The sequence below is a fragment of the Netta rufina genome (genome assembly GCF_964035555.1).
Source record: "Netta rufina genome assembly, chromosome: 9".
Lineage (NCBI taxonomy): Eukaryota > Metazoa > Chordata > Aves > Anseriformes > Anatidae > Netta > Netta rufina.
In genome coordinates, this window is record NC_140132.1 from 2752370 (window position 1) to 2876631 (window position 124262).

The following is a 124262-nucleotide window of genomic DNA, read 5'->3' on the forward strand; positions in this document are numbered from 1 at the left end:
ATTAAGAAAATGCAAAGGCCTGAAGCTGCAGAGACACAGAAGACAGTCCTTTGAAATACAAAAACAGGATGTCAAAGCCTAAATGAAATATTAGGCCACCATGGTACAAAAGACAGCCATACTTCCCTCATACTGTTAATGTTTTAAACTACTTATCATTACCCTGAATCAGATTTTATCAAAAACAAATTTTCAGAAGTTGAAATGTAATTAGTTTCACTTTTATGTTTCATAATTTAGATTTCCCACCACATTCTATCCCAAAAAAATAGCAGCCTTGGATTTACAAAGACACTAGTTATTTCAGGACCACAGAACACATCTGTTCTTGAATGAAGCAGATAAATAAAGCTAATACCTCTGCTTTAGAGAGACACTCTTAAATACCCTATTATATAATTACTGTGTAAATTAGCTGGTCAATTAAATGGCAGAAGTGCTGCAATTATGGTTGTGGCATTCAGAAGAGATCTAGTTTGAGCAAGCAAAGACAAATCTCTAAAATTTTTAGACCTTGCAGACAGTTTCAATACACAAACTTCTCATCTAGGCTAATAAATATCTTGCACACATGTATCACCACCAAAGACTGACAAGATTTAGCATCAAGCCTACAAAAGTAGGTGATAATTGGAACCATGCCTGCCTGCTGATAACATAAGTTCATTTACAGATAATATGTTTCTCTGTAACCTGATAGTGTTCACGCAACATTAAGATTTTCTGTAGCCTGTACTGATATTAAATCATCTCCTGCTGCCCCAGGACAAGGTAGCTACAAACACTGTTTTTATGCTGAGATGGTACACTTGATCCTCTTTTAAACCCCAGCCAGTACTCTTACCATGAACTGACATTATGCATCCATCCCTAGCCTGCCTTCTACACCTGGAAGGCTTTTTGTATCTGAAGGCAATATACTGGTGTTTCCTGGAAATGTTCCAGATCCAACACCAATGCAAACTTCTGTTGGTATCATCGTGGCATTTCTTTGTGTGTGGAAGAGCACTTGCGGCTGAGCAACAGCCAGGGATGCAGTAAGCAGGCCAAAGAGCAGTTCCCGTCTCTTTTTTGACCTCTTATCAAGGCTGTCAGGAAAAAAAACAGAGCAACTAATTCAAAATCAGCCCCAATGGTTTCCTCCATCCCTGCAGGCAATTGGCAATTTCTTTTTCAGCTTCATTTCAAATTCTATTTGCCCTGTTTTCGTGCTGCAGCTGCTTCCGCAACTACAATGGATGTTACAAATGCTGACTCAAGAGCTTATTTTCTTTTGTTGCTGTTCTTTTTGTCTGGTACTAGAGACACACCTCCTCTTTCCTGGTGCAAATACCACTCACTCTCCACATCATCCTTCAATCTGTTGTTTCTAATGACAGCCAAGCTAGCATAATTGTCAAATACAGGTTGTGCAGAAGAATTACCGCTTTGGTATCAATAATTAGTTATTGGTGTGTACTACATTACAAAATATTAACATTTGACTTCTCTTACCAAGCTTTGACTCAAACTGAAATACAGTTTAATGCAAAGACAAAACAAAACAAACAAAAACAAACAAACAAACAAAAAAAAAAAACAACACTAAATTTAAGCCATTGTCAGATTAAACTAGAAGCTCTAACCTGTTTCAGAGAGAAATGAATGCATTACCAGGTATAAGAGATAGAAAAGGAACTTTACAATGAGAATGTGCATCAGATATTCTCCATATTCATCAGGGACAGAAAATAATGCTATATTGTAACTGAGAAAATGCTAATTTAACATTAGCAAAGACTTGTATATTGCAGAAACAGTAATCATTGAACTGACTACCATTGATACACATAATTTTGGCTCTATATTAACATACAGATACATGCACAGACATTTCTGTTGTCTTTTCAAGAACAAAAAACTCCTGCCCAACTTTTTTTTTTTTTTTTTATGTTACATTGAAATATTTTTTTGCTTATGCTACAATTATTCTTGACCTCCATATATAGGTGACGATTAGAGGCCAACTACAGCAATTCTTTAACATTGTTACAGGACAAATTATTTTTCCCATATCAGTGAAAAAGCTGCAAGAGACAAAGAGGGTAGAATTACAGGTCATGTTATCTAAAGTGAAAGAGTTCTTAAGTGTGGAATATAATAGTCCTCTACAGGTAGAACAAAAGAATCGAAAATACCTGTAGAATGATGAGCTATCAGCACTGGGCCTGATAAAGGAAGAAATATACATGTGTACATATATTTCTGTTTGTATATATACAAACAGACACCTAATGCAGCAAAGAGGATGCCAATTTAACTTTGAAACAGGAGATGACTGAAAGGTCAAAGTAATTAGCTCTATCAACATTATCAACATAATACACGTATACATATAAAATTAAGACTGCAACTCCTGAAGTGTGTTGCCTTTTTTTTTTTTTTTTTTAAAAAAGAAAAGAGGAGGCAGGGTACAATTACAGTATTAGGTACAGTTACTAACAGCGTAATATGAACTGCAAAGTGCATTTTAACATTCCATTTTGTTGCATAAAATCAAGGAAGTATGCACTGCAACCGATTAGAAGTATAACAAGGCAAAATAGTCCCTTAAATATCAGACAGTCAGGGTGAAGCTTCACTATCCTAAAGAGTCGGAGCATGCAAGTTTCAGCCTGAGCTTATAAACATAGCTAAAATGTATCCATAAAGGGATACATCAATGACCATCAGAAGTATTTAGTGGAAGTTAGATGGTAACAATGAAAGTGTTATTTTTCAACATATAAACTGATACTCCACAGGATTTTCCTCACTCTTCTAGGCACAGCGTTAGGCAGTGAGCAAGGTACAATGTACGAGGGAGCAGCTGATATTTTTAAACTCCCCCCAGAACTGTATATACTGATCTTTGCTACAGTAAAGCTATCAAACCAGCCAGAGAAATTCTACATCAATGGAATATGCATTTATATAAGGAGGACTAGAAGACTTGCACTCAAGTTAATTACTCACCCTGCACGAATTTATTCAACACAGTACAGTAAATCTGGTGAACAGTAAAATCAACATTTTCTACTATGCCTTTAAGGTAAACATGGGTGACTCAAGAATAAGTAGCAAAACAATAAGCTGATATATTTAGTTTTCAGGCAGGTCATGGGCCTGATCCAAAGTCACTCATTACAGTATAAATAAATAACAATTTCACTTAACAGAATAATTTTGTGAGACTTATGTCAGGATGAAGAACAATTCTATTATAAACAAACAGATGTTTAGTTTAGAAAGCTACCTGTTCATCCAAACAACATGCCTCCAGCATCCTTGGCTGCTGAGTATACAGAATAGCCATGCAAATTCAGCGATAAGATCAGTTTCATGCAGTTTCATTCACATGCATCATTCAACAGGCTCTCAGCCTGCCTGTGCTTTGTATTGTTGCACTCTGCATTACTAATAAAAAAAAAAAAATCAAAGGAAAGCTTACCTGTGCCAGAAGGACTACCTCTATGCCACTGATTTTGAAACAGAGCTATTATGTGCAGAGTTCACAGAAATGCATTCTGGAAACCTCAACCGTTAGCAGTTTAGCAACATGAACCATTTGGGCAAATTCAGCCAGGCCAGGCGGTACCTGTTTTGGTCTTGTTAATTTGCTATTTTTCCTAGAAGTTCAAGTTTCATCTACATTCAGCAGAGAACTTGGAGTGTTTTATCCCCTCTGTGCTTTGAAACAGGGACTTGAATTGTGTCTACCTCATACCCACATGCAAAGCAATGTCTGCTCATCCCAGCCAACATTAACCCAGATTTAGCCTGATTTATAAAACTCCTTAAAATCCCCACTTCAGTATGTTGCATCAAGATTTCTTTCAGGCTGTAGTCTTCCATTTCACTTGGAGGAAGCGTGCAACTGTCTAGAAAAGTGAATGGCAGGCAAACTCGAGCTCTGTAATTGCTCTTTGCAGCCTCTGGTGCCGAAGGCTGAGAGGGAAGGTCACCTCTTCCTGGTCTGCTGAGACCCGCAGCAGGTCCCAGCCACCACTCTGCTTCCCTCTGCCTCACCTGTGTCACTGCTGCAAACTGTGGTATGGACGAGCACACAGTCACCAACTCAACTACCTGAAACTCAATCTCAACTACCTGAAACAGCGACATTTCCGTGACACTGGGATGCTGAGATAACGCAAATCAATACCACGAGCCCTACGGAGCTGTGCGCAGTAATGAGTATTTTCTCACGTCAGTGGTATTTGCTAATGTTTATAAGATACAGGAACTCAGAACACACTAGTTGCCATGCGATTATGCAAGTAGCACAGAACAGCAAAGTTAAATCTATGTGTATTGGTAATATAGAGTATCCTGGGCTCTGCATATATCCTAACAAACCACTTCCAGATGAAAAAACTGTACACACAACATTGCATCCATACAACAAGCAGCTTTTGGTTTAGGACTTGAAAATAATAAGCACATCAGTATTAGAAATACAGATTTATTTTGTTTTTCCCACAGATCCCTTGATAAGAGACAACATTTCGGTTTTTAATACAAAAACAAAACATCCTTTAATCTAAAGCAAAGTCACCACAGATTTGAGAAAATACAAGAACTGCACTTTATATTTTGCTTAATGAAAGCTTCCAGATGAGGAATTTTGATCTCTCTGCACTTAGTATGTAATACAAATATATCACCTTTTCAACAAATTAGCAAGAAGAGAATCTTAGTATAGAATACAAAATACTAAACAGTTGTGTCATAATAAGCAACAAATTAAGGGACTTGAATAATAGAGTTTCCCTACAGAATCTCTGACATGATTAAATTCAAAGAACTCTGATCCAAACTGAAGGTCAGATACAGTGAATGTGCTTAAGCAGCACATATTCTTGATTTTATTATGTATAACCTTTGTGTTGGTGAAAGTTCACTAACCCCGTACACATCATACTCAAGCTTTGCCAGGAAAAGCACAGGTACATAAGGAAAATGAAAGTAAAGTAGGAATTTGCATGCACTCAAACCATAAATCTAAATTACCTTTGATGCTATCTAAATCTCCTTCTTGGCCAATTTCAAATATTTCTAAACATTTCTTTCAGTCCTCAACAACACAAATATTTAATTGGGAGAAGATTACAAAAGACACAAGGACTTTATAGTTAACAAACACTGCAACTATCCACACTGCAACTGGCATGGTATTTCTTCCAAGACTGGAGCAATCTGCCCTTGTTTAGTGCTGCTGTATCACTGATGTGGTTAGTGTAATCACAAGCGCTCCTCAAGGACGCAGTTGCATATCTCACTGTATGCATGGACAATCATTGAGGCATTCACTATGGGATTTTTAAGTAAGATGTTTGGATTTTCAAATAAGAAACTCTTGCATCCAGTGATAAAATCCGCATACCATAATAAGGACATGGAAAAACAGGCAGGAATAGTGACAAGAGAACTGGGACTAGAAAACAGCTGTGGAAACAGAAGCTCACATAGAAGACCTTTTGTTGAATACATTCTAGAACAATTGTTCCCTCCAGTATATTACAAAGTTCACATTTATAGAAACCACTCGGACTGTAATACATGTATCTTTGCTGGTGTGGTATTAACCTTCCCAATTTTAATCATTTTTTGTGCTGCTTTAGCATCCACCATACTATCAAAAGTCTAGAATAATTTTTACCTTTCACCAATACAGTTAAAACTAGTGGTCACAAAGGAAATTTGGAAGTCCTGTTATAAAACTTGAAACTTGCAACCTGTATGGCTTAGTTATGGGAACCCATTTTCACTCGGGTGCTTCAAATATATACCTTAGTTACAAGTAGGGCAACTGCTATCCACATTTACAATCACATGCATTTGTAATGAAGAATTTTATTCACTTTGAGCATTAACATGTTTTCCTCAGCTCAAGAACACACCCAAGCCTGCCCATTGTAACTCAAAGTAGCATTAACATAAATGAGGTAACCCCATCAGATCATCTTATTATCCAAGCTTAAAGGCATTTTGTTGTTGTTGTTGTTTGTTTGTTTTTTAACAAAAATTAAATATTTAAAGGCACTGTTTAGAAAGCAAACATCTTTTTTTTTTTTTCCTTTCTATTTTAGAGGTGGCAATGTCTGTATTTCAAGCTATAGGTGATTACAGAGCTAGCTTCAAGTTGATCAGCAAGGTTCCAGGAGTTCACACGTGGGTCAGGCTAGATTAAGGTGACTTGGTGGAAGAAGTGGAAGAAGCCGCTTTGTTTGTGTAAATACTATCATGTTTACTGTTTAGATAGCATAAACACCATAATGTTTACACTGGCCCCAAACGCATTTGACTAATCCCTGAACAGAAACCACATATGTCTTTCTTTCAACAAGTTCAATCCATTCAATAGACTACTTCACACATTATGACCTTCTCTGTGATCTCCAGTGATACCACCCACATCAGCCCTACAGATGGATCATTTGGTACTCTCCAAAAAGCAGTTCATTGCACTGAAAGCCACGTCCCATGCCGACTAGCTGCTTGGCTTCCTTGCACACATGTGTGCCAGACCCTCCTTCCTGAAGCGCCTCCGTAGGGCCCAGCCATGGCACCCCTTGTACTTTGCCTGTTCTGCATCATCACCTCACCTCTGACCTCGTCCCTATATCCACTGGCCTCACCCATGGAAATGTCTCCGCTCATGGCATTTCAGTGCAGCTACCTGGTATTCCACCAGGCAAATGCACTCTTCTGGAAGGCCAGAATCAATGCTTAGCAATTAGGAGATGAACAAAATGTCTGGCAAGAACATCTACGCAGAGGTACTAACCAGAGAGAACTGCGCTGAGAACTCTGAACACACCCGGCCACGGGCAGAAGGAAAAAAAGCTGCAACAATTAACATGAAGGCAAAACCAAACTTTGGAGAGGGAAGCTGGTGCCTCACAGGGCGCCACCAAGAACGAGGAGTCAACCTGGGATGAGCCAACAAACACAGCCCCACAGCTTGGGGTGCCAAACCCAGAAACACTGCTGAACCCAGAAACCACAGCAAGGCGCGTACCTCCTCAGACCAGAGCATCACAGCAGCTTCACCACACAAATTCACGTTAGATGGAAAATGTCTATCATTAACATACAGAAAATTTGATGAGAAATTAGGAAACAGCTTGTGATAAAACCTATTTGGTTACCAGTCACTGCTGTGAAAAGTGATTTTTTTTAATGTAAATTTGCTTTTACTGTCACATTTCACTAAAGCAAACCTCACTAAAATATAAATGGAAAGACTACACTAACAGAAGCACGTTGCTTCAGGCACTCTATCCTGAAGTCATTCTTTTGTGCCTTGGCTGACATTACATATCAAGTTTACAACAGCAAAAGGAAGTGAGTTGAAAGACACCACCAAACGATACTTAATCTCCTCTTTTTTCTGGCTAGGTTTATGCACACACAGCTTTTGCTAACACGGAACTAAAATTATGAATAAAAATGTCATTATTTTATACCAAATTCCAGCATAAACAGTCTGTATATTTATTTTTTGGTTAGGAAAGAAATGCTGAATTTCTTACCGAAGTAACTGCATCAGTATGAAATTAGGCTATGACACAGCCAAACGTGTGCTCGGAACTCAGGATTTGCTGACGGGAATCTCATTTGACAGAAAAGCTTTCTGGGTGCTCCAGTACTCTACAAATGAGATCTAAAACTTGTGGTTATGCTTTAATTATTCCTTCATTTGTTTATTAAATCATAGCACTGATAGTTAATTACTAAACAGAAAAATTAATCAGAAGCAATAATCACAATCCCAAACTTTCAAAAAACAATCATGAGTCATAGCCTAATCTATTAAACTATGAAATGACAAAGCATTTTAAAATTATTAATCTGGAATGACATCTGCCTTCTGTTTTCAGACATTTCACATTACTCTCATTAACTTTTAAGCTTTGTCTGTAACCAAAAGGACTAGAAATTTGTTTCAAAATTAATCAGATCCTCACATAAATTCTCAACTCCATGAATCACAGGTCAGGGAGCATCTTCAACAGAAAGTTCAGGCAGAGGATGAGAACTGATAGTAGTGTTAAAGTCACTGACTCACCATCTTCTGGTCTCCCCCTAAACTACAACTTAAGTATTACATTTCCGAAAGGGATAGTGCTATTACAGTCCAATAGTTGCAACTTCACTCTGATCCACCTTATTTGCAGCAAGGAAGCAGAAGTAATCAGGAACATTAAAATGCAGCAAGTAGCATGGCTTTACACTACCTACCTGCTTCCAGCCCAGCAACTGTCAGTACCCATCTCATAGCTCAAATCATTTCACTCTTAGCCAATTGCAATTTCGCAGATTACATACGTGCTTCAGTTTTTCTGAGTTTGTTGGATCTTGCATTTCAACTACTACAATCAAGGCACACTCACCTTACCTGTTTAATCCGTTAATAATGCTACTGATGTTTTCACGTCTTGCAAAGGCTTTCAGTTCTTGTCCCAAGCCTCTATTTCCTCCAGATTTGGGGCTGTTTAAGAGGTAGGGCACACCTTACTCCTTGTTCTTTGATGAGGAATTTATCCCTCCATGCTACCTATAACTTAAGAAAATACATCTTTTTCTTAAGCCAACTGGAATATCACTAATCATTTTTCTCTTCTCTAAGTGTGAAAATAGCATTTAGTTAGCACCTAAGTGCAAAAGCAAAATTATGAACAAAGCTATCAGTGAACAAGCCTACAAGGCAGAAGGGGATAGAGCTCTTGGCACAGCCAACACAGCACTCGCCAGGACAGCCCTGCCCTTGCCCTGCTCTCTGCTGGGCTCCAGGCTGGAGCCTCAGGTCACTGCAAATACTGGAAATCCAGCCCAGAGCCACAGGCTGACGCTAACTAATGAACTTAGTTTTAAGGTCACCCCAGAAGTTAATCATGTGAAGATCATTAAGGGTAACAATACAAATGCATATTCTTCTCCTCAGCAATTCCGTTCACATCCACAGGTGTTTTAGACAGTAGCTGACGGCAGTCACTGAACAGCATGGGAGCATATTGCGTTAGCAGAGTGTTCTTAAGTTTTCATTAATTATCAGAGGGCAACATGGCCCTCTGTTCCCTGCTAATTCCTCGTTCAACTCTCCATGGTTCAAAAGATTATTAGAAGATTAGACTGATCAGCTACTATACTACAAGCAAGCCAGGATTTTCTGTCATGGAAAATTCATAGGTTATTTTTGTTTTGCTTTCTCCATTGGTCAAGCTAGAGAGAAAAGGATGGTCTTCTACAATACATGGCAAAAGCGACTGGCAGCATGTCAAAACCTGTCAGAGCCCACAGTAAATGCTGCCCACTGGTGAGCTCCCGGCCTTAAGGAGGCACGCTTGCTGCAGCGGAGCATAAAGCAGCCCAGTGGTAGGGCAGCATGAACGCTTGTCTGTACAACTAGAAGAGGATCTGGAGAACACAAAGGTCGTTCGCTGGTACTGTTGCTCTTAATTAGGCCAGAAGAAAATGTACAGTTGTAGCTGCCAACTGTCATTTTAAATCATGTTTGGAAGAGAAAAAAATATATTTCTCCACAAATGTTGTGTAACTAAATTACTCAAAACCTCAGCCATGGCATTCGTATGGTTCAGAGACAGCTTCAGAGAAGATACCATTTGACCAGATAAGTTTGAGTATATCCTGTAAGACTTGCATGTCCTGCATTTATACAAATCTAAGACAACTCTCTGGAGCTGTAAGTACATTACAAGGATTCAAAATATAAAACTGAAAAAATACTTTAAGTGAGCAGAAGGGCTGCTGTCGATCCATCAGCACTGCTTGATGGTAAGAAAGGTAACAGCATGATGCACTTGCAATAAGACAACAGAACACAACCTTTCCTTCCTGTTCACAACAAACCTTAAGATAAATGTTTAACCCTAAATCTTAATGTACTTCTGCACAGTTCATTAATGTGCTACATCCATTATCTGGAAAAAAAGTAAAATAAAATTTACAGAAATCAGGTTCAGAATATACTTCAGCTTTAGGTTAGGCTTTAAAATTTATTTCAGAAGACCTAGTTACATAGCTAAGACTTTTCTGTAGCCAAACTGAGCTCTTATTCTAAGCCAGAAAAAAAAAACACCTTGAAGATAAAATATTATATTAGTGAGTACTAATTATTTGAATAGCTTATGGATTTGACATCATGTCAGATCTTGACTTCAAGGCTAGCTAGCTCTTCTAAAGATAAGTTATAGCTTACTCAGGCATTCCAGATTTCCTGCAGCACCCGTTAGCAAAAGCCTGCCATCTGAGTTTTGTGGGAGTCCAGCCTAGCTCATGAAAATGATTTCTTGTGATCTCCAAGTCTATTAATCCTCTACTTACTTTATGTTCAAGGGTTCCCTCAACTGTAGATTTACCTCCTAAAACACCATTTCGTCAACGCAACCAAGGAACCAGTATCACCAGGAAAAATGAGCAAAAAGCATCTTGGGGGTTGGAGGAAAGACTGCTAGTGTAAAGCCTGTCCTCAGCTCCTATCCATGCTGATTCAGATTAGTTTTAACACTTGTACTATCTGGGCATACTTTTTAGCTATCTAACCAATACGTTCCAGCAAGCTTTATACCACATAATAAAGGAGCCATCAGAAGTGTTTCCCCACTAACAGTTGATAACACGTCACTTGCAGGTAACGTTAGGCACTTGCAAGTGATCTTGTAGCCTTGCTCTTTCACGTAGGTGGCATTGTAAGAATGCAAACCAGACAGGATTTTAGCACAGCTTAGTAATATATTCTAATTTAAACGCTAACACTTTATCTTGTTCTAGAAACATTTCATCTCATTTTATAATAACCATGACAGTCAGCCTGAAAGGTATAGTGTGACCAAACCGTGAGAGGCAACTAAAATTTTGCCAGGCTCACTTTTAATAGAATGGTTAGAAAGAAGAGTCAAAGTAATTCCCATATAAAATAATTCCCACTGCAATGGCATTTCCACTTGTACATTTTGGATAACGTTGATGAAACTGCATTTTACTTTGTCCAACACATTACAGAGTTCTCAACACTAACTTATAGAGGATATGTATTTTCCATGTATGTTGAGTGATACATGATCCTGTTATTGCTGTATCTGCAGATATGAAATTCATTCGAAGAGTTGAAGATATATAGATAGCAATGATTAAGATGAGCAAGAATAGAAGCTTTTAGAAGGACTGTCCAACAGGCCTTGAATTAGTGAAGTAGTTATCTGTGGATACAATTCCAAGCAAATGGTAACTCTTTTAAACCAATGAAATCATTGATAAGGCTTAAATTTATTCACATGTTATAACATTTTGCTAGTTCGGGATGTAAAAAATATTCTGGCCCACAAAATTGAATAGCTGATATAGATGACAACAAGCAAAGCGAAATAGATGTTTATATTCGGTTACGAATTATTTTCTCACTTAACTACATCATGATACCAAAGGGGAGAATGAAAGAGAAGATGTGGGATGAGAGCCAAGTCCTGATGCCAGCTATAAAATGGTAAAACTCCCAGTAGTTTCAAATATATCTTGGTTCCATACATCAAGCTTGAAGGAAGTAGTAACACTGCAGAAGCAAAATATTCAGGTCAATGGCAATAGAGGATTTCTTATTATTTTCTATTGACCTACCTTTTGGTTAGGAAAGAACAGAATCACTTTTGCCTTTGTCATAAGGGGATAAATTCACCTATCAAGAAATAGCAAGACACATAGGGAAAAAATGGAAGAAAGGAAGACATGAAGCTAGAAGAAAGGCTTTATGAACAAGCAAGACAAAAGTATTCTAAAATATAAAAATTCCAGAACATAAAAACCTATGAGGAAACATCTCATTAGAAAAGAAACAGCTAGTTCCTGAAGCTCACGCGAATCCTTTAAATTAGCATTCAGGTAGATATAATCTTGTTGATAACATATGGCCTAATATTTCAGCTCTACTGCACGTTAATGCTTTTAATAACCCATTCTGAAACCTACCAATGATTATTAACAAGTTGAAGGGCAAATATACTTTAAGTGAACTAAGCTGGGCAATACCAGGTCCAGCACCAAATTTTTTTCCTAGTACCTATTATTATTAATAAAACATCTGCAAGAGAACCCTGTAAGTGGGTTGATAATCCTTTTCCCATCAAAAGCACACATGTACAAGCACATGACCTGCTTTATGCATAATTTATTGCTGAGGCTTAGCAATACCAGCCTCACTGATAAGCAATTGTGATGTACTACCTTTCTTCTCCTCAGAAACCTGTGTGTAATAGCTGTAACTAAGCACATATGCAAAAAAATCCAGAAATTCATCAAGTAATTTATATTTAGAAGTACTGAAAAAGATAGTAAGGTACAGAAGGTCATGGCTGCATTTGGTATGAATCAAAGCTGAAGTCACGTAATCAATTTATCACAAAACAATATACCAGATAACAGAAGTCACCCTTCCTGTTTCATTTTACAGCCCTTCTTTAGTTGTGTAGCTACAGAGATACTTAAATATCCCTTAAGTGGTTTGATGTGACTATAATGCAGATCTGGTTCCATTAATAAACTAGATCGATCTCTTGATTAATATTCAACTTGATCTGACTAATACCAGTTTTGATTTTGTGTTAATATCCCTTTGCATACCACAATGTGATCACTGGTCAGCTGTTTGCCCAGTGAACGTCAAGAAAGCAAGAAACAAGTAGCAAAAAGATCATAGAATCACCTGAGCTGGACAGGACCCACAAGGATCATCAAGTCCAACTCCTACGTATACAGGCAACTCATTTTTATTTGCAGAAGCTGTGCACAAGGAAAAAAAACTCAAGTCATTGCTGCCTTGTAATAACACCAGATTCCCAAAGAATATATCACCTAACACACTCTCCAAATTACTCAAATGTTTAAATTTTGCTTCATCAATAGTCTTTAGCACTTAAGGAGGTTTATTTGCATAAAAAAAAAAAAATGCTTGCAGGACTAAGACTATCTAGATTAGTCCTTAACAGCATTTACTATTGCAGTTTTTTACCCATCCCATTTTTGCTTAATTCTTCCATTTACATTTTATTTTAAACCTTCAAAGCAATATTCAGGACCAGGTATAATTTCAGCCTGTGCCCCTTCATTCTAGACAACTTGACTACATACCACAGGCACAGATTAAAACTAGAGCTTGCCGGAATACACGTTTTTATGGTTTCCATGAACAATGCAGCGTGTTCAAAGGTCAGCCAGCTAATCTGACAACCATTTTCATGGCTATATATGGAAATCTGACTTCAAGTAATCATACAATCTGGTGTGACTACAGCAGCCACACAAGTGATAAGCCCTAAGCACACCTTGATATTACATGAAACTCCTTGGGTGTTCAAGAGGGGCCTGGTGCACCATCTTGGCTACAACTCCTCTGACCACCAAACCTGCCTGTGCAATGCTCGTGTCTCACAGTTCACGAGGGCATCAGGGAATGTGTGTGTGAATTTAAATGATCAATACAATTACTTGTATCTAGCTGCAAGAGACGGACAAGATTTAACTGGGGTCCCTATAGTGACACAGGGGAGCATCTCATATACATCCACAGAGCGGATGAGCCCCAACACAAACAGTACTTCTACCTCAGAATTAAATAACTGAGGGAATAAGACAACAAACACACTCTTGTGTTCTGTTCGTCCAAGGCAAAGTCAGCATTTCTTAGTGTCTCAAACTAAGTACATTGACCTGCAGAGGTACATGGTAAAGAAGCAACGAAAGCAAAAACAGATAGAGACCAGGGTGTGGAAGCGTCACACAACTATTAAGTGATAGGACTACCCATGGGCAAGGGGAAAGGCAGCTTTGGCATAACTCCTGTTAATGCCCCATACACTGGATTTGATACTTAGCTCTACCTACCTGCATCAATTTCCCTGAGTTCTGCAAGCTGTGAGCTCTGCACACCCAAGACTCATTTAAAAAATGAGTAAAGAAAAAACAACATGGCCTAAGAGCACATGACTTTCATTAGCATCAAGTCACTCTCTACAGCTGGAAAAACAGCTCCCTCTCCTTTCCATCTCTTCCCTCTCCATCTCCTGGGGGTAAAGATGACATTAAAAAAATGGGATAAGGAAAAAGCAAGGAGACAAACTAAGAGTTTATTGAGCTGCTTATTGCGTGCTCAAGAAAAGTAAGCAGCAAAATTGGGTGAATCTTTTGAGGGTTTGAGGAGTGCTAGGTTTTGCAAGTGCAAAATGTTTTCCAGGGAACATCCAGAAGACTTCTTGCCTCCTCAGGAGGCAATAAGGTCATTATGGGCACTGAAGAGTCTTCTAATACCCAGTCAGCAGGAAGAACTTGACAGTATTGCCCAGAATGGAATGGATGGGGCTTTGAAACCAGGAACAAACAGAAGCTTCTAACCTCATGCCCAGTGAAGGATGGAAAACAGCGATTTCCCTTTAGGGAAGTGCTATGAGTAGTTATTACAGCTGGGTGGAGAAAAAAAAAAAAAAAAAAAGCCTGAATTTGTAGTTTGTTAAACACTTGAAGGAACTGCACTTCGAAATTCTATAGCATTCTGCCTACGACGACTGACATCATGCCTACAATACCTATATTAATAGCATCTCACTGGTGACTTAGGAGACTTACATGCAAAAATACTTTTGTTTTTTTCCAATTCAGCACTGAGCAAATCCCACTTATGCAGTGTAAATGAAGAAATAACATCGTATAATACAATAACTTAATCCTATTTCTTCAGATTGAAAGCTGAAGAATAATACATCCTGTTCAGACTCCTCTACCGTCCCAGCAGGTGCCTCGCCATCTCTCCTAAATTTACCAAGGATTATGTCTCTGGGATTTTAACTCATCAAATTAGCAAGCAGTGCAAGTCACACCTTTCTTAGCCAAGAAGGCTTTCTTCCAAGCCTGTCTCATGCTTGGACGTTTGCATTCAGAATGCTGTTTTAAAGTTGTCTTAAGAAGTTTTTCTTGATCTGAATCACACAGAAAATTCTCTGTTTAAAATAAAACCCAGACGGACCTGGTCTTCCTAGAGCATCAAAGCATTACTTAAAGCACGGAAAGCTGTATGGATTTTGCTTTCTCTCTAGAAATTACTCTTAAAAGGTAATATTTTATGAAGTCAGGTAGCAGAAAACGCTACAATATTTATAAAAAAACCAACAAAGATAAAACCCAGTTACGTCTTATAGCTTCTTGAAGCCCCCCAGCCCCTTCCTATGCCAGCAACCCCTAAAAAACCAACGCAGCTTATTATTTTTAATTAATCAGTGCGTTTATCAGGACGCGACCAGCCGCCTGTTCAAGGAGCCGGCCAGCAGCACCCCCCGCTCCCTACCTGATCCGGCGCCGCCCGCTCTGCCGCCGCGCCCCGCGGGGCACGCGCCACCTGCTGCCGGCGGGCGAGGCGGGGCCAATCAGGAGGGCGGGGAGAGCGGACGGGCAGCTCCCGCGGCCAATGGCAGGGCGTGAAGGGAGTAGGGGCGGGACCGCCGCGTCCCGCCTCACGCCTCGCCCGGCAGCGAAGGCGCCTGAGGGGAGCGGGGCCCGCGTGCGGCGGGGCCGGGCTGGGCCTCAGGGGGCGGGGAGCGGCTGTGGCGGCGCCCTCGCGGCCCGGCGCGAAGCGGCTGAAGGCGGAGCGCCGCCGGGGGGCGCGGGCGAGCGGCCGGCTGGCGGCGGAGGCGGTTTGGGTGGAAGCGGGAGGCATGGCGGAGCAGGGCCTGGAGATGGCCTCCATGATCCCCGCGCTGCGGGAGCTCGGCAGGTAGGCCGCGGGGGACCCGGCCCCTGCCCGACTGGGGCCCTGGGGAATGGGGCGCGGGGCCCGGCCCGGCCCGGCCTGGCCTCTCGCCCCCGCCGCTGCCCCGTGTGGTACATCCCGCACCGGGTTTACTTTCTGTCCTGTGCCTCGCTCGGGATGGATGCGAACTGCGCTTAGTCAGAAGCGTGTGTTGTTTAAGTGTCGTCTGCTGCTGCCCGAAAGAAAGCAGCCTGCTGCTGCCTCGATTCTACCTCCTTTTATTTAAATTTTTTTTTTTGTGGTCCTTGAATTTCTTTCATTCCCTTCAATTTTGCCACTTAAAAGGCCTCGTAATCCCAGGAGCAGTACTAGTAGCATTCTGCAGGTGGCCAAACTGGAGGGGAGGGAGAGAAGCTTGTGGCAGCGCTGAAAGCTTGGAGCTTGGGTTCCTTGCTCCTTGAGGTAATGTCATAAAAAGCCCATCTCTTGTGCTGGGTAGGTAGAGCACATACAAAATAACACTTTGCATCACTTTTGCTCAGCTTGTAAGGAAGATAGATAGCTTAGAGCTAGACAGACACCTGAGTTTATCACAAGCATGCTAGGAATCCATCCCATATGGCCTCTGCTGAAGCCATCCACAGTGTGTGTGGCATGTTCCTGCCTTTGCCGCAATCTTCATTGTGTGATGTGAAATGAACCTACTTACCTCTGAGACTTCAGTGTGAATTACCATAGGGTCATTTGCTACACATGTTCTGACTGATCAAGACCTGCTGCTCTCCAGCTCTGTTGAAAGAAGCTGCGCTGGGACAAAGATTAAAGCCGTATTGGAGCATTTCATGACTGGGGCACGTATATGCTCCATGCATACAGAGAAAGAGAAGTATTTGTCTCTAGAATTCTAATGGCAGCATAAAGACCGCAGCTTATTCTGTGGTAGTCAACTAGTTCACAAAGAGCTACAGTTGAATATTGAAAATTTGACCTTAAAAAGTACCTGACATGGTAATCACCTCAGCAGTTGCTGTTGATACCTCTTACCCTGCATACTGGTAGCTAATAAGCTGAATAATTTTGTTAATTTCCAAAGTGAAAAGGGTACTCAATTTTATTTTTCTGCCTGAAACCTTTTGGGGCAGGGAAAAAAAAACTGTTTTGCTTTGTGGTGGTGGGTATAATAGGTCAGAAGTGTGTTTAATGTATATCAAATGTAGTCGCATAATAAAATTAAACAATTTTCAGCATTTCATACAACTTTGTGTGTATGAAAAATAAGGGGAGAGAAGGACATGTAATATGCTGGTTGCTAAATCAAGAAAACCATCTGCATTTATTTTTGAAGACATCTGAAAGAGAAAATTACCTGTTTCTGTGTTTAACTCCGTATTATTTAATGTTTTAAAATTGATAACATAATGTACTTTTAATTTTAGTGCTAGTCCAGAAGAATACAATACAGTTGTTCAGAAACCAAGACAAATACTCTGCCAGTTCATTGACAGAATTCTTACAGATGTAGATGTGGGTAAGTATTACATCCCTATCTTTCAAATTGATAAATTTTAAACGTGGTTTACAGTTTAAGGAATCTCCCTTCTCTCCAAGTTACATCTCACTTCAACAAATGTTAGTAGTTGAAGTATTTGCTTTTGAGATACAAAGTGACTTCAGACAAAAGTATAATTGCCCCACCCAAAAAAAGACAGCCTGTTCTTAAGTATTGTTTTTAAATATATAAGTATTGTATTTTATCTTTATCATGTAACTTTTCTGGTTAACTGCTGTCTAAATCTGGGATAGTTTCCTTCTTGTGCTCTCTAAGTAACCTTGGGGAATTTGGATAAATGTGATGTGATTCAGATACTTGCTTAAAGGGAGCTGTATAGCAGCACTAGATATCTCTAATATTTTGTTAAACTTGATTCTGTAAGCTGAAGTTGAAACTTAAAAACTTTGATTTTTGCAGCTTTAGAATAATCATCGGCATTTTTTTCTACAGAGGTCATAAATCTAGGAAAACATTATTACAAATTAAACTGTTAACTATTTGCTATTTTGCACTAATCAAAGAGCTGGTTGTAGTACTAACTAAATGAATGGAAGTAGTTTTAATGAATAATACTTATTATGAGCAATTTATATTTTACTTCATACAGTTTGGTGTCATGTACAGGGTTTACAATAACCACAAAATGTTTTTCATGGACTAATATGGTACATTTCAGATTGATAACTATACAGCTTTGATACAGTATCATAATATTTTATATAATAAATTTCTTCATCTCCTGTTTTAGATGTGAACAAAATTCGTGAAATTGGTTTATTGCAATGCTAATTCAGAATTTTTTTTTCTTTTTTTTTTTTTTTTTAAAGTTGCATTGGAACTCATTAAGAAATCAGATTCACAGCCAAGTTCTGTGATGTTGCTAGATTTTATTCAACATATCATGAAATCTTCCCCCCTTATGTTTGTAAATGTGGGTGGAAATCAGGAGGAAACTGAATGCAGTTCCATTGGTGAGTTTGAAAGAGTTTGTATTCAGTTTTGGTATTTACAGGATTTAAATTTTCTGCTGATGTATTCATACAAAAGAAAATAGGGACAAGAAAAATTGGTAAGTTTGCCATTACCTATGAATCTTATGATAGACTTTTATTAAGTGAATTGATTTGCATATGTCATAATGATAATTTATGAGAACTGAGCTTGACCTTATTCAGTACTTTTGCTTAGTAATTATGATACCGCCCAGCTAACGTTGGTAAGATATTCTATACAAATAGTTATTGCCTGAGGGGTTTTTTGAGGTGGAAAAAAATGTCTGGAACTACCCATTCTAAAATCAGTCTTCTCCTCCTGCCCACAATCCCTTCCTGGTTTTCAATAAGATCTCCTGATGAAATGTCCCTGAGAAAGCTTTCTGTTTACAAAGCTTACATGTTTTTCTCAATGAAATTTTTTATTCTTTTATTCTCTCTTTTTTTTTTTTCTTTTTTTTTCCGATGAATAATTTGCTCTCAAGGATGTGCTTTTTAGTAGGAGGCATTGTTTTTTGTCTTAATAGTTTTCTGAGTGCTGTTTCTTTTCATTGTCCTAGAATTTAGTAACTGGATCATAACGAGGCTTCTTCGAATTGCTGCAACTCCGAACTGCAACACATTGCACAAAAACATCTGTGATGTCATTTGCTCCTTACTTTTTCTGTTTAAAATGAGGGGTTGCTCCATCTTTGAAATACTGACAAAAGACTTGCTACAGCTTTTCCAAGATTTAATCTTCCTGCATGAAAGCGATGTACGAAGGCATCTCTGGGGAGATGTGCTGATATGGCCGGTGACTGTGAAGAGATTTTCAAGCAATATAAGTGACAGTGTGGGATATTTAAAATCGGCACCATTAGAGCTGATGGGTATGCCTAATGTAGACTGTTTGGAAGTTATCTTATTGTCTATCCTGACGCATATTGTTGCAGATGTTTTTTTTGTAAGACAAGATACTATTCTCTGGGGGATAGGTTGCTCCCTGTTGGAGTATGGTAGTCCAAAAGTTAAAGCTTTGTCAGTGAAGTTTTTAATAAAATTAATCCATTTGGGAGGACCTCCAGAACAGCTGGCCAGTGTTTTCTTCACAGTCTTTTTTGGAATTCTACAATCAGCACCTGAAATGGATATTGAAGAATCAGAACTTTTTGAAGAACCGCTCTTACTGTTGGTGAGGACACTATTACCTTTTGAAGCAGATTCTTACAAAAATATTGAACCTGTCTACTTGAACATGCTACTAGAGAAGCTTTGTGCATTGTTTGAAGGAGATGTATTTAGGTGTCTTCATTCTGAAAAGCTGAAAGCTGCTTTTTGCCATATACTGCAATATTTTCTGGAGTTTGTTCCACCTGGCTATGAATCTGCCTTACAAGTGCGAAAAGCCCATATCAATACCATCTGCAGTATTTTTGTGAATGTGCTTGGAACTCAGGAAGAACAAGAGGTAGGTTGATTTTAGAAACTGTTTGTGTTAATAGATAATGTACATAACCTTATCTGTGCAAAGAAGAAAATCCAAGAAATATTGTTGTAGTTGGATAATTTGATTGGTATTCCTCCTTGTTACTCAGCTGTTTCATGTATTTTTATAGGTTAGAATTCTTTAATTTAACATAGCTGAACCCTATCTTTTTGAAATATATTAAGCTAGTGAGAGGCTATGCAGGCACAAGTATCTATTTACAACTGTATTATACAATGGGGCTAAGGCACAGAATAGGGTTAAACAAGGGTAGCTTAACAAGTAATTTCCCTTCATCATATGAGCTGCTTTTCCTTTCTAATTCTATGCGTTGTCATACTTTTTAGAGACAGGGAGACAGAAAGGTTTAATTTAAAATAATGAGATGTGGGTGTGCTGGGTGTTCTGTCTTAACCCATGCACCTACATGTATATTGTATCTGTTGTTTTTTTAAACTCATGTCTATTTTGATGGCTTCAGTAGCCAGGTACTATGGCAAGAGCTGGGAAACAGCTGAACGAGCTGGGAAACAGCTGAACAAGCTGCATTGTCTCTGGTGGGAACTTCATTCATTGTGTAATTAAGGTTCTTGTACAGAAAGGTTTTTAAGACTTTGATGTTACCATAATGTCTCAAAATTTTGTGTTTGATGTCAGAAATAATAATATCATGTCTTTGGGAAGTAAGGCATAACACAAATCATGGTACTTCTCTTGTTTGTACATTTCAGTATCTGGTTAGTCCACTTTATGCAGCATTAAAAACACGGACAGAAGAAATATTGCAGGAACTTCATCAGAATCAGCTGGATACTTCTGATACTGATGGGTGGAGCAGCAGCAGTGATGAAGTTCCGGAGAAAAGACAACGGCTAAGCCTATCTACACAGCGTCCAAAGAAATCACCTACACCAGTAATGTATGACACTTACTCAGTAACCACTTAATACTAATTTAACTAGAGAATAATAAGAAATGCTTTTTTTGTTTGTTTGTTTTGAGGCAGTTTTTTTGTAATAGTCACATTGGAAGATGTTTGGAAAAGGTCTCAATGATCTTTTGAAAGATCTGAATCTACAGATGACTTTTAAGTTAAACTTCAGTTAAAGAGAGTGCATTTTTATTTTATTGTGTTTAATGTGAATTATTTTAATTTCTACACATTAAAAACAGAAACGCTGAGAGAATATACAAAGAGTGGTAGAATCTTGTACATAGCTGAGTACATAGCATAGTTGACCTGGACTTGCTCAAAACAAGTCAAGTTAAATCAGGTTATTCAGGGGTGGCCAAACCCAGTTACATTGGCCTCTTGTGTTTTGCTTTAGCTCTCTGATTATCTTGCACTTGTTTCAGCATATTGATCTCTTTCTTGTATTTGGGCACTCAAAACTGGCTCCAGCATGCTGTCTGTACTCCAGATGTGGGGATTGGCCTTTGCTCTTGATAACACAGCCCAATATGCAGTTGACCATCTTGGCAACAAGGACACAGTGGTCTCTCCTATTCAGCTTCCCACTGGTCCACTATGTCAGTTTCTACAAAGCTGCATGCTGTCTCTTGCCGTCTTCTCCCTTATGTGGTTAGAAATGGATTTAGGGAAGAATTTCCCAGGGACTGAAGTTAGGCTGGCAGGGCTATAGTTGGGAGTGACATTTGCCTTTTTATATAACATCAGGAAACACCCTGGTTGTCATAACATTCTAAGGATGGTAAACTAATACCTTTTTAGCTTTTCAGATAAGTCTGATTTGCCTCATGTTTGAGTTTAGAATTAATATCTTGTTCTCCAAAAATGCTCATGTAAGCTAAAGTTTCATTTGTTATTTTCTTAATCCTCCAGTCCTGTATCTAACATGGATTAGATCTATTTTTGCTGTTATGTTTTCTCTCTTCTGGTGGTGGTGTGGGCAGGTGGGAACCACTGAAACACACCCATATGTTTGAAAATAATATGGTCAAATTACAGACTTAACCCAGTAAACATGAACTTGAAGAGCACACTATGGAATGCCATCACAAAGAAAGCTGCATCCTTAATACTTATCCTCGAGAAAGAAATTGTGACAGCGGATATCCTTCAGATTGTAGAAGGAATTACTGTAATTCTCCGACTAGCTGCTTTGTGCATAGTTCACTGTTCTCCCCCAACAGATTCTACCAGGTAAAGGTACCAAGGTGAAAATGAGACCAATAGTTTATTGTAACTGTTATGATCTGTGTGGATTAGTTTAATACTTGCCCCATGTCTCAGGACAAGTATCAGATAAGTCCTGCATATTTTGAAGAGGTACAATTATATGTCACCTTTGCTTAAAAGCATTACAGTAGTAAATGTTTATAGTCTGTTACATTGATCGTATGATTTCTATTTTTAACAGTATAGATCATAAAGTAACTCATCCGTGTAACACTGACACATGCAAGAATACTCCAAGCTCCTCAGATTCTCTGGTGAATATACAGTTCATATGGATTTCCTCTGATTTTATCACAAGAGTAGTGAAAGTCTGTAGGAGCCTGTTAGAGGCTGCTACGCAAATTATTAACCTAGAACAAGTGGTTGACAGAATAGTGAAAATCTTTGATGCTTTGCTGTATGCACAAGGTGAGAAATCATTTAAAATCGTATGTTTTTTGTTGGTTTTGTAAACTAAGAACACATCTGACTAAATTGGTTTGTTGTACTGAAATTACACATCTTGTGTTAGAACTCCGTACAAAAATGGTTAAATTAAATAATAATAATAAAAAAACAATTTTTCTCTATTTAGGGAGCTTTCTTTTTATTCCTTTTGAATGTGATTTACAAGTCTTTGAAATGAATTTTCAACTAGTTTCCTTCTTAAAATGCACAGAGACAGCATGCATTACTACCTCTATTACTACCTCTGTTTCACTTAAAGACTTCATAGCTTCTAACTATTTTCATCAGAACTTGGCATGCTGGAAGTGTATCTAAACTACAAAGAACCTGTGTGGGTGGGTTGGTTGGTTTGGTTATTTTTTAAAGCAGCTAGTAATATGGGGGACAGAGTCTTCTAAGAATAATGTTGTTTTGTGAGTTCAGCTTAGTAGCCATCCCAAAATCCACCTGAGTTTTCATACAAATCCAGAGATGGCAGAGTTGTATTCATTCCGCTCACACATTACCTGCTGCCACTTGATGAAACGTTTAGATTATTTTCATATAAGACTGTATTATATTCTATGTATAAAATGTAGGGTATCAACCCGTAATGATACCATTATTTCTTGATTGAAAAAAAAATCTGTACTAAATTAACATAACGTGCGTCTATACAGAGCTTACATAAAAACGTGTCATGTGTTGGATTTTTTTTTCTAGTAAAAATTCCACTGAGTGATCAGATTCTTGACAATCTATGTGGAATGCTGTCTTTGCCCTGGATTTGCAGCCATCCTGACGATTCTTTTAAAACATCTGCTTTTGGGATTGATCCTCTAGCTTTGAGTCAGAAAACTGCACAGAGTTTCTGTAAGTATATTGAAGTGTATAAAACCTATTATCTCTCAGGAAATTATTTTTCTTGTCCCTTTATGATTAATAACAATATTCAAATTTTAAGTCAAGTAATTACCTGCTTTATTTTTCTCTTTAGCACCCCAAACTCAGTCACACTGTGTGTTCCTCCTGTCTCTCTTCCCAAAAAACATATGTTTGGATTGGAGAAAATCCATTTATCATTGGGCACTACAAAGTCCTCATGAAGTAATTCGGGCTACTTGTGTTAAAGGATTCTCTCTTCTGCTTCATCCACGAGGCATGACATCCTGCACTGTGATTCCCAAAGCTCTTTTGTATGTATTAATGCATCTTCTCTTGCAAGAAGAAAACCACACATGTTAGAACTATATTATAAGCACTGAAACAAATATTTGTTTTTTATTTTCATTTCTATTTCATCCAGGTTTTTTATTTTTATTTCTATTTCATCCAGAATTTACTAGGCTTTGATTTTAGAAAGTATAAAATATATCAACAGAATGTGTGTAAATGAATGTAGACTAGAATTCACTTACTGTGTCTGTATACAAATTACTTTGCTAATGTAGGACCCCATTTCTAAACAATAATTTTAAACTAAGGAGAGGTAAGGGGGTGTCTTTGTCACTAAAATATTTGTCCATATGTCTTTTAAAATCTTTATAGTTTCTCTTCCTTTTGTATATACTTCTTGCTCTTCTCTGTTCTATTGTCTGTCGTCTTCACTTTCTCTGGAACATACCAGACTCACTATGCCCAGTGCAACTTCAACCATTTAAGAAAAGTTGGAAATTATTTGAAAAGTAAAAAAATAATCTAGTGAAGCAGATCCTTAAATTGTCCAAATAATACATCCAGTATAGTTAAAGAATTTAGACAATGTAGGAAGTAAATTTCTAGATAAGCGATCTATTAAAATGTTTTCATTTTTGTTTCTATTTCAGAAATCAAATCAAAGATGAGTCTGAGCTAGTCAAGGTGGCTTGTGCTGCTATAGTTGGAAAATTATCTTGCTGTCTTTCTGGTACATTCAGTGTACAACCTCCTTCAGCAGACTCTAATATTAGGAACGTTACTTATGGTATCTTATGTAGCAACCTTACTGTGACTTCTGCTCATGACAAAACTCATTCTGTGCAAGCCTGTGTTTTCAAGCCATTTCTTACTCTTCTTGAGAACAAAGTATCCAGTTCAGTAAAACTAGGTATGTGAATTTATTTTTACTGCGCTTCTGTACAAAGTTATGTTCCACTCTTTCTGTACCTTTTTCCGTTCTTTTTTTTCTATTATTATTTTTTTGTAGCTAAGACAGTGCTTGAAATTTGGTATTTCAGTTGATACCAAAGCTAATGTTAGATATTGTTGTGACATTCTTTTTAAATTACCATGCTTAATTTTGTGGCTATGTCTAGGAATTGTGGCTATGTCTAGGAATGTAGTACTTGGTAAAAGTACTTTCAAATCTAGATTTGAAATAGCTCTTCTGGTTTTTTACTCATTTCTCAAGAGAGTAAATATTATGTGCTTTATGTCTGAATTGTAACACTTTTATTTTCTTCAATAGATTTAAAAAAATAATAATAATAATTAAAAGTATCTTTTCCTTTCCTCCTCCAACCCATCCATGCTCAGCATTTATAGAAAATATACCTCACCTTTGCAAACATCTGGATTTTAACAGTGATGAGTCAAGTGTGAAAATTCTCATTGGGTCTTTATTAAATCTAATGGAAGATCCAGACAAAGATGTACGAGTGGCTTTCAGCGACTGTATAAAGAACATATTAGAATCCTTAGACTCTGAAGAGGGATTCATAAAAGAGGTGAATTCATACTTATTTTTTGTTGCTTTTCTTTTACTGATGTCAGACCCTTCAAAATGATTCTTTTGTTTTCATGTGATCTAGCTCTTTGTTTCAAGAATGAAAGAAGCCTATACAAATGCCAAAATATCAAGAAATAATGAGCTTAAAGATACCTTGATTCTCACAACAGGAGATATTGGAAGGTATTTTTGATAATATCTTGAAAATTGCAATGTACTGTCAGTTTGCAATGCACAATAAGTTTTTGTTCAAGTGTAAATGTAACTTTAAATGTACTTATTTCAAGCTCAGGCTTCATCCAGAGTCCTTTGTAGCTGTATTAATCTCTTGATTCATATGGAATATGCCCCTTTTTTTCCTGTCCTATTGTTGCAAGTACAGATAAGCTATTTATATACAATGATGAGTTGTTTTGCATTGTGATAATTGTATGTTAAGTAATTTTATTAGTGCAATGGTTAATTTTCTTTCTACTTTATTTTTTTTCTTTATTTTTTCAAGGGCATCTAAAGGAGATCTGGTACCATTTGCCCTCTTGCATTTGTTGCACTGTTTGTTGTCCAAGTCAGCTTCTGTGGCTGGAGCAGCATACACAGAAATTCGATCCCTGGCAGCAGCTAAGTCCATAAAACTGCAAGCTTTTTTCAGTCAGTACAAGAAACCTATCTGTCAGGTAAAAAGAAAAGAGTTGATAACATACAAAGGCATATACTTAGGTTCTATTAATGTATTTTTAAAATGATATTAAAGGTAAAAATTTTCTACTTTACAAGGTGAAGTCTCAAAGGATAGGAAAGAAATTAAAAAAAAAAAAAAAAAGCAAAAACACGTTCAGGAAGGAATAGGAAATATTTGACTTTGTCATGGTCTTCTCCCCTCAGCAGTATTGCTTTTCTGTTTTATTCCCTGGATGCCCTATATCTTCTTGCATTACTATGGTACCATTGACACAGGGGGCTAGGGTATAAAATTGGAATTGAAGTCAGCCTTTGTTACAGACATAATAGTGCCACGGTTGATTTCTTAATACATTTTACCCATTATCTAAAGTCAGAAGTTCTGGTTAAAATATGACTATTAAAATCAGACTTTTCTAGTTTTGAGTGTTCTTTTTGAATTATGTGCAGTATCCCAGCCCAAGACTGCACAATTAAATGCAATTATTAATTTAGTTCTGTCACAAAGTAATAATACTGAATCTGTGTGCAATAAAGGGAAAAGAAAAGCAGGTGCACGGAGAGAGTGCAACTTTTTTGCTTAGGGAGCAAAAAAAGGGGAGAGTAACATTAAGTAGCTATTTCTTCATGTTTAGTTTCTTGTGGAATCCCTGCACTCCAGCCAGATGGCAGTATTGAGTGTGCCACGCCAGGGTAACGAGCTACAGCAACAAGAAGCTGCTCACCACAGAGAAATGGCTCTGGACATGTTATCTGAGATTGCCAGTGTATTTGACTTTCCAGATCTAAACCGCTTTCTCTCGGTAAGTTCGTTAGTCCCTTTGAATGCATGTTTTGTCTCTGTGTGTGTACTCACGGATTTCTATTTTAGTCCGTTACTTTTTTGTGAAAGTCACAGATCTTAATTTTTTTCTCTAGTTGCTGTTGTTTGTTACGTTTGTAATAATTACAGAGGAACAGTTTTATCAAGGACCTACAGTGATGGCTTCAGTGCCAATTTGAATATGATAGATAATGAGCAATCCATCATGTAGAGTATTTATTGAGTATAATTACATTAATGACTTAGTGAATTGTTTGTAAGGCATGGTTTTGCCTGGTGTCTGCTTCAGTGTTACAGTTGAAGAAAGCCGTTGTTCTGTGGGTATATAACTCGATCTGATTAGATAACAGTGGGTAAATTTCCCATCTACTGACAAGCAAAATACGAGTACAACATCTATGAAGCTAATTAAGCTTCATAGGCTTGCCACTTTTTGTTTGAATATTTCAGTAATGGTTAGATGAAGCAGTTCCTCAAAAGCATTATTTTAACTACTTTTTTGACTAAATGTTTCCCCACTGCATTAAAGTTCTGTATTCATATCTATGCTCGTAGGTATGACCATAGATATATGTTGACCAATCCCTGGATTTGGTGGTTTTGGAGGGGGATTTTTCACTATTTTTTTTGGTATGGTGTTTATGTTGTTGTTGTTGTTTTGCCCATTAAGCATTGTTCTTAATTTACCAGCGGACCCTTCAGGTTTTGCTTCCTGACCTTGCAGCCAAGGCCAGTCCTGCAGCCTCCACTCTTATTCGAACAATAGCAAAACAGCTGAATGTAAACCGAAGAGAGATTTTAATCAACAACTTCAAATACATCTTCTCTCATTTGGTCTGTTCCTGTTCCAAGGATGAACTTGAGCGGGCACTTCATTACCTCAAGGTAAATGGGCTTTGGTGGCACTATTATGCATGCAGATTGAGAGCAACAGTGGGGGAATAGTGAGCTTTCTTCTTTCTGCTTTATTTAAATAAAGGTATTGCAAAGCATAGCTGGGGAAAATGCATATGTAGAAGTTCTGTTGTTGTTATTTATAATCTGTTTCATTGCTCTGAGTAGATGTTGTGAGGTATTTTGTGAACTTGAACTCCAATGACTTGGTTTATCTGATATTGAGTGGGAACTTTCTCTTTCATTCCTATGGTAAATCAACCTAAAGTCTGATGCTTCCTATCTTTCAGTGTGTGAGTTTCATTGCAAAGAAAGTAATACTTGGTTTCTGATTGATTACAGAATGAAACTGAGATTGAGCTGGGCAGCTTGCTGAGACAGGACTACCAGGGACTGCATAATGAACTACTGCTTCGTATAGGAGAGCACTATCAACAAGTCTTCAACGGTTTGTCAATATTGGCTTCATTTGCATCTCATGATGATCCCTATCAGGGACCTAGAGAAATAACATCACCTGAACAAATGGTAAGGAGATCAAAATTTTCATGTTCAATATTTTTAATATATTTTTAATCTCCAGTCAGAGAATGAGGACAATTTGACATATTTTGAATATCACTTATAAATCCTATCTGAAATAAAAGTGGAGGAAAGACTGTTGTTTTATATCAAGTGTTCTTGTAATAAATAGATACATTCCAAATGTGCATTAATAAAACTAAAAACAATACAGCCTAATAGGGACATCTTTCACGAACACTGATATTACTTATGGAGCAGTGTATGTGTTTGGGATTCTTCCAATTTTTCTGTTAGAATTGCCATTTAGTATTTGCTATTTCATTACTTAAGTTTAGCAATGTATTAATAGTAAGATGACTTTTTTACTTTTTTCTCCACAGGCTGATTATCTGCAGCCTAAGTTGCTTGGTATCTTGGCTTTTTTTAACATGCAGTTATTAAGTTCCAGTGTTGGCATTGAGGATAAAAAAATGGTGCGTAAACTCAACTGTGAATATTAAAACAAAGATAAACAAGGACTATTTTTAAGTACTATTTGAATGCTCCAGACTTGCTTATGTGATTGTACAATTGTTGTTGAGGTCTCAAAGATACTTAGTTGACACATGATTCTTGCAAACTGGTGATCTCACTGTAGGTAGGACATGTGTAAGCTCATAAGTATGTGGGGTTTTTTTTTGTTTGTTTTTTGTTTTTTTTACTGGTCATTTAATGTACATAATTCAGTCATGTGGTACGTGTCACATGTCACTTGACCAGTGATTATCGAGGGGGAATCTGAGTATATGTTTTACGTGCATGAAAGAAACAAAGTGGAGGGTGAGGGAATACGGGAGGAAACTAGTTATTGCAGGGAAAAAGGTTTTAAGGGCATTAGAGGGCAAAGCTGAAACTACTGCTACAAAAAGCTGAAAGAAAATAAGATGCACATCCAAGGGAAACTGGGCTTTATTGGTTTTGTTTCTCACAGAACAGCTCCTTTGAGCTTTATGGTACAGAGGCTTAGTGAAATTAGTGCTCACACCTTGACACAAGACAAAATCTGAAAGTTCTGCTGTGGTGAGGCAGCAAGCTTCTAACTGCAAGGTAGATCTTACGGCCTCTTCACAGAGGTGGCACAATTTCTAAATGGAATTTTTCAGTCCTAGACCATATATAAACTATATGTTTATCTGTAGACTGTGTTTTCTCTGCTGGTATTCTCTTTTCTAGCTTTTTTGCTTCTGAGGTATTCATGTTGAGATGATATCATTTTCATAGCCCAGGGTCTTGATGTTTTCTGAACTTACTTTCATTTACATAGCATTTCTTCTGATATACCTGCCATTACTTCTATTCTGTCTTGTTTGTGTGTGTGAGTTTCCCCTTCCCTTACCTTTCCTCAAGCTGGGGTTTCTTGGTAGGTTACTGATATGCTGGACATTCTGCTACCTTGTCAGATACAATGTGGCCATGACTGAAATACCTCCTACTTTTTCTGCATCTTAGTATTTCTCTCCTGTCTTTCATCAGTCCCATTGACAGCTGAGCTATTAACTGCTCCTTTAAACTTACTGTCACTTCTGCTGTAAGATCTATGTCAATTCTGTCACTGTTTTCAAATGCAAGTTTGTTTTCTCTGTATTTTCTCAATGTGTACTTACCAGCTTCTACAGTTTTGGAAATAGTCAATCATCATACAACTGACTTCTGTAACCATAAACTCCTTTGGTGTCTACAGTTCTTCCCTTGTCAATCCGTCAACAGCCTAAACAACTACTTTTTCTTATTACAATCTAGTCATTCCAGATCCTCTTCTCTTTTCTCAAATCCACAAACCTCTTATTGAAATATCAAACTAGGTTTGTTTTCACTGGAGAATGTTAAACAAATATATTTTTTTTTTTGAGGGGGAGGGGGGGAGATAAACAGAAGGTACAACTTTATTACCTCATATGGCTTATATGGTATATGATTTTTTCAGCCAGGGTAGCCTGGTTGTGTTCAAAGAAGTGGCTTGTATATATTTCACTGAAAATCTAATATATCAATATGACTTTTTTGTTGTTGTTTTTTATATATAGGCCTTGAACAGTCTCATGTCTTTAATGAAGCTTATGGGTCCCAAACACATCAGTTCAGTAAGAGTGAAGATGATGACTACACTGAGAACAGCTCTAAGATACAAGGATGATTTTCCAGAACTGTGTTGCAGGTGAACTGATAATGTGCCCAAAAAGTGACAAACCTGCCATTTTTGTCCTTGAATATGTTGTTTTGTTCTGGATAATACTCTAAACCAAAGAACTCATATAATTTAGAATGCTTCTCGTGATTCAGATAAAATGCCTTTATACAGAAAAGAATCATTGATTACTATTGTTTTCATGTATTTTCTTATTCAGAGCCTGGGATTGTTTTGTTCGAAGTCTGGATCATTCATACCTTGGCTCCCTGCTTAGTCATGTGATAGTAGCATTGCTGCCCCTTATACATATCCAGCCAAAGGAAACAACAGCAGTATTTTACTTTCTCATAGTTGAGAACAGGTACTGTACAAAATATTTTCACTTACATGGATTAAATCCTGTAACAGAAATGGAGATAAAACTAAATGAAAATTGTCCAGTACTGAGATGAGAAAACTTACTGGTTTTATGCAAAATATTAATTTGTTCTATAAAATTTTTACTTCTTTAAATTGCAACAAGATTTTGAAATTTCACAAGTGATATCCTCATCTGAAAATGTATTCTGATGTTGACCTCATTGAAAATATATGATGATGCAGCCAAGTTACAACCTATTTAGGGGGCTTCGCCCCTGCATCAGTATTGAGCTTCAGATTGTGTGCTCTTTCTGTTGGAATGGGAAACTGTTTGCCTCTACAGGCCATGCAGATGGAATAACAGTAATTGCTAAAATTTATTCTAAGCTAGAGAGAAGTGCAGAGAGTTGGAAGTAGGGAGGAAATTAGGTCTTTAATCGTTGATTTCACTACCTAGAGTTATAGTTAAGAAATGCACAGAATTTAGCACATCTTCTTTGCAACTGGTCACCTTACTTTTTTTTTAAAGATACTTTTTTTAAAAATATATATATACTTTTTTTTTTTTTAAGGTATCTTTTGTAACTTAGTATTCTCCAGGAGCAGCAATAGTTTATATTTTGGTTATTTATGTTGGATTTTCATCTTTCTTGCACTCTATAATACCAACAGTATTCAAAATAAAAGGAGACACTATGAATAACAAGGCTCTCATAGAAGCCCATTTAAAATAGAAGCAAAATTGAAATACCTTACTTCACTTTAGGAAGACGGAATTCTTTTTTTGGTTATGTGTATTCTTATAAGGAATTGGCTACAAATCAAAAGGGGTTATTTTCACTCTTTGTCTTGTGTCCAAACCAAGGAGAACCAAATCTGCTAGAACTGAATGGTAACTCTCAAAGCATTGGGAAGAACTGGCTATTAGAGAGTAATATAAAGTATAGAGAAGAAATACCTTTATATTAGTTCAGTAAAAAGAGTAATAAATTGTTTAACACATGTATTTAAAAAATAAAATAAAAAATTTTTCTTCTTTTGTTATTACATTTTAGTGCTTTCACTGAATGGGTTTTTAAAATCTGTCTCATACAACTAATATTCAAAATGTCCTTTGCAATATTTTTATGTCTATTAGGGATGCAGTACGAGACTATTTACATGAAATATATTTTCTGCCTGACCTTCCAGAACTGAAAGATATTCAAGTAGTCCTTCAGGAATATCGAAAGGTACAGCTTCATTTATTTATTTATTTATTTATTTATTTATAATGCATCAAGTTAATTCATGATGAATGCGAAAATTGTTTATTAAAAGCTTTGTTAAGTATAAAGAGTATTCATCTGCCTCCACAACAAAGCAGAATTTGTGTATTGGAGGAATACTTTGAGACAGGTTCTCACTCTTCAGGAGTGAAATGGGGTAACGTTTAACATGCTTGTTTTCTAGCACCTCTGAATTTCTAACTTTGCATCTTTTTGAGACTAAAGAGATTATAAGGTTAAAAGTCAACATTCTTAGCTATGGCAATGAATGTATTTCAAGATAAGTTACTTTTAATTGAATCCCTCATCTGTATTCTCTTCCAAGTTAACCTGGTTTGCCATATTTTTAGGAGTGCTTTATGGTCTATACTTTCTACTTACCTTCTAAAGGCAAGCAAAATAGATGAGATGTAGCAATTATTTAGTGGGAATAAGAGATTTTTTTAATAAAAAAAAGTTTACAATTATTTTAGATACTGAGGTGCTTGAAGCAAAGAGTTTTCTTTGGATTTAGTCATTTTCTTCTGATCAAAAAAAAAAAGTACAAATATAGCACCTTCTTGAGGAGAGCAAACAAAAGGAGAGGAAGACAGCAGTATGTGTATGGATATGGATATAGTTAAGTATGTATGTAGTATACATATAAGTATGTATATGGATATAGTTAAGAATGTATGTAGAGAAATTGATGTTTGTATGTCTTATTGCTTGTGTTCTTTGAGATGCTGCTTAACTGTGTTCCTGTTTTTATTATTATTTATTACATTTCTTATGTCCTGTTCAGGAATCTTCTAAAAGCACTGACTTGCAGACAACACTGCAGCTATCCATGAGAGCTATTCAGCATGAAAATGTGGATGTTCGTATCCATGCACTTACTAGCCTGAAAGAAACATTATATAGAAATCAGGTATTAAAAACCTCTTTGAGTACACTTAGAAATGAATCAAAGTAGCAGCCAGACCAACAAGCTTACTGTTACTGGGTGTTTGCGTGAACATGGGTGTTCTCCTGCATTTGTTAATCTAGATGTTTCTTAATATAATTGGTAGAAGGGATTCTTTTCTATAAGTCCATGTAACAGGACTTTCCAGTCCTCCTTCATGTGATGCTGATTTACCAAGGGTATTGGTATATATGTTTTGTTTTTGTTTGTTTTTTTTTAACTGTAAGGGAAGCTATATCTAGGAAATGCATTTCAACAGTCTTTTTTTTTTTTTTTTTCTTAAAAGCATAGAAAAGACAGATTCTTGATACAACAAGGAAAGAAAATTAAGTTAGTAGAGAGGTATTTAATAATGAAATAAAATACTGGCTATAAGAGCATTACTAATCCCTCATTCTTACTTATTTAATCCTTCATATGATAACAAGTAATTCAGTGCAATTGGGCTATAGTTACAAAATGACAATATTTGAATGACAAATCTAAAGTCATGGGCAAATAAAGTATGAAGAGTGAGTTACAGACAAAAAAAAATTGAGAAGACTTATTGTAAACATGGTTGTAGACTCATTATTATTTTTTTAACTTCCTAGGAAAAATTGATAAAGTATGTAACAGACAGTGAAACTGTGGAGCCAGTTATCTCTCAGTTGGTAACCGTACTTCTTATCGGCTGTCAGGATGCAAATTCTCAAGCCCGACTACTTTGTGGAGAATGTTTAGGTGAGCTGGGAGCCATAGATCCTGGCAGGCTGGATTTTTCAACAAGTGAAACTCAAGGAAAGCATTTTACATTTGTGGTAAGAAGTGTTGCTGTAGTGTTTTCTCTAGCATTAAAGTTTTATGGGATTTTTATTTTTTTATGTGCTTGGGAGTAGGGAGCGTCTTAGCTTTAGACTGAAAATCTCTACGTGCTTTGTCACTTAACTGGCTTATAGCCAGGCTCTAAAGTGACCATCTGAACATTAATTATACTTTGTTGTAATAAAATTGTGTTTGTGATTGAGGCTGGTGTGGAGGATCCAAATTTTGCCTATGGATTATTGATGGAACTGACTAGAGCATTCCTTGCTTATGCTGATAATGTTCGTGCTCAGGACTCTGCAGCATATGCTATTCAGGTAAGATACAATGTTAGATCTCTTTTATCTTCACAAATTACTTCCTATCACACTGAATACAGCATTATCAAATATAAATGTACATATTGCAGTACATGTTTGAAACATCATCCTGTACAGTTTTAAATTATAATGTAAAAGGTGATTCAGGATCACTTTTTTTTTTAAACTCCTTGTTGTTCACTCGTCCATTAGAATTCAGAGGAGTTGCCAAATAAAAGCATTTAAATAAAAGTATAAGTTTCTTTCTGTGTCATGTTATCAGAGAGATCTGATGTTTCAGAAGTAATTAACAGTCTATATGTAGTGATTCAAGGACTAATCATGAGATTGACATAGAAATTGTGCATGTTCCATAGGCAGAAATTGAAAACAGCAAGTATTCCTAAGAGGGCTTCTGCTTACCCTTTTAAGAAGCAGCTAGTCTACCCTTATTGTCAGGCTCTAGTCTTCTGTGCTGGTTTGCTCTATTTCTAGGCTGACTTTTTTGTGGTTTTGTATCTTTGTGAAAACTTCAGGATGACTTCATAGCTCTAAGAGAAAATTGATGACCCAATGTAGTCCATGGATTAAATCAGCTTCTACCCTAGAAAGAATCAGACTAGCTTCTAGTCCTTGTCTATTTATTGGCAGACGTGCAGAATGTAGGATAATGTGGTCCAAACACCAGCCAGGAAATCTGGAGAATCTATAGTTAGTCAAAATCAGCCCATGGGTAGTAACAGGGATAATGATCTTGGATGAAATTTTTGCAGTTATAATTTTTGAATTAAATAACTTGTAATTTGTATTTTGTTCTCCGTGTACACCAATTTTCTTGTGATCGTGAAGTATTTTCAATGCTAACTCGTTTATATAAGCCATGCCTTTTCAGGAGTTACTGTCTATCTATGACTGTAGAGAGACAAACACTGACTGCCCAGGCTCCAGGCTTTGGAGGAGATTTCCTGAGCATGTGCAGGAAATCTTGGAACCTCATTTAAATACACGGTATATGACAATTTATTCAATTTCTTTTCATAACAGCTTTAAAAGCTTGCTTTTTTTTTTTTTTTAACCTTTAGGCTAGCAATAACATGATTTGGTATTATGGTTGTCACTCTTGTGTGAAGACTGTAAGGTGTACATACAAACAGCAAGGAAGCTTTCCCTATTCAAGCATTTACTTGAATAGGTAACTTTTTGTAAATCAAACAAGCAGAATTCTTAGTTCATACATTGCCCAGATATATGTGTTTTCCCTAGGACATTATCTTATGCAACTTTCTGATGCTTTTATTTCTGTTTTTCCTTTCTCTGTACAAATTCTCACTAGTTTGTACTGACTTTGTACTCAAATCCATTAATATACCTTTACTGCTATCATTTATAGAAGTAGGAGGATCTCATTGGGTTTCAATTTAACTTGTTAAATTTTGTTGAATTAATGATAAAATGTAGTGTGAAGAAAATTTCCTATTATGTATGTACCTTCATTTGAAATAAATAAAGTTTCCTTTCTGTTTCCTTATTAATAGTGACTGTCATGCTCATCTGTGATAAGTTTGACCTGCTCAGAAAGCCTTTTGTGGCTTTCATGTCTCTTCTGGGTTTTTCCCATCAAAACATACTACTCAAATAAACATCCAACTGCATTTCGTAGTGCTGATTTGAACAGCACTTTGAAGTATGTTTTCAAGTTCTAGTAGCATGTTATGTTGTTCCTATGTCACGTTTCATTTCAAGAAATCCTAGAAAAATACATTGGCTGCTGGATTTATTTATTTATTTATTTATTTATTTATTTTTAAGATTCAGAAGTTGAAACCTTAAGATTCAAGCTAGGGAACTTCAAAATTAACTGTATGCTGTAGTTTTGTTTTGTTTTAAATTATTGTCATATATATATTTGAAATGTTTTATTAAATGGTACTTTGAAATTACAGGTACAAGAGTTACCAAAAAGCTGTAGATTGGTCTAAGATGAAGAAGCCAATTTACTTAAGCAAATTAGGTGACAATTTTGCAGAATGGTCAGCAACTTGGGCAGGTTATCTTATAACAAAGGTAAGATAATAAGTCTGCTTTTTAAGTTGGTATATACAACATGGTTCTTGACCTAACTTCAGTTTCTGAAAGTGAGGGATGGATGAGGGGGATATGCTTTTTCTCTGGAGGCTTGTTATAGTGCATAGTATAGACTTCTTGCACCTTTAAGGTAACTGTGCACTTTCCCTTAACCAGCATTGTTTCTTCTTAGCTAGACTTGGCAGATTGTGCCAAAGCCAAAAGTCTAGGAAGTTTGCCTTTGTCCAAACACTGTTGTACAGTTGAAAGCACTTAAAGTGTTGCTGTAAATTACCTAAAATGCTTATGGAAAACCTCAAGTTACCTTCTCAGTTTCTGAAATATTTCTTTCGTGTCCCCATATATCCACAATCCCAGCACATAGAAGGAGAGAGTCAAATACTTTTTTCCGTTCCTTTTGCCTTTCCTGCATTTAAATGACCCACTGAAAATTTCATTTCTAAATCAACCACTCTAGAAAGTGACTTTGATTACATTAGCTCAGTAGGTGTGGTGGCCTCTTTCTATTTCAGATAAAGATGAATTGATTGTCTTTATAACTTCCTAATTTTTTCATGTTTTTAAGTGCAGGATAGAGGCTCAAAGAAGTAGTAGACTCTCAGCCTTTTTTTTTTTTTTTTTTTTTCTGATGGCCACTGCAAGTTCACAGTAGTGTGGAAAACAGAAGTGCAATGTGTAAGCAGTGTTTGCCTGTCTTTTTGTGGTATCAGCAATTCATACACATAATAAAAGCTACCATCTGGCATCCATATTGCAGGCTTAAGTTTGATGAATTTTCTGTAGGAGATGAGTATCTTAAATTCTGTTCCATCAAATACTTTTGTAATTGTCAAAAATAGACACCTGTTAAGTATTTGGGTATTTGTAATGATGCTTCTGCTGGAAATATTTTCTTGTAGGTGCGACATGATCTTGCCAGAAAAGTTTTTGATTGCTGCAGTATTATGATGAAAAATGACTATAAAGTGACAATTTATCTGCTTCCACACATCCTTGTCTATGTCTTGTTGGGGTGCAGCCAAGAGGATCAACAAGAGGTAAGATGTATGAATTCTTCACAGCAACATTCCAGAGCTGTTCTTCCTAAGAAGCTGTTCAGCTCTACAGAACTACTGTAGACCTACATGAACAAATTGTAGTTGTTAAGCACTCTCCTCTTTCCCTACCCCACTACATTTTCAGCTAGGTTTTTTAAATAAATTTGTACAAGTTTGTGTTCAGTTGCTTTTTTTGTGGATTTATATTTCTTGAAGTTATTTCAGCAGGGCCTAGGAGTAGAGATACTATGTTGTTAAGTAGGATTGCAGTAATATTAGGAGATACAGTTGTACAAAGAGGAAGAGGGGGCAAATACTAAGGAATAAATTGAACTTGTATACTTCTGAGAATACAGACCCATAATTTTTTCTTTCCCTTGCACACACACATGATTCAAGTAGAAAAACCTGTTCAGATACAACACTCATGCAGAGCAGGGGCAGGAGGGAGAAGCATCATCCAGGAATTAATCTTTCCTTTAGTTTGCTTTAGCAGAAGTTGAAGAAACTGAAAAATACAGGTTACATTCTATTAATTTGAAGTTTCACAGTTAAAATACCGGTGTTGAAACATTCTGGGTGTGTAGGAGGTTGTTCAGGGTAATGGTTCTTCTGCGAAGGAGTGCATCCACAATAAGCGTCTGTTATGTATTTCATCTCCTGTTGACTAAAATGAACAGGAAGCAGGTCTTTTCAGCATTGTATGTACTTCAATATAGGCAACAATCAAATCTGTGATCTTGTAGCCAGTAGTGAACTTGACTCTATCAAACTTGGAAGTGCTGTGTGCAGAAGTGCAGCAGCATTCACTGTGTATTGAATTGTAAAATTTCAGAAATTGTGATTTTTATTATTTTCCCCCCTGAATCCAAGGATGCGCTTTTCAAAGATTTTCTTGCTGCACAGTCTTCTGATGATGACTTGTACTTGGTTTGTCCTTTCTTCCTCTCAAGATCACCAGACAAAGAAGGCTTATAAATAAAGACCAATTTATTAATGTATGCACTTAAAATATCTACTATCTTCATTTTTAATGTTGATTTGTTAATTATGTTAATATGTGCTGTTTTCTACTCTGTTGGTGCCTGTATGGTACTTCTGTTTTTCATCATATTAATGTTTGTGTAGGTTTACATGGAGATTATGGCTGTTCTGAAACATGATGACCAGTGTACTAGGAGACTTCAAGACAGTGCATCTGATCTAAGCCAACTGAGCACGCAGACAGTGTTCTCCATGCTCGATCATCTAACTCAGTGGGCTAGACATAAGTTTCAAATGCATATTGCTGAAAAAAATCCTAGCAAGTCTTGCAAAGACAGAGGTGATCTAAAAAGTAAGTGATGCTTACTTTATTTCAAGTGGTGTTTGCATTCTTCGAATAAGTTTTTTAATGTGCCACTTCACATTATGACCATGTAAGAATGCAATATTACTGTAATTCTGCTTTACGACTATATAATATAGTCTGCTTTACGAGTTTTTACTATCATATTGTGATTTCCACCTCCCTCGCCCAATTCATTGTTTTGAGTGTATATTTTAAGAAATAGATTCAAAATTTAAAAATTAAATGTTAATTTTTTTGGTAGATCTCTAAAAGCTCATTTTAATTTATTTGATGGTGTCTTGCAATATGTAGGAAGTTCAGCAATATTAATGATTTACTGTTGACAGAAGTGAAAAATATGATATTAGGCTAATTATTTTTTCTCATTAAATTGTGAATTACTTGAATTCTAATGCATAGGGGTATTTCTTACAAATGAAACCTCAATGATGGACTTTTAAAATTGGTTTTATTCCATAGCATCAAGTGAGGACTGCGGAGAATATCAAAATGTGACACGCTTTTTAGACCTTATACCTCAAGATACGTTAGCTGTGGCTTCATTTCGCTCTAAGGCTTACACAAGGGCTGTGATGCACTTTGAATCATTCATCATAGAGAAAAAACAAAATATTCAGGAGCATCTTGGATTTCTTCAGGTTCTGCAGTTCTTTTGGTTTTTGTTTCATTTATTTTAAAATGACATTAAATATAGATGAATAAAGCTCTGTCAGATTATTCTTTGAGATGGTATGATGTGTATTGTTATTATAGTATAAGATGATGACTATTGCAGTATACTAAACAAAAGAAGGGCTCAACTTCGGAAGTAGCCTATCAAAACTGATGTTTATGATGAAATCTTAAAGTCAAAAATTCCTACAGAGTAATTTGCTCTGTATTTTCACAATACGTGTGATTCTGAACATATTATATGTAAAGTATTTTCTTGCTGTAACAAAGTTGTTTTCAATGTCCATTTTAAACTCTCTTTTTGAACAAAGAAATTGTATGCTGCTATGCATGAGCCAGATGGAGTAGCTGGGGTGAGTGCAATTCGGAAAGCAGAACCATCTCTCAAAGAACAAATCCTTGAACATGAAAGTATTGGCTTGTTAAGGGATGCTACAGCCTGTTATGATAGGGCTATCCAGCTGGAACCTGATCAGGTAAATATATATTTAATCTATTAGTTATCATATAATTAAATAATACAAACAAATACAAAAATACCTCTTTAGAATATCTAAAATAATTAAGTAAAATATGAACATAAGAATTTTCAATGACATTTGCTGAATAATGTATTGCTATTGGAAGTGTCTTAACAACTGAAACAAATCTGTGGTTGGGTCCATACTGTAATTTGCTGTCTTGGGATAATAGTTGATGGATGCTTATGTCCAAGTTGTTTGTGTTGTGTTTTTTTTTGTTGTTGTTTGTTTGTTTTCTTTCTTCCTATTTCCAGATTATTCATTACCATGGTGTAGTGAAGTCCATGTTAGGCCTTGGTCAGTTATCTACTGTCATTACTCAGGTGAACGGAGTACTTGTGAACAGGTATGATAAGCATTTAATAATATGTTTATCAGAGTAGTATAAAGTCCTTGTGTTATACATATGTATCAGTAGTCACTTCTTGTGCATTATCAAGCATATCCAGCTAGTAGTGTAAAGCTAGAAAACTTCATGTACTTCATCTAGAAGTTTATTATTTCAAGGCATCCGAGGCATCAGTCCTTTTATCTGTGCTGTGTGCAGTGTTGAGATGTACTTTAAAGAACAGAATCCTTTATTCACCATCATTGTATGTGTTGCTTGTTCTGTAGCTATTCCATAGTCTAGTAGGAGAAATGGATTGGAAGGTAATTTTTAAAATGTGCCATAGAAGGTAAAGACACTATGTGGAAATTGAATTTAGGGGGTTGAAGTTGTATAGTTATTTTTTCACCAATGCATATCCTTTGGTTTTATTGTATTTTGTTAAAAGTAAGTTTACCTTACTTATTTTCAAACAAAACAGAATTTCATGTAAAAAAATATTTGTTAATAAAACGTGGAAGTAACATATTGGAGGGAAAAAATATAAGCAAGTTCAGCACAGTTTTATTTCTTTTGTTTTCTTCTAATAGGTCTGAGTGGATTTCTGAATTGAACACATACAGAGTTGAAGCAGCCTGGAAACTGTCACGGTGGGATTTACTGGAAAATTATTTAGCTTCAGGTAAGTTTTATCAAAATAAGAACACTCCTTTGCATTCCTGAAAAAGTGTATGTTTTAGTCTAATCTTCAATCAAGGGGCAGTGATTGCAATTTTATATTTGTGAGTTTTAATGGGGGAGCTTTGTTCCTGACAGTCTTCTAGATTTTGTGAATGTATTTGACTGTGAGCTGTATAGTCCATGAGTAGAAACCTATAGTGAGTATGACACCAAATTTTTTAGGGAGCTGTTTTAGTTTGTGAGGTGGAAATTCATTTAATTAGTTCCGAGAAAAACTCATGCTGAGGAATTTCCAGTAGCATGTTAATACAAATTAGTATGTTCAGATTAAACTGCCAAAGAAAGAGCTTTGAGAGGCCTTTTTTTTTTTTTTTTTTTCTTTCCTCTCCCAAAGATGTGAAGTCCACAACTTGGAGTGTCAGATTGGGACATTTACTATTATCAGCCAAGAAGAAAAACAAAGCAGCTTTTTACGAAACACTCAAGGTTGTTCGAGCAGAACAGATTGTGCCCCTTTCAGCAGCAAGCTTTGAAAGAGGATCCTATCAGCGAGGATATGAACACATTATCAGGTTTCTGATTTCCATTTATCACTATTTTCAAAATGACATAAGTGTACAGCAAGAATTTTCAGTTTCCATGGTAAATAATACTGATACATACTTACTGTCATTCTTTTGCATACTCAGCGACATGGAAACATTTGATTAATTGGGTATTTATTCTTTTTTTTGTCCCTGGAAAAAGTATTCACAAAGTCTTTTGGCTATAGTCTTTAAAAAATGAACAATCAATTTTATGTAACCATCAAGTAATAAGAAATCAACGATTCAATTGCATGCCTAAAGTAGTATATACAGGCCAGTAGCTCCAGTAACTTAAATCCGTTAACATAAGACTATTGGGTTTTGATAAGTACAGTGGCCTGAAAAAGCGTTCTCTTCTTCTGTCAGCAAAGAACAGTAAGAACTGAAAGCCCACCCCTTTTAAGTGTTTTTTTCTTTTTTAATCAGTTTTGAAGTAGCCTTTTTTATTAAAATATTTATTATATTTTTATTAAAATAATAGGTCCTCTACACTGTAAATGCACCTTTATGGCAAGACCTTGTTAATATATGTCTTTCTCGCACTTGTTTGATTTAGCCATTGATCTTTGCTATTTAGAAACTTTCACACAGTCACTGTTTCTCAGTCATATGTGCACACCATATTTAGACTGCTGATGAGAAGTTTACAAGCTCTCAGCTTTACAGCTAATAACAGTATATTTGATAAGTGGAGAAACTTTATTGTAAACGAGGTGTTTAGGTATCAGTACATTGCATCCAAAATGGTATTCATAGAAAATATCAGACTTCTCCAAGAATTTTTTTGCTAAAAATAATGGATAGAAATACTGTCTTTGTAACAATTGACTTCCTCTCCAGGTAACCTTTATCATCTTGTGTTCAGTAGCTTGGTGGGGAATAGTGAGAAAATAATTAGTCAGTTAACAACTCCTTGTTTTTGTGTATTTGATTTTTGGTGCATTTTTGCTTTTAAAAGAAGTCTTCCTATTTGAAGTTATTTTTATATGGATAGCTTTTAGAAAGAAAATAGCAAAAAGCTGTCTGAAAGTTGCATGTGTGTGCAAACACATATGAAACAGCAAGCAATTTTCAACAGTTTTTGTTTTTATTCTTCTATAATAGGTTGCACATGCTGTGTGAGTTGGAACATAGTATTGGACCAATGTTTCAGCAACCAGATGGCAACCACAGTAGAGACTCCCTGAATTGGTGTGCTCGTATTGAAATGACACAGAACTCATACAGAGCAAAAGAACCTATTTTAGCACTGAGAAGGGCTTTGCTTAGTCTCAGTAAAAGGTGAGAACATGACTATTTCTTGTCTTTCCATGTTGTATTCTCAGTCACACTGTGGCTTTTCATACATGTCAGAACAGAGAAGATAAAACTTGTGGGAATTTGTTATAGACAAAAGCAGACCTCTGCAATATTGTTTACATTCAAAATGTAAGGAAGAAGTGTTGTGCATAGGAAAGATAAGGAAAAAACAGGATAGAGTATTTCATTTAAACAAAAAAAAAGCAAAATGTGTTAAAAACAATTTTAAACAATTGCTGTGCTGTGCATGGCTTATTGAGAAATTCTGTGGGTTTCAGAATGTTGTGATATTTTTAAGATGTGACTGAAATTGTTTTGTGCAAAACTTTCTGCAGCCAGGATTACAGTGAGCTTGTTGGTCAGTGTTGGCTCCAGAGTGCTAGAGTTGCAAGAAAAGCTGGTCATCACCAGACTGCATATAACGCTCTCCTGAACGCTGGGGAATCTACACTCTCGGAACTTTATATAGAAAGAGCAAAGTGGCTGTGGTCCAAGGTAAACAAAATCAAAATTGAATTTACTTTCTTACATGCAAGAAAACAATCCTTAGTCTTCAAGGGGGAAAAAAAAGGCACGTAATCATTGCGTCACACAAAATACATCAGCTGGGATTGTCAATACATTCTGATTGCAGTTGAGAAACAGTAAGTTTTTGCATCCAACTGCTGATCAGGCCTTTTCTATATCCACTGACTTTTCTCGCAATAGGTACGAAGGTGGTGGATTACCTGCTTCTATTGAAGCAGCCTAGAGTAATTTAGTTGTAGTAGTAGAACTTTCTTTAATTTGTTTCCTTTTAACTAGTTAGAACTAGGAAGCAGTCAGTATAATTATTGAGCTAGGTCTAATGTGACAATTATGCTGAGATAAGGGAATATAAGAAGCATCTGAAAACAACAACATCTCATGACCACAGACAGAATGGTCTAGAACACTCAGGAACATAACTTTACCTTTGTAACAACTGTAAGCTGTTTTACATTTATTTAAACTATATAAAACATTTTCATCTTTCCATTAGGCTGACGTTCACCAAGCACTTATTGTTCTCCAGAAGGGGGTTGAGTTGTGTTTCTCTGAGAACAAAGCACCATGTAATACCAAAAATCAGCTCATCCATGGTCGGGCAATGCTGCTAGTGGGCAGATTTATGGAAGAAACTGCTAACTTTGAAAGCAATGCAGTTATGAAAAAGTATAAGGTAATCCAGTATGCTGGTACTAACAAGACAGTAGTTTTTAAAAATAGATCTCTTAAGAAAAACAGCATTGTGCTCCTGATAATGTCAACCAAGCATAGCATCGCTGGGATTGAATGGTGTATCAATGTGATTCTTCTTGTAAAGATTTAACTATCTAAGTTAATTTTAAAATAACACATAAATTCAGGGAAATCTACAATTCCCAAGTATGGGAGCTAAGGATACCTAATATGACAGCTGAAGTCCAAAAAAAAACAACCAGGGGTGTATGGATTTTTTTCTTCTGATATACAAATCAGCATTCCTCACTAAATGCGGGGTACTCTAAAAAGACAGTGTTAAAATCTTCAGTGTTACTTCTCTCTGGTAATGAGTTACAACTCTGCTTCAAATATGTTTCAAACCTCTTAAGAACTAGGAAGGAGGCAATTGGTACATTTAAAGAATACAGCAATAGTAGATCTATGTTGATAGTCTTCTTTAAATTTAATGTCTCCCATTCAATTTTTGACATTTGATACTATTGCTATTTCCTGTTACCTTACTAATTAAAATACTACTGTAACGGTTATTTAGAGAGAAGTCTAACAGCTGTATCAAATCAAATGAATGTTGGAATAATGAAAACTGATGCAATTTCATTGAACTATATAAAAACACTAATGCTTAGCATTTTCTACTGTCTAAATACTGGATTTGGAAGCAAACCAGTGTTACATATTGGATGTGTCATTTGCAAAGTTATTTCTTTTCTAATATATGCTGTACAATTTCGCTGCTTCACTTTTCCAAAAACTTAAGGAAACACAGTATTTAGATGACCAGGAACTTGATTATAATATTTTTAATGAAGCTATAATCTTAGTTGAGGAATCCTATATCATTCTGTCTTAAATTCTATTTCTGTCTCCAAGCCTAGAAGAAACTTTAAGAGCAGACTTCCAGTTTACACAAGACTTTATCTTGGGGCAAAATTATAATTTTGGAGTTACAATTAATACTTTTCTGTACATATGTTGCACAACATAGCTAATACAAGATTCTTTGTTTATTGAGGTTTTTTTTCCAATCTTACAGTCCTCTGACAAAGTAATTATATATTTCTGTTACAGGATGTTACAAATTTCTTGCCAGAATGGGAAGATGGACATTTTTATCTTGCTAAATACTATGATAAATTAATGCCAATGGTAACTGATAACAAGATGGAAAAACAGGGAGATCTGATTAGATACATAGTTCATCATTTTGGAAGGTTAGAATCCACGGGAACTTTGTGTGGTTAATACAGGAAAATCACTGTTATGACAAAACGGCGTTTTATGGGAATACTTTCTTTCAGCAATTCAGACTGACTCAATTTTTTATGCAGTATAGTGGAACAAAGTAATGCACACTTAATAACTAATTGATTTTACTTCTTCCTTCTGTAAAAGTAATTGTTGTCCTTAGTATGTAAGACAGTAAGCTAACTATTCATCTGCAATTTTGATTAATGTAAAACAGAACCCTAGCTATTAGTAAGCTTTTAGTTGTTGCAGATGCGTTAAAACACTGAACATAAATTTCTAGTACAGAATGGCATGTGAAACAAGTAAGGATATAACTTTAAAGTAAGTTTCTAATGCTTCTAATATATATCACTAACATGCTGTGATTTCAACATGTAATTATAGGTCTCTACAATATGGAAACCAATTCATCTATCAGTCAATGCCAAGAATGCTTTCTTTATGGCTGGACTTTGGAGCAAAAGCGTATGAATGTGATAAAGGTAGAACACTTTTTTCCCGTGCATATTCCATCTGTTTTGCTTTTGCATAGATGATTGAAAGAGCAGTGAAGTATTTTTACAGTTTTGTTTAGACTTACTGTCTGGGTTATGTAGAAACATGAAACAGTTGTGGTTTTCTTTTTGAAATTATGGAATGTTAATGCACAGGACAGTATTAATTAGTTTAAAATGCTCAAAACTTTTTTTTGGTTATGTAATGAGAAAGAATTATTCCTCAGAATACTTAAGTCAATAAACAGATTTAGAGGAAGTCTTTGTATTGAAACCAGTCACCATTTCTAAGCTGCCTTCTTATGAGCAATGTGTAGTGTTTTTGTATTCACTTGCTACAGTAAAGGCTTTGGGGCTTTTTTCCCCAATTTGCCTTGGTTCCAATTGTTGAAGGCATTTTACCCAAGTTAAAATGGGGAAGAAAAGATTTCTGTAAGTAATGTCCAGATATGTGAAACTACTACCATGGATGTATTTTGTTTGCAAATTTTTGACCAAATGAAAATTGCAAACATTTCCTGCAGGTCTGCAGTGAAGCAGACAGACAAGTGTGGCTCTTTGATATCACCCTGGTTCTGTACACATAGCACGTAGGTCAGCTGAATGTGGTTGCAGTCACATCAGATGCATTTTTCTCTGATGATATTCATGCTTGATCCTCAGGTGCAAGGGTGGAGATGAGAGCAGGTGTTCTCATTCCTTTTAAAGGCTTTCTTCATTTTCTCTCCACTAAAAAATACGGGAATCTTTTTTTTTTTTTTTTTTTTTTTTTTTTTCTTGGGGAAATACATGGAGTGTTTTATGGAGTGTTTTTCTTGTTTGGTGTCTTTCTTTTGTATTGTTGTTTTTTGTTGTCATTCAACAGCATGCCATGGCATCACTTCAGAGGAATAGTAAATGTCTATAATACCAACTGTAACTATTTGCTCACAGGACAACAAGTAAAATCTGTGGTGATATCCCAACCTGAAGTATCAGTTATTCTGTGTGGTATTTAATTGGGTATAAATCTTTTTACTGCAGTTTCAAAATGGAATATTTTTAACAGTAGTTACTGATGAGCAAGTACATGCTTGCTTTTGTTATGCCCAAGTCTTGCTTCTGTTGTTTAAAATATTCTTCTCTACACAGACTTGTTTACAAATATTTCAAAGAGAAATATAAAAAAAAAAAATAGGTTTTATGCCCTTACTTTAACATCTTGTATTCTTTTGAGGTGTGGTTTTGTTTTATTTTAAAGATGTATGGAGAGCTTTTGCTATATTGTCTTTTCCACATTCTTGTTGTCTGTGCTTGTTTATTTTATTTCCAGTCATGCCTCCTGTAATGCTGGTTAGTGAAATTGCATATATATTTAAGTTACTGTACAATCTGTTAAAAAGAATTTTATAGTAGGGCTTTTTTTTGCTTCTTCCTTTGTGCTTTTTTGGCTAATGAAAATTAGTAACAAAATGTGTTTGCATAGGCTTGATGTAAATGACTTCACGTTTCAGGTGAAAAAAGTGACAGAGTGTTGTTGTCTTGTGTTTTTTCAGTGAGTCGTTCTGAGCGTATTCAAATGAAAAATGATTTGGCAAAAATAAATAAGGTGATTACAGAGCACACAAATCACTTGGCACCTTACCAGTTTCTGACAGCTTTTTCTCAACTAATATCCCGAATCTGCCACTCTCATGATGAAGTCTTTGCTGTTTTGATGGTGATTGTTGCTAAGGTGTTTTTAGCCTACCCACAGCAAGCAATGTGGATGATGACTGCTGTCTCTAAGGTACCCTGATATGTATAGCTATGCCTTTATTAAGTTTGTAAAACTGTTCTTATGAGAGAGAAATGTGAATGTAACCTATTTTACTTAATAAGAACAAATTGAGTGTTTTAATTGCTGCAGTAAAGCACTATGGATCAGGGTATCATGCTGTCAAAGCAGGTTTTATTGTAGCCAGAAGTTCATGTAATTACAGAAAAAAAATGGAATCAATAAGAATGCTAACATACATCCTGAATTGTACAATATATTTGGGAAGGAAAGTTAAATGATTTAAAAAAAAAAAAAAAAAAAAAAGCTGACAAATTAAGTAGTTACAGACAATAGGTTTGGTTGTTTTAAAATTGTAATAATACTTCTAGTTTTATAATCAAATATTCAATCCTCTACCTTGACTAAAATTAACTAAATATATAGCTTACTCCTAAAACTGCCTGGTAATAGGATCATTTCAAAGCAATTTAGAAGGCATGGTGCGTTCTATTTTTCAGGCTGTTGAAATAATTTTCAGAATACATTCCTATATTCTTGAATATTAGCCTTTATGCTGTGGATCTGCACAGAATGGTTTTAGAAAGGAACATGGACGCACACCCATGCATGCACAAACGCATACACAGAGCACATTTGAGCACTTGTAAGTTTAAGCATGAGATTTCAGTTGGAGAACTTTGTCCTACAGGTATTAAATATTACAAGCAGTGAGTGGAGTAAATAATATTATTGTTATTAGTGGTATTTCTGTCCTTTTAGTAATCTTTAATCACTTGATTGTTTCATAAATTTTAACTTTGCTTATTTTTCAGTCCTCATACCCTATGCGTGTCAATAGATGCAAGGAAATTCTAAACAAAGCCATCAACATGAAGGAATCCTTGGGAAAATTTATTGGAGATGCAACACGCCTTACAGATAAACTGTTAGAACTATGCAACAAACCGGTACTTACAAAAATAAATTAATACATGTAAATAGGTTTATTTACAGGTGTTTCATAAAAGTTTCTTCTAATAGCTTGCAATAACCAGTTCATCACACTAGTGTAGTTTCTGTTAAATTGTAGTCACTTGTTTCCTAATAGAAATATTTTAAAAGTATAAAATAGTTATAAATGAACATGTTTTAAGTACATAAGAATACATTTCATACTGTGCGGGCTTACAATTATTTTACCCTTTAATGATATGTTTATCAATAATCAATCAAAATGTAATCAATATGTACATAGTTCATGTGATTCTGTTAAGTAACTTTTACAGAGCTTAACTATAAAAATAGGTTGGTCATGAACATACAATCTTCACAATAGAGGTAAAATTAAATAAACTATTTAATTATCATGTATTTACATTCAGAGTGAAAAAGGTGTGCCATAAAGGTCATATATATTTTGTTTAGACCACACCCATTACATGTGTAGTTTCTCATTTTTCTGATAATCAAAAAATATTAGTTCATAAAGATCAATAATAGCAAAATAGCGCTATTCTGACTGTGCCTGTTTTTAATTTTTCAACAATTTTTTTTTAAGGTTGATGGAAACAGCTCAACGTTAAACATGAATATTCATTTCAAAACACTTAAGAGATTAGTAGAAGAGCACACATTTAGTCAAATCCTCATTCCTTTGCAATCTGTTATGATACCAACTCTTCCTTCAATTCCTGGTTCACATACTAACCATGATCCTTTTCCTGGATGCTGGGCCTACATTGCAGGCTTTGATGATACGGTAAGCCTCTAATTGGCACCTAATTTAAATTTCATGTTAAATAAATGTAGCTGCAGTTGGTAATCTTTGTTCCCTAGAAATCGAGGCTAACTTTGTAATTATGTTCATGGAAAATTAGTTGCTTCTGTCATAATAACTGAAAAGGATGTAGCCTCCTGGTACTTAGATCATGTTTTGGCCTGAGACTAGCACTTCCATGGTGCTACAGGATATTAATGTGACTGCTTAAATTGGTCATTTAATGGTAGATGTTTTATTCTTGTGTAATCTGATACAGGTGTTAATAAACCATTTTTCTTTCCTTAGGTGGAAATTCTCGCTTCACTTCAAAAGCCAAAAAAGATCAGCTTAAGAGGTTCAGATGGGAAATCTTATATTATGATGTGTAAACCTAAAGATGATCTAAGAAAAGACTGTCGGCTCATGGAATTCAATTCCCTTATTAATAAGGTTAGACAATCAGATATGTTGTATTTACTGACCAAAATATAAAACTAAAATAAAGCTAAACTGTCTAATAATAAAGAAGGAAAAAAAGAGAGGTGGGGAAAGGGAACTTGGCAGCTAATCCTGAGTTAAATATTCTGGAGGAAAATGTAAACTGTCACCAAATATTTTATTTCATCTGAAATCAATACCAATTGATAATGTGTAACTCTTTACAGACTTTGGAAAACAATAAAACATTTTACTAAAATCATTGCTTCTTCCAGCAGTAATATGCAGGAAATATGTTTACAGTAAATGACTTTCCTGCTGTTGTTTCTCATTTCCTGTTCAAAATTTTCTAATATTCCTAAAATTCTCATCTTAATTTACTATGGAAAAGAGAAGAGCATTTTACTTGCATTTAATCTGCTGCAGATAGTGAAGCTCAGAATTTTAAATTCTAAATCATGTGATTAGAAAATAAATATGAATCATTTGTTATTTATACATTTTCATCCTATGTTATCTGTTAATCTGATGTCTACTTTCTTTTTGTCAATAGTGCTTAAGAAAAGATGCAGAGTCACGTAGGCGAGAACTCCATATTCGAACCTATGCAGTTATTCCATTAAATGATGAATGTGGCATAATTGAATGGGTGAACAATACTGCTGGCTTAAGAAATATCCTGATAAAGCTTTATAAGGAGAAAGGTAAAAATAGAAAGAGAGAGAGAGAGAGAAAGAGACGTGCCGGGGGGGAGAGATATGGGAGAACAGAGAAAGAGAAGGATGTTAAAGCCTAGACATGGTCCCAGGTAACCTGCTGTAGGTGGCCCTGCTTGAGCATGAGGGTTGGACAGGATGACCTCCAGAGGTCCCTTCCAACCTAAACCATTCTGTGATTCTTAGGTGTTGTGTTTTGTTTATTTTTAAAGGATTTGTAACTTTATTAGTAAATTATACAAACAGCAAGGAAGCAGACTAAATTCTAGGAAGATTCAATCATGTATCTTTAATTATCTGCAATGTAGGATAATTCTTGTGTGTGGTATACCTTCACTCTTAAATGGAAGAGAACTGTTGCTTGCAGTAAACAACTTGCTAATGAGAGAACTGATAGCATAATCATCTTAATACGTTCCCATGCTGCTGGTACTGCTGTTGAAATGATTCACATCATTCTATAAGAAAAAAAAAAAAAAAAGTGCAGCACTGAATAATAGAGAAGGCTATGGACTTGAGATTTGATCAGTTGTTTTTGCTTTCTGTTCTGTTTGTGAAAGGGGTTGATGTACTTGGTCTGCTGTTTCAGTTAACATGATGGTTTTTTATTTACTTTCCAGCACCCTGACAACAGTATGATCTATGGGTTATTTTCCATTTAATCATTTAATTCATTGTTATGGAGATTTTTATCTTATCTAAAATATCATATTGAAATAGTAAGTATTAGGTTTTATGTCTGGGGATTTATTTTGCCTAATTGAGGAAGTCTCTTACAGGTATCTATATGACTGGAAAGGAACTACGTCAGCATATGCTTCCAAAGTCAGCACCGTTGTCTGAAAAGCTGAAAATGTTCAAAGAAGTCCTTCTGCCCCGGCATCCTCCTGTCTTTCATGAATGGTTTCTTAGGACATTCCCTGATCCTACTTCGTGGTGAGTGACCGCGATTGGGCTAGCTCAAGATTATCTACTTTATCTATTTCACTAAACATACTGTTGGAAAAAAGATAAACATACTGTTGAATCAACAATACCGTTGAATAAAGACAGACAAGGAGGTGATTTTGACTTATATATTTGATTCTTACTCCCACAGGTACAATAGTAGGTCAGCCTATTGTCGTTCTGTTGCAGTCATGTCAATGGTAGGTTACATACTTGGTCTAGGAGACCGTCATGGTGAAAACATCCTCTTTGATTCCTTGACTGGTGAATGCGTGCATGTGGATTTCAATTGTCTTTTCAATAAGGTGAGAAATGCTCCCTTGCTGAACTTGGCTTTTATTTTACATGCATGTAAGTTATAAAACCCTAATATCTTGTTTTGTTTTAACATGTGTGTTGTGTTCTGTCTCTCACTTCTTCTTATTTATACCCAACAAAAAGTATGGGACATGTAAAGAATATGTGATTGTTTTGTGTACTGCACTAATGAAAGCCAGCTTTTTGATTATGCCGATATCAGATGAGCTTATGGATACACTGAAATAGCCCAAATTTTAGTGTTCTTATTTTATGACTCTCCTTTCTCCACTGCCACTTTTTAAGCAAAGCTGTAATTATTGCATGCAGAGTTCTATTGCTGTGAAGTTTTTGTGTTTCTAACACTCAGCACAAAAAAATCCTATGGTTCTGTAAAAATAAAGAAGAAAATTGTGGCCTGAGTGGGTTATGGAGTTTTAGTATTTCTGGCAAAATATGCTTTTAGTGTGGCACATTTGCCATTTTTAATACAGATAACTGAGGTAGAGATGGTAATTGCTCCTGCTTCCATTTCAGTAAGAGTAAGTTGACCTACATAGCCCTTAATTAAGCGGGGAAAAAAAAATAAAAGGAAATAGCTTTAAGCAAACCTGTGAATTATAAAAATTAGCATTTTGCTTCAGACTACAGATTTGTGTTATGTATTTAGAACATATGTGTATTAACATAATTATATATTTAGAACATAAGTGTATTAATGCATGAAAGAAATTATTTGGACATGGTTATCCTTTATTCATGGTAATTTGCTTTTAACAGATAGGGCTGTGATCTGACCAAACATGTCTTCTCACTTAGGAATCTGCCACAGGCAATGACAGGGGGGAAAAAAAACAAAAAACAAAAAACAACAACAAAAAAAACTTAGAACAACACAAATTTATGTTACTACTCTTTAAAATGCAGATGACAAAACCTTTTTTTTTTTTTTTTTTTTTTTTATCAATGTAAAGGGAGAAACTTTTGAAGTTCCCGAGATTGTTCCTTTTCGTCTCACTCATAACATGGTTCATGGAATGGGCCCAATGGGAACAGAAGGTCTCTTCCGAAGAGCTTGTGAAGTCACAATGAGGCTTATGCGTGATCAAAGGGAGCCTCTAATGAGGTACGGCAACTGTTTTTGCCATAAACTCTGAAAAAGCTCTCTGTAGTCTAAACATCTAAAACAGTAACTGCTAGTTGCAGCATATGGCTGTCATGCAGCTCAGTCTTAACATAACATACGGTTCAATATAAACTAATAGAAATATTCAGCGCTAACTTCAGACTCAGTGCTTTGTTACTACTATAACTAGATAATGCTTATATATTAAAAATTAGTACGCGTTCCTGAAGTTGCCTTTTTTCATTTATCTTGTAGTTTTCTTGGTTTTCTTCCTGAGTTAAATGCATTTTTATCCTGGATTTTTCAGGTCCCAGGAGATAGTCAGTGATCAATGTTCTAATATTTGGCTTAGGTACCCATCTTGTATAATAATTTCAAACCACTTTTCTGCATTCATTCTTTAGAGATCATGCAATGTTTTTCAGTGTACAGTGGGAATAAATTTTAGAATATGGTCACAGGTCTTTTCTGATATCTGATGGAACAGCAAAAATGGGACTTGCAAGTCCCCAAGTGAATTGTCACAACTGCTTTGATCAGCTGTGAAGATCATATTATCTCTTTGACAAGGTTTACTGTTTCCATGTTTCAGCTGACAAAGGGTCAGTCCTTTCCAATTCATTTCAGGCAGTCATTTAGGACTACATAAGTAGCAGTTGCAAGTGATAGTGGCTAACGAAATATTTCATCAAAAGTAAATGTGCAGTTATCTTCACAGAAACATTGGGAAAGGCAGTTAATTTGCAACTAATGAGTGGCTGTGAACCACAGTAACTTCAGCTGGTGATCTGAACTCCAGAAAGAACTTATGTCCACAGCAGAATTGCTTTGGTCTGATTAATTTCACAAGAAAACAAAACTGCATAGGAACGCTTGAATTATTCAAATAATTGCATAAAATGACAAGTTGAAGGTTTATGATGCAGGTCTTAATATATTACTGTATAACAAATAGCTTTGTTTTAAGGCAAAAACAATGAATAAATTGCTCACCCTCAGATTTTTAAGTCTTAAGGGGGAAGAAAAGATCTAAGACCTACATCTTTAAATAAAAAGTTCAAATGGAAGAGTAGTTAAAGATCTACAAAGACTAGATAATAAAAGCATTTTTTTAATTGTCTTAGGAATATCTTGCCGATCTAGTATTTTAGTTACAGAACTTGGTGTAGAATAATACAGATCATTTGATAAAATACATAATAACAAACTGTTTTGTTTCAAAGTCACTTAAAGCATTAGTCTTTATGAAATTACTAATAGCAGTGACATGGAGAGAGATGAAAAGGAAAAAGATGCTTGTTTTTTGTGTTAAAGCTTTTTCCCCCTCATTTCAGAATATGAAAGTTAAAAGGTAAAGAGCAATATTTTGGTTTTGTAGGTACAGAAAGTCTTGTTTTGAAAAGTATGTGTTGGTCAAAATCAATTAGAGAAAATGCGTATTTTATCTTTCTTTTTTTTTTCTTTAATGCATTTATTTAGTGTCTTAAAGACTTTTCTCCATGATCCTCTTGTGGAGTGGAGTAAGCCTGTTAAAGGGAACACAAAAGCACAGGTGAACGAAACTGGAGAAGTTGTCAATGAAAAGGTTAGTTCAAAACAAGCATAGCTTAAGGTATTGAAATGGCACGCATCCATTATGGTTGCAAGTTGCGTATTTTCTAATTGAAATCTTAAATTTCTTATTTTTCTGTTTCCTTGATTTGAAAATCACTCTGGTTGTTTCCTCTGGATTATCTCAATGCTAGTCTCTTTATATCCTTTTTAAGGATAACTATTATTTTTATTGATAGAAAATATCATTTATCTGCTAAAGAATCAAGCAGAACACAATGCATAATTTTGTCATTAGTATTACCAAATCTTGGACGACATCAACAGAAAACAGAATAGGAAAGGCTCCTGCTTTTTCTTTCTGTAAAATTCTTGCATGCTTGTCCAGAGTAACAGTGATGGTAACACTTGGAAAGGACTCCAGATGTCCTTTCCAGGCATACTTGGTGCTTTTCATGAGTGGACATTTATACAACAAGGCCCTTATTTATTCAATAATATGAATGGGGTACTTGGAAAATATTAATTACTGTTTCTTTCGTAGTTGCTGCCAAATACTGTATTTTTTATACAAACTATAGCTTGTACAAGCTGTAGTATTTATTCTCTTTCCCTTCTGTAAAATGTCTGATTTGTCTGACTTTTTTTTGGCTTTAAAAGGAATGTTTTAAAAGACTAAACGTGTAATAGCACATAAAACATATGAAGCACTGACAAACAGGGCAACTAAGATAAAAACAAAATACTGTACTGAAGCTATATTCCTGAGCTTCACTTGAGCACATAAAATCTTATCTTCAAATAATTGCCAACAAAGCTGTTTCTACAGAGCCTTTCATTTAGTTACAGGATCACCCACATAGTTAACATACATAACTGTTTTTCTGGATAGATGGCAATATAATACTTGAGCTTTAACAGAAAATTTGAACATAATTGGTATGAACTAGCTGCTCTAACTGAGCCTCAAAACAGTTCATTTTGAGTTGTTCAACACAACCTGTTATGAGACTTCATTTTCAGTTGCTCATAATTTTGGCCTAAAGTGTAGGTTTCCTTAATTTTATCCAGAATTTTAAAACATAAAAATAAAGAAGGCTTTAAAAAAATAAATAAATAAATGCAAATTCAATTTTTTATTTATTTATTTGGAAGGAATTCTATGAAATAAAACATACTAACATTTTCAAATACTTTTGCATAGCTTTCTCATTTTTTTCTGGCAAACTTTATTTGTAAAATTTAAGACACTAGCTCTAATTTGACCAATAATGTATCTATTTTGGAGAATGATTTTAAAACAGTAATTATCCTTTAACTGGTGTAGACGTTTTGTATTAAATTAACACACAGATTTTAAACACATCCTAATAATGATGTTTTATTTTAAGATGTGGAAGACCATGGAAAATAACAATATTCAATTATTTTTCCTTTTCTTTGTTTCTAGGCCAAAACCCATGTCCTTGATATAGAACAACGGCTACAGGGTGTTATCAAGACAAGAAACAGAATAAAAGGATTACCCTTATCTATTGAAGGGCATGTTCATTACCTTATTCAAGAAGCAAGTGATGACAATCTACTCTGCCAAATGTATATGGGCTGGGCTCCATATATGTGAAATCTGTTCATTTGGGAAAGATGCCATCACAATTTATGAAGTTGTAATATTCTTCAGAGGGTATTACTCAGTGATAACTGGTTACTTTTGTTTTGTGATTGTAAGCCGTGGCACAGTCTTAAAGGTCAATCTGAAATCTACATAAAATATACAGAACACTTGCAGGCATGTTGTGAATGTGCTTGCAGATGTGTCAGATGTTACAATTTGTTTTTTTTTGTACAAAAAACAATGTACATATGAGCAGCTAAATGGACTATACAAGTCTGCAAGTTTCTTAGGTTCTTATGTACTCTGAATATATTTTCAGTGTTGAAAAGGTGCACTCTATTTTTAAAATACTGTATATTTTTATAAAGATTTCCTCATTCTTCATTAGTTCATTTGTAGATTAGAAAATCTGACATTACATTTTATACTGATTTGATGTAAAGGGGTGCTTTCATCTTTTTCTACTCAGAGTTCAAAAGTATATTTCTGTTCAGCAGTGCAGCTTGATTTTTGGTTTCCTTTTGACTCTGTTCCACGTGGCCATAATGTCTGAAAAGTTGTCCCTTGTCTTTGGGAGGGAGGGGTGATATTTAGGATCTCAAGGCCTATCATGAATAAACTCACAAAGTGTATTCTGAGATTGTTTCTTGTTAGCCCTTGCCTACTGTGCTAGCAAGCCCTCCTGAAGGAAGTGGGAGTAAGAGGTGAGTTGGAACATGCTGATGACACACTGGAACATGGTGACATGGCTGTGACACTGGTGCAGCAGGCAGGGTATAGGAGCTGTGGCTGCAAAACACATTCAGGCTCCTGAGAGTTCTGGACAAGAGCTTTTTGCTCTGCACAATCCCCTTGGAAAAGTGCAACTATAACGAGTGATTTCTTTTCAGATTCCTATGGTCAGAAGGGATATGCTATTCCTGTACAGTATTGCTCGATTCTCTGTGCCTCCAAGGTGTAAGGAGGGAAGGGGAACAATAAGAAAGATGAGGCTCTGTTTTCACATCAGAAAGTTAGTGTGCTTTTTTTGTGCTCTTGCTGTTTTGAAAGAACCAGCATTGTTCCTTTTGGTCACAGTGATGCTGAGTTTAGGCTCTGGCGGTCATTTTTCACTCCACATCGTTTGGAAAATACGTTTGAATGTTTTTTTTATGCCGGGTTAGTCCGGTCCCTGGAGATCTAACGGGTCCCGTTCTAAACCCGTTACGGCCTCCAGCAGCCCACCGCCTTCCCCGCTCGCTGCGCTGCCTTTCACGGCCGGGGGCAGCAGAGGGCCCTGCCGGCAGCGGGCGGCCGCGGAGGGGCCCCCGTCCCGTCCCCGCCCACCTCCCGCCCTCAGCCGCGACGTCACGCGCGGCCGCTCTGCCCGGCGCACTCTATGGTCGCCGCGGGGCGCTCTATGGCGCGGGCGGGCGGGCTGTCAGCGCGGCGCGCCGGAAGGAAGCGGAGCGGGGCCGGCGGCGGGGCGCGTTGGGGCGCGGGGCGGGGGGGCCATGGGCGTCCCCAAGTTCTACCGCTGGGTGTCGGAGCGGTACCCGTGCCTCAGCCAGGTGCTGAAGGAGCACCAGGTGAGGCGGCGGCCGCGGGGCGTCGGGGCCGGGCGGCACCCGGGGGGGCTGGGCCGCCGGCAGGGTCCCAGCGCCGCCCTGTGCTCCGCCGGGGCTCGGGGGCCGCTGCGGGGGCCCGGAAGGCGCTGGGGGCCCCCGGGCGGGAGGTGCGGGCCCGGCCGTCGGTCCCGGCCTGGCGGCTGGCGGAGCGCTCCCGGCCCGCGCGGGGCTGGCGGCCGCCGGGGGGGCCCTTCCGCTGCCCCGCGGCCCCTGTGCTGGGGTGAGGCTCGGCTGCCTTCGCCTGCAGCCGTGCGGCCGAAAGCCGGGGCTGCTGGCCGAAAACGGGCGTGCAGGTAGGAGCTGTGGCGGCTGAGGGGGCTGCAGGTGCCTGCCCAAGCCAGGGGAGTACCCCCAGGGGTGGCACCCCTCTGAAAGCCTGTCAGAGCTATTCAGAAATGAAAGCGCAACTCAGCCGTGAGTAGGGCAGTGCTGCCGCTCTGTAGCCAGGCTTTCTGGAGGCTGGATGATGTAACTGGCTTGTGTGGGCTACTCGCTGTTTATAAAAGAGGAAAAAAAATGCCTAGGCTGTTTGTGACACGAGACTGGGATGGTAACATGTATCTACGTTCTTCCTCATCTTTACTAGACCTCTCAAATGTATAGCCTGATGCATACTATCATCCAGGTTAGGACTTCAAACTGTTTCAAATGTATTCGCTAGTATATTTTGTGTAAAAGACAGTGAGGCTTGTTCTCTACTATTTTGGAAGCTGTGTATCTTGGTGTTTTGAGATACCAGGCTGGTGGTTGTCCACATTTGTTCTGGCAGGTAACTGCTGTCTCGGGTGTTTCAGTGCTCTGAAAGTTTGCTTTCAACCACCTCCTGCTCTGGCCAAACAGAATCAGATGGTAATTTTTGCTAACATATGTCTGATGTCCTGTTTATTACCATTTGTAAGCAGGAGCGCTGGCTGAACTATGATGTCAGCCTCATCTGTCTACATTGATAAGAATTTTCCCAGCGTAGGCTACCTGTCTAAGCTACATCTTTTTTTTGTTCCTGTCTGCTATTACAGAAAATCTACACAGAATAATAGAAGGCAATTTCTGTGTAAAACACGCACAATTATTTTTCAATTGTATTGTGTCTGTGCTTCTTAGACCATCTGTTTTCATACATACATGTCTGTGTATGTCTATATATATATATATATATATATATATATGTTGCTTCCATACAAAAGCACAACATCCTGTTTTAGTTTTTCTCTCCCTATGATGCTGCCTGTGTAATGCCCTGCTCAGTTCCTGTTTAAAGGTGGTGCCTGCGTTGATGAGTTGAGTTTTGAGCGAGCTGAGAGCAGTATGGCTACTGAGTTTAACTATACCGAAGATCACTGAGCACAACAAAAGAGTAGTTATTGCTGGTGGCTGGAGGTTCTGCCAGTTCTGCCCCTGGAGAATTTTTATGAGCAGTCATACTGGTGGATCAAAGAGTCGATTTGTTTATTGCAAACTGCTCTTGTGCTTATTTGGTTCTTTTGGCGACAGAAAGGTAGTTAACGGCCCCTTTGTGCCATACGTTGTTTGTGCTCTAAATGTTGCTTGTGAAGTTGGGCTGCTCCAGAGAAGGCTATGAGATGAAGCCAGGACAGAGCTCCCTAGAACTGAGACTTAGGCAAACAGTAAACCATAAGTTTGGAATTCATGACAAAGAAGTTGATGATACTGCTGATAACTACTGCTTTTGGTGATAACTACTGTTCTCTAGACTCACAGACAGCGATTATCATAGCTAAGCATGGAGTGGTCACGGTAGGAACTGTTTGACTAAGAGAGCCCTAAGGCTGATTTTGCTTTTGAAATAATATTGGAAACTGCATCCTCAGTTTTGTAGTTTGTATTGTTTTTGTAGTGCAGCTATGCAAAATGGAATCACTTGGTTTTTCTCCTCGTACCATGTAGAACATAGCTATCTCTAGAATTGTGTTGCCTTTGCTGGGCCAAAAATGTTCAGGATGGGATATGAATCGGTTCACCGGGAAAATCCTAATAATGGAATGAAAGCACAGAGAAGCCTGTAACCAGTCAAGATACTCTTAGCATGTTGGTGTATGTAGGCTCTGGGAAAGCCTTGCCACCTCGGTTCATTTCCAGAGTTTATTATTCTCAGCTGTGCATTGTGCAGTGACTGCGTTCCTTCAGCTGTTCCCAACTGGGTACTAACTACGGCTTGCTTAGATTCCAGAATTTGACAACTTGTACCTGGACATGAATGGCATTATACATCAGTGTTCACATCCAAATGATGATGATGTTCACTTCAGAATCTCAGAAGATAAGATTTTTGCTGATATTTTTCACTATTTGGAAGTACTGTTTCGCATTATTAAGCCAAGGAAGGTTTTCTTCATGGCAGTTGATGGTGTAGCTCCAAGAGCAAAAATGAATCAGCAGCGTGGAAGACGTTTTAGGTGAGAATATTTGTTCTTCCTCTGTCTTCAGGATAATAAACATTTACCTAAAAACATTTACTTAAACGTATGCCATGAAAAATAAAATATATTATGAGTAGTCATGCCTTTGACAGTGGCTTTAATATTTAGTTAAGTGAAGGTAGCTGCTTGTAAAAGGTTAATATGTACAATCAGCATTCCAGAAAGGAAAGTGTGCTTGTTACTCAGATCTTCCTCTGTGTGTGCAAAGCTTGGGTGGGGGACAATGGAGACTTTTTTTTAATACGAAGTTTTCAGTGGAATAAATCTGCACTGGAGTTCATGAGGATGTCTGCAGGTGGTTGATAACTTATGAGAGTCTTCGCTCCTTGTGAATGCTATTGCTAGAGAGGCCTTTTGGGTAACTACAGTGGGTTGTTCTTTGCCAGTCATAGAGGAGAAAGTTTGGGAACTAATAGATCTCTGGTTTCTGCTGATACTTGTTATCAAGCTAGCTCAAATGTACAGCTGCAAGTAAATTATACAGTGTTAACAAATTAATATTTAATGTTTTGGGACATGTGAAAGTTGTTTGGAGACTGACAATACAGGGATACTGAGTGAAATGGGACAAACACATGGGGAGGAAAGGGACAAGAGAGAATACTTTCAACCAGGGAGGGTGTTTTGTTGTTTGCTTACCTGTTTTTAAGGAAAAAAGAAGATGGGAGAAGGAAGGAATTAAGAAATCTAGAGTTCTAAATTAAAAAAAAAAAAAAAAGGGGGGGGGGGAAGCAGAATTGAGAGAACAAGTAAAGTCTTTAAACCGTATAGGAGAAGAATCTATTAAACCATTTCAAGACATTGATTTCTATTTTTCTGTTTTAGAAGTGCGCATAGAATCCTTGACAAAGAATACTGGGGTGATTTTGTTTGTTTCTCCAGCAGTGGCAATCAGTCGTTAGTTCACACCTCCCTCCCCTCTGTGGTACTCCAGACTTGCTGCTTTGCTCATTGCTGTTCTGAGATTGCATTTTCAGATGTATAGATCCCAAGAATTACCTTTGTCTCAATGTTATTTTACTTTCCTTAGGATGAGTTACTCAGTTATCTTCTAGGTAATCTAAATATTAATTTTATCTGAGTAATGATGGATTATTGTCATTACTGGGTAAAAAAGCTATTTGTAAGTCTTGTAGTTCTATCAGAAGCAAGTTCAAGCTCTGTTCAGGAGTTAAGTGTCTCTCCCTCTTTTTTCTTTTTTCTTTATTTTTTTTTAAACATTCTTTAAAAATCAACTAATAAATATTTTTTTTCAGAAATATGTTATGGTAATTCCTTCTCTACCCCTTATTCCCACCCCTGTTTTGCTTCAGGTCAGCAAAAGAGGCAGAGGACAAAATAAAAAAGGCATTAGAAAAGGGAGAAACTCTACCTACTGAAGCCAGATTTGACTCCAACTGTATTACACCAGGTAAGATATTTTGTTAATTATTTAAATTAATGTCTAAATTTAACATTAAATGTGTTTATTTTTTTAAACCTATAGTTTGGTAATATTTTCCTATCTATAAGTGCGTTTTCTTTTGAAATTACAGGAAGTTTGAATAGCTTTTAATATGGTTGATTTACTGTCTTGTTCTAGGGATTTTTTAAGTTGGTATGGGGGAAAAAAAAAAAGAAACGTCTTTAAAAAACAGTTGTAGGCCTTTTCTATTACAGCATCTGTATCTGTTATTATAAATACTTGACATATGTAAATGCAGTTTTTAATGATTAATTAAAAGCTTTGTGTTTAACTTGGGTTTCTGTTTTCAGGAACTGAATTCATGGCTAGATTGCATGAACATCTTAAATATTTCGTCAATATGAAAATTTCTACAGACAAATCCTGGCAGGGAGTAACAGTCTATTTATCAGGCCATGAGGTCATTGCATTTTCTTATTTTTCTTCAAAATAACAATTTTATTTGAAATAAATATATATGCTTATTTATTTATGTGTGTATTTTCTCCGTGCAGACTCCAGGGGAAGGAGAGCATAAAATTATGGAGTTCATCAGATCAGAAAAAGCAAAGCCCCATCATGATCCAAACACAAGACACTGTCTCTATGGCTTAGATGCTGATTTGGTATGTGAAATTAAAATAAGAAACAACAGAAGTTTTCAAAGTATGTATGTCTGTGGTTTGTAAGCACAGTGTTCCAAAATTTTATTCAGCAAACATGTAACTTTGTATTCCTACAAAGTTTTGAATTTATAATGAAACAGAACAGCAAAATTTATTTATATTGTTCAAATCTTGTGTAAAAGTTTTAAAAAATGAAATAAGACCTTTCTAATATCTCTTTGTAATAGATTATGCTGGGATTAACAAGTCATGAGGCACACTTTGCGCTCTTAAGAGAAGAAGTCAGATTTGGTGGTAAAAAATCTCAAAGGTGAACTGCTTTTAACTTTACTCTTAATTTTATATAAGATGAAATGAAATCATAAAAGGTACTACGTAACGAAAACTGTCTTAGTTGATTGCATGGTAAATTAATCAAGTCTTAGTTTATTTGTTAGAGTATATGTGAATTTAGAGAAATGAACTTGTTAAATTGTGATTTAATTTGTTTATGTGAGAAAATGTATGTTGTCAGGGCAGCTAATTAAAAAGTCCTTAGGCCTTTGGTGTGTTGTGCTTCTTGCTTCATATTCTGAATGGGGTAGCTTAGGCTGTACTGATGCTTTTTCCACACTTCTTATTAAAAACATTTTTAAAACTCAATTATCTATGAGGTAAGTGGCTGGAATAATTATTAAAATAAACTGTTCTAAAGTGGCTGATTGGTTGCTGTTATTTTGGATTTGCTCATTTGAACGGACTCATGCGTTATGATCAGTCAGGATCAAGTGTTTTGTTCCAGAATTGTGCATGGACATGGAGTTATTCTGAATTAATAGAAAAAATATTTTTGGTAGATATTTCTGTGAGTAGGTTCCTTCTGTGAAGAACCTTAAACATGTATTCAGTGGGTCAAGGCAAAGGTAGGAGAGACCAAGAAATACTCACTTTTTGGTATAATAAAGCTTTTGGATAACACAGTAGTAAGTCGTATAATTGTTTAGGTTTATGCATTAGCAAAAATGATACATGTTTTTATTACCAAGGACGATGTGATAAACATCAGAAATAAGTGTTTCATAGTCTTCTGCAGTCATCTTTTCAATTAAATTGATAAATTCTGCCTTGTTATGTTGATGGTGTTGGCATGTAGCAGTGTAATGTTTTAAAGGAGCTAATTCTAATTAAAGAAAGAGGTCCCTTTCCCATGTTTTTAATAGAAGAATATAATAGAAGTGTGACAACATTTAGTGAATTAGTTAAATAAAAAATGAAAAAGCAAGATCTCCTGGTACCATTTTTTCCTCGAGCATTGCACTAGATGTAGCATTTTTATGTTGTCTAGATAATATGGCTTATTACAGGAGTTCACTTCAGGAAGTTGCGGGAATTGCCTTCTGTCAATATGGTCACTTCTTTAAAGAGCGTTTTCACTTGGGAATTTGAAAATATTAAAAAAGGATACAAACTAATATCTATCAGCAGTTAATTGATTGAGAGGAATCAGTTTTATCGGGATTTTCAAATCCAGTGACATGACGAATGACAGGTGAAATAATCATCGACCTGGATTTGCCAAAGTTACTTTATACCAATTTGAAAATTAGGTTTAAAAGAAACAGAATTGGATCTGAAGTTCTGCACAGCCAAGTGTAGCTCAGAGTTTGTCTTAATACTGTTCGTTTAAGTTTGTGTGTGACACACGTTTCTCAGAGGATTCTGGCCCAAATAAAGTGTGTGTGTGTGTGTGTGAATATACAGGTGTTTATGCTGGCTTGCCATTGGAGGTGTTCCAGCTAGTTATAATATCTACAAGGTGAAATAGTCCTCTACAAATTTAAAATACATCAAAGTTTCTTCGTTCATTAATTTCTTCATGTATGTGTTAACTGATTTTGGCATAACTTTAGTAGATATAAACTAGTTTAATAAAGCTGGAAAAAGAAGGCAAGAAAAGAATACATGGTGTCTGCTTTAAACCATATATGAATATTATATTTGTCTTCCTCTGTGTGCAGTAGTAGCATGTGTTGAAGGCACTAATAGATAATGCATTTGGAACATGTTTTCACAGTGTTCTCTTAAAGAAGTATTTCAAATGACTGAGTACGTAACCCAGCCAGTTTCGACATGAATCTGCATACTCCATGTATTCGATCTAGTCCTACAATATCTTAAGAAGTACATTGGTTTTGGTGCAAAGTAAGGTTAGGTTGTCCCTCTCTTTGGACAACAAATTGCCTAAGAGGTATTTAATGCAATGTGGAATAGGTTGACTCAAAACAGTTTAATTTTAAAATAGAGGGAAACAAATGTTTATATACTTGATCCTGCAAAGTTATAATCCTCAGATTACTTATTTTTAGATAAACTTGGGCTTCTTAAATATTCGTGTTGTAACTGTGTTTATAAATAACTGACAATGTTTTTGAATAATTTACAGAGCATGTGCACCAGAGGAAACCACATTTCATTTACTGCACTTATCACTGATGAGAGAATATATTGATTATGAATTTTCACCAGTAAAAGTAAGTTCTAACGGAACTGTCATTGGAGGAAAAAAATCCTGCAAGGTTATATGAAAACTTCATAATAAAAATGTTACTTTTTTTTTTTTTTTTTTTTTTTTTGTAGGATAAGATTCCATTTGAATATGATATTGAAAAGATAATAGATGATTGGATCTTGATGGGTTTCCTTGTAGGCAATGATTTTATTCCTCATCTACCTCATTTACACATTAATCATGATGCACTGCCGCTACTTTATAGAACATACATGGCTATCTTGCCAGAACTGGGAGGTAAGGAGTTCTGGGGATTTTTGTTTGATTTTTAAAGTCTGAACAAAGGGAGAGCTGTAGGGCAGAGTAAGAGCAAAAGGTTGAGTTAAACTTATGTACTGTCCTACCAGTTGAGCAATTGTGGTTGATAATCCTTACTGAATCTGGTCAATTTATTTTTCTTATTTAGACTTCACTTGTCTCCATGAGTATTTTTATGTTTGAAAATACAGCTCTTCACTGCAGGCTTTTCAGTAATATGAAACAGAACCAGTGTAAGAAATGGGAAAGAACAAAAATATCTCTGAATTTAGCTCTGTTATCTCATACCACTTTTTATAGGACCTCTAAGAGATGATAAGTCTGTAGGCTTGCCATAGAACACATCACTGTCAGTAGTAGTTAGATTTGAGTATAGTTTAAAAAACTATATTTATTGTCTATGCAATATTTCGGTTGTAATTTTCAAATTGTTAACTTAAAAAAACATACTCTTTTTTTCCCAATAGGTTACATAAATGAAAATGGGCATCTGAATTTAAAACGCTTTGAGAAGTATCTCATGAGATTGTCAGATGTAAGTACCTTCATAATTATGCTTCATAGAATGGTTCAGTCTGTTACATATGAATTCCATATAGTGCCCTAAAATGCATTATGCTGATGTCTTAATGAACTGCTTAATAACTTGTGTTTTACAAGTGGTGTCATAAGCTATTTTATCATGGGATCCAATTAGATGTTGTTTGATCTTACCATAACTTGAAAGGAGAAAGCTTGAATAATTGGGTTTAGGCTTTATAGCCAGCATCTTTGAGCACTTCAGGTCAAATGAGGGTTCACCAGTAGCATTATAGTTCTCAATTATTGATGAATGAATGACAACACTGGGCGAAGTGTGTTGCCAGCTTTGCTTCCTTGCTGGTCAGAACTTTAACTTTTTTGGCTTTTGTGGCATAAGGCATGTCCAAAGACCTTGGAAAGCAGTATTATTTTTTTTTGCAAGTTTTGTTATTAACATTACTCATAAAGAGCAATGAAGTGTTAGTACGTCTGAGGCAGGCATCCACATTCTTCATTAACAAACTGACATTCAGGAAGATGTCCTATTATGTGCCACTGCATTAATCCATCCTAGAGATTAAAAAATGCATAGGGCCTCTAGAAATGGAAATGTTAAAACCTTATGAAGGGCTTTAAAGGAGGAAGTTCATCTGCTGTTCCTGTTTCAGCCCTGTCTTTAGTTTCTCAGGTAGAACTATAAAAGTGTTGGGTATGTTGTATGAGATGATACTACCCAGACCATATATACCTCTATTACTTGTAGGGCTGATTATGAAGTTTGGCAGTTATCTAAATCTTTTTTTGTAATCTATTGCTACCCTACTCTACATTTTCCATCCCTCTGATATTTCTAAACTTGAATCTTTCTTTGCAGTTTGATCGTGAACACTTCAGTGAAGTCTTCGTAGACCTAAAATGGTTTGAAAGTAAAGTAGGCAATAAATACCTCAATGAGGCAGCTGGTATTGCAGCAGAAGAAGCCAGAAACAATAAACAAAAGAAACAGAAGGTTAGTGTTCTACATACGCTATTTTGGAAATAAAAATGATATTTTTTGTAAATCAGTAGTTTGCTAGCCATAGCAATTTAAATTGCACATGCGTTAAATGGAATAAACTTCTCTTTTGAGCTTTTTTGGCTATCTTTCAGTATATACCTTCAGCAGAGTGTAGCAGTAGAAGCAGGAAATTTCTTCAAATTATACCTGTCACAGTATATCGTTATCCCATTCTTTAGTGTAGTTTGTGATTTGTAAGAGCAAGATTTTAACTATTCCTTTAAGAAGGAATGCTTTATTTGTGGTTGTTTTCTTATTTGCCACAGAAGTTTGGAGCAGCTGTATAGTGTTAGCTAGTCGTCTTGACTGATCCTTTGAATGACAACGATATCTCAGGTACAGGGGAAGAGGGCCAACTCGATGATTCCACTTACCGAAGCCTTTAAGAGCGCTGTAGACAGAGAAAAATCTGTACTTGTTTTTTTTTTTGAGTCAAACGCAATTTCTTCTGTACTTATTTCCCTCAAAAGTAATTTGAACTGTTTTAAGGTTGCTAAAAATTTGATTGCATAGTTGTGCCATAGTAGAATATTTGATGTAGGCAAAATATTTGTATTAGAGAGTTTTGGAAATACTTATATTTTGGTACACAAACAAGCATTCGAATATTTTTTGTCTAAAGATGATTGAGATATTGTCTGAGGCTGTGTCGTTGTTTGATGTGTATGGATAAAATCCTTTTCCCCAGGCAATTACAAGGGAAGGAAATACAGTGATTCTATACCTAATAATAATAATATTTATTCATATTTATTTTAGCCGTTTGAGTTGCAGATCATGTGGTTATAGATGAGGTATGTGTGTATTAGCCTGTATTTTTACCTAATCTCAAATATTACTTTAATAGGCTCAGGAAAATTCTCTATGTTTGGCTGCATTGGAAAAAAATGAAGCTGTGACCTCTAGAAGTAAGTGCAAATTATTTTTTCATTTGCATATAACAACAACAACAAAATGTTAATTTGAGTATAAATTTGGAAAATCTGTAAGAATTTCATTCCAGAAATTTCTTTAAATAAAAGAGTTGTGTAATCAGCTATTGGGAAATGGAAATGCATATAACTGGCTTGTGGTGAGAGAGCAGGGCTAAAGCTTTTGAAATGCTTCATACCTGACCAGGATTTCCATAATGAAATATGAATGAGCAAGTCTTCAGTAACAATATGTTTTTGGTAACCATATGCCTAGGTAATTTGTTACAGAGATCAGGAAAAAATAAACAGATTCGTTGTTTTAGTGGTGTTTGGTTTTTGTACAGCTCTGGATTTTTTTTGTTGTTGCATTAATTGTGTTTTTAAACTCATTACACTTACTCAAAATAAAGGCCTTTGGGTCCTGCTTTGGAATTTCTTGTCCAGAATCTATAAATTTTAATCTGTGGGGAAAAACATATTTTTTTTCTGAAATTATTTTCAAATGGTTTATATTTCTGCTCAGTTATTATATAATTGGGCTATGAAATATATTGCCAGTCTTCTAAAGAAAAAAAAAAAAACAGCTGAAAATTTTGTTTGACTGCTCTCTGTTGCTTTCTGTGCAAGGAAGGAACAAGCATACATAACTGTGAATTGAAGAATAGAGTTCAAGCATTAAATCAAAACTGAATGTCTTGAAACCTTGTTATGATAGAGACCTTTTGGAATCTTAATCCATATTTTTTCATGGCTTCTTTCAGCCGTGTTGGAAGATGAACCAGAAGATGATGATCTGTTTGAAACAGAGTTTAGGCAATACAAGAGAACTTACTACATGACTAAAATGGGTGTGGATGTAGTTTCTGAGTAAGTGTTTACTTCTTTTTTCATATTATTATTTTTTTTAACACAAAAGACAGGTCTTTGCATATGTGTAATATAAAACAGAACGTACATTCATGTTGAAAGCAGAGAGCACATGGCATGGTGATGCTTCTGGCTACAAGTCAAGTTTTCTGTTAGAAGTATTAGAGGACTAGAGAGGAAAAAATAATCCCTTAGTAGTAAATGGATCTAGAAAACTGTGTGCTTACTAGGTTCTCTAAGTGCTCTATCTTCGTTCCTATGTATAAGATGCCGAGTAGAGCTAAGAATTACCTTTTATCTTTTTATTTGAAGTGACTTCCTGGCTGATCAAGCTGAATGTTATGTCCAGGCAATACAATGGATTTTGCATTATTATTACCATGGAGTTCAGTCATGGAGCTGGTAAGAAAAATTGTCAAATGAGGAACTGTTTCAGAATGGAACAGCGTTCACTTTATTTGTAGGAAACATGTCATACAGTTCTGTTTATTTCTCACCTGTGTACACTGCTGTAGTATAATTAATTCAAAATTATTTTTTCTCCCTGCAGGTATTACCCATATCATTATGCACCTTATCTGTCAGATATTCGCAACATCAGTGAACTCGAAATCAAATTTGAACTGGGAAAACCTTTCATGCCATTTGAACAGCTTCTTGCTGTACTTCCAGCAGCTAGCAAAGATCTATTACCTAAATGTTACCAGGTAGGATTTAGAATTAAGTCACATTTTTCTATCATTTACTGGTTTTGTCTGTTTTATTTTGAAGTAACTTTTTTTCTTTATATTTTACGTGTACTCTTAGGTATATTCTACTTCTGAATCTAAAGTTACATACTTTTACTTCTTACTATTCTTATATGTTTTCAAGTTAGTAAATAAAACACAATGTTGAACTTGCTAAGTAGTTTGACCAGGGCAGTTAAATTATAATTTTTTAACTCCTATACAGCCTTGAGCTGATTTTAATACCAGATTTCATCTCTCTCTTCCTAGAAATAGTGCTAAACTGTCTCTTACATTGTTTGATTCTCCTATTGTATTTTCATAGCATTTGATGATTAGTCAAGACTCTCCTATTATAGAATATTATCCACCAGACTTTAAAACTGACCTGAATGGAAAACAGCAAGAATGGGAAGCTGTGGTATTAATCCCTTTTATTGATGAGGTAAATTCTTTTAATGTCTGCTGTAAATTCTTTTAATGTCTGCTGAGAGCTTTGTAACAAGTCTATCTATAGATTAATTAAGAAGTTTAGGAGAAGTGCAGCTAGATGGAAGTTTAAATTAATGCCTGATTAATTAACCGTGGGAAAACATTATTTGCTGCCTGGAGATCAGGTTAAATTAAGTTACCACAAGCAAAGTTACCTTCAAGTAGTAGATGTCTTAAATAAGGAATGTGGGATTTTTAGCTTATTTTTGTTTTTTTGATCAGGTAGTCAGATACATAATTTCTTGAGAAAGATGTCTATTCCTAAATATATACAAAAATACAATGTGTCTGTAAGTAAAATAAAAGTAACAAAAATACACAAAAATATAAAACAGCTCATTTACAGAAATTCTCTTCACCTGAGCACCAGTAATGGGCAGAAGACTAAGTACAAATTGAGCAGTAGAATGTTAAAGGGCAGCAGTACAATTAAATTATCCTGTTGCCTGTAGGATAACAATATAATGTATTTATGTTGTTCTCATAGCAAGTCCTATTGTCATATTCTTATCCGACTAAATTTAAGTACATCAAAGAGTGAATGAAAATTAAAATACAGAATAGATACATATTCAGGTAGTGATGTGTGTTTTTCAATTGTTTTCGTAGTTCACAGTGAAAAGTTGATGGGTGTTAGTCTCTTCACGAAAGACAAGTTTTTTCTTGAAAAACTTGGAATTGTTCGAACCTTTTCTAATAGTTAATTTGGAGGAAAAAAAAAATCTTCTAAAATCCTTCTAGTCTTTCTTTGAATGCTAAATCCAAAAGGTAAAATGTGGCTAATATTCTCAAAGTATGTTTCCAAAAAAGGTAATCTTTATTCTCCAAAGCTATTACACTCTAATTTTCCTAGTTCTATCCTGCACCTGGGATATAAGGAAGAGAAGGCTGCTCTTAGTGAATGTATTAACCAGAAAAGCACAGGTATCCACCTTTCTAGTGCAAGACTTCCCTGTGCTCATTTCTGTTGCCAGTTTCACATATTTTCTCTTAAATTTAGAAACGACTGCTGCAGGCCATGGAATCATGTAATAAGTACCTAAAAGAAGAGGAGAAACGCAGAAATACTCACAGTGCCTGCTTAATGTACTGGTATGACAAAGATGTAGAGTTCCAGTACATGTCTCCTTGGCCAGAGAAATTTCCTGCAATTGAAAGGTGTCATACCAGGTAATTCTGGAATAACTTTTAGTGTAGATTAAAAGTTGTTAGAACACTTCTGTTTGCGTTTTAGACAAAGCTTGTATATGCAGATACTTACTCTGGACAATATAAACTGTTGCATTACATCCTATTTGTTCTGGACAGTATGGTAAGAGTTGTTGTCGTGTGTCTTCAAGAGTTGCTTTGCAAAGCAGATGAACCGGTGTTAAGTCAGCAAGAACACTCTAGAGAATTCTTAATTCTCTAGAATTAATTCTCTAGAATTCTCTAGAGAATTCTTAGATCTCTAGACACAAAGGATGAAAAATTGGTGCAAATATCTGATAGTGGTGATCAACCCAATAATTTCAGACCATTTGTAAGCCATGGTAAGTATTTGGATCCAATGTGGAGTATTGAACACAAGTGTTTTGTTAATTTTCCTCTCAGTTCAAGTAGCTAGCTTTATTTAACACAGTCTGAGATTTCAAGATTAAATGGAAATATAACCTTTATTGTACTTAAACTTGAGACACATTAATAAAGGAATGCCTGTTGTGGGATTTTATTTGGTGGAGAATGAACAGTTGTAAAGATGTATGTTATTACCACATGTAACTATTGCTAGTTTGGAAGTTGACAATGACAGTGAATTAAAATAGCAAGGTTGCAGTGTATTACGGCTTGAAGTTAAGTTTTGTCTTTTCTTAACGTAGTATCTTCTCAGCAATAACATGGGTTTCATAGTTCTCTTGTATAGATTTCCAGAGGTTTAAATTAATTACCACCTTACAGGGTAGTCAAATATTTTGTTAATTAGTGTTCCTAAGGTTTGAGTGAGTAATGAGAGATTCTATAGTTAAAATAGCTGTATGAGCAAATGTTGTTCAACTTGTTTTTTAGGTATAAAACAATACCTTTGGATGCTTGGCATGTAGAAATTACCCACAATCAAATAACTAAAATCAACAAGAGTGCATTATATTTTTGTGGATTTCCTACTTTAAAGCACATTAAACATAAGGTAAATGATTTCAGTCTTCTGACATTTTAAATTCTGTTTTGTAAAATACTACATAACATTTCAAGGAATTTTATGTACTGTTTTGTTCTACCCAGTTCTGTCTTAGAAAAAGTGGTGTGCAGGTGTTTCAGCAAAGCAGCCATGGAGAAAACATGATGTTAGAAATTGTAACTGATGAAAACTCAAAAGATCAAGTAAGTATTCGCCTCCTTTAAAAACAAACAACAAACAACAAAATTACCCTTTTCCCCTCTCTCCCCCCCTCCCCCCCCCCAAAAAAAAAAAGCAACCAACAGTCAACGTAAAACTTTGTCATGAAGAGTCTGAATTTGATAAATAGTCAAATTTGAAATGCTAGTTATTCATATCTTCTCAATAGTGTACTAAAAGAGAAAAACATTTAGAGTAATTCCAGAACTTCCAAAATCTAGTAAGTATTAAAGAGTGGTTGAATATATTGAATTGGATAGTTAATTTAAAAGAATGTCTTCAGATTATTTTTTCTGAACTTCAACTAGTAAAGCTTTGATCTCAAAATGAGCTTTAAGTTCTTGAAATTCAATGAATAGAAGGGAAGGTGAAATACAGGTGAATGTTCAAGGCCATAGAATGAATTGCTGGAGTAGAAGCTCTGGAGTTCTTATCTGCCAGCCCAAAGTTTAGTCCATTTGTAGAAGTTTTCTTAGTGCATGTTTTTGAAAACAGCTGTTCCATTTCACTGGAAACATTAGCTGTATTAGTTCACAGCAAAAGCTTTTGTTGACTGTTGGAGTCAAGAGTTTAAAAAAAAAAAAAACAAAAACAAAACAACACATACATTAGCATTACAATACTAAATTTGTGTAGGGAACAGTCTAGAATTCTGGGAAACTGCTGAAAGATTTGAATTTGTCCTAACTTCAGACTATTAAATGTGTGGCATCTTAGTAGTGTTTCTGGCATTTCTGGTTGTCCAATACTGTTAGGTAAGGACTTGGTGAGACTCGCTCATAACAAACTAATAGTTGGAAATAGTATAGTGGTAAGGAAGAAGGCTCTTCAGTTCACTGCCTCTTGTGTTGTGTTGTGGAGTATACAGGCACTTCTTATCAGTATCTTTTGATCAACATAGCAGTTACACCTTCCACTTAAATGAAAGTGATTGATAAAGGAAATATAAGAAAGAGTTGATGCAGAGACATTAAGAAGCAAAATGTTTTTTTGAAAATTCTTTCCAGGACATTAATTGATAATCAAAAATACCAGGTAGCAAAAGACAAACCTAGGAAAATAAACAGAAGAAAAAAGTTTCAAAGACTTACATAAATTGATTAAAAAGAAGAAAAAAAAAAAAAAGAGAGAAAAGGAAAACAAACAAAGTGAGTGTTTATGGTAGAGAGATAAGAAGAGTGATAGGTGGCAAAGAGTTAAATAAGCAAAAATAGTAGTTTAAAAGATAGCTGAAACTAATTGGATGAAGAGAATATAATATGAGACTAGAATTACAAATGCTAGGGAAGTCCTGGACATAAGTGCTGTTACTTTGTTTCCAGGAGATACAGAAATAAAATCTGTAGTACAAACTGTTATACTAATCTCAAATTTTCAGTTTGATTATTATATCCCAGAGATGCAAATTGTTCTAAACGATCTACCATACACACACACACACACACACACACAAACACACACAAAAAAGGAAGCATTTACTAGAAATGGAAGTCGACCCCAGTCTAATAACTAACATATACTAGTTGTAAGCAGACACGCTTGGAATGTGATACTCTTCCTAAAATATATAATGTGGTTCTCTTCATCATTTCTAATCTGATTATATGTAGTATGTATCAAAATAAAATTAGTAAGCTAAAATTAGTCTCTTCTGCAAGAAAAAAAAAGTTCTTTACTGATTTTTATTGAAAAACAAGCTAATTTCTTTTCTTAAAATAATTTTGAGTTTGTTAAAAGAGTAAAAATGGTAACTTCTGTTTTTTTCAGACAGTGGAAAATGTTGCCAGTTTGATACTTGGAAAGCTTGTTTTTGTTAACTGGCCACACCTGGAAGAAGCCAGAGTTGTTGCTGTGTCAGATGGAGAAACCAAGTAAGTGATGTTTCATGGGTAATTAAATGCCTTCTTTATCATTTCTTTCTGATCAAGTTCGTTAGGCTGTATAAAAAAGTTTTGGTTTTGTTGTAATGCTTACTAACAGCAATTTAGTCCAGATGTATCCAAGGCTGCTTGATGGAAGAATCTTTGTTTAGCATCATTCTGAGTTTTGGTTATCAGCGTAGAAGTCTAGTCCTTCAATATTTCACTCTAGATTTAGAAGTTTGGGAGAGCTCATTCTTAACTTTGGGGAAAAAAAGCACACACAGAAATCCAAATGGAATAAAGTAGAAGAGAACATTTCTGTGTAATCTTCCTTTCAGTACATGCACTGGTATTTCATCTAAAATTACACTGTGAGAACTGTTGTGGGTGGGTAGATAAAAATACAAATTTTCCATGTCCTTAAAAAATAATTTCTAACTATTTTAAGTTTTGCTCATGGTTGGTTATGTCCAGATTTGTCTCATTTGGTTAAATTCATATCTGTCATAATATTCTCAAGGTTCTACTTGGAAGAACCACACGGAACACAGAAGCTCTACATGGGAAATGCAGTGCCCCCAACTAAAGTGGCATATGTTGGAGATAAGGAGCAAAGCTTGTGGTTAAAAGAAGTGCAAGGTCTTTCAGAGCAGTAAGTAACTTTGAAGATGAAAGCATAACATGCATGTTATCGCTTAGTTATGTTTTGTTGCCTTATCATAGTCCTAAGTAGCAGAGAAGAGCTGCTGCATTTGTGATAATAAAGGTTAATGAGTTCACTGGAATGAAAAACAAAATTAAAAAATAAAAAGTAACAAAGCATATGTTGAAATTCCAGAGTATGTGGAGTTAGTCATTAGGTGTTTAAAATCAGATGCTGTTAAAAAAGAATTTTCAATAAATGAGTATCAGACGCTTCTGGTCTTAGTAATTTAATCCGCAGTTGTAGGAAGTATATAGTCATATAGTATCAAGGTCATATATGAGTCATATAGTATCAAGGTACAACTTCAATAGCTTAATATTGTTAAATCTGAATACAGCTCACATTTCTAGAGTGTGGGTGACCAACAGAATACACCTGAGTTACTGTAGCTTGCCATTTCATTGTCCATCATTTGAAGTAACTGCCCTAATTACTCCTTACCCTTCCTTTTATCTAATGTAAAGGTAAAATGGGTTTAAATTAACAAATTTAGCTACACAGCGATGGCTGCACGGTGATGGGTAAGCAATTGATGAAGCTGTTCTGGGTGTTTATTTATAAAACAGGAAATAAAACATTAAAATCCCTTTGTTAGAAGTAACTTCAAGTAAATTTTTATTTCAAAAATTAATTCCACTACCTTGGCAAAGTTCTGTTTATTGTAATCAAACTAAATATTCTATTTTGTGCTCAGTTACCAGAGAAGAAAAGGAATAATTATTCACGAAACATCAATAGTTGTGTATGCTCAGTTACTCACTGGCAATAGATATCAACTAAACCAAAATGGTGAAGTGTATTTGGAGAAGCAGTGGTCAAAACAAGTTCTTCCTTTTGTTTACCAAACTGTTGTCAAGGTAAATACACAATTTCAATATCTTCTTGCATTTAGTTCCTTACTCCATTGAGTGGAGGGAAGAACATATGCACCTTTTAAATAAAAGAATGAACAAAAATAAGCATCTTAAATTAATGTCATTTAGTATATAAAAAATATAATATGCTTAAGCAAGTATTTTGTCACAAAATCTAGGGCCCTATTGCAAAGTAGAGATCTGTAGGAAAACATGTTTTTTTATCATAACTGATGATGTTTTGAATGAAGTACTGTAGTGGTGCTCTACAGGGTAGCACAGTTGCTCATGTACAAGCATTTGTAATATAGCAGTAATTTCTTTGCCCTCAATGAATTATTTTGTATTTGAAAAGAATACTTCATAAGTGTTTTAGAATAAGCATCTATTCATATGAACTTTTAAATGATTCTACTGGAACTGAATGACAAATAAAATGTAATCCATTTTGTCTTTTTTATATAGGATATCAAAGCCTTTGACTCTCGTTTTTCAAACATCAAAACTTTGGATGACTTGTTTCCTCCTGGGAGCATAGCCTTTATGCTGGGATCTCCTTACTATGGCTGCATGGGAGAAGTTAGTTAAATTTTTCCCTCCTGGATCTCTTTACTTTCAAGCTGAAAATAATCAAAGATGTGTGGCAGTACTGGTTGTTTTGCTAGTTGAAGTTTTAAATTGAACATTCCCTGGTGGTTTAGTCAAAGTAGAGGTTCTTCTGCTTTCCCTATCTCTGTTGCTGGCATGACAGATGTAAGGTAGCATAGCTTGAATGGAGGGTTATTTTTTTAATTATTTGGGATAAATTTCAATACATAGACGTCCCAATTGGGACTGCTTTCAGTCAAGGATTCCTTTGACTTAATGCTGTTTGATTGCCTTTGTGCCAAAGCAGTGTTGGTCAAGGAAAGACGATCCTAAAGCATCTCTGCATACTGCAGCAAAATTGTTGATAAAATACGCTTGAGGATCTATTATCCAAAGACTGCTGTTTTTAATTCTAATGTATTGTGTTTCTCTCAAAGGTTCAAGATTCACGTGATGTGATCCCAGAAGGTAGAATTCGTGTAGTTTTCAATATTCCTTGTGAACCTCAGCTTGATCCTTTAATACAGAATCAGCATGTAAGTACTTCTGGTTTTGTAGTAAAAGCTTAAATACCATGTTAAATGTATTTTGCATTGGTTAATATTTTTAAAAGATGTTTCCATGTTATTCATTTGCCCTTGGTATGTAAATCCTTATCCTTCAGGAATTGCCAATTTTTTGTTTGTTTGTTTTAAAGAAATACTCTGTGAAATACAATCCTGCATATATTTTGGCCAGCCGTCTTGGAGTAAGTGGATATCTAGTCTCCAGATTTACAGGGAGTATCTTTATTGGAAGAGGATCAAAGAAAAAGTAAGTTCATGTACAGAGCTTGTACATGACCCTTATTGGGTCATCGCACAAGAAAACAAGAATCCCAGAATGTGGGGAAGCCTCTGCGATATAGATAGTTTCAAATTCATCTCAGTGCATGAGAAAAACGTGTTCTGAATAGATCTCTTCTGGGCCATATAAAATAAAAATCTGCGTTAATTATGTAGAGCTTCTGTGCCTTTGTTTTTAAGGAATGTTCTTTAAAAGAGGAGGTGATAATCTCAGTACGTGAAATCAGGCACCTGGCTGTATATTATAGCTGTATATATGAGTTCATGATTCTAGGTACTTTCACAATAATGTCTTTTTTGCATCAGACAAAACTGAAGGAAATGGTGATTATTTATGTTTTATATTAAGCATTAAATCATTTCTAATTAGATCATTAAACTAAAATACTTTTTCCAGTTGAGCATTTATTTAGATAGAACTCTTTAAAAGTGCCCTCAGAGTAAGTCCATTTTAACAAATGCCTTGTGAAACAAGCCACCAACAACACTGTATTGAAAACCTTAGCAACCAGCTGGAAAAGTGAGTTTTGATTTGGTGCGAATCATTCTATGTAGGCTAAAAAAAAACCCACACATATTCCTTTTCCCACACTTAGAATAAGAAGCGGACTTGGGATCTAATTTCACTGTACTTATCATTACTGCTAGTAATAATAATTGTACTTGATTACGTTTGGTAATTGTGTTAATTAAGACTAAAGCTGCTTAAAATCCACAAGGGAAGAAAACTCTGTAGTTCTCTGAATTGTTGTTTCCTGGGACAGCTTACTAAATATGATATTTGAACATCTGCTTGAGACCTAATATGTGTGTGTGTTTAAAAACATCGTTCTACGTCATGGTAAATGACAAGTAGATTGAGATCTCAGTGCAGAGAGAAAGGTTAAATATTCCTTCTGCAATAAGGAATGGGGATGCATGTGGCCAGCTGGCATACCACAGCTGTTGCAATGCTGACAAGTAAACTGTACAATGGACTTTACTTCCGTGGTTTAAGAATGAGGATTAATGTTTATGTGGTTTATATATGTGTTGTGTGTGCACATGTGCATTATTGCAAGTTAATGAACTTTTTCTTATTTCCAGTCCTCATGGAGATCACAAAGCAAACGTGGGGCTGAACCTGAAGTTTAATAAGAAAAACGAAGAAGTTCCTGGCTATACTAAGAAAGTCGGAAATGAATGGATGTATTCTTCTGCAGTAGAACAACTACTTGCTGAGTATTTAGAAAGGTAGATAGATATTGGATGTGAAGTTCATCTAAACTATTGAAGTTCATCGCAGTCATGAGTTTGTCCTCTAGATTTGAGTCTTCCAAGAAATGATGAGCTTGCTTTTGGAGATTGCTTGATAAAATTTCTCTTCTTCCAATATTCTTCTACTAGTCTTTCCTTCCAAAGTGAAGCATATTTTGGAATTTTGTCAGCAGCTCACATTTGAGAAGTAAACAGTAAGGCATTAGTTTAAGTGGAAGAAAAAAATCCGCATGGGCTCCAGAAATTTTGATGCCCGTCGAAGTTTGTTTTGTTAAAGTTTTTCTGTGTATCTACATGATATGAAACAAAATCTCTTTCTCTTTTATTCGCTCTGTAGAGTTCCTGAGTTGTTTAATTATATAGCCAAGAATAGCCAGGAAGATATATTCTATGAAGATGACATTTGGCCTGGTGAGGATGAGAATGGGTAAGCACTCTCTCCTTTTTTCTTCTAGAATAAGCAGTAAGGATGACAGCACCGAAATTCATGATGGCAGCTAAGTACCTGAAACCATGCTGTTCCTTGAGCAGTAGGATTGTTAAGTGATCAGTGAAAAAATTATCAGAATACTGTACATTTCAGTTGTGAAGTCCAAGTCTGTTAGACTCCTATGTCAACTCCAATAAATGAGTAATTGAATTTTCAGTGGCTACTTCGTAATGCTTGTGTTTAAAGTAACCCTCAGTATGCATTATTACAAAATATTGACAGCCACCCAAAGATTGTTTTTGGAGAAAACGTAATTATTTTAAGTGTTTAAGATCACTTTGAATCTGAAAAATAACACCTACAGAATTCTGAGTAATTTGCACATTTTAGTATACATTCAGTCAGTTTCACGGGAGACAGGAAGCAACCTTGGTTCTAGATACAACGTAGTAATATAAAAGAAACTTCTGTTGCATAGTATACCCTGTTCATGAGTCTAAGTTGGTAAGCCAGTATCAGGTGTGTGTCATCATGGGACTCTTCTATTATAAGAATTTCAAGTTTGTGCTCCATTTTACAGTAGAGGCATGCTCTGAAGTTCCTTTTTACTATACTGTGAGAAATAGTTGGTCTTGGAACTTTAGATCACAGCTGAACACAGTTGGATGAAAACATAACTTACTGAATATTTTAAAATAATTTCTGTTTTTCATGATTTTTTTTTTTTTGGCTGAGGCAGAGCTTGAGGTTTTTGAAACAGTACAGCATAATTCGGATAATTTGGTTTTTTGACCCTTTCTGTGAAGTCATAGAGCACTCTTAGATCATTAATTTTTGAATGTATACAAGCATTATGCCTGTGTCATAATACTTGACTGGGAACCTGATAAAAATGTTTAGTTTATATAGTTGTAATTTGTGTCCTCTTTTGTGTAGGGCTGAGAAAGTTCAAGAAATTGTTGCCTGGTTAAAGGCACATCCTGTCTCTGCGTTATCTCGCTCATCTTGTGACTTGCAAATTTTGGATGCAGCCATTGTTGAGAAAATTGAAGAAGAAATAGAGAAATGCAAGGTACGAACATGTCTTGATGTCACTGTGAGCAATGGGGAACCAAAAAGTAGCTGCTCGTTATTTTCCATGTTCTTACATTAGAATAGGACAATGGAAGATCAGTTGTCATTCCAAAGAAAAGGAATGTAAGATATGAATTTGCAATGTAAATTGTCACAGGAATTCAGTTATTGATTCATCTCATTATTGGACTTTTTTTTTAATCGACTCACTGTTTTTGAGGTGATTCAGCAGCAATAGGCTACACGTTGAACTCTTTTTGGTGATTTCAGAAAGAAACAGTCATCAGTATATGTTCTGAACTTCTGTAGTGCTGTTTCCAAGTGCAATTGTAGCTCTTCTTCCCTTGCAGTTTCTCTTCTGCGAAAATATGTTTAATGAGGAAAATTAGAAAGTTATTTTCTCCAGGCTACAGAGCAAAGAAGGGACAAAGAGAGGAGTTACTAAAGCCAAAGTTGAAGGCAAAGCCACATGAAATGATGGAGTGATGTCCTTGAAACTACTTGCAAAGACTGATAAAATTGGTTTGAATTTTGGAATTAGTTGGACAATACAAGCTCTTTCAGTAAGAAATCGGTCATGTTTTAAAAACTGGATTTAGTCAACTTTTTAGTCACATTTCATGAAGTATAACGAGTTCTCGTGGTGTAAAAGAAACAAAATAATTCTACATTATGTCTTCAAGTGATTTGTTGTACCTGAAATTTAGTGCTGGTTCCTACACTAGTTTTTAATGACTTTGTTTGTCTCCTTTAGCAAAGAAAGAGCAACAAGAAAGTGCGAGTAACTGTGAAACCCCATTTGCTATACAGAGTAAGTGACATGGAAAGTTGTGGGATTTTGTTGGTTTTGTTATTGTTCTTTTTTTTTTTTTAATTTATGTTGCCCAGATCATATCTGTTTTACACGTTTTCAATTTTGAGAAGGCAGAATTTTAGGTTAGTATTAATATGGGAAAAAATGTTTCCTGGTGCCTTCTAAAAATCAATTTGGAAGTGGTAGTCTCTCTCTAAAGGGAGAGAATATCTGCTAACTACAAATTCATTCACGCATTATATTGATGTTCAGTTCTTCTCAACGTTCAGACTTCCATGCTCCTGCAGTTCTCATTGGCTGTATAATGAAGGCAAAATGGAATGTACTTTCCATTTATCTCCTCTTCCCTATGTTCCTTTTTGTTCAGTTGTTGACATATGACCAGCTGCTCATCTGCATCATATTTCTTAGATACCCACCCATGTTACCAATACAGGCAGGTTACACTTGATGGTTTTAGTTTGTCTGAACCGATCCCCTTTGTCTGTATTGGATCATGCACAATGATGCTGTTTCTCAGGCAGAAGCTGTGAGTGTTGTGTGTCTGGGGAGAAAGGATTCTATGTTCATCTTTTTTTTTTTTTTCCAGAAAGATTGTTTTATAGTGGGTTTCAGATACAATTTAAATGTATTTTGATTGTAATCCTTTTTTTTTTTTTTTCACAAACATTAATGTAGTCTTTTGATTCTTGTCAGCCTTTAGAACAACAGAATGGGGTTGTTCCAGACAGAGATGCAGAGTATAAGCTGTTTGATCGTGTTGTCAATGTGAGAGAGAACTTTTCTGTTCCTGTTGGTCTTCGAGGTACCATTATAGGAATTAAAGGAGGTAATATTTTCTTCATAATTGTGGCATTACAGCTCTATTATAGCTAAGCTAGTGATATGAAATCAGTCTTCAGAAAAAGTGTTTTTGTGTAACGGTTGTGTACACAAATATTTCTCACCTGTAAAGCATATGCAACGTGAAGCTACTAGTGATATATTTATTGCTGTGAAATATATCTACAGGTAGTCTGTTTCAATTTCATGCATTAGCCAGCTGTACTTTGAATACGAAATAACTTACCCTTTGTCCATTCTTAACATGAAGGAGGCATAGAGATCAATGTGAAAGAGCACAGGCTGCAAAAAGAATTAAGAGAAGATACGGACACAATAAAGAAAACTAGGGGGGAAAAAAAAAGAAACATTACATTGAATGTAAAATTCTATTAAATACTTTTTGTCTCTTTATTTTGAATTTGGATTTTTTTCTGTGATATTCCAATTCTCTTAAATGGCAAGGATTTATGTCTTCCTTGACAAGAAGACTGTTCATAAGTCTATTTCAGGTAAACAAAAGGATGTCTAAGCATGCCAGATGTAAAAGTTAGAGATCTAGTAATAGAAGTTGTCCCTATGGTATTAATCTATCCTTATGTGAGAAATAATCAGTGAAAGTAATGTTGAAGCAGTCAGTTTCTGATTGCCTGAATGTAAAGACGGCTTTCATCTTTTTTCTGGCAGTTTTTGACAACAGTGACATACTGCTTTAAAGGGCAGTATTGTTTATGCATTTTGGTAGGTGATTATGCATGGTGTATTTCTGATCAGAGTGTCCTTAAAAGGACAGCTATACATGACTTTGGGAAGCATTTCTGAATTGCTGTTAATAAAGTTCCTAAATCAAGGAATAATAATTTCTTTAGTAGCTAATAAGTTTCTTTTCATTGTTTATTGCAAAACCAATAGACATAATTATGTATTTTAGATTAAAACAGCTACTGTCACAAATAGGATGACATTTTACTTCATTTTCTATAGCTAGTAGAGAAACAGATGTTCTCTTCGAAGTTTTGTTTGATGAAGAATTCCTGGGAGGCCTAACTATAAGGTTTGTGTTGGGGTTTTTATAGTTATTTCATGCTTCTGGTATAAATGACATGAAATTGTTGGCCTATGGTTTGGTTGAGTGTTTTTAGATGCCTTTTTTTTTAAAAAAAGCTTTGTTTCTTGGTGGTATTCATCAGTTGTTTTTTCCTTTTGTGCTTCTTTTTCTCTTTGAGTGGGGATAATATTTATGAGGTACATTTTGGAAATGGTTTTTAGGCTTTTTTGCATAGTTTGAAACTACTACCTTTTAGAAGGAAAATATGAGCCAACAGACTACAGCACTAGATTGAAATGTCTTTCTAAAACACATGTTAAACAGGTTATTATCAGTACATCTAACAGATGGATTTTTTAAAAAAGCAAGCAGACATGGTAATCTGTTCCTCTGAAAGAAGAATTCTGGACTACTAATAAATGGTACTTAAACATTTAACTAACCGATCTTAAAAATTTTGACTATTCCTCAGGAGATGGAGGCATGGTTAATGTGTTTGGGTTAGTGTGTGGTAACTTGTCTGTATTTAAGTAAACAGGTGAGCTTCTAAGGGCATTAGTTTATCCAGTAGGCTTTATTGTACTGTTGTTTTTAGATAGGTCAACTTTTTTAAAGACGGGTAAGAGGAGAATCTTGTTTATTTCCTCTGTTTAGCAAGCATAACACAATCCTATTCATTTCAAGGGCATGTCCTGTAACACAGATTCTCTTCACTATTTAGAATCGTGAAGGAAGATACAAAACTGACTAAATGATACTTAACTTCAATTTATAATTTTTCCAGTGTCTTCAGTTTTCACCTTAGAAAATAAATTATTATTTTCTGTGTTTTTTTTTTTTTTTTAACAGAAATACTTACTACAGAATTACGCTATAACAATTCGCTTTTATCTTCAAAATTTCTTTGAGTTCAGCACTGAAAGGTGCGGTATAAACTCAAACAGTAGGAATAATTATTGTTGTCTTGCAGTTTTGAAAGCTGGAGGCCAAAGAGGAACACAATGGGATTAATGCTGTGTGTCATGGCACTAGATTTCAGTATTGGATATGGTTTTCAACCTCTGCTGTTCAAACATAAATCATTGTCCTTTGCCATGGAAAAGGCAACAGTATTATTAAATCAGGTGTACTGAAATGCCACCAATTCGACTACATGAAGCAACTGTTAAATTTGCTTTTTTTCAGGTGCTCACCCGCCAGAGGTTATCGTCTGCCATCAAGTGCCTTAATTAACCTGTCTCATGGTAGTCGGTCAGAAATGGGAAATCAAAAACTGACAGCCATAGTTAAACCTCAGCCAGCCGCAAATAACTACAACTCATATGCATCTGATCTGTCATCTGTATGCTCACAAAAAGTGCATCTGGGAGGCCTCAACCATTCTCCTCGCTCCCTTTTTGTTCCTACTCAAGTAAGATTTAACTTTCATCTGTACTGAAATGTTTTTCTGTAGAAGCTGAATTACAACCGTGGTTGTTATCCTTAATGGTACTTTCTAGATTTTGGTTTTATTAGGAGTAGGATAACTTTTATATTGAAGAAACGATTTAATCTAATAATAAAAAAGACTAAAGGTTCTTTACATGCAGTTATTTTGCTTTATTTGAGTAGCTCCAGTAAGATTTCCCAAAGACAAATATTTATAGCAGTGACATGGCAGTGGTGTCAACAAATAGATGGGTTTAGCAGAGATGGTATTATTTCCTTAATGCTCTGTTCCAAGTGATGTTTCCTGTAGGCTATGCTTGTATCTGTGCTCAGAAAGACAAGGCATGATTTTCTTACTAGTTTTGATTTACTTGGAAATATAGCATGAAAAATGACAGGTGAATTGGGGTTCTCCTCAGGTTAGTTAATTTTCAGCCTCTAACCAGTGACTTCTTTAAAAATAAATAAATAAATAAATAAATAAATGTAACGTGTAACTCTACATTGCTATATGTGGTGAAAAAAGATTGTGTCGTATTTTCTAAATCTATAGAAGAAAGAGTACTGTGCAAAAGAAAATTTAGGCTTGTGTATGTTTGCTTTTTCTCTCACTGATTTAGCAACTGAATGGAAGGCAGCATTACAATCTCAGGGCTGAAAATCAGGGTACCTCCAGCTCACCCCATAAAGGATCATTTTTGAGTGGCAATCAGAAAAACAAAGTGAGTGTCTTGATTCATTTAGTATTTTGGCCCACTATTTACAGTGGGTATCATTTTTTCATGATTTACAGATACCTTATTTAAGAAAATCATGCTGTTTTAGTCCAGATACAGACTGGGGTGGAACTTCTCCCAGTTGGTGAATTGAGTGTAAAATCCTGTGTTATCTCATTGACATTCTAGATTTTCTAAAGAACTATTGTTTACATAGCTAGCTGTCAGTTCTGTAGTAACATACTTCTAATGTTATGAAGCAATTGTGCCTGATAAGACCTTCCAAACTAAGTCAGTAATTATAAAATTAAAGAATATTGGCAGTGTATGAGCATGCTTTTGAAGTCATTTTGAATTATCATCTGAGTTCAGTTGTAGTCAGTAATCTTTTCTATGTTAATAACTTCTGAAAATTGTAAGTGAACAAACGACATTTCAAAAACTAAGCTCGTTACAAGTGAAGGGTGATTCATTGGAAAAAAAAAAAAAAAGAAAAAGAAAAAACATAAATACATCATGGCCCATTTTGTAAACTGAATATCTGCAAGTTTTTCTAATGTCAGTCTGAAAAGTTCTCTTGTCTGAGCATTGTTAAACTTGGACCTTAGCATTTTTGGAATGTCTTTGTGTACGATTAGCTGTTCAAAAGTAGAGTTTATAGCTGCTGAGCTTGTTGGGAAATTATTATTGTTTCTTATTTTGTCAGGCACAAAGTAAGCAAGATGATGAATTCTGCAGTATATGGCAATCATTGCAGGTTTCTGGGAAGTCTTACCACACTCAGCAAAACATGCATGAGAAGGTTAGTATATAAGCTTTAAACAGATCCCAGGATTCAAAACATGAAGGTGTTTAATTCTGTACATTGGTTTGTGTCACAAAACTTCCTAGTTAGTGATGCAAATAAGTTTTGTGGATCAAAGTATTGTTACAGAAGGTGTGCATAGCTCTGGGAAGAGGTAATAATAAAGGGCTGGAATATTTATTTAAATTATAGATATGTAGTTTCCTGGTTAAGGTTTGATGTTTGAAACTCTAGGGTGCAGTTCTACCTCAGGAAATCAAGCTGGGAACTAGCAATCAGTTCTGTAAGCCAGTCTTCAATGACAGCAGCTTTAAAGGTCAGCAAAGAAAACAGGAGCCATATAAAAAATGTAAGTACTGGAACTAAAAACTTTGTTTGAGAGAACTTACTGCTTTATGTCATCTTCATTGAGAAGGCTGTTGTTTCTTTGTAGTTACTCATGGAAAGTAATAGTGCATTATAGTTAAATGAGTGCTACATGGCATATGGTATTGTCAAATACTGTTTCTGGTGTGTATATAAAGCCATTTTATGCTTAATCCCAAACCTTTTTAAACAAGTTTTTCACTATATTGACTTTCCACACACCTGACCTTAAAAAAACAACAACAACAACAAAAAACTAATAATAAAATAACAAAAATCTTGGCTTTGAAATCTCAGCAAAAAAATAGGAATCTTGGCTTTGAAAATTTGCTTGCAATCGTGTTGGTAGAATATAAAATTAGATATGTTATCATATATGCTTTTATATTTTATACTACAAGAAAAGAATGTGCCAAATGATCTATAAAGTAAGAATTAAAGACATTTGTTGCAAACATTCAAATTAACGCGACTGTACTTATATGGAGTTTTTTGGGCTTGTTTTATTTTTGTTTGCTTTTTAAAATCCTGTTTATTATTATGGTTTTTAAGAACATTATAAAATAATGTAATCATTCTTATTCTTGATTTATTTGTAGTTAAAGAAGATTCCAAAGTGACAAGAGGTGAAAATCAACCACATAATAAAGTACCAAACAAACAGGTAATTTCTTCTCTTTTCATTTTACTCTGATCACATTAATCATTTTAGATTTCTTTTTAATGGGCATATTAGTTGATTCTTTTAGTATGTAAACTTTATTTTGGAGATTTTTTTAGAGTTATTTTACAGAAAATGAGAAAAAGAGTTGTAGAATGTAACAATGATACTAAACGTTTTTCCTATTCCTCTCAAACTCTAAAAACTTTATTGTAATGGGAAAACACATTTTACTGAAATGCTTTAAGAATGTTAGCTTGTGAAATCTATTTACAGCTGCATTTCTAATTTGTTTGCATCATAATGAGTAATGGCATATTAGTGTTCAATAATAAATGCTGCAGTATTATTCAGAATTTTGCAGGTGTAAATAAATATAATGTCAAACTTCTGAAGAGAAATGAAAGTCCCAATGTCACTCAGAAGGCAGCAGTTGATGGTCCATGTACAGGTGGAAAGGTAGGATCTAGTTGTTGATTTCCTTGTGCGTCTTGAATAACATCAGTTTCTAACCGACTTCATTCCTGTTTACTTCTGTGCAAATTCATGTTTTTAACAGATACAAGACAAACTGGACTAGCTTTGGTTACTGTTTAAATCAGTTCTTCATATGTCACTACTTGTACTTCATGTGCAAAACTTGGTGCAGTCTTTTGATATCTGTTCACACTCTAACAAGACTTGCTGTCATCTGCCCAAACTCAGAGGGGGGAAAAAAAAAGCCTGAATGAGCATAATATCAATTTCAAACTAGTATACCTTTCCTCTTGCATCTGTTTGTAATATACTAAGTTGATGACTTTTTTTAATTTGTTTTAAGAAGGACAATGATCTTGAAAGTCTTCTAGCTTCTTTGAAAATTTCCAAAGAAAATGAAGTGCAGACTTACTCCAAGGAAGCAAGAGCTACAAATGAAGAACATCTGTCACCACAATCATTTGCTATGGTCTGTATACTGTAGGAATCATTGCATAGCAATTTAACATCTGCTATCTTAGCATCAATGTTACTATTTAAGGAAACTCAGTGAAACCTCATACAGTCTTTTTAAGCATATTGATGAGCTTTTAATTAGCTATTCTCAAAGAAAATTAACAAACACATTGCTTATGTTAAGGTGCTGTTAACTGTGCTTTGATAAAAATGTAACTGATGGGAAAAGAAAAATGCAGACTTTGTTTCCAATTACAATGATCAGAGTTAAGTAGGAAGGTAGCTTCATCTAACACAGTCACATCCCTAAATGGTTTATTTTCTTTTTAAAGAAAGGAACGCAGATGCTCAAAGAAATTTTAAAGATAGACGGCTCTGATGTGGAAATGAGGAATGAAGTGAAATCCCAAGTTAGCGATGTTCCTGCTCCCCCAAGTAGACAGGATTGCCACGGAGCTGCTTTGCAATATAGACAACCAAAAAAAATGGGTATGTTTATACATCAACATAGCTCAGAGCTTCACCTTGTGGCAGTTTAGAACATACTTAGCTAATGGTTCAGTTTTCTCTCAGTGAAGAGCTTTTTCCTAATAACCAATCTGAACCTCTCCTGACAAATATGGTTCTCTTCGGTAAGGATGCAAAGATCCAAACTCATTTTCAGAATAAAATAATAAAGTGTCCATATTTTTGTGTTGTACTTCTTTATTTAGAACTGAGAATCTCTTAACACCTAGTCTATTTTTTTGATCAGATACAAAAATACGAGAAAAAAATGTTTAATCTTCTCTTGCTAACAAAGTTGTTATCCTTTGACTACAGGAAATGTGTGTGATATAACTTCTTGTTCTTTTTTTTTTTTTTTTTTTTTTTTTTCAATCTGGTCAGCTGCTTATATGAACAAGCCTCATAGTGCTGGAGGCGTTCAGAATACACCAGCACTAGAAACTGGAGGTCACCCTTTTGTCGGTCCACAGCCTGCAATGTCTACACCTGTTTCTGAACTTTCGCGTATTTGTTCTCTTGTTGGAATGTCGCAACCAGATTTCTCTTTTGTAAAAACACCACAGGTGAGGCTTGTTTTCTGCAAAAGTTAAAGTTCTCAACTTTCTTGCCATTGTTCTTTATTAAACATGTGAACTCAGTACGGAAAAGCCTCTAAAAATGAACTTTAGATGCTTTAGTTCCCTCCATTTTTTTCAAAGCAAAAATACAATAAAAACCTTGTTTCTGTCTTGCAATTTGTTTGCAGTACAAATTCCTTCAAAAATCTTCTCTCGTTTTTCTAGACTATGACAGTTTGTCACATAAAATTATCAAATGGATTGTTGGTTCATGGACCGCAGTGTCATTCTGAAGCTGAAGCAAAGGAGAAAGCTGCTCTTTTTGCTTTACAGCGTTTGGTGAGGACAGCAAACAATCTTCTAAAATGTTTGTCTCTCTTGCAATGGGTCTGTCTGTAATCCATCATTTGCTTCTTTAAAGAGCTCTATAGGAGTGAACTTCACTTTGCCTCCACCTCCCCCTCCACCTGTGTTTCCAAATTATCAGCCACTGGGAGTTCATGTACCACCTGGACCTATTCCTCCAGTCTTTACACAACCCCCTGGTAAGCATTTGATGAGTGCACAATTCAAATACTTGTCGTGGTTGCCTGTAGCTGTAATTGTACTTTACATGGAAATGGGTGCCTTTCAGAAAGCGCTATTTTTTGGTCTTCCTGTATGCAGTTGTGCATCTGAAAGGCTTTGAAAACAGTGCATGAACCTCTTCTTGTCAATATGTAAATTAATTCAATACAGAGAATCACATATTTCCCAATTACTTTCTTCTTTCTTTTCTTCAATAATGTATATGTCCATTCAGTGTTAGTTGTCTTTTTTCCTTCAAAACAGCAGTAACCAGTTCAATGCTGATAGTCCCGGTCCAGGATTGAGAAGAACTCTCTTTCTTGATTTTTCTTTTATTTTATTTTACTTGGATTTATTGTTTTCCAAGTATATGGTTATCCAGGCATTAGTGATTTTATTTGTTCAGAATCAGATTTCAGTGAAGTGGTGCATTATACACTGCAAAATGTTTCCCTGATAAATAACAAAATTATTAAAAATCCTGGTGGCTTTTTTGGTTCTCATCTATTTTGTCTTCTAGTCAAGCTCATGTTCACTGCTAGTAATTAGTCAACACAACAGTAGTATCCTAGTAACCCACACACCAGCTGCTACATCTTTCCACCCTGGAGTGTTTCTCTGTTGTTGACTTCTTCCCAAAGGACAGAATCATGGAACATACCAAGTTGAAAGGGTTGAACAAGTTTAAGCGAGTGCAACTCCAGGCTCCACACAGGACTACCTGGAAGTCAAACCATATATGTTTAACAGCATTGTCCAAATGCTTCTTGAACTCTGGCAGGTTTGGTGCCATGACTACTTCCTTGAGGAGCTTGTTCCAGTGCCCAGCACCCATCTTGGTGAAGAGTTTTTTCCTAATAACCAATCTGAACTTCCCCTGACAAGTACAGTTCACTTGGATAAGGATGCGAAGATCCAAACAAACTTATGTGCACTCTGAAATGCAGATACAATGACATAGTGACTTAGTGCTCTTAAGAGTGCTGTCGTCTAGGTGAAGTTCTGTAAAAGCAGAACCGTTTGGTGGTTAATTTATTTGTGTGTGTGTGTTTTAATTATAAATACTTAACTGTTTTCAAACAAATAGGAAGAAAATAAGGCCTTATTGGAAAAATAATGTGTAGACAAATGTCATTAGGGGACTTTGTGTTTTGGTGAGTTGGTATGCTCTTCATGAGAAAAGATTGCTAAAAGTTGTTAATTTTCACAGCTAATATGATGCCTCCGTCATCCCACATGTTTGGTCCAGTGTCCTGGGGAGCTCCAGTGCCTATTCATGGCAAACATTATTATCCTGGTTCCTATCCAGGAAACATGTCTCTTGCAGGAACTATACCAGTTGGCTCTCACAACCAGTTCATACCTCTGCAGGTGAGTTTGGCAGGTTTGTCTTAATATTTTACATGTAAAAATGTACCTATGTGGTGAACAATGACACTTCCTCTGTCAAGCACTGTCTAGTGTTAGAAACTTGTTTTTAAAATTTGTGTGCATGTTTTCTAGTAGTGGAATATTTGCAGGTTTTTTAAGAATGCAATTTGTTAAATAATATTTATTTAATTTAAAGGTAACTAAAAAAAGGGCTGCTAGCAAGAAAAACTTTGAGCTCAAGGAGTTTCAGAGTTCCCCTCAAGCTGCACCACTAAAGAATGAACAGCCAGTGTCTTCTGACCACATTCAGCAAGATAGCTCTTCAGCTCCTTTAAAATCTCCTCAAGCTGCTCAATCCACTGTTTCATTTCAAGACAATGTGGCTACTCCAAGTGTTCCTCATAACAAATCAACACCAAACACTTCCAGCAAGCGAAAGCCAAGAAAGCTGGCTGTCAATTTTGGCGCACCAAAATCTTCAGAATAAATATGGTAGCTAGGTGTATTTTATTTTTAACTCTTCCCCCACTGTTATGTTATATCATTTAAAAAAATCAGAAAGCTCTATTAAAAAGACCAGCCACTTTACATTTAGTATAGAACAAAATACATTTTATTTGCTATGAATTTCAGGTTGTTACAAAAACAGAAAATGATGTTAAAACTTAATTATTTTGACTTAAATCAGGAAAAGGCAGGAAATGCTGAGTTAAGGTTACCATACCATCCATTGTGCCTAGGTTTCTGAACAGTGGCTTACAGACTATACTGGGTAAGCAGCAATAACAGTGGCAACCTTAATTCAGAATCACTGTGCTTTTTGACTGGGATATGGAGCAGTAATAAGTTGGGCATCAAACTTTGCTTAGTATGACACTTTGTATTCTAGCTTATTTTTAAATAGTGTAATAAGATAAAAAGGAAAAAATATTTTAAGTGCAGTTTTCATATTGGATCTCCAGGTCCAGTTGAGCTGAATCAGTGTGATTAAAACTTAGCTACAGCAGAACTGCCAAATTCGCTGTAATTATGAACTGCTAGGTTTTATGCCAGGGGGCAACAATTTCACAGCATTCAAAATTCAGGTATTGTTATATCTCTGCTACACAGTGTCAAGATGTGGTTGCTTATGCAGAATCCATTCCAGGAGATATATTTATAGGATGTATTGAATAAAAACATAGTTACGAAGTAGAGACCTCACTGGTAAAGTACTTCTTTTCTAGTTTTTTTTTTTAAGCTAGCAGCACTGATAATTCGTTTGTTTTCTGGTGATAAATTAACATGGATATCTACCTAGCCCCCTAAAATGCCAGTGATATCCTGAAATTTAATAAGATGAGTAGAGTTCAAAGATGTCCATTTGTGTAGTATGGCTGTCAAAATTACGCTTACTCATAGTCCTTCCCTCCAATGTACCCTGAAACCTCCTATATGGTGTGGGGTTTTTTTTTGTTTGTTTTTTTTGTGGCTAGGTGACTTTCAGTATTTATTTTTGGTTATGCGATAGAAGTTCTATGTAGCAAAACTGTCATGTCATTACGTTATTAGAAACTTATTACAGTTAGTTCAATAACAAAAAGTTGACTTGTGTTCTTGGAGAGAGCTATGTCATAAGAACTAATTACATTATGTGTAGTTCATGTAGAAAAAAAAGAAGGCTCAGAGGTACCTGTACTATTTTTTTTTTTACCCACGTGTACTGTTCTTATATTAACGAGAATTCTTCAGTTTAAGAATTTGAAGCCTCAGTTGGTGCTGTTTACTGACATTTATTAGATTTCATTTTTCTTAGTTCTAATCTGTTTGAGGAAAAATATTTTTCCTTTAAAACCAGCAGTTTAGAAATAAATTACATTCTAGCGATTCATTTTTATTGCTTCCCAACAGGTTTCATATTGGATCTGCAAGTCTGTAGACTTTCAGTTCAACTTTCACATTATTATTTTATGGGATTTTTAAATATTAATTTCTTCAAAACAAGCAGTAAGCCCTATAAAAAGGGTCATAGAGGTAAAAACAGGGCCAAGAAATTTTACTTCATTTTACTTAGTATTACAAGCCTTGTAGAATAGTCTATATACAGTCTTAAAAATGCATTTATTTTGTTGTTTTCTTTATATCCACGTAGTTTCAAGAAGTTTTAAAGCCATGTTCCATGAAGGACAAGTTGTATATTTTGGTGATTTATTGTCATTAACAATGTGATACTGATAGGATGTTGACATGCCGATATTTCAGAAGTGTTTATATGAAATTTTGTTATGAGAGACAGATGTTAGTCCCCTGTATCCTATATGGATTGCCTGATCATCAGAGACAAGATCTGTTCAGAAATTACTGTGATGGAGATTAGAGTGCATTAGATTCTAATGCATCACCTGATCTTCCAGATTGCAGTCTCCTTTAAACTTCACCACAGGTGTCGTCATAAAAGACTAAGTCATTATGATTGCTAAAGTGGTGTGGTTTTACTTCTGAACTTAGATTTAAAATACAGAATTTGGATATATCTGGATAGCCAATTCATGCAGATTTAGGAAAAAAGGTTATGAAGGACACTATACCACTAACACCAGTAAAAACAGCAATTTTCATTACTCACTTCCTATTTTCAGACTAACAGCTCCTCCCTCTCTTGTGGTAGAATTGCTATATTTAATATATGTAGCTGGTTAAACACTTAATTTCCGTAGCTGCTGCATATTGTATTAGTCCCTGGGTTTTAGTATATGTATTCTGTGAAACTGACTGCCTGGTGCCCAGTTAATTACAGTTCTACATGTCCTGGTACATGTGACATCTGCATTGACCTATGCCATGTCCCCTATGATTTCAGTTTTATATTTTAATGAGGTGATTATGTTTAATTCATACAGGTATAAATTTAAGCATTTGTTTTACTCATAGATATAAAGTATTTTGTAAGCACTGGAATTTTTCATTAGATCTTATACAGAGCAGTATTTTACTAAAAATCCAAAAGGGAAGACTTTTATGTGCGCATTTTTGTAGTTTCTGATTTTTTTAAAATAACTTTTCATTGTTTATCTGCCAAGTGAAATGTTTTAAATTTGCATATGAATGGATACAGAATGTATTTTTTGTGCTGTTTAGTGTTAGTGTGCATTTGCAGATTTTTAGCATGTAGCTGCACAAAGGACTGTGCAAAGATATTTTAAAATATGAATATATGATACACTGAAGGAAAAACATTCATAAGAGTTAAATGCTATATAAAACTTTAATGCAATAGAATAATTTTATAAACTGTGTCTGTGTCTGCTTGGATTAAATATTGAAAAAAAATTACTTATTTCCACTGTTTTATTTTCAAATACTATATGGGAACGTCTGTATGCTCCAAACCAATATTTTAAGATACAAATTCACGTAGCCCAACTTTTGTGATTCTCAGAAGCAGCGACTGCCCACCTCCTGTGAGCTATTTCTTGATGGCCTTCAACTACTATTCAGTTAAAGATACGTAATTTGTTAAAAAGGCTGTTGGTCAGTTTGCAGTCAAAAGCGCTTAACTAGATGGTGGTCTTCTGAAAATTCTTTAGCACCTGTCACCTGTTAGATTAAAAATAAAATAAAGCTCAGTAAAGGCAGTAAGGTTACTTTCTAGCAAGTTCACTCTTAGTGGTTCTTATCAAGGTGTGAAGACAGTTGAAAAATAGGAGGAATCATGGGTACCTGGAAGTATTTGATAACCTAATGTGAAACCCTGTTGTGTATCTGGAGCAAAATATTATGCTGATATCTCTGCTAAAATAGAGTAAGAATAGGTACCTCATTTGTAACAAGGCTTTTGACTGAGACATAATGGCAGACTGTACTAAGACAGTGTAATGTATTTAAATTTCTTCGAGAAAGAAATGGCAAATTCTATTTTGTAATTAGATTTCTCCATAATAATAGCAGGTTTTTAAAACAACTGCCAAATTAATGTTATTAGATTTTAATCTTATTTTAGAGAGGGTAAATAAAATAAATCCCTTCGCCTTTGTACTGTGTGTATATGTGTGTGTATATATATATAATGTGTTGGATTTCTTTGTCTCTAAGGTTATGTTCAAACTTTTCTTGTTCCCTTTTAAAGCACCGTGAACACTGTAGTTGTGACAGTTAATTTTCAGTACCTTCGGTTGTGACTTACAAATTTGGTTAGGATCTGTCTTTTGCCTACTACAGCAACAGGTGTTATTCTCCTTCTTGCAGATTATTAAGTGAATTAGCATGATTAAAACGAATATAGTATAAAGATTGGAATATACTCATAATGTGATCAACTGTATAACTTTGTGTACCTGTACTCTGTATAGAACAGTCAGGGCTTGGTATATACATTCAGGTCATATTATATCACTAAAGAAAATGAAAAGAAGTAAAGGGATAACTTCAAAATATACCAGTTTGTGCATAATAAATCTCGCATAGACACTCCCATTCAAAAATTAAGTGACTTTTGTTCAGTTTAGTTTAGTTTAGTTCATCTGATCTACTGTATAGATGATCCCTAAGAGTGAAGAAATTCAATATAGGAATGGTTACGTATAGTAAGGGATCTCTGTCTCTTTCTTTTTTCTTTTTTTTTGAGATGTGATCTCCATATGTATTCCATAATCAGCCTTCCTTACTAGTGAGAGACAGTTATGTTCTTCTCTTTCTGTCTCTGGAAAAGGGACACTGACCTCAAGGGCATAAGGGCAGTCTGAATACAAATTCTTGGCCAAAAGAATCCAAATTCAGGTGTGAGGACCCATGAATATTGAGACTCTAACTGATAAGTATTTGGAGGAATCAGATGTCATGAGGTAAGTAGCTGTTGTTTATTAACAAAAGAATCCATAGTTCCAACAGTTCCTTATTGGTGCCAGTTCTTGCGGGGGTGTTTACTTGTCTATAATTACAAAAAACTTCCTGTTTTGTTTCTGCTCTGAGAGATAATATGACTCCAAGATAACAGAGCTAGTCTGCAAACCAAGTGCAAACAATAAACCTGTTCTTTTAAAGAACAGAGAAAACATTTTTCATTAAAACTTTTTTTTTTTTTTTGGTAAAACTTTGTCAGTAAGCCCTACTGCATCAACATTGCTTTATGAAAGCTGATAATCACCCTTAGACCTCTATTTTGCGTAATGGAAAGAAAGACAAAGGCTGGCAATCAAAAATCAACATGTGATTTCTGTGCCACTAACAATAGCAATAGAATTCCAAGTCAGAAGCCTTTAGCATGTTGGGGGTAAAGGTTGAAGCAAGAACAACTGTGGTTCCAGTGCAAGTGAGTGATGTGACGTAATTTCCACATGCTTTAGATTTAGTGCTAGTTTGGGGTAGGACTGTGACACTTAATGCTGGCTCCTGACGTTTCTTCCAGTACATACTGCTTTGAAACAGCTGTAACACTAACAGTCATTGCAACTTAGAGGAAATAGAAGAGTGCTGGAACCTCTGAGTTTACTGAAACCATTCTGTGATGGTTCCAGATTTTTGTTGTGTTTTTTTTTCCTTTTGCTTCCTTTTGCTTTTTTTTTTTTTTTTATTCCATTTTTTAAGTGGCTAGGTCTTACTGAGGCAATGGTTCTTAAGTATTTTTTTTGTCCCTCTAGCCTCCAGCCCACCCATTTTGTTGTTCTAATTTAAGCTTCCCTGATGGTCATTTTCCTCTTTATTTTTAGTCTTTCATTTGAATTTCCAAACTCTGAAATCAATGTTCTTTTAAAGAGCTGCTCAGCCCTGGACTTTCTAGGTCCAAATAATGATTATTCATAGATATGTAGAAATGGTGTGCACACATACAAGCACATAATTTCTTATTTTTTCAAGGCGTTTCACAGTTCTGTCATTTTCAGCCTACACAGTTTGAGACACCCAGATGATGATAGACACTGTCTCGTATATACCCATTGCACACACCTAAATGTAGGCATTGCTTAAGCAGGTTTTAAAGCACGGCCAAATAATGAGGCATTAACAGAACAAGTATACCACTTTTACGCTTGTTTTGGTAAATAAATTATTTAAGAGGTGGGTGGCTTAAAATTTTGTCCCAAGGTCCACCTCATTCTCTGTCAAGGGTTACTTCTGTCACAGAGACAGTGGAACAGAGGGACTGCTGTGACTCAGGCACTTGAATGCAAAACCTAATGTACGTGGGCACAGTTTTGATATGCAGTTCTCTAGTGAAAGGTCTGGCTTAACCAGTCACTGGTTACTTGTTCCCACTTGAATGTGCCAGACTCTGTATCACCATATTATGAAATGTATCAAGAAGTTCATCTGATTGAAACTTTTCCCATGTTATTTTTCAGCCTGATCAGTTCGCCATGGAGCCACAAGAACAGCTATATTGGTACAACAGTTTGCATGGGAGGGCAGGATTATTTAGCAAGAGTGGAGCTGCTTAAGAGACATCCCATCACTGCCCAAAACTCAATCACAAAGCTAAAATGCTAGATTAACTGATGTATTGTGATTGTATTTTGACTTCAAGAGAGTGGTAAATTTTGTCAGGAGGACAGGAGGAACTGCCAAGAACTAACACATGGTAAATTATTGCAGCAAAATTTGCCAAAAGTTCATCACTTTTCATTTTGGGTCATCTGTTAATTTTCCAGGCAAGGGTTAAAGCATCACCTATGGAGGTTGTATAACCAGTGGACAAGGAGAAATTAGTGGGCTGTTTCTTTCTTAAAAGCAAACTGACCAAAACACTGAGGTAAATATTTACATGATGTTAAAACTTATTAACATTCTAGAGCTAAGAAAATGGGTGAAATGAAAAACAGTATGAAGCACAAGGAAAGGTATGTGCATCTTTACAAAACGCAGATAATTAAGGGAACCTAATGGGGGGGAAAAAAAGCATGAATTACATACAGGCTTTGCATCTTGCTTTTCTACATTCCAGTAGAAATCAGCTGAAATCCTGTTAGCATTGCCAATGATAAAATTTGATTCATACTCGAAGCCCAGGGAAGAGGCTCCTATGTAATGGTGACTACAGAAATGCACCTGAAAATACCTTTAAATATATATATATATATACTATTCCAAATACATTTTATTTAATAATTTGCACAATTTAATTAATAATCTGGTCTTAGAAAATGTGAAGATAATGTTCTCTTTCTAGTAAGTAGGTCTACTGGGTGTGTAGCACTGCCAACTCTCAAAGCCTATTTTAATTTGGATAACTGGGGAAAAAACCTCTTGCTTGCTTTCCTCTAAAAGTGTATGTGTTGCTGAGCATGGTGACGTTTTTTACAAATACTCCATAAAAATTCCTCAAGGTGCAGGTTTTGTCATTACTGCCAGAGATAATTTTGTTGTCCCTGATGTTCTGCTCTTTGGAATAACAACTCCTTTCCTTTGCTACAGCATTGGGTGAGTCCATAGAGTGTCTTCAGTCCTTCATTTGATTTGATATTCCAGTAAAAGATAGGACCAAGCACACTTTACAGAGACTGAAGAAACGGAAGATTTCATCACAGAAGATGCAGAAATACGGGCAATTGCCGCTGCAGTAATTGGTATGTGATTCCAGGTGTGTAAATTCTCTGCTTTTTGAAACAGTAAAGATGGCACATGCATGCTCCAATTTAAATAGGAAGACTGAGATGGTAGCAGGTACTATCCATGTTGCTGTGCAATACAGAACAGCTTTCAAGGGTGTCAGTACATCCTCACTTCAAATGAACGATTCTAGTCTGTGCTAAAATAAACTTGGGGCTTTTACCCATGTAGGCAATCAGATTTTTCTCTGAGGGTGACAGATTTGGGGTAGACAAGTAATGCCTGTTTGGAAATAATATTACTTATGTCAAAGTAACAAGCTGGTGCCAGATAAGTCATGTATGGACAAGCTTTGTATGTCTGAAAAAAAATCTGTTGCCTCCTTAGTTGCATTTCTTTTATCACATTGCAACCAGAAAAATAAAATTAGTATTTCATAAGCATCTTTTATAAATTGAGCAATTCTCTTAGACATGCTATTTAACTCAGACTATGCATTGCCTGCAACTATGCAAGTTGGTTCATGTTATCTTCTTTCCAAAATATAAATAGTGGTTCTTTTCAAGATGCATCTAAGTTATTATTAGTATGTTAAACCGAGACTGATTTGCATGAAGAATCGGTTACGGTTATTTCCATGCAATACGGCGAATCAGAGGGGTATGTGTTACATGTAACAAATACAGAGCTTGTGAAAGAAAAAAGTAACTTGCATCTTTTTCTTCTTTGTGAAGTTTTGCTTCATTTTGCAGGGAGCTAGGCTCCACTTACATTTATACACTAAAAACATCAAAGACATCTAGATGCATTTTTCCTATTTTGTTTAACTCTGGTTAGTTTTTGAACATTTGTAAAGAGTTTTTAGTCTTTAGCAGTTGCATATGTTGAATTTTACTTTGGGAGTTTTATTTGGAAGTTTGGAATAATTACCAAACAAAATGAAAACTTAATAGTTGGAAATAAATTTAGTCTTGATCAGATATAGTGCATCAGATACCTTTCTCTGACGAGTATCTATTAGCTTTCTGTTTATCTTAGATACGCTCTAAAAGACTGAGTAAAAGACCTTTCTTTTCTGTATGAAAGACAAGTCCAAGGCTTCCTAATGAGTCGTTCTTTAGGGAGGAGAGCTAAAGCAGCATTTCTAGGTTTCTATTTTATGCACCTTCAGCTCCCCTGTGATCTGCACCTTTGTCCCAGTGACCTCTGTGAGTGCCCGGGTGAGGTGGAGAGCCTATCCTTATGTGGCTCTTGCTGCTATAAATACTCCTGGTTTAAAGATACAATAACATGAGACTTATCCCATCCTTTTGTTTCCACAATGCAACTTTTTTGTGAAGGGGCCAAATTAAAGTTGCAAGGGAAAAAAAAATTTTTTTTTTTTTTTGCTTTTATTTTTCCTATTCTAATTAAGTGAGGAGTTAAAACTGATTAATTGTTCTAATTAAACTGATGATAAGACTAAATTCTGCTGATGTTAGTTCGGGTTCTGTATCCTGAATTTTATTGCTTAACTGAGAACGTCTCTGGTCGCTCCTGTTTAACAACAACCTCCCCCACCCCCCCGCTTAAGGGTGAAGAGAGAACGTCTCTGTCATTAACTTTATTTTAAAATAAACTTCGAACGCGATTCTCTGTGTGAAGGAAGGTAGTAGCACAGGAGCACTGCTGCAAATGAGGATTTAATCTAATTATATATAATTTGTTTGTGACAAATAACTTACTAACAAAAGGGAAGCTGGTGCAGTTTGCTCCTTGGCTTTACCGCCCACCTGCTCTTGTGTGTGTGTGTTTATTTGTTTGTTTTTTCCCCATTTGGTACCGCTGTGAGGAAGACTTAGTTTTAAACACTGCTTCCCTGAGAGCCGGTAGCCCCCTGAAGAAGCTTTCCAGCGGCACTCCAGCCATTCCTTTTAGAAACCCTTCAACGTCTGGCGCCCAACTGAAGACCTGCGGGGTGCACTCGGTAACCGTAACCCGGCGCGGCGCAGCCCAGCCGAGGTGCAGGGCAGCAGGGGGTTAACTGCTGGGGCCGGCCCCGCCTCGGGGCCCACCCCCCCGCGGCCCCGCCCGCCCTCTCCTCAGGGCGGTTCCGTGGCGGGCCCGGCGGGCGATGCCGTGCGGGCAGCCGGAGAGCGGCGGCGCCGCCGCCCCCGCGCGCTACGTGCTGGGGGTGGACGTGGGCAGCACGGCGGTCAAGTGCCACGTCTACGACCGGGCGGCCGCCGTCAGGGGCTCCAGCTGCAGGAAGGTGAAGCCCGGGGGGACGGAGGAAAGAGGGAGGGCGGCGGCGGCTCCCTCGGCCCCGCACCGCCGGCGCCTTCCGAGCAGCGGGCGCGGCCTGCCGGGGGTGCCCTCACACGCCCTGAGGGGGCGGCTGCAGGCTGCCCGTGCTTTGTGCGGTGTGGGGAGCGAGGTGATCTTCAGAACCGGCCTCTTCGTCAGCAGGTGCTGGGGCAGGGTTGCTGTGAGGAAGGTGTGAGCAGTGCGATGAATTTCGGCGTGATTTCCATGCGACTCGTCGGCAGCCTCCCTGTCCTGGCGTCCTCTGGCATCCCTGGGTGTCCAGGAGGCCCTCAGGGAGCCTGGGCTCCGGTCTGGAGCCCTGCGAGGCGCTACTGGCTCCCCGGGGCCTGGGGGCTAGGCTCCTCTATTCTGCCGGGGCTGAGGAAGAACTCTGCAGATCACACACCCGTGTTCAGCTCTGCTTTGAAAGTGGCAAACGTGTATTTCTTCCACCACAGTAGAGATTTAGAAAATTAGAAGTAAAGCAAAACCAAACACATTTGCTCAAACTTTCACCAGATGATCAGTTTCTGTGATGAGGGACTGTAATAACGCTGTGTATCTTTTGTGAACAGGTAGAGTCGCTTTATCCTCGTCCTGGCTGGGTTGAATTAGATCCCGAAGTCCTGTGGAGCCAATTTATTGGTGTAATAAAAGAGGCGGTGCAAGGTAATGGCTTACTAAGTCTCTGAGAAAGTAGTTGCTTATTTGCTAAAAACTAGTTGTTAGCTAAGTAGCTAGTAAGTGAGGGTTGTTGTTTATTTAAAAAATCATACTGAAAATTCATCACTGAGCACAGGTGTACAGCACGCTTTAAGGACTACCCAATCATGTAAAATAGAACCCCTCTACTTATTTATTTCAGTTCACTGGGACCAGATTAAGGTTGAAGCACGAGAAGCAGTGTGTGTACTGGATTTGATCTTCAGCAACAGTGCCTTGTTGCTCCAGCTTCCCGGAGCATGCATACCAGTCTCTTCCTTTCCCCAAATGCTTCTGTGTCTGAGCAGAGGGCAGGCTTGTTTCCTCTTCTGATTCCCCTTTGCTGCCACTTGCTGTGTGTGGATGTGAGCATAAGAGAGAGCAAAGGGAGGGTGCTATGTAGTTGTGCCCTCCCTGTTACAACCTGGTATTCCCACTTGGTCCATTGAAACTACAAACAGTTCTTACCGGGGGATTTCTTGTTATTGTTCTCTTCTAGGTGTACTTAAGCCTAGCTTTTTTATATTCCCTATACCTTATAACACACAACTCCCTTGTCTAACAGGCTTCTGTTTGTTCTGTAGTTTTGTTTTTTTTTTTTTTTTTTTTTTTTGTTGGTGATAGTTGCATTTTTTTGTTTTGTTCTGCTTTTCCCTCTTCTGGATTCTGCTCTAACCGCACACTCACTTTCCACAACTCTCACAACTTTCCCACTGTGCCACTATCCAGCATGGGTCACCTTTTGTTCCATGCTGATGCCAGGAGCCTGTCCCTCACCCCATCTCGCTTTCTCAGGGTGTCCCAGCCACGTTGCTGTGTATGTGCATCTGTACTTGCTCTTTTGTTCAATGCCTTAGGCACCTCCTTTCTTTGCAGGTCGGTGGTATTGAAGTGTTTGCTCTGCCTCCAAGCCTGGTTCAAGGCAAAGCTGCTCTTTCCTCTTAGGAGGACAGCTTAGGGGGACAGAGAAAGTAACAATTACCAGGTGTGAGCTGCAGCTGATTATTCTGGACTCCTGGTCTGTTCTCTCAACAGCCACAACTGTTCTGTTACAAGATTAGTAATGCCACCTCAGTCCCTCAAGGCCTTACTAGCTTCCTCCACTCCCATTCTGTGGGGCGAATCAGGAAGCAAGATCCTTCAGCAAGTGTTAAAAGAGGAAGCTTTTCACGTCGTCAAGCTGTGTGCCCTGTCGCAAGGCGTTTTTAAGTAGGTGTGTAATTGCACACAAGCCCACGCTGCTGTCAAAAGAAGTAGTCCCACCCTTCTTTCCACAGGGTTGTTTCATGTCCAGAGCAGTTTCCTGAGTCAGCTCACCACGTAGCTGTTTGTGCCAGCCAAGCTTCACGAGTGTGCCAGCACAAGAAGAGGGTGTGGTAGCAGGGGCAGGAAGGACATCTGAAAGCAGAAAGAAGGCACAGGAGCATTTTGTTTGTGGACTGTGTGGAGCTAAGATGTGATTCTGTGTGCAGATGGGTGAGCCGGTGGAGCTTGGTACTGCATAAAGGTGGAAATTGCTCCTAGCTTTTGTGGTCCCGTTCCTCTCTTGCTCAGGTGTTTAAGCCCTTCCAAGAGACAGCTCACAAGCTTAGCTGAAAAGTGTCCATCTTTTGTTTTCAGTTTTCTTTTTCGCCTTTAATGGAAGTTAGATCTCCTCATAGAGGAATTGAGAGAGCATCATAGCTGCTAGGAGAAAAGTGGTGGGATCCTGCAGCTTGTGGAGATAGGGAGGAGTAAGCCATGCCACCCCAATTGGCGAGGAGCTGCAGCAGTACCAGTGTGGTTTGTCTACACCTAGCTGCTACTGGAAGGGAAAAACTGCTGTTCACAAGCCACCCGCTCCAATGTCCTCCTCCCATGTGCTCCTGCTATCAAGCAGGATCTGATTTTCAGCTGGTTGAGGGTCTTGCTGTTAATGCCTGCTTCAGCTCAAGGACTGCGAGGTCCTTGGGGCAGAAGGTAAGAAGGGGTAGAAGTACCTGGAGACGTTGGCAGGTTGTCTGTGATATGTACCTGCATAGCCTGTGATTTACTGAAATAGCTGGATTGAGAGCCCTTCAGGACAACAGTGTTTTGTACAAAACATCGATGTGGAATTCCTTAGCGTATATCTTCTTCACACAACTTTGCTTCTCTAAGCGTGCATGGAGGTACTATGGAAACTGACTACAGCCACTTCAAAAGTAGCTGGGGATAAATTTAAATGTTTACATCATATTTTTACACACATACATATATATATATATATATATATATATATAAGAAAAGATGTTTTGCTACAGCTATTTGAAGGTAATATATTACAATAAAATGGGTGTATACCCAAATGTAGACTTTTCTACTTCTGAATTTGAAGTATACTTTGCTGCATTCAGTGATAAGTATTCTAAACTAGTTTGTTCTTACTAATTTTAAAAGCTTACTGAAGGAATATAATATTTTAGGTGAGATAATGTCATTCTGAAAGATTGATGTCAAAAGTTGTGGTATATTGGAATCGATCTCTTCACTGCCTACAGAATCAATGTTGTGTTGTTTCTTTGTGGAATGTCTTTCGGTTGTTGGGTTTTCCATTTGATTTTGTGAAGATTATTTCATCACTTTGTGCTTTTGTTCACATTCATCCATGTGAAATGAACATTTTAATTGGTGTCTTACACATAGGCCTGTCTCTGGATTTGTTGAGGCGAAGTATCAACAGGTCTTTCAGAATGTGCAAAGGGTCAGTGGGCCACAACTGCTTTGTGAATTATGTAGGTTTAGTGACCTGCTTTGGAATCAGTTGGTCAAAGTCCTTTGTTACTTTGCTGCTCTAGCCACGCAGTTGGTCTATAGAGATACATTTTATTAAATTATTTCCTTAACATTCCATAGCTTTTATGGTTATATTAGAATTTATTGCTTGTTTATTGTTTTTTTTTTTCTTTTCATCGTCTAGCTGCAGGACTTCACATGAGGCAAGTTGCTGGTCTTGGCATCTCAACACAGAGAGCAACATTCATTACATGGCACAGGTATGTATGCTGTGTGTTAGCTGCAATGAGTTTATATTCATTGCCACAGGCTGGACAGGAGCAGCTTGTAGAAATCCTGAACTGAATCAGGGTTCTGAAAAGCAGCAAAAGTCAGTCAGTCGTATTCTCTTATGTTTGTATTGCCATGGTTTGCAGCAGTTCAGAATTTTTGTTTTGATAATTTGAAAAAAAAATTAAAATGTATATTGTTTGGTCTTGATGACCTTGAAGGTATTTTCCAACCTAAATGATTATATGACTGATTTTTTTCTGTAAATTGTGGTGAGAAGCCTTACACCGAAAATGTCTTGGTGCTTGTTACCAGTTTCTCAAATCCAAGAGGAAGGCAATTTTAGGAATTGACCTCATGTTAAATGTTGTGATCGGAAGTGGTGTATGATGTTTTGTTTTGTTTTGTTGTGTTTTTTTTTTTTGGGGGGGGGGAGGGGGTGCTGTGTATATTCTGTGATTTCAATTGAGAACATTCAAATACTATTTTTCAGGAAGACAGGGAAACCTTTTCATAATTTCATAAGCTGGCAAGACTTGAGAAGTGCTGAACTTGTGAATTCCTGGAATAGATCCCTTCTGCTGAAGGTAAAACTTTGCTAAGCTATATATTGCTTGAACATGTTATAAGTGCTTAATTTTTGTGATGAATAGGGAGAGTATATGAAATACTGCAAGTATAATGTTAACATACTAATAAAATATGCTATGGCCTCAAACATTTAAAGAAAAAGTAAGCAAGATTTGCATGGAAAATGGTACCAAGATAAAAATGAAGTGCATTAATTGTGGGAAAAGATAAGTGTAGGTCTAGCATGCGTTTTGTTACTTTTTAGTCTTTTCTGTGTTAAAATGTTGCATGCTAGCACAGCTGCAGCATAAATTTTTGGTGCAGGTAATTCTTGGTTGGCAGTGCTTTGGTTGTGTTCTTTAAATGTGCTCTGAGGTTATCTGGAGAAGGTATGTTTTATGCTGCTCATGGCTTGTACTTGTTTTAAGAAAAACACTTGGTCTAAATAGAAAAACTTAAGTTACTTTTTTTTTTTAAGTGTATTCCTAGCGCATCAACCGTAATTATTTAAATACTTCATTTTGATGCTGATTTCTTCTGTGATTTGAACTTTGATTAATTAGTAATTTTTGTTTAATCTCTTAAAACATGATTGAGCCTGTCATGTAGAAGAACTTTCAATGGAATAACAGTTTGTAACACTGTCTACCACATAGTGCATTGTGTTCATATAGGTAATGTAATTTTGTAATGCAGTTTCTATCAGTGTGCCAGCAGAAATCAGGAAACAGACTTGATTAGTGCAGCTGCTGTTTTCTTTGCTGTCTGTTGTGGGAAGGCTAGCCACTGACATCATATGTAAGGATTCTCTAATAGATTTTGAGCATTCTGAATGTAATCTTATGACAGCTGCTTTCATCTCTGTAGTCATTTTGTCATCTTTAGTCATTCTAAATTTATCGGAAACCTTTAAAGGGTGAGATTGAAAACTAATTGTTTTATTTTGAAACAGGTAATCCATGTTATTTTTACAATACTTCATTTCTTGACTGGGAACAATCGATATTTGGCTCCCAGTTTTCTTACTTTTTCAACACACCAGACTTCTATGAAGTTGTCGTGGGTTTTCAAAAACATACCTGAGGTAAGTTGGAAAGGGAAAAGTAATAACTTAAATCATAATAATGGTTAGTTACTTAGGTTGGTTGTGGCTTCTTCAGTTTTCCTTGGTCATGCTTTTCGTCAAAAGAACCAGAATGACAGTCTTCATCAACAGTCAAAGCCTATCTACCTACATAAGATCTACTCGCATTTATACAACTTTTGCCTCTGAGTCTAGAAAATGTGTAGGTGGAAGAAATTTTCTTTGTGCATAAGAAGCAGAGTCAAATCACTTTATTTCCTTTTGTATAAATTTACTGTTAATAATTGTACTTTTGTTTTAAAGTTGTTTGCACTTCAGTTTTGTGTGATAATTACGCTTGTTTTCATCTGGCAGTATTACCTTACCAGTCTGCACTTATTCAGTTTTTATAGTTGCCTAAACAATAGCATACTTAGTCAAACATTGCAATTTATTTTGCATTTTGTTGTAGTGTAAATTGGGAAACACGTTGTGCTGGAATAATCTAATGCAATAATGAACACAAAGCTGTTTGTTACTTGATTCTTTGCTCTAATACTTATTCTTTTCCTTGTTTCTTCCGATAGTACTTATAACTTGAGCTTCTTTTTACTTTGTGTTCATTTTTGAAGAAAATTATCAACATCCATTTTAGTATTTCCTGTGCAAAGAAAGCTCAAAATGTTGTTCAATTTTTTTCCATCATAATTATTGAGAAAGTTAGTGATAGTTTTTACTTGCATGTTTTGAAAATATTGTTGAAAATGTGAGGCGTGAATTTGAAATATTACAAAATTGAAAGTATGCAGCTGCTGAGTCTTTGATGTCAGATGAATGTTGTCCCATAAGTTCTCCAGGCACTGATATTTAAAATACGTGAATATCAAACCAAGAAGCTCAAAAATGTCTCTTGATTACAGAGAACAGTGTATCCAGTCATATTTTGTGTGAATTGGTAGCTATGTCCTTTTTTATGAGTTCTGTAGCTGTACACAGTATCAGTTAGTAGAAATCACATGATGTGTAAGCCGCTTATTTTAAGGAAAGTAACATTTTGGACTCTTTACAGACATCACAAACCAGAAAGCAATTGCTTATTTTGTACTGTTCTCAAGCACACGTTTTAAAATATATTTATTGCTTTTTTTTTTTTTTTTTTTTTTAGTATAGTATGCTTTGGATCTTGTTTTCTTCAATCACTGCTCCTTCACCACTGTTAGAATTGTGACTAGAAAATTTCCCTTCATAGATCTTTGATGCTACTGCGGTAGAAGATTGGATAATTGCTTTTCTTTTCTTTGCAGCAGCTATTAGAAACTGTCCTTTCTCTCTTTTAGGATCACAAACAGTTTTTTTGTAAGATATTACATACATTATAAGGTACAATATTATATTAAAAGGTGACTCGCCCTTTTTAGAAGTATTGGTAATTGGAGACTTATTTTCTTAGGACATAATTATCGTTAACCTACAAAGAGAACAAAAAAAGGAGAAATGAAATATGTTCTTCTTTATCATATCCAGTTGTAAATAGTTTTTTGTTTTTTTTTTTTTTTATGTATATTTGTTCCCAGGCTGATGAAGCTGCCAAAAAAAATAATTGCTGCTTTGGAACAGTTGACACGTGGTTACTGTATAAATTGACTAAAGGTGAATGTTACAGTTGCTCTTAAATACTAATAAAATATACCGGAATCTAAGCAATTACATTAATGACTAAAACTGATATTTCTTATAATTTAAATATGCTTTGATAATTTATGCTTTTTTAATAAATGGTGAATATTGTAAGATTTTTATTGTTTTTTTTTTTTTTAAAAGAGAAAAAAAAACTTCTGAATTATTTTTGGGTCTGCATGGAACAGTAGTAAAGGGAATTAATTATTCAAACTAATCAAGCTCTGAAATGCTTAAGATCTAAAGAAAATGATCAGAACTAATTAGTCTTGTTCAAAGAAAAGTACCCATGAAAGCAAAAGAACAACGAATTGTAACATGGAAGAATTACAAGCTTCTGTTCCAGAAGAGGTAGCTGTGTGAAGGCTAATGCCTGAGCAATTGTATAAATTTATGATGGACTGCAATGTAATCAGTGCTCTAAATATTGTAAAGAGTATCACCTCTTTTCTGGCCAGCTTCATGAGAGTTAAATAAAGTAATTAGTAGGGAACCTTGTAGGGAACAGCAGGTAAAGTCTGTGTACTTGCGGTATGCATTATGATTTTGCTTATAGAAACTCAGTTTATATTTCATGGAGCTGTGGGCATGTTTAAAAGAAAAAATGTTTCTAATGACTTAGATTTTAGATGCCCAAATATTTTACGTTTGTTTGTTTTTTTATGCTAGGTTCTGTATATGCCACAGACTACTCAAATGCTAGTTCTACCGGCATTTTTGAACCGTTCACGGTATGTGCTATTAAGAAAAATCTTTGTTGCTATTTAATGTACTTTTGAGGCTATTGCTGATTTTTTTTTTTTTTGTATTATTTCAGAAATGTTGGAACCCCACTTTGTCTAGTTTACTTTCCATTCCAATGTCTGTTTATCCTCCAGTGAAAGACACGAGGTAACTATAGCAGCATATTCAAAAGAACATTAACTTCTTTAAGAAAAACATAACCTGCATAGGCAAAGTAATATATATGTATTTATTTATATGTATCTTTAATAGTATTTAAGATAAATAAATAGATGCACGAAATCACGTGTTACGATTATCTGCATAAGTACACTTCTATGCTACATGCAAAAATTTATTTTTACTAACTTTATTTTTACTGATGTATTTCTTAAAGTGATAGTTTTAATGCTTTCTTTAAAATAAAATAGTAGCATTACCTTCGATTGATGATACAGAGCTGGGCCTTAGTTATCTTGGTTTTGTTTTAACAATGGTCAATTCAGGGTTACGATTTTTCTCTATAATATTTATTTGAAGCTTCAGTTTTGGATCAGCTGACTCTGAAATATTTGGGGTACCTGTTCCAATAATGTCATTGGTGAGTGAAGGTATTTTTCCTATATTTATATTTCTGTATTTCCTATATGTATATTTCTATATTTCTTTGTATCTGGTTCTGATTTAATACGTGCTTGTTTAGTAAGCATTCTCTATTACTTCTGTGTGACTTAACTATAGTAGAGTGGGTTATTGAATTTTGCTCTGAAAACTGAGTTTTTGGCTTGGAGGAGAGGGATGGGAAGGGATTTCTAGAGGTTACAGTCCTTTAAGATGATGAGATGATGAGATGATTAAGTACGGAATGTGTAGGGCTTGACAAACCTGGTTTCTATTTGAAGCTGCAGTAATATCTTGGGCTTAAAATCCATTGTTGTAGATACGGTTTTGCAATGGGATACAGCCTGGCGTGACTTCACTAAGACTCTGCGCAAATGTAGGCATGTTTGTTAATAGAACCACTTGTGGTACCTTTTGTTTGTTTATATATTTTACCCTAAAAAGAAATGGAGAATAATATTTTCTTGTGTTAGTACTTAAGGTTTTGATAAGAAAAACGTGTTACTTTAGTGATATGATGTTTAAAAAAAAAAAAAAAAACGAACTTGACTACAAAAAATGAGCTTCAACTGAGTTAAATGGAAAAAATATCGTTGGCCTGGTATGAATTCCTCCTGCTGTTTTTGAAGAATTGTAGCCTCTACTTACTTGTAAATTTACTGTTAGACCAAGGCACAAACATAAGTAAATACATTTAACAAAATGTTGTTGAAAGAGGTGAGCATGAAATAATTTGGTACAGGACGGGTTGCAGGAAAAAAGGAAGCCAAGACGTCACATCTTCAGCATGATACTTGGTGGAACAGAAACTCAGGCCAGGCTACTCCCTTCTTCTCCCTGGAGTTTTTTTTTTTTTTTTTTTTTTTTTAAAAAAAAAAAAAAAAAAAAGCCCCGTTTATCCATGTGAAGTACCAAAACATGAAACAGTCCTTTGTTTCCACAACATATTTTCAGTGACACAAGCAATAGCTCAAAAGTTCATGCTGAGCCCAAAACTTGGTAGAATTTGATTCTAGTGATAAATCTGACTGATAAATCTGAATGGTCTGCTAATAGTTGAAAAATTTGTGTAGAAATGTTTAATTCCTGTATGAATAGTTACGTGTATTCAGAACTCTGAAATGTTTACATGGCTATTTTAAAATCCAGTGGCATTGTAGACTGGTAGTTGGTAACCAACTTGTTGGTGTATTTTGGTTGGCATGGCAGGTAGCTGACCAGCAGTCAGCCATGTTTGGAGAATGCTGCTTCCTCCCAGGAGATGTTAAACTGACGATGGGAACAGGTGGCTTTTGGAACATTAATACTGGAGGGAATCTCTATGCATCAAAGAGAGGTAAGCTAGTAAACACTTGTTCTTTGAATATTTCATGTTACTTTACAGCTATTATTGATGAGGATACAAAAATGGATAAAATACGGTTACGCTTTGCCTTCTGTTTTTAGCTGTAGAAAGATAGCAGTATTATACAGTACTGGAATAGAGAGGAAAAAAAAAAAGGCTTGGTCCTCTGTCTTTCCTGGTCATGTAGTTGCTGGGAGTCATCTATCCTTGTTGCATTACCAGTGATCACTGTGCCTGAGCATGGTTACAGAAGTAATCTGAGTGCTCTTATCATTGCAAACCGGGCTTCAAGGACAGTTAGGGTACTTGATGTTTGTGCAGTTTTTATTGCAGAGGCCACCAAATGCTTAGGTTAAGTGACCTGAAGAACCCGTTTGTCCAGGTGCAGCCCTGGGAAATGTCTGAGAGTCAGCTAGATACTAAATCTTTTTGCTTTCACATTAAATGTGATTGTTCTCTATCACACCTAGTGGTATGGTGAGATACTGCAAAACAGTTAGGTAGTATCAGGTGTATCCTTTTCAGTCTGGCAGGTGCTTGAAGACTGAATTTATCTTCTTACTAATACATATCAAACACAAAGGTGTTTGTGTTCACACTTTAAGGAGGATACCTCTATTTTCTTTTTAAGGTTTCAGCGTGGTCTTGGGGAGGGTAAAGGGGAGAACAAATTGTCATGTTTGTTCTCATTATTGGCTATTTAAATGTGATAGCTGTCTTTTTGAAGGTACTACTTGAAAGATTCTGTACTATATTTTCAAATAAAGCAATAGTGATAGCTTATTTCTGCCTTTCTTCTGAGATAAAAGGGAAAAAAAATTCAAGGACTTGTTTTGCATTATTGCAAAGCCAAAATTATTTGGTAGAGTAAAACAGTAATTTCTTTCTGCTTAAAAAAAAGTGCAGATAGCTTTTTTTTTTTCTATAGTTTCAAGACTTTTTATAATTGGGTGGTGATTTTTTTAGCTTAATTTGGTTTAATAAAATGTTAAGGTCTTTTGTAATTCAACCACTAAATTTTAATCAATTTTAATGTAAACCACTGTTATCTTTTAACTTAAATTCTGTTAAGGAAATACTTTTATTTAGCTTGATTTATTTTGGGGTTGCATGCATGTTTCCCTGGAAGCATTTAAATTTAATTGATGTTTTTGGTTTGTTTCATGGAAAATAATAAAGATCTATATCCACTGATTGGTTGGAAAATTGGGGATGAAGTTGTCTACATAACTGAAGGCTGTATGTCAGACATTGGCAATGCCATAAAATGGGCTCAGGATATAAGTAAGTAGTTATTTGATTTTGTAGTACGATGAAATACATTGCTGCTTTATAGGGTTATCGTTATGGTATTGGGCTTGGTTTTCTTATCCATAACTGAAGAAATTATCCTACATGTTTTGGACAGTGGAATATCCATAGTTAATGCAGTAGTTTTTTTGGTGAGTGTGTTTACTGCAGATAGTTGAGGCACTACTATAAATTTTCCTTATTCAAAAATTGGAATTGATTAATGAAGTAAAATTAATTTGTCCTCTTAAAATGCCTCTGATTGGTTTGCACAGTTTGTATAACCATTTCCTCTTCAGATTCTACCTCTCGAGACGTCTTACGTATGTACATTTATATTCCTGGAATGTTATGCTCCTCACTTGTTTTCCTCTGAGCATAAATTTTCTTGTATCTTTTCTTTTTTTTATTTAAGCTGGGTATCCACTTTTGAATAGAATTGTTGTAAAGGAGACTTGTTTTAGGCTAGATATTGTTGAGAAGCAGCACAGAAACTGACTATTAATTAAGTCTAGGTAGCATGATTGTAAACGTTACTTTCCGTAAAAATTTGTTTTAATGCTTTTGAGAGCTCACTAGCTGTACATCTCAGAATTAGTAACAGATTTGAGTTATGAACATTATTTTTAAAAGTTAACAGTCTTATGAGTGTGGCACATACAAGTAATGTGCCTTTTGGCTTTTGATTATGATGTAATGAAAGGATTTTCACATCAGTTTAATAAATGATTAAAGAAAAATCTAGCCCTCCGGTAGTTGATGTTGAGAAATACTGATTGTTTATAGGACAGCTCTTCTGAGTGCTCTAATACACTATTTACCCATTTTCTTAGAAACTCAGTATGGCTTAGTGGGATGCAAAAAAAGGAACTCATCTCCTAAATTTTGGTTTATCTGAGAAAGTTTTTCCTGAAATATAGCTTATCACAAAATCCCACATTTCTTGAAATTCTCAAGTGCTGGTGCATATGTACACACACACGCATGTTTATATGCCCTAAAGGGTTGAGTATGACGAAGATTGATCCTCAGGTCTTCATTCAACGTTTGATTAATCCACTGATCTTTTGAGAAAAGGACTCATTTCAACATGTAGTTCAGTGCTACAGATACAAGTATTAGTGCTGCATCAAATTCCATGCTACTTATCCATACTTAATATTATTGGTATGATATTAGGACCTACTGTACTTAGATTTGTGTCAGTCACTTGTAAAAATATTGTAAGTGCTGATAAAAAATATATTAAAGACTTTGTAGTCATTTTGTGCTTAGGCTGACAGTAACAGTGTATTTGCAGGGAAACAAGAAAAACATGTCTTAGGTTTTGCAACATTTAAGTTTTTAGCGTACTTAGGGTGCTATTGTTAGTCTTAACTCCTGTTTACGTCTATTTGACTGGAAAGTTAATGATCTTCTACAGGATGTGAAGATTAAAAGGAATAGCAGTTCCGAGAGGATCTTTTTAATTTAGTTTTCATCTGAATAGGATTTTTTATGTGATTGATGGACATGAAGTACAGAAGTATTGTTTTCCCTTAGAACATGTTTGAGAAATACTGCAAGAGGAGATAGCCCAACTCTAGCTTTTTGTCCCTTTGTGATATATGAAGAAATCAAAATTAATACAAACATACGACCTATGCGTCTTTGCAGATCTTTTCACCAATGTAGATGAAACAGCAGAAATGGCACGGAGTATTGTTGATTCTCAAGGCGTTTGTTTTGTTCCAGGTTTTCAGGTAAACTTATAGTTTTTAATATGACTAAGAATATATTCTTAATAATTACTCAGTTAAAATTTTAACTTTTATCTTGTTTTGATGTAGTACTTTACGTCTTATCACTGTAATTATTCTGTAATAGGTTCTTACTCTCTGTCCCATACCACAATGTGTGAGGATCATTGTGATAAAAGAATACTTAAACAGTCCTTCCATTTGCAAGAGAAAAAGCCTACAAAGCAGGAAAATTACTTCCATTTTGCAGATGGTGACCTGAGGGACTGATAAACTAAGTGACTTGCCCACAGGTGGTACCCACAGACAGAAACCAAATCCATAGCTTTTCCACTCAGTGTAGGGCTTTCATTGAGATAAACCTTCTAAGCACAGTTCTAAAATAATTTTATTCTGCCTCTTTTAAAGATATTAGTTGCACTTCAGCACGTACTTAAATATGAATACAGGTATGATCGCAGGTCCTGGTGTTAGGAAAAGCAAAGACAGTACCATTCAGACATTTCTTGGTTCTGCAAGTTTTAATCTATTTTTTTTCCATCTGAAATTTTGTTGGTATTGTTACTGAGTACAACTTGTACAGTGAGGAGTTCCTGGCATTCACTCTGCATTTCAGTTCCCTACATTTTCCAGTAGCTCTCTTCTATTTTGCTCTTTAATGAAGGAGCTTCCTGCAATTACTTGATCCCCTCTGGGTCACAGGTCCTGGGTTCTTTTTATTTGCTTTCTGTTTATGCTAAAGACTACACATCTACCAAGTCAGTCTTTTCTACCTCTGCTTCATGATCCCTTTTGAATTCTGTTAGGAGGTGAGCTGCCATTAGTGCGCAGGGGCAGCAAGGGGGGTGATGTTGATGATGCAGTTCAGTCTAGTTTAGAACTGATGGGAATCCCAGTTAATATGTTCTGTTACATGACAAATGGTGGAGCTGGGGAGCTGACATACTGCCTATTGAGCTTTAGAGCAGTTGCTTTCACTGTGGGCTTGACAGTTGGTACTAATAATTTTGTAATTTCTCACGACAAAATATAGCAGAGCTGCAAGTCAGAACTCCTAGGCAAACCTGCATACAGAATGAGAATAAAGAGGTTTTGCTAATGTAGCATTCCCTGGCTTAGGGACTGCAGAGCCCCTGAAGTTTTTGTCTTGGTATGCTGCTGTCCTAAGCAATGTGAGATAGTCTGACTAAAATGCTTTCAGCAGCGTAACTACATTGTGGGTTTGGCAGCATGAAAAGAGCAGTTTTTCTCCACAAATCATTATTTGTTTTTTAAGCAGTGTGGCTGTTCAGGAGAAACTCCATGGTGTAGACCTGGTCTCTGCGTTGTCTTTTTGGATTATTGGCATTATGACCTTCATTGGACAGAGGGCCCAGGCACACTGAGAGGAAAGCATAGAGGAATGCCCATTGTCAGCTGGTTCTTTAATGTATAGACAACTGGTATTTGAATCTCTTGGTTGTTCAGAGGTTATTATCCTACCTGAACAAATAAAGAAATGCCATCAAGCTGAAAACAGTATTATTTTTTTCTCAAAAAAAAATATCACCACTGTCTTTTGCTTTCCCTTACAAATCTTTTAATTCATTGGTTTGAATATGTACATTGGGAATTATGTGGAATGCTTTTGACAGCTTGTCTTCCAGTGTGGTTCCAAAAGGTTTTGGAACCACCATATTCAGTTTGATCATTCCCAGGGTTAGTGTCTTAAGGAAAAAAAAATAATTTCTCGTACAGGTAGGCCAGCTATCCTCTCACAAACACCCTAATCATTAGCTTTATTTTTAGGGCAATAAAGCTTGGCTATGCTAAGATTCTTTCATTTAGCATTTACTGTGAGTAATTGTGCTCTGAATAAGGAAGTGTTGAGCCATGACCAATTCCAGTATTTGTAGACAGGAGACCCAAGGTAGACAAATGTTAGTCTGAATCTTTTTTTAACATTTAATTCTATTCTTCAATTCTATAAAGGTTCTACAAGTGTTGCTAAAACCTCCTTTTTGTATGTTTATTTTTGTTTTTTTGTTTGTTTGTTTTGTGGTGTTTTGTTTTCCCCTTCTTTCTTGACACTGACTCCAGAAGGAACCCCAGCTAGGTGCTTGGTAAACATTGATTTGATTCAGTCTTCTTTTTTTCCTAACTCGAATATTCCCACTCCGTGTTTAGGACCTGTACTTAGAAAACTGAATGAGTTTCTTTTCAACTGTGACTCCTGGTAACCACTAATAGCATCCACCAGTGCCTTCCTTGCTCTAGTGGGACTTAGCTAGTAGACTCACAGTGAGAGAATCTACATTGATGGAATAGATTAAATAGCATGAAAAAGGGACAAGAAGAGAATTGAACGCTTCTACAACAGTAACGAGTCTGCTTCACTGGCTGGATGCTAGCACGAATGGATTGTATGACAATGTTTCTTAGACCTCAAAATGATGGCAGTTGGGGGGGGGTTATGAAGCCCATATGTTCATTTCCTACACAGAGTAAAATGTTTCTCAGTTTATCCATATTAAGGCAAAAAGAATGAGTTTCTTTCTTACTGAATTCTACTGCTGTGATGCAGCCTGTTGAAAGGGAAGCATCATTGTGAAAGTAGATACGAAACTGAGTGAATATGTGCATTAATCATTCTGATTCTTCAAGGAACAGGGGTTTCCAGATTTAATTTGCTGTGGTTGGTAGTAACAGCAAAAACAGAGAGCTCTTGGTTTGCCGTATGCATGTATATGTACAACCTTTTTTAATGGCTACTCTTTTTAAATGGATGATTCTGTCAAATCCTCGCCTTTATGTAGAACATGAATCCATGCTTTTTGGTTTGCCCTCCAGTATATGAGAATCTGTGAACCTAAATAATGAATCTTTTTTATGCTTCTGGGCTGGAAAGGTAGTTCCATTCCCAGCCCAGAATGGAAAGGTTACTTGTGTATTGGGGGGGGGGGGGGGGGGGAAGGGAATATTTTCTTAGACCATAAAAGCGCAATTTTTTTCTATTTAGGAACCCATTTTTTGGTAGTTGCTGATCATGATCTACTATTTAAGTCATAGTTCAACATCTTCTATTCTTGGGCTGCTGCATATGTGCCTATCCATACATCATTTTTTATACGCTAGCATTTTCTTCATTTACTTTGTGTGTCTATGCATTTTATAAGTATAAAATTCAAACTTCTTTTAAGTATTGTCATAATTCATATGGAGAAGGTTGTTTCAAATCGAAAATTACTCTACAGTGAAAATAGAACTTAACATTGTCACAAAATACCTATGGACTAGCAAAGCAATATTTTGTCATAAAGTTCATCAAAGGAGTGAAGGGGTAAAGAGGAGATTCATAAATCAGTCCTCCAGTTCTCCTGCAAAAAAAGACAACTTAGTGATCATTAGACTTTTAGGTGGAAACTGTTTATTGGTGTCACTGAAAACAGCCTGTAGTACAAACCAATTCACCTGAATAATGATCACTGTCCTTTTCAGTGATACTTCTTAAAAGTCTGTCCTTCAGAAGTTCAGGAGAGTTTATAAAATAAGTGAAATTTTGCTAGAGAACAGCTATATCAGTGTGCCCTGTCTAGACACTTGTTGTGTACGCTGTATGAATTTGAAAGAGAAGTCACACAGATTAATGTTACTTAGTAAGTCACTTAAACTTTTTGCTGTTGAAAGAGACTAAACTGTTCGCTGAGCTAGTTAATAACACTATACACTGCTTACATATTGTTTTCAATTTTCTTCTTTCACTATGCTGCCTGTAACTGTCGTAAGTTATTTTTTTCTTACTATTTGACTTCTTTCTCAAAGCCTACAAACACAGCTCACTGAACTCACTGTGAAATCTTTTCCACAGGTTTCTGCAAATGACCCGTATTTATGTGCCTCTTTCATGGGGCTGAAACCTACTACAAGCAGAAGTCACCTTGTACGAGCTATATTGGAATCTGTAGCTTTCAGGTAACTGCTTAATTGTCTTGCTTGTACATTGTCATGTTCGCTCTTGTTTTAACCAGCAGCGTTAAATGGATGCATTGATTTCTGCAGTTTGTAAAATATGAATTGCAGTAATCCATTGCAGTAACATTGAAAAGGAATTTTAGATGCTGCTTCTTTTCTTTTCTTGAATACATTATAAATAAACTTGTGTATATTTATTAGCTTGGAGTTTTTGTTATTAAGTTATCATGTGGGGTCCTTAAATTATATTGTTTTCTGCATGTTCTAAAAATATTTTCTTTTGGAAGTTTGTCTTTACCTTCTTCGAAATGTTCTATCAGAAGCTGTAGCCCACTCCAGCAATGTGTGTTGGAAGCTTTATATTAGCCAAAGTTTGAATCTCTATTGTGCACCTTAGATATTTTTAAATATGTGAATGGACAAGAACTTCCAGATCTAACTGTCAGGATTGCAAATATTGCTGATAGCCACTGGTATGATCACATCAGTAGCTCACTGTGAAACAAATTGTTCTGTCTTGCAATCCCAGCCAGCATGCCCTGAACTGAAGGTGAATGTAGCTTGATCCTGGCTTGTGCCTTACTGTGGCCAATTATGGAACGCTCGCTATTCCTGTTGTTTAGTCACCAGCTCTCTGCCTTGGGCATATGAACCTCCTGCAAAGAGGCAAAAAAAAAAAAAAAAAGTGTCTGGAGAAAGGTGACATTCTGTATTGCTGCAATAGTCCTTAATGCAGTTTCTTTTTCATTGTAAGAAAAACCTGAGATGCAGTTCCTGAACTGAAGCCTGCGTCTTCTGAAAACAAAGTAGAGACCCTTTGTGCATAGTTGTTTTTTTTTCCAGTTAAATGAAATTGTTTCAGAACAGGTCAAACCAAAAGCTTTCAGATGTTCCCTTTAAAAAACAGCAGGATAAACTCCAATTAACACTTCTGTGAGCACACTTTCCTCACTCTAAACCACTTCTTACATCAGTAGTTGCATCTTGTCTGTGAAAACCTATAATCGTTTTCAGGTGGGAATAAATGTACCTTCTACAGTGCCTTTGCTATAAAATGTGCTGTGATTTAGCCATACTTGTGTCTTCACGATGTATAACACAACAATTTCAGTCTTTAAAAAAAAAAAAAATTATATATGTGTTCTGGAAACTTGTTATCTGTGCAACAGTTTTGACACTACTGAGGCATTTTTTGCCTTGTATTTTATTTTTTAACTGTGTAGATACTGGAGACACTGTATGGAATACAAAATGCTTATTTAAACTAAATATTTTTTTAAAGAAACAAGCAGCTTTATGATATCATTGTGAAGAAGGTACACATTCCTCTTCAAACTGTTCGGTAAGTTTCATGTAACTTAAGTTGATACATGGGAGTTTGATTTAAACAGGTGTGAACTTTATGTTCTGCTGCTGAGAAATAGATTGTTATCAAGTAAAATGTTAATGTAGCTTTAAAAGTGGCACGGAAGGATTATTAATTAAACCATAGGCGTTGGTGATTATCAACAGGTGAGTAATGACTTGCTCTAATTTAAAACAAAAAAAAAAAAGCAACCAAGTTTGTGCTTTTATGTAGTGTTAGAGTACATACAGGAATGCCTATTACAAAGGTCATTCTACCCTTTATTACAAAATCCTGTTTTACTGGAATTTTTTATGTGGGGTCTGTCACAGACCGATCAGTTTTTCAAGACAGTTGAAACTGAATCTATCTGTGAGGTGTACAAGGAAGAATATTTTCACAATTCAACTGTCAAGATGTTGGCTTTGTTTGTCTTTTGAGAGGCAAATCAAATTCAGTGAGGTGATGGTGATTCCTAGAACATGCTTTTCACAACCTCTTGGAAATATTTAGATGAATTATGTGTTGCTGGAAAACTACTTTGCACGTTTTAGTAGATGCTATTGTACAAACCAGTTGCTTTAGAGCCTCAAGCCTCTCCAGAGAAAAGCTTTCTAAAGTTCTCCTTCTGACAACCAGGGGTTATTGTAATATCACAGTCAAGAACAGCAAGGAGAGTGTTTCTGTCCCTCTCTTTCCTCCAACCCACCAGTGATATTCATGCAAAGGAAGAAGTAGACTGGCAGGCATGTAGACAGTTGAGAATTCAGAATTTTGAGTGGTGGAAGAAAGGTGCAAGTACAGAGGTAGGGGAAGGTAAAAGTTTGGGTGTTACATTGTATACTGGGACAGAGTAGGCCAACATTTAAAAAACAAACAAACAAAAAAAAAACAGCCAGGATTGGGGCAGTACTGAAGAGGGAAGGGGTGGAAAGTATTGGAATTCCTTGTTCCTTATGAGGCTTTTTTTATGTACAAAATTGCACACAGAAGTTGGGAAGTCCTATGGAGATTGCACATTGAAAAATACAAAGTGTGAAAGTACTGCCTAGGGAACCTTAGAATTTAAATTTCATTTACATTGTAATGTAAACTTTTAAATTGTGTGACCGTGTTCTGTTTTATTCATTAACAGAAGATTGCCATTTCATGTAGTGACTATAATAGAGTTAGCTAAGATGAGCAGCAATTTAGCTTGTGGATTAAGCATTAGAGGGTAATGACACACTTAATCGCTTTTACAGTTGGGTTGTAAATTTCTCTCCCACTCTTGTCCTCACAACTTTAATATCTACCAATACCTTCTGACTTTGTTTTTATCCTGTCTTCAGCATACTTACTCTCTGCTGAATGTTAATTCCTGCCTTAGCTAGTATACTCTATCCTTTGTTTCTCCCTTGCTTTTGCCACCTACAAAGTCATCATTTTCATTTATCCTCTACGTCCTTATTACTTCTCTTTGCTTGTCTCAACACTATCAAGGAAAGCATAGGGAAGGTCTCAGACATTGTGCAATTAGGAAGGAAGTAAACAAAATAGGTGGAAGCCTTATGCTCATGAAGGCATTTCAGTTTCCTAATACAAATATTTACTAGTAATGCAAAAAGCACTTTTACAGGTGTGAGAGCCCTTGGAAAGGGTTTGTTTAATGTAATGGTTTTGACTATTGTCATGTTATGGTGATAATTTTGTAAACCCTAACATTGCAATCAGGGAGATGTGTAGTTTTGAGGATAGAGCTCTCAAAACTTTCAACAATGTGTCTGTTGTGTGTCCCCCCTCCTGTCCTCCCTCAGACGCCCAAATTAAAGGCATCTTTTTTTCCTCTTGGCACCCTGTGCTGGCCTCTAAATTTTCCAAGAAAATGGAAATGTTTGTGCATAACTGATAGATTTATGCATAGGTGTCTGAAATGTTGGCAGTAAGCGTTTGAACTAAGCATGTGTTTTTTTTATTTTTATTTTTTTTTGCCTTTTATTCCTCTTTCCTGTAGAGCTGATGGAGGCGTCAGTAATAATAGTTTTGTGATGCAGATGACTTCAGATTTGATTAATAAGAAAATAGAAAAGCCTGCAAACACAGATATGTCTAGTCTTGGTGCAGCTTTTCTAGCAGGTCTTGCTTCAGGTATGTATACATTTCTGAAGGTTTTGTTTTCCCCTCATAATATATATGTTTGTAGATAAGGAAAAAGTAAAACAGTGCATAACCTCAAATCATTGTAAAATGTCCCCCAAAGGATTATTTCACCCATTTTTGTAGGAAGCCAAGATAAGAAGTGTTTGCCCTTCTCCACATAATCCCTTTTACCCTTGTGGTTGTATTTCATGGACCCAAGAAAGCAGGTCATACGTTAACCAAATAAGGACCATGTTTGTATTTTTTATCACAATGTCCTAATTTGCTTGTTCAGTTTTACATAAACGAATAGCAACAGTGAGTTTAATGTGAAATGTATCTGCATGAAGATTTGCAAGGTTCATTTACATTTAGGAGGATACAGTGCTGGAGAAGAGAGGTGAATCCTGTCTTTGCTCCCTCCCCCTTTCTCGACCCGGGCACTGTGTGTCCCTTTCCATTTTCATCCTGCGTGAAGCTGTGCTTGGTGTGGATGGATCATGTGACAAGGAAGCTGCTTTGCATATGTTGAGCAGTGTCATTCATAGTGGAGCTGTGTCCGGTCATCTCTGAACCAAGCCTTTATTTTTTTTAAGGTTTTCACATAAATATGCACAATGGAATTACAAAATTAATTCGTTGTGGGGATGGTGGAAAATCTAGCTTTACTCACAAAGAACTGACGTATAATTAACTTGACTTGAAACTACAAACTGCCAGTGCTCTTCCATAGCGGAAATAAGCTTTGTAGGTGTATCTATACTTCTATTATAATTGCTGTGATATGTAAATAACATAACTGTAAGATAAAAAATACATGCTCAGGTAAGATTTATTCAGCAATTAACACTGTAAGGAAGTCCTTGATAGACAAGAATTTTTCAATACCATGAATTATCCTGAATAGGTAGTGCCAGTTGTTCTCTGCAATCTATACCATTTTTGAGGCAGTGGGAAAGCACCTAGTGCTGAGTCTTGGTTTCTGTGGCCCTTCTCCATTTCAAGGGACCTGCAGCTGAAAGCACAGTGTTGATGAAATTTTAGTGAGCTTCACTGTACCAGAGCTGTTCCTTGGAAACCATCCCAGTTAAGCAGATGTGCTGTTGTCAGCATTCCAAACAAGTGGATACTATTGGAAGGGAGTTTCACGATGTAAAAAAACATGCTTCCCTCTGAGAAAGTTGTTGGTTGAATAAAGAAAAGCTGTCATGACTTCTTATTGTGTTTCTGGTTTGGATCTCCTGGAAATAAATTAAACAACTCAAAAAGAAAACATTTACGGTTGCGTTTGAGAATGAACTTTCTGTTTATAGGACTTTGGACTGACAAAGAACAACTAAAGAAGCTGAGGCGAATAGAAGCAGTTTTTGAGCCCCATAAGGACTTGGAGGAATACAGACCTGCTATGGATACCTGGATGCAAGCAGTGAAACGCTCCCTGCACTGGTAGAAACTGACATTTTAACCACAGAAGGATTCAAATGTTTTGTTAATATTTATAAAACTTTGTAACTAACGGGATAATAAAAACTGTAACTGAAATTTGTGATGGTAAATAGAAAAAGTTACATGGTACTTGAGTAACCTTCCTGCTGCTAGATTACTTATCACTCCGTAATGAACCTTCATATTGTCTTCATGACAGCTGTAGACCAGCTGCAGCATTTGTGTCCCTTCAGTGACCTCCTTTGGGTGGCCCAGCTGCTTGAATCCTATAACCCTGCGTTACAGATGGGGAGTTTTTTCCTATGATGTGTTTTCTTCTGAGGAACTCACCTCCCTTCTGATCTTTGAAAGCTTTGATATGTTAACCATCAAGGAGGGGAAAAAGGGACATATACTTCCCCAGGTATTTGTAAGAAAAGTAAAATGAATATTTGGAGGGGAGGTGTGGAATTGGTTGTGTATAAAGATACTTTCTTGATAGTAGCCTGTTAGCACATTTTGTTTGACTTTGTAAGGAAGCATTCGACCTAGCGGTGTGATAACATTTCCATGGTACCTAGGGATAAGCACTAAATTAAGATGAAATACAAAAGCAAATGTGCTTTCAGGACTCCATAAAAGATGCATCTTTCCAGGGTTTTTTGTAACTCATGTTTCCTATCTATTTGTAGCTATTTTTTTTAATTTTTTTTTAAGATTTAAAAAATAATGCATTATCTGGCATGATTAGTACAAATATGTTAAATATCGTTACAGGTATGCTGTCTAACTTCTTAAAAGAAAACTAACATCAGTATTTTCAAGACCCTCACTTCACTCACTACATTCTATTATTATTAGATGAAACGGTCAGAAGTGTATTTTTGGAGTTATTACTTTCGTATTTTTAAAATAAATTGTAATTAAAGAAATGTAATCATGCATTTATCACTAATCTTAAATTATTTACGTTTCTCAGGAGTGTGTGCAAATCACTTTCAAATTGTAAAATTATCAACCATTTTCATTTCAGAATAATAACCAGTTCGAGCTGTGGGTGATCGTAGCCCACAGAAACTGGAGACAAAAGATGCTTATAGACTTCTCATTGAAGAGAGAACAAAGAACTGGCACTCACTTTTTCTTGTGCTGAAACATAGATGGTCAAATCATACCCCATTTCCTAAGGTTTTCAGTCATCCACCATGAGTTGGGGTACCTACTCTAGCTCCATCCTTCTTCAATCTAGACCCCACCTGCCAGCATTAGCTTGACTTACCTTTTGTTTTCTTCCTTATCTTTCTGTCATTTTCGGTCTTTCAACCTGGGCTACATCTTGGTGCTTCTGCCCCCTCCTTTTTTTTTTTTTTTTTTTTTTTAATCTGGATATCCTTGAAGTTGATAAAGGCCATGACAACCCATAATGTGGCCTGCAGTCTTGGGGGCATATACACAAGTTGTCTTCATCTCCCTGAAGAGACTTGCATTTATTCTAATTATGGGTTCTGAGGGTATACAGGCTATGGTTATTGAAAGTAAGATAATTCTGCTTACAAGCACTTCTTTCCTCAAGCTAAGGCACTATTAAACTGACCTTTACTGCAAGCTCTGTGTTGTTGGCCCACCCTGTATCCACTTGACAGTTCCCAAAAGGCTGTGCAGGGAGTCCTTCCCACTACCCAGATCTTCAGTGAGCTAACCTAACGGTTCCTGTAGTTACTACAGCCTCTCTGGATGTTGCAGCTCATAATTTCATGTTTATGTAGAGCAGATCTAGATCAAGTTCTGGCTAAAGCTCATCTTTATTGAGACCACCTTTCATTCCTGAACCTACTTTGATGGGAATCCCAACCTGAAGTCCAGAATAGAGGTCTGTTTGCTGGTTCCTACTAATCTGGAAGAGCTATGCAGCCTGTGTGTTTGGTTCCTCTTTAGATACTTGGAATTTTTCTTTTTGGCCAATAATGCATAGATATTCAGATGCCAAAGCTCAAATACAAAAGTCTGTTGATGAGGTTCCCTCCACTGCTCTTTCTGCTGTAAGGCAAGAATCTGTAGTTACAGAATATGTGGAACACTTGCTGTGCTTCTGCACCCTTGTTCAGCTTCTGAATTTGTGTGATTGCAACCTCACTGCTAAAAAAAAACATAAAAAAAAAAAAAAAATGCTCGTTACTGGCAAGAAGGTTCTATTAGAACCAAACAGACAAGAATTTCAGTCTGGTGTTTTTAGCAGAAGATTATGGCCTTGGTTGAAGTTATTCTGTGGTTTGTTCTCACTGAAGGAGTGTAGTTTTATCAGTGTCTGCCTAAAGAATAATGTCTACATATTACCCTCTTGATGAAATCTCCATGACTTTGTTATAGTTTTGTTCCTTGTTATAGTTTTGTGTTTTCGCTGGTCTGCATTCCCAAACAGAGATCTAATGGGAACTGAATCTGATTCTGTCCAAACCATTCCCCTGAAAACGGTTATCTGTGTGCCTTGCACCACACCTCTTCCTGGTGGTGGTTTTCATCCTGGCCATAGCACAGCTAGAAAGATAGAAGATGACCCTAGGTATTATATAGTCCTCTTCTCTGGACAGCGATGGAGCTGCCTTTGGAGATTGTAGCATCTGCTACAGCGTGTGATGAGTAGCTGCCCCAAGTCTGAACAGGCTAATAGACACCACATCGTGAAGAACTGCAGTTACTGGTCACTAAGCATCAGTATATCTGTTATAAATATACATATATATCTTCTCAGGAATTTTTTTATGTACTGATATTTTGAAGTGGTACCTGTTGATCAATGGTGAGTTTGAAATGGGCTTTAAGTGGTTAGGCATACTTTTACCAGCACTTTGCTGTCTCAGTTTTTGTTAGTATTGTCACATAGAAGGGCACTGAGAGCACTGTGTAAACTCATTAATACCAACTTTTGTTTAAAAGATGACAGATTTTACGTCTGCCCTTTCATTTTCACTTCAAATTTTGCCTTGGGGGTGTTTTTCAGTTTGAAAAGAATATGCAATTTTATACTTGCTACCAGCTAAGTTTGATAGTAAATGTAATAATACAATAAAATAAAAATATTGCTAATTTTTAATTTTATCATTTTAAGAGATGCACCATATTGAGACTGCAAATGTTTTACTTAGGGTTGGGCAGTGATGC

The 124262-nt window shown here is 36.1% G+C and overlaps 3 protein-coding genes across 7 annotated transcripts; all 3 read left to right on the top strand.

Moving 5' to 3' along the window:
• Positions 1-15731: 15731 nt before the first annotated feature.
• On the top strand, positions 15732-56099 carry ATR (ATR checkpoint kinase). The gene is made up of 47 exons (XM_084291889.1): positions 15732-15793; positions 17206-17297; positions 18149-18292; positions 18874-19763; positions 20513-20700; positions 21751-21945; positions 22163-22389; positions 23131-23280; positions 23405-23603; positions 24234-24493; positions 24922-25112; positions 25197-25297; positions 25617-25788; positions 26428-26595; positions 27306-27500; positions 27852-28037; positions 28415-28507; positions 30098-30228; positions 30419-30562; positions 31700-31793; positions 32614-32739; positions 33369-33575; positions 33783-33896; positions 34771-34886; positions 35822-35942; positions 36863-37000; positions 38129-38336; positions 38811-38989; positions 39335-39499; positions 39799-39890; positions 40463-40554; positions 40948-41125; positions 42245-42421; positions 42775-42934; positions 43461-43640; positions 44753-44895; positions 45317-45414; positions 46962-47194; positions 47998-48132; positions 48723-48923; positions 49230-49373; positions 49915-50065; positions 50857-51013; positions 51177-51330; positions 52297-52448; positions 53928-54033; positions 55450-56099. The coding sequence occupies exons 1-47, from the start codon at positions 15735-15737 to the stop codon at positions 55621-55623; spliced, it is 7980 nt and encodes a 2659-aa protein (XP_084148015.1). The 5' UTR covers positions 15732-15734; the 3' UTR covers positions 55624-56099.
• A 986-nt stretch (positions 56100-57085) lies between these two features.
• Positions 57086-94691, top strand: XRN1 (5'-3' exoribonuclease 1). Of its 5 annotated transcripts, none has more exons than XM_084292245.1 (43): positions 57086-57182; positions 59403-59635; positions 60973-61070; positions 61415-61524; positions 61619-61729; positions 61957-62039; positions 64152-64239; positions 64346-64514; positions 65003-65070; positions 65932-66066; positions 66962-67022; positions 67790-67895; positions 68208-68297; positions 68446-68602; positions 68949-69068; positions 70116-70285; positions 71162-71282; positions 71378-71476; positions 73260-73363; positions 73875-74006; positions 74755-74917; positions 75380-75493; positions 75940-76038; positions 76200-76315; positions 77434-77580; positions 77942-78031; positions 78971-79106; positions 79863-79919; positions 80619-80751; positions 81729-81798; positions 82978-83203; positions 83841-83942; positions 84643-84738; positions 84976-85090; positions 85707-85771; positions 86123-86227; positions 86589-86714; positions 87034-87190; positions 87590-87771; positions 87991-88104; positions 88187-88310; positions 89543-89703; positions 94391-94691. In XM_084292245.1, exons 1-43 carry the CDS (start codon positions 57108-57110, stop codon positions 94397-94399), a joined length of 5037 nt encoding a protein of 1678 aa, XP_084148371.1. In that variant the 5' UTR covers positions 57086-57107; the 3' UTR covers positions 94400-94691. The 5 variants fall into 5 exon arrangements, with proteins under 5 accessions (XP_084148371.1, XP_084148368.1, XP_084148369.1 ...); XM_084292242.1 differs by lacking the exon at positions 94391-94691 and adding an exon at positions 89900-93805; XM_084292243.1 differs by lacking the exon at positions 94391-94691 and adding an exon at positions 89900-93805 and having other exon boundaries at positions 86592-86714.
• A 4646-nt stretch (positions 94692-99337) lies between these two features.
• Positions 99338-121968, top strand: GK5 (glycerol kinase 5; the record flags this gene model as incomplete). Its single annotated transcript, XM_084292100.1, has 16 exons — positions 99338-99640; positions 100086-100179; positions 103151-103226; positions 103730-103823; positions 104759-104890; positions 106444-106519; positions 107216-107277; positions 107364-107437; positions 107810-107870; positions 109100-109226; positions 110415-110519; positions 112182-112267; positions 116112-116215; positions 117498-117557; positions 119554-119687; positions 120992-121968. 16 exons carry the CDS (start codon positions 99338-99340, stop codon positions 121126-121128), a joined length of 1725 nt encoding a protein of 574 aa, XP_084148226.1. The 3' UTR covers positions 121129-121968.
• Positions 121969-124262: the final 2294 nt, after the last annotated feature.

Coding starts and splice junctions, on each gene's coding strand:
- ATR (XM_084291889.1), top strand. CDS start 15,735: ATGGCGGAGCAGGGCCTGGAGATGGCCTCCATGATCCCCGCGCTGCGG. Junction 34,887..35,821: donor GAACCTCATTTAAATACACG/GTATATGACAAT, acceptor TTGAAATTACAG/GTACAAGAGTTACCAAAAAG. Junction 52,449..53,927: donor CAAAGGGAGCCTCTAATGAG/GTACGGCAACTG, acceptor GCATTTATTTAG/TGTCTTAAAGACTTTTCTCC.
- XRN1 (XM_084292242.1), top strand. CDS start 57,108: ATGGGCGTCCCCAAGTTCTACCGCTGGGTGTCGGAGCGGTACCCGTGC. Junction 65,071..65,931: donor ATCTCATGAGATTGTCAGAT/GTAAGTACCTTC, acceptor CTTTCTTTGCAG/TTTGATCGTGAACACTTCAG. Junction 71,283..71,377: donor TAAAGCACATTAAACATAAG/GTAAATGATTTC, acceptor TGTTCTACCCAG/TTCTGTCTTAGAAAAAGTGG.